This window comes from Gossypium hirsutum, chromosome D02 (assembly GCF_007990345.1).
Source record: "Gossypium hirsutum isolate 1008001.06 chromosome D02, Gossypium_hirsutum_v2.1, whole genome shotgun sequence".
Classification (NCBI taxonomy): Eukaryota; Viridiplantae; Streptophyta; class Magnoliopsida; order Malvales; family Malvaceae; genus Gossypium; species Gossypium hirsutum.
In genome coordinates this window covers 7,042,112-7,186,290 of record NC_053438.1, presented here as the reverse complement: position 1 = coordinate 7,186,290, position 144,179 = coordinate 7,042,112, and the positions used below count along the sequence as shown (strand labels likewise).

The 144,179-nt window shown below is 32.7% G+C and overlaps 11 protein-coding genes across 18 annotated transcripts; 6 read left to right on the top strand and 5 right to left on the bottom strand.

Annotated features, from left to right (window-relative positions):
* Positions 1-8,138: 8,138 nt before the first annotated feature.
* On the bottom strand, positions 8,139-8,803 carry LOC107908116 (flowering-promoting factor 1). Its single transcript, XM_016835379.2, has one exon. It carries the CDS (start codon positions 8,739-8,741, stop codon positions 8,412-8,414), a length of 330 nt encoding a protein of 109 aa, XP_016690868.1. The 5' UTR covers positions 8,742-8,803; the 3' UTR covers positions 8,139-8,411.
* Positions 8,804-42,995: 34,192 nt separating this feature from the next.
* LOC107908415 (mitochondrial thiamine diphosphate carrier 2) lies at positions 42,996-46,722 on the top strand. The gene is made up of 7 exons (XM_016835574.2): positions 42,996-43,555; positions 44,357-44,473; positions 44,665-44,776; positions 45,023-45,150; positions 45,408-45,560; positions 45,981-46,127; positions 46,285-46,722. Exons 1-7 carry the CDS (start codon positions 43,439-43,441, stop codon positions 46,507-46,509), a joined length of 999 nt encoding a protein of 332 aa, XP_016691063.1. The 5' UTR covers positions 42,996-43,438; the 3' UTR covers positions 46,510-46,722.
* A 153-nt stretch (positions 46,723-46,875) lies between these two features.
* LOC107908416 (uncharacterized) lies at positions 46,876-48,935 on the bottom strand. Its single transcript, XM_016835575.2, has 3 exons — positions 48,573-48,935; positions 48,344-48,468; positions 46,876-47,359 (listed from the first exon to the last, which is right to left on the bottom strand). The coding sequence occupies exons 1-3, from the start codon at positions 48,709-48,711 to the stop codon at positions 47,078-47,080; spliced, it is 546 nt and encodes a 181-aa protein (XP_016691064.1). The 5' UTR covers positions 48,712-48,935; the 3' UTR covers positions 46,876-47,077.
* A 13,267-nt stretch (positions 48,936-62,202) lies between these two features.
* LOC107908117 (nuclear transcription factor Y subunit B-5) lies at positions 62,203-63,738 on the top strand. 2 transcript variants are annotated; one of them, XR_005910096.1, is made up of 2 exons: positions 62,203-62,897; positions 63,087-63,738. XR_005910096.1 is itself a non-coding variant. In XM_016835380.2 (1 exon), exon 1 carries the CDS (start codon positions 62,358-62,360, stop codon positions 62,811-62,813), a length of 456 nt encoding a protein of 151 aa, XP_016690869.1. In that variant the 5' UTR covers positions 62,204-62,357; the 3' UTR covers positions 62,814-63,056. The 2 variants fall into 2 exon arrangements, 1 of the variants encoding a protein (XP_016690869.1); XM_016835380.2 differs by lacking the exon at positions 63,087-63,738 and having other exon boundaries at positions 62,204-63,056.
* A 17,131-nt stretch (positions 63,739-80,869) lies between these two features.
* LOC107908417 (cullin-1) lies at positions 80,870-82,608 on the top strand. Of its 2 annotated transcripts, XM_016835576.2 has the most exons (7): positions 80,870-81,061; positions 81,152-81,251; positions 81,341-81,526; positions 81,612-81,659; positions 81,770-81,973; positions 82,057-82,134; positions 82,242-82,608. In XM_016835576.2, exons 1-7 carry the CDS (start codon positions 81,003-81,005, stop codon positions 82,326-82,328), a joined length of 762 nt encoding a protein of 253 aa, XP_016691065.1. In that variant the 5' UTR covers positions 80,870-81,002; the 3' UTR covers positions 82,329-82,608. The 2 variants fall into 2 exon arrangements, with proteins under 2 accessions (XP_016691065.1, XP_016691066.1); XM_016835577.2 differs by having other exon boundaries at positions 80,876-81,251.
* LOC121214485 (cysteine-tryptophan domain-containing zinc finger protein 7) lies at positions 82,446-91,530 on the bottom strand. Of its 3 annotated transcripts, XR_005910094.1 has the most exons (13): positions 91,241-91,465; positions 90,845-91,108; positions 89,684-89,756; positions 89,457-89,584; positions 88,966-89,334; positions 87,598-88,886; positions 86,973-87,370; positions 84,985-86,879; positions 84,721-84,875; positions 84,418-84,578; positions 83,779-83,939; positions 83,213-83,348; positions 83,043-83,126 (listed from the first exon to the last, which is right to left on the bottom strand). XR_005910094.1 is itself a non-coding variant. In XM_041088199.1 (12 exons), the coding sequence occupies exons 2-12, from the start codon at positions 90,935-90,937 to the stop codon at positions 82,908-82,910; spliced, it is 4,941 nt and encodes a 1,646-aa protein (XP_040944133.1). In that variant the 5' UTR covers positions 90,938-91,108; positions 91,241-91,530; the 3' UTR covers positions 82,446-82,907. The 3 variants fall into 3 exon arrangements, 1 of the variants encoding a protein (XP_040944133.1); XM_041088199.1 differs by lacking the exon at positions 83,213-83,348 and having other exon boundaries at positions 82,446-83,126; positions 91,241-91,530; XR_005910095.1 differs by lacking the exons at positions 83,043-83,126; positions 83,213-83,348 and having other exon boundaries at positions 84,418-84,585; positions 91,241-91,466.
* A 9,298-nt stretch (positions 91,531-100,828) lies between these two features.
* On the top strand, positions 100,829-106,375 carry LOC107908419 (sucrose nonfermenting 4-like protein). Of its 3 annotated transcripts, none has more exons than XM_016835579.2 (14): positions 100,829-101,106; positions 101,256-101,507; positions 101,592-101,651; positions 101,924-102,040; positions 102,534-102,668; positions 102,783-102,842; positions 103,118-103,207; positions 103,394-103,528; positions 104,239-104,383; positions 104,486-104,659; positions 104,842-104,905; positions 105,011-105,077; positions 105,571-105,685; positions 105,871-106,375. In XM_016835579.2, the coding sequence occupies exons 2-14, from the start codon at positions 101,367-101,369 to the stop codon at positions 105,960-105,962; spliced, it is 1,395 nt and encodes a 464-aa protein (XP_016691068.1). In that variant the 5' UTR covers positions 100,829-101,106; positions 101,256-101,366; the 3' UTR covers positions 105,963-106,375. The 3 variants fall into 3 exon arrangements, with proteins under 3 accessions (XP_016691068.1, XP_040944132.1, XP_016691067.1); XM_016835578.2 differs by having other exon boundaries at positions 100,837-101,106; positions 101,256-101,466; positions 101,564-101,651; XM_041088198.1 differs by lacking the exon at positions 103,118-103,207 and having other exon boundaries at positions 100,833-101,106; positions 101,256-101,466; positions 101,564-101,651.
* A 2,554-nt stretch (positions 106,376-108,929) lies between these two features.
* On the bottom strand, positions 108,930-109,759 carry LOC107907632 (B3 domain-containing protein At1g05920). Its single transcript, XM_016834974.2, has one exon. It carries the CDS (start codon positions 109,742-109,744, stop codon positions 109,013-109,015), a length of 732 nt encoding a protein of 243 aa, XP_016690463.1. The 5' UTR covers positions 109,745-109,759; the 3' UTR covers positions 108,930-109,012.
* Positions 109,760-110,984: 1,225 nt separating this feature from the next.
* Positions 110,985-112,893, top strand: LOC107908421 (uncharacterized). Of its 2 annotated transcripts, none has more exons than XM_016835581.2 (5): positions 110,985-111,200; positions 111,307-111,461; positions 112,164-112,222; positions 112,316-112,423; positions 112,507-112,893. In XM_016835581.2, exons 1-5 carry the CDS (start codon positions 111,100-111,102, stop codon positions 112,561-112,563), a joined length of 480 nt encoding a protein of 159 aa, XP_016691070.1. In that variant the 5' UTR covers positions 110,985-111,099; the 3' UTR covers positions 112,564-112,893. The 2 variants fall into 2 exon arrangements, with proteins under 2 accessions (XP_016691070.1, XP_016691071.1); XM_016835582.2 differs by having other exon boundaries at positions 111,000-111,200; positions 112,492-112,893.
* Positions 112,894-114,117: 1,224 nt separating this feature from the next.
* LOC107908420 (transcription termination factor MTERF6, chloroplastic/mitochondrial) lies at positions 114,118-115,308 on the top strand. Its single transcript, XM_016835580.2, has one exon. The coding sequence runs from the start codon at positions 114,118-114,120 to the stop codon at positions 115,306-115,308; it is 1,191 nt and encodes a 396-aa protein (XP_016691069.1).
* A 15,566-nt stretch (positions 115,309-130,874) lies between these two features.
* Positions 130,875-141,108, bottom strand: LOC121214484 (protein ALWAYS EARLY 3-like). The gene is given in 21 exon segments (XM_041088196.1): positions 130,875-131,223; positions 131,359-131,646; positions 132,072-132,287; positions 132,374-132,517; positions 132,887-133,045; positions 133,209-133,451; positions 133,770-134,014; positions 134,017-134,051; positions 134,129-134,307; positions 134,398-134,721; positions 135,443-135,505; positions 135,657-135,871; positions 136,622-136,696; positions 137,184-137,559; positions 137,641-137,900; positions 138,137-138,320; positions 138,632-138,709; positions 139,098-139,160; positions 139,386-139,484; positions 140,161-140,287; positions 140,927-141,108. Coding segments are annotated over 20 exon segments (3,522 nt in total). The 5' UTR covers positions 140,269-140,287; positions 140,927-141,108; the 3' UTR covers positions 130,875-131,055.
* Between the last annotated feature and the right edge of the window lie 3,071 nt (positions 141,109-144,179).

Below are 144,179 nucleotides of genomic sequence, written 5' to 3'. Positions count from 1 at the left end.
CATAGTGTGTCTTTTCATATAACTGTAACCATTCCTTTTCAATAGTGTTCACACGAGCTGTGAAATGGGTCTGCTCACACGAGTCGTGAAATGGGTCTGCTTACATGAGCTGTGGGTTGGAATGTTAGCTACACGATATTGCTCACACAAGCTATGGAGAATCCACAAAAGATGTAGGACATTCAAGACCAGCACCTGAAACACGAAATCCCTAATGGTATGTCATTCGCATCCTAAGAATTCTTAAGGTTCAAACGAGATTACTTATCCGTCAACTACTCAAAACATTGATATGTATATTCAATGTTGTTTATAACTAACACAATATAGCATATAATCAATTTAACTATTATTAACACGATTATAATTCATACAAACTTACCTCGACAACTGTGGTTGCAATAGTAGAATTGAAATCTAGTCCAAAGCTTTAGCTTTTCCTTGATTTAAGTCTGATTGTTGTTTATCTTGATCTAAATAGATACTTTTATTCAATTAAGTACTTCAAATAACTTCAAGTATTCTTTCAATTAAGTACTTCAAATAACTTCAAGTATTCAACTCAATCAACAATTCATATTAATATAAAATTACAAAATTACCCTTAATATTTTAACTTTTCACATATTAGTCCTTAAGCTTGTAACTTGAAATTTAACCATTTAACCTAAATCCAAGTTAACCGATTCTACTAGGGACCTTGGAAAACCCATAATTACCAATATTTCACATTAAAACCCATGGATTTTTACACTTTCAACAATTTAATCCCTAATCCCAAATTTATCAAAAACCACTTAACAAAACAAGTTTGTTTAACGAAGATTGATAATCTATCAACTAACATCAAAACACGTTCAAACTCAACTATGGCAAGTCTCTCAACCTTTAACAGTCATGCAAATTAGCCCCCGGGCTAGCTAGATTAAGCTAATAAGAGCTCAAAAACATAAAAATTATTAATGTAATAGGACAATTTTGGCCTGGCTAAAAAACATTTACATAGCCCAAATAATTCGGCCCAATAAGGCCCAATTTGCTAACCCTAATTTGCTAGCCCAAAAAACACAAAGGGGTAGCAGAAACCCTAGTAGCCGCTGCAGCAATCTCACCCTTGCACGCCGCCGTAAATGGCGTGCATGCGCTCCTCCAAGCATGAACCTGCAATAGGCAACAAGCAGTATAGGCAAGAAAATCAGAAAATCGCACATCAAGCAGATAATAGAATGATTTTTTCCTTTATTTTCTTGTTTCATTATGGCTATAAAAAGCCAATTAAAATCTGTAAAAAGGGGACGGAAGATACATAGAAAAAGTTGAATACCGATACAGGAATAAAGACGAAAATCTTTTGAATACAAAGGTTTTTTATTTTCGTTCTACATTGTTAGCATTCATCGTTCTTTTACTCTCCATCTATATATTATTTTATTATTTTTCTTTTATTTTTATATTTTGCTTAAAATAATAAGAGGGAAAGAAAGGGAAATTTACCTTTTTCTGCCGGAACCACCAAGTTGTTGCCGTCTCCGTCGTAATCGGAGCTTTGGCACAAGGCTGAGCGGCGGCACTCAAGGGTTGGTGAAACCCTAAAGAGGCCGTTTCATTTGTTGCCTCAGGGAAATAGGAAACAAAATTGTTTCTTTAAATTTTTTTTCTTTTTGTTGTTTTGTAAATTTAAAGAAGAAGCAAAAAGGCACTGTCCAGTTGGAGGGGGGGACAGCGCATTTCCACTCTTAATGGGAAAATTTCGTAACAAGCCCTCCCTCTTTTGCGCCATGTTTTTATTAGGCCAGTCGTTTCTTTTAATTTGGCCCGAATGTTTCTATCTTTGTGCATTTCAGCCCATATCGCTGCACACTGTTTTGGGGAGGCGGATTATTTCTGATTTGGCCCCCATGTAATTCGCATGTCGCGATTTAGCCCACTATTTTGCTTAAATTTCATTTATTTCTTGTTATTTTAGTTGTTTCAACTATTTGGTCCCTTTTTGCAATTTGTTGTTTTTTAAAGTTATTTTCTCCTTATTATTATTATTATTATTATTATTTTCATGTACGTACAAACATTTTTATAATGTATATATATACTTTTATAATTTTAATTTCAAAAAACTTGTTTTTTTACTTTTGTAAATATGTACATACGTATACTTCTATATTTTTTTTATATTATTCTTCATTATTTTACCAATGTATATATATATATAAATATACATACACATTTTAGTACACATATTTCTCATATTTTATAATTCAAAACATACATTTATTTTCTATAATATATATATACCCTTTTTATATTTTTATTTTGTTATAAATATTTTTTATTATTATATATATATTCCATTATTTTATATACATATTGTACATATATATAAGTATTTAAATATATACGTATGCAAATTTTCATGATTTACCTATGTATATATACCTATACATTTTCTCTATTTTGTAAATATATACACATATACACATTTTTATATTTTATTTTATTTTCATATATACATATATATATACATGCATTTTTTAGGAATTACTATAAGTTTTTCTGTTTTATATATTCCATTTCTTTTTTTTTATATGTATACTTATATATATGCGTTTTAATATATGCATACACATTTTCAAATTTACTTGTATATTGTGCTTGTATAAATATATTTTGTAAATACATGTACAAATATATTTTAAATTAAAGTATTCGTTACATCATCTTTTACTCAAATTTAAAAATAAAAAATTTTCAAAATTGAGATAATGCTCGTATTTAGGATTTTCAAGGAAATTGAGCCCTAACGTATTGGGTTCCGATTTTCTTCGTTAAATCTAACAATCAAGCATTTCTCTTTAATCAAAAAAATAAGAACTCATTATTGGGAAATCAACACGTTGTGTCCTAACGTATTGGATGTGACGCATTGATTACTCGAAATGAAGATTTTTTCTAAAAAAATAATAAAAGAAATATTCCGAGTTTGGGATTTTGGAGGAATTGTGCCCTAACGTATTAGGCCGCGATTTCTTAAATCTTGAATAAATGGATATTCTTTTAAATTTTTATTACACGAGTATTCTGGCCTAATTCATTTTTGAGGAAATTAGAATGTCGTGCCCTAACGCATTGGGTGTGGCATTTTCTTTCTCTGAAATGATAGGGGTCTTAATACGTAACGTTTAAGAGTTTTTTTGCTAAGGATTATATTTTTCAAATTTTCGACATTAAGACATTAATTAATTAACTAGGTACCAATTTTGGGCGTTACAAGGGTGCTAATCCTTCCTCGTATGTAACCGACTCCCGGATCCGTTTTTCTAAAACTCGTAGACCAAAGCCGTTTTTTAGGTGATCCAATCACACCTCAATAAAAGATTGGTGGCGACTCCCAATTTTCATTTTTTAAAGTCGACAACCTAAAATTTTTGTTTTTCAAAAAAACAGTTTCGACAATTAAAAACGAGACTCAAAATCTTACCATGCATGGAAATTTTGCTTGACCGAACCTCTCGCCTTTCTTAACAATGGTGAATGGTTTTAGGGCTATCAAATTGATGAAGATGATGTTTTAATCCATCTTTAATTAATAACTTTAACTTGTTTTATTTAATTACAAAATTAACCTTTAAAATTTATTAAAATTTCACCTAAAACCTTGCTATAACTATCCATTAACATTGAAATAGGTGATATTACCAACTACATCCTTTAATTTATACTTCTAAAGCCATTTAATCCATTTAATTATTAGAAACCATCTTTTGCACCTTTTTCAATTTAGTCATTTTTACCTAATTAACTATTTAAACTTCAAAATTTCTTAACAAAACTTTAATACAACTCTAATATAAACCCATAGACCTTAAATAAATATTAAAATAATAACTCACTTGTCGGAGTTGTGGTTCTGAAACCATTGTTTCCGACACCACTGAAAACAGGCTGTTACAAAAGTCGTTTATGAGGAAAGTACCTGTAATCACTGAATTTTGTCCGGGAATAATTTCATGTTTAAAAAATTACATTTTGACCCCTAAAATTTTCTAAAATTACATTTTGACCCCTAAACTTTTTCAAAATTACATTTCAACCCCTAAAATTTTCTAAATTACATTTTGACCCTTAAAATTTCTTGAAATTACATTTTGACCCTTAAACTTTATCAAAATTACATTTCGGCCCTAAAACTTTTACTACGTTTACATTTTGGTCCCTCTGGCAGCAACCAGCGCAACTTGCGCCTGCAACAGCTGCGGCCGACCTAGGCCCTCCTTAGCCACCTGCAACCTGCAAAAAGGAAGAAAATTCAAAAATATAAGGGGTTTTCAACCCCAAAATACAGAAAAGGAGAAAAGGGCAGCAAAAAAAGGCAGCCAAGAAACACAAAAAAAACACAAAATTTTTGAGAGAAAAATAAAAAAAATAGCAGCACACCGCCTGCCATCGCACCAGCGCCACCGTGCCCACCGCCGCAGCACTCCCATCGCCAGCACCTAGCAAAGCAAATAACAAACCAAGAAGCAAAAAAAAAAGAGCAAAAAGCAAGCAACAAACAAAAAACAAATGAGAATGAGAAAGGAAGAAAAAGAAAAAGAAGAAAAAGGGAGGAGAAGAGGAGAGCTCCACCGCGCGCCGCCATCGACCGCCGCACCAGGCTGGGGGGAGTGCAGTCGGGGGGCTGAACGAAGGAGAAGAAAAAAAAAAGAAGAAAAAAGAAGAAGAAAGGAAAAAAATAAAAAAATAAAACAAAAAGAGTCTGTCGACCCGACCCGACCCGGATCTGAACCCACAGCAGCAGCCAGCAGTAAACCAGGCCCAGCGAGCCCAGCAGCCCAATAGAGAAAAAGCAGCAAAAAAAATAGAAAAGAAGCAGGCCACAGCCAGGCCCAGTCCAGCAGCACAGCCCAGCGCAGTAGCAGGCCCCCAGGCCCAGCGCGGCAACAGGCCAGCCCAGCAAGTCCACAGCGCCAGGCCCGAATCCAGCAGGCCCCCAGGCCCGAATCCGACAGCAGCAAGCAAAAAGGGAAGAAAAAAAAAAGAGAAAAAAGGGAAAAGGCCCAAAATTCAAGCCCATAACTTTGGGCTTTTGGTAATTTCCTTAAACCCATTCTAATTTAGTCCATTTATTTAAATAACATCCCATTTTAATTCAATTTGTATTTTTATGGTATTTTTGAAATAATATTTTGCTTATTTTATTTTATAATTTTAAATTTAAATAATTTCATTTTTAGAATAGAAAAATCATTTTAATGTATGAGGCCACGAACCGATTTAGCATTAAGTCATTGACTTCATCGCTATGTTAGGTGAATATCGATGGCTCGTGTTAAATACGGGACGCCCTTTTAAAAAAAACCGAAGATATTCAAAAATTCTCGTGTTTTTAAAAATATAAAAAAGGTTTCTCGTGTTTTAATAGAATCACGATTAAATATTAAATTGAATCGATTTAACACTAATTTGATGATTTCATCGCCATGTAGGGGTGAATATCATTGATTCGTGTCAAATACGGTACCTTTTTAAAAAAAAAAAACTAATCGTGTTTCAAAATTTTCATGTTTTCAAAATTTCTCGTGTTTCAAAAATAATAATAAAATTTCCCGTTTTTTATATTCATCTTTAAAAAAAAACATTGTGTTTCGTAATTTATCAAAATTTTTTTGTTTTCAAAATAAAATTGTGTTTTAAAAATTTTCGTGTTTTCAAAAAAATTTCTCGTGTTTTCAAAAATTCCCGTATTTCAAAATTTTCTCGTTTTCAGAAAAAAATTTCCGTGTTTTATAAATTTCCGTGTTTTCAAAAATTCCGATATTTCAAAAATTTTCGTGTTTTCAAAATTTCTGGTGATAAAAAAAATTTGTGTTTTCAAGGAAAATTTTGTGTTTCAAAAATCCTCGTGTTTTCAAAAATTCCGGTGTTTTAAAAATTTTCGTGTTTTCAAAAAAAAATTTGTTTCAAAAATTTTCATGTTTTCAAAAAATTCCCGTGTTTTAAAAATTTCAGTGTTTTCAAAAATTTTCGTATTTTTAAGAATTTTCGTGTCTCTAAAATTCTCATGTTTTAAAAATTTTTCGTGTTTAAAAAAAAATTGTTTCAAAAATCTTCGTGTTTTTTTTAAAAAAAAACTTCTCGTATTTTGATCGGATCGCGATTAACTATTAAATTGAACTTGTATTTTTGAAAATTAAGACAATGCGCGTTTAATGAGATACCAATTTTGGGCGTCGCGAGGGTGCTAATACCTTCCTCGCGCGTAACCGACTCCCGAACTCTAATTTTCTCTGGATTTTCACGTAGACCTAAAATTACCTCTTTTTAAAAAAATTAAAAAAAATAAATTTTTCTTCTAAAAAGAGAATTTATTAGGTGTCCGATCACACCTAGAAAAAAGATCGGTGGCGACTCCTTTTTCAAATAAAATCGAGACACTGTTTTCAAATTTTCAATAATTACTTCGACCAGCGCCCGTGCTAAAATTTTTAGGTCGCTACAGTACCTTTCAATCCAAATCAACTGAAGAAAGAAGATCCAAACTTGTTTCAAGAGCAAGTCAACACGACAATTGAAGTAATTCACATCCATCGAAGATCAAGTTAGATGATTTGGATCAAAGCCAAATTGAAGAGAAGAATTAAAGAAACATTTCTTTGTATTCAAAAACTTTTCAAGAAACTGTAACTTCCTTTTCAAAATTTACTCTAAATTTTCAAGTCAATTCTCGACTCGAAATTTATGTATATATATACTAATGAAAGTCATTTTGGGTACAAAAATCTTAAAAATATTTTACATTTGCTTTTTAGCATTTTTAAATTTTTATGATTTATACTTGCTTTTATAAAATTAACACATCTAAGAATCGAACCCGTGTTTAATGGATATATAAATAAATCTTTTACTATTCCACCAATAATAATTACTGAATAAACTTTTAATATAAGGTGTTTTCTCTTACTAATAATAATTAGTTTCAACTCATACATTTCATTACTTATTCTATGATATTTTCGTCTTTTATTATTTTTATTTGAATATTTTAAATAAAGCCTTTAAAAATTGCAATGTCCAAGGATTGAATGCAAGAATGTTTAATAGTAAGCACTTTATCATTTCACTTATAACTTGATTGTTAATTATTTTATTTATAAATATAATTCTTTCACTAACATCGTGAAATTATAATTTTTTATAAAATATTAAAGGTAAAGATGAGATTACACAATTTAAATTTCTCTAAAATTAGTGTTTGGTAAAAACTTTAATTACCGTCCATTCAAATCAAGAAGATCTTTTAAAAAGAAACTTAGTAAATCTCATTCAACCACCTATAGAATTACTTATCTACTCAAATCCCATTTTTTATATCTTTTAAAGAAGGAATAATTATTTTTTTGGTCCTCAAACTTAAAAAGAGAAGTTATTTTAGCCCTTGAATTTTCAATTTTTGTCAAATCATCCCAAAATAGATGAAAAGTTATCGTTTGTTAACTTTGTTGATGTGGCATACATGTGGGTCGCCATGTAGATGACACATCAATATTTAATTATTTTTTAAAATTTAATAATATTAAAAAATGTTTTTTTTTATATTTTTAATGATTTTAATGATTTTTAATTTTTAAAAATATTTTTTATAATTTTTTTGATTTTTTAAATTTAAAAAATTAATTAAATGATGATATGTCATCCATGTGACAACTCACATGTATGCAATGTCAGCAAAGTTCAAAAGCGTTGACTTCTCCTTTCATTTTGAGATGATTTCACAAAAAAAAATACAAGTTTAAAAATTTAAAAAATAAAAAAAATTAAAATAATATTTTTATAAAGTTAGAGGTTCAAATAAATCATCATTTTTTAAGGAAAATCTTTGGTTGATGACATATAACCCTTTATGGAACCTGTACAAATGGATGCATTTGGTCATTTTTATTATGATATTATAATTATCATTTATATAATATACAAAACATTAATTTTTAATATCTATTACTTCAGTCCATTATCTTCTTGTACAAATAATAATTCTCGAAATTAAATTTTAATGTAAATAATAAATAAATAAAGATTTTAAAAATTGCATATAACAAAAATAATAATAAATTCAAATATCCTATCTTGTGAACACACAAAGAAACACCATATAAATTTTCATTGATAAGTCATCATAATTAAAGAGCATGCATGAGATGAGAAATTAAGCCAAGTAGTGTATAGGCACAGCTACTTATATAGCAAGCAAAGCAAAGCAAAGATCATACAGATCTTAAAAGCACTTCTTATCTTCCTTAAGCAAACCAAAACCCAGTTTTATTTTAAATACCAAAGCCCGTATATATATATATATATAAACATGGTGATTAAGACCAGTACTGGGTGGTGGTGATACAGTCCATATAAATAAAACATCATTTATCCATAACCATGAACATGTTAGGGTTTTTGACCACAATGTCATACATGTAAACAGACTTGAATTTGGTAAAATCTTTAGGAAGAGAGATCAAATCGATGGATGACCTTTTGTGGAACTGAAAAAGATCAGGGTCACCGCCGTCGTATCTTTCCCAACCAAGAGACAACAACTTAGTCTTGAGAATCTCATAAGAAGTGATCACTTCGTTAGAAGGAATGTGTACAAGTACTTTGCCCTCGGGCTTCGGCCTTTGGTCCGAACCTGAGTTTTCAACCAGGCGAACCACACCGTTCTTGTGGTTGAAACACCAAGGACCGCTCATTTTCTCTTCTTTTTTACCTAAGAAAAGGAGAAAAGCCAATGGTTACATGGAGATATGGGATTGTAGGGTTTATATATATACATGATTTCGGGCCTTATTAAGAAGTGAGAGACGAGATTGATACTTTAACTAAGCCATTGTTAGGGTTATATGCTTATCTTTGATGAATATAATATGCTTAGGCCATATAAAGTGATTTTGGGAAAAGAGAAGATAGATTATATTTTTTATTTTGAAGCAAATAAGATTACATTTTTAATGCTACGTTTGGTAAGAGTATTATTTTTTATGCAAGGTTAGCAGTAAACTAATTCAATTGATAATATTTAGTTATTCACATGATTTATTTTAGTAAGGAGAAGAAAAATCTTCGTTTATTTTGGAAAGTTCTTATTTTTTTTATAAGACTTATTACTAATCTTTTTAATTTCAAGTTTACATCCGAACTAATTAATTTTCATTTTGTATCTAGGTATTGTAATAATACATTCGTAATAAATAATATTTTCCCTCATGTTATTATATTAGTAACCGAACGAAGCATTGTTTTATTTTTTATTTTGAAGGAAATAAGAGTACTTTTTTTTGAGTATAGAGTTAAATCTTAATATATATATATCTCGGATGTATTTTTGTAAATATTTCAAGGTGTGACGAATTTACCTCAAACCCAACCCCTATTGCGATACAATTTTTTTTTACTCAATTTGACTCACCCCAAACCCGATTTTTTTTAAAAAAAAATCCAACTCTAATGAATCAAACCAAATTGAATCAAAAACCGTGAAATCATTTTTTTTCCATTCCTACTCACTCATAAATAAATATTAATTTGAAAAATCAGCATCTCTCTCATAAATAAATATATTTCTTAAAAAAGATGAAAATGGAATAACTTAGCAATAATGCTATTAATTTATTTCCAATTATTGACATGCAACCAATGTGTCATTAATCGAGAATCTCTTTTCTAATTGACCATAACATTGTCTACAAGAATCGAGTTCGTTAACATATTTACTTTACTCGACAAGACTATCATATCTTTGACCTATCAAAGAATGCTAGATTACAAAACTTTAGGGACAATAAGGGTGTGGGTAAATGTAACAATCCGTTTTTTATTTTTGTCGGAAATGGTGGTTTTGTGATTATAATTTCAACGTGTGAACTCGTAAAAAGAGAATTTTCATTTTTTATCTTTTAATATTTATAAATTTTTAAATTATTATATAGTAAAATTATGTTTTGACCTCTAAAAAATGATGAAATTTTGATTTATTCCTTCAAGAAATTATAAAAGTATAAGTTAATAAATTGATGAAATTATATTTTAACTCTTATAAAAATATATAACCTAATTCCGACTAGACCTATTCATGGTCGGGCTACTGGTCCAAGATCGAATGCCCGCCCGAAATTTAGGAGAGTTCGGGCAAAAATATTAAGCACAAAAATTGGGTTTGGAAAGAAAAATTAGGCTTGTTTAAAAAATGGGCTAAGCTCGTGCTTAAACATTCAAGGCCCAAGGCCAACCCATTTTTCTGAAGTTTGCAATGTTTTATATTATGTTAATTTATAACACATAAACAATTAAATCTATGATAAGATATAGTTCTACTATAATGTAAACGTTAAAAATATTAAGATGATTTACATAAAATTTTAATAAATAAAAAATATATAAAATATATAAAATTATTAAATATTAAATAAAATAAATATGTTTTTAAAAGTTTTAAAAAAATAATATTGATGGGCCTATGATAGGCTTGGGTTAATCATTTACAAGTATTGGTGGGCTTGGACAAAATTTTGAGTCGAAACGAACTTAGGCAAGCATAAAGTATATTAATATCATATTGTGACCTGACCTAACTTGATCCATGAACATCTCTAATTCCAACTCCTCTAAAAAAATTTTGATTTCACTTAGATGACAACCTACTAGTCAAGAGAAGACAAGAACATCCCAAATACTTTTCCAAAGCATAACTAAGATGGACAACCATTCATTCTCCAATCATCCTTCAATATCTTAACTCCCCTTCTCTACAATTATTATTAATGTATCAAATACTTATCTTAATAAAAATACTGATAACAATATATTAAAATCTATTTGATTTTAGTTTATCATTATAATAATTAAATTATTTTATCACTTGGTTGATGGTCAACGCTAAGAGGCGACACTTATCACAGCAAAATTTTCTGATTTTTAATGAATGTATATTTTTCGTAAATAATATTCTATTATTGATTGAGAGTTAGCTTGGTTGATATTATTGTTATTGCAATAAATAAAATGTGATATTGATTGTGCTCAAGTACATTTCTTCTCCAATTTAAACATTTGAGAGGTTATACTTAAAAGTATGCATTGTATAAAAAAAATAATTTTGTTTTTTTATTATAGTTTTATATTGAAATACTATATTATAAAATTAATAGTATATATTAAAAATGCATTGGGGTTTTTTTATACATATGTACTAAGGTTTAAAGTAAGAAAATTAGGGATCATTTACCCATACTAATTGCTCTATCCTAATCATATTTGTCTATTACTTCTCTTGATAGTTTGTGAGTTTTTTTTTTAAGATTTAAAAACGATTTTCAACCACAAAATTTTTAAAATTAATTGATTAAATAAGTGAAAACTTTTTAAAATTATAATACCACTTTCGAGTCAATTACATGTGGTATCATTGGAGGAACCTCACACCAAGCATATCTGTAACATCGAACTACCCTCGAGCGGACCTCATGCTAAACAAACCTTTGACATGAACTATGCTCGTCAGAAGCGCATGAAACCTCGCACACATTGATTACTAAGCTGCCCTAAGATGTCACATCATTAATCTATAATATCACATCATTGTCTATGCAAAAGAACAAGATGTGACTTTACTGCCAATAAAATCTCAACATGTGGCATATCCTCTATTCCATGTATATAAGTCTTCTCACTCCCCTAATAACACCAAGAGAAAATAGAGACAAGGGAGAGACCCAATCTTCAACTTTCCAACATTTCCTTTATTCTTTCTTTCAGCCACGTTCATCATCGTCTCCGCCGCTATGGCATAACGTCTCTCCACCTAGCTAAGATAAACCACCTCTTCTTCTAAACTAAAAGTGTATAAACATAGTTTTGTACCAAATTTTAAATCAACTTAGGTACATGCCATGCTTAAAACAAAATATAATTTATACAAGCTTTGCTGAGTCGGGAAAATTTTGTTGGGTGCTAGATCTACTGCACGAACTACTAGGAATCTGTTATACCTGCGCACGGAAAAAAACAAACTGTACATTGAGCAAATACACTCAGTGGCATTTCCATGATTCAAACCAAAGCAATACAAAATTTAAAGCATATGCATACATTCGATCCAATTGCAATTCATAGAGCATTCTTATTTAAGTTCATACCAACAACTTATAATACATTATAGGCATGCAATTTATCATTTGAACATATCAACTTATCAATTACCATTCCTTTCACATGATACCTAATCAATTCATAATGCCATTATATGTACTATACTTATTCATTTTCTAACATCAACATTTACATATATAAATTTGATTTCATATATGCATTTCAACTATTCCCGAGCCTATTGGCTTTTTCTTATTCATTCGGTGCCCAAGGCTCGTTTTCTACTTATTCTGCATATTTTCACATATTGCATTTCAATTTCATTTATCAACTTACGTGTCATTTAATAAATTTTCATGTTTATAACCCTATTAACCAGGCATAGACTCGAAACGAATATGCGGATCTGTCACCTCGGGTTGCCCAACAATGATTACGCTAAACATGTACATATTGCCATTTCGGATTGCCCGATAATGATGGTTTTCTCAATCTAATTATTCTGTCACCCTGGGTTGCTTGACCACAATGGTTTTCAATTGATACCTTGACCCTATGGCATGCCAACTATACTCGACTTGATTCGAATAGCTAATAGGGTAACCAATTTTTCGATTCATTATATAAAGTTTAAATCATATTTAGTCATATCTAAATAAACCATCAATTCATCAAATCATCGTATAAAAACCATATTCAACTCAATTTCATACCAATTATCACATATCAATCAATTCATACAATTTTCTATTCTATTCAATTTAGTTTTGGTCTCGATATTCAATCTAAACCATAACAATTCGTTTTAATAATCTAATAACAACTCATCTCAACACTATATAATGCAAAATGACATGCACATGCAGAAAATAAATGATTCTCGAATCATAGGAATACAAATCAAATTTTTTGAGCTATTCGTCCACGACTTTCAAATTTCATTTCCCTCTCGACGATTCTGTGTCAACGTTAGCTAAATAAAATCATAAAACATATAATATTATCAAATTCCATTCAAATCAAAACCAATCACAATATCAAACATATTTTATAATTTATTCAATTTAGTCCCTCAATCTAAAGCTTCATATTGAAATCCAATTTCACAATTACTCATTAAGGACCTTCTATTTCCTACTCCTACTAAAATTTCATGTAAGTTTTACATTTTTCAATTTGGTCCCTAATATATGAAACTAACAATTAAGCTTTACAATTTAGTCATTTTCTTAATCTAAGCTCAATTTCTAGCAATTTCAAACCAATTTCATCTAATTCTCAACAATGGTAACTTTATAAAACTTTAATAGTTTCAAAAATTAGGACATGGGTTAGCTAAGTCAAGCTCCCATGGCCTCAAATCTATAAAAATTACAAGAAAATGACCTAAATAAACTTACCAAATTATGGCTGAAAGTTTCAAGCTTGGGAGGTTTCTTAGTTCAACAACGGTGGTCGGTTTAGGTGAAGAAGAAAGGTGATATGTTTTCTCTTTCTTTCCACCGAAATCACACTTTTATATATGGCTTAATGTTTGATTAATTTTGGTTAATTATGCTTTATGTATAAGTAACCTTAATTTCACTTATTTAGTTTAATAACATCACACTGTCCACTAAGTCTTATTTAAGTATGGTCTAATTGCTATTTTGGTCCTTTGATTAATTGCAATTTAAGTCCTCAAGCCATTTACCAATTAAACATCTATAGTGATTGGACTTTACAATTTAGTCCTTAGGCCTTAATTAACCACCATTTCAGCTAAACTGACTATCCAAATTCAATTCATCTACATAATAACTCTATAAATATCTTTATTTAATATTTACAGACTCGATTTATGAAAACGAGATCCCAAAACCATAATTTTCGATACCACTGAAAACCGAATCATTACAGTATAACTTTTTGAAGATAGGAATTGGTTATTTAATTAATTATCCTATACGTTTTAGCTCACTTCCCAATAGTTACTTTTTTCAAATAATAAATAATATTTTATTATTAAATTAAAAGATTACATTTTCTCTACAAATTATATTCTCGTTGACTATGCAAATATATATAATCGTCCACAGTTCAAATTGAATTTTTTTTAAATCGACTCTTGAATTATATCTCACTTTTGGTATTCAGAAGTTATACTTAAAATATTAATTTTGTCTCACTTTATTTAAAAGTGTATTACATTTAATAAAAATGTGCCACTTGTTATGTTTTTATTAATTGTTATTGTTTTTAAAGTAAATTAGGACATAATTGATAGTTTAAGTACTACTTTTAAAAAAAAACTTCAAAAATCAATTTGAAAATAAAGGTACAACTCAGGGCCCAATTTACTAATAAAGCCTTTTATTTTTATTGCAATATAGATGATTAATTATTTTAAAGTTTACTTGATAATAAGAATGTATCATGTGTAAGCATATGGTAAGAAATTGGGTATAAGTGTCCTAAAATATATTTATCATCACTATTATCGTTATTAAATTTTTAATAGATTTTTTTAAAATTTTTTATACCCGTTAAAAGATCATCAATTCCTAATGAAATGGATGTAACAGTGGCTTGCTGGAAACCCAGAGCTTTTACTTGATCCAGGATGTGTGATGTATATGCCATTCCGAAGTGATCTATTAATCTGCTAATAAGTCGTTTAATGGCAGTTCCATCTATCACTTTATTGTGAAATACCAGATTGGCCCGTTCTGCCATAAATACCCCCTTATTCCGCTGAGTGGACTTCGCCAATGGGTTTGAGCCAATGATTGGAAAACTTCCTTTTCTCGATCTTGTTTTATAATTTATATTTGGAATTTGTGACTGTTCCTCTTAACAATGTCATTGGCAAAGTTTAAATATACGTCTCCCTTTAATGCGCTCCTTTTAACTTTTGGTTTAAATGAAAAAAATTAGAATTTAATTTGATTAATTAATATTATCATTTTAAATATAAATCTAATAAATTTAATATTCAAATTTTAATATGTACCCTCTATCTCAAAATACGAACTCTTTATACAAAAAAAAACTTGATTTATGCAAGTATAAAAGAGCATTACACACAAAGAAACACAGTTTTCCATTAATCACAAGTGTAGGACTCAATTTATGCCCGGGCCCAAAATTAAATAACCCATTTACAACAGGCCTAAAACGGCACAAATTCTAAAAAACATAGAAGGCCCATTGGAGCCCAAAATCAAGCAAGCACCAGGGAACCCTAGGGTTCCCTCCCCTCTCGCGCCGTTCCCCCCTTTTTCGGGCCACCCGAGGTGCTTCGTCCCGAGGTCTGCCTCCCCTTTGCACCGAAATGGCAAGGTCACCTCCGTTGACCTTGCCTAACCCTGCAAAACAAAGCTAAAAGAGGACAGAAACACAGAAAGAAAAAGAGAGAACCTTTGTAATCGGCTATAAAGCCTGAAGAAAAAATGTAATCTTTACAGAGAACAAAGGAATACAAACAGGGAACGAAATCAATCAAAGTATCAAAGTTGATTTTTTTTTTACTTCGCGCCTCTGCTTCTTTTAGATTTTATTATTCTTTTTTACACTGTTATAGATAAGAATAATAACCAAAATAAATATAGAAAAGAGGTTTTGAAACGTACCTGAGGATCGGCCATAGACCACCGTTAGAGATCTTCTCCGTTCGCCGGGGTCACGGAAGCCTTTAAGGTTTCGCTTGGACCGTGATTGAAGGGGCGTTGAGGTCGAAAGGCCACCATTTATTTAGGGTTTATTTATTTTTTTAAAAAAAAGGGGGAAAAAAGGGGAACCCTTCTCTAAAAACCGATTTTAGGCCTTCCGGCACGGCGGAGCTACGGCAGTGTGTGGCGGAGCCACCGTGCAAGCTCGCCGGCGGTATAGGCTGGGCTTGAAAACCTAGAAAGAAGGGGGAGAGAAAAAAAGGAGAGTTTACTTCTTCTTTTTTAGAAATGGGGCTAAAAAAAATCTTTAGTTTAAGTAATAAAAATGAAACGGCGCCGTTTTGGCCTTTAAGATCCGCGCACGACCCGACCCGCTCCAGGGGATCCGCGCGTTTCTGTTGATTGGGCCATTTGCGCCCTCGGTCCCTTTCATTATTGTTTTGTTTTAATTTGATCCTTCTGCTTGTTTCTTCATTATTTAATTTGGCCTCGCAAATTTGTTGCTTGTCCCGATTTAGTCCGAGCATAAGTGGCGCGCTGCAGGACTTGGGCATATTGCCTGATCAGTCCTTCAGATTTTGTGCGTGCTTCATTACAACCCCCGAACGTTTTATTTTGCGATTTGGTCACAAAATTTTATTTTTGATTCATTTTAGTCCACATCTAAGTGCAGCGTTTTGGGGCTTCGGGGTATTTACCATTTTGGTCCCCTCATTTTTCGGCTTTAGTCCCTTTTTGTTTTCTTATTTCGATTCCGCCCCCATATTTTAGACTTTACTTCGATTTAGTCCCCTTTTTAGCATTTTCATCATTTTCTTTATTATTTCAATGTATTATCATTTATCATTATCATTATTCATAATATTATTATCTATATCATTTTTATTTATCATACTATTATTATATGATAGTTTCGATACATACATGAATAATATTGTCATTATTATTTCCTTTTTTAGACTTATGTAATATATATAAATACCTTTTTATATGTGTATCTATTTAACCCCTTTTACGAATATATGTATACATATTTACATATTTTATATGGTTTCTTTTATAACTATACGTATGCCTTTTTACGTATTAAAATATATATTATATATTATCTTATTTTATTTTTATAATCCACATATATTTTTACCCACATACATATATTTTTATGTTTCGTAATACTTATGTATACCTTTCTTATAATATATATACTCTAACCTTTGTAAATACATATACATACGCACACATATTTTGGTTTATGTCCATATATATCTCTTTACATTTAATTTCTTTATCATTTGGAATGAATGTTTTAATTTATTTGTTTATATACATTGTGATCTTATATAATTGTAAGTATGACTTTTATTTATTTTATATTGTTGTTATTACTAGATATAACAAAATTTGTTAAAAAAAATATTTCGTGTTTAGATTTGAAAGGATCGTACCCTAACTCACTGGGTTTCGATTTTTATAATAAATCTAAATACACGAATCTTTTCAAACTCAAGTTTTTAAATGATCTCGGGAACTAAGAAAAGATCGTGCCCTAACTTACTGGGCATGATTCGTTTTCTAAACCCGAGATAATAAAATACCTTTTAAATAAGTAAAATTTTGGCATTCATTCACGTATTGGGAATTTGAGACATCGTGTCCTAACTTACTGGATATGATTCTATTCCTCGATTAACGTAAAATATGCCCCTTTACTCAAACATTTTTAACATTTTAATACAAGGATTGTATTTTTAAAATTCTTCAAATTTTTCAATTTTCGACGTTAAGACATTAATTAATCAACTTAGGTACCAATTTTTGGGCGTTACGAGGGTGCTAACCCTTCCTCGTACGTAACCGACTCCCGAACCCATTTTTCTGAATTTCGTAGACCAAAATCGTTGTCTTAATAAAATCAAACCGTTTATTAAAAACAACCGTTTTACGAGGTGGCCCGATCACACCTCATCAAAAAAATTGGTGGCGACTCCCGTTTTCATTTCTATTTTTCAAAACCCTAGTCGACCCCATTTTCATCCAAAAAATGGTGTCAACAGCATGGCGACTCCGCTGGGGACTTATAAATAAGAGAGTCAAGCCACGAGTTGATTAATTTTTTTCTTTTTGTCAAAAATTAAAAATTTGGTTTAAATATGCGATCCTTTTGTTGCATCTTTATTCATCTCTATTACAATCTTCATCATTGTGATTTATAATGGTTGTGTTAGTTTAAGTTCGGATATATTTCTGCGCATTGCATTGCATGACCATTGGTCGCACCCTTTTAAGTGGGAGTGAGAAACTACGCCTTCGTGAGGTTTTCACCTCCGCATGGGATAGTGAATCGCTTCCGGGATACATCCGTACCTATGTCTTCGTGAGATTTTCATCTCCGCATGGCCATAGGGAAATGTATTCCCCTGAACTGAACTCAGTCCATATGAGCCTATAATGGGTGAGGATCGAGGAATCTGTTGGTTCGGGTACCCTTACTTTAGAACCGAACCACATGTAGTGAGCCATAGGAACCCACCTAGATGGAACTCCGCCAAACCTTAGTACTTACCCAAATGGATGCTTTATTTATCATCATTTACTTTAGATCTTATTCTGTGTTTAATACTGATTTGTTTGTTTGTGATTGCATGGCATTTTCATTCTAAAAGAGGTGTCGATTCACGTTCAGTATCTAGATAGAAAGCTTATCATGGAAAAGGGGTTTCTTGATAAAGTAGAAGATAATGCGGCTGTGCGAATATGGGCTGAGACGACACAACGAGAGAAAGGTGATAGTCTTACCAAGGGACACATGTCAGAATTGTGGGATTTCACCCGTATCAGTGTAATCCAGAATGACCTTCGAGAAATGAAAGAAGTCTGGGATCAATGGGATGTCGAGACCAAGCAGCTGTTCTATTGTAACTACGGTGACCTGCATTATCTGCTCAGTGTCAAAGTGGACAAGTATTTATTTCGAGCCCTTGCTCAATTTTAGAATCCTGCCTATGGTTGTTTCACTTTCGAAAAAGTGGACTTGACGCCTACTGTGGAGGAGTATACGACCTTGCTTCGGTTCCTAAAGATTCAAGTCGACAAGGCTTACTCTAGAGCTGCTGAGGCCCTTCCGTTGTTAAAGAAATTAATGAACATTACTGGGATGAGTGAGCAGTGGGTTGCTGCCCGAATCCAGCAGAAAGGCGATAGTAAATGCGTTCCTTGGAAAAGCTTGCGAAATTTGGTGCTGGTACATCCTTATGTAAAGAAAAGGGTCGATGTCTTCGCTTTAGGCATCTACGGACTAGTGGTCTTCCCCAAAGCATTAGGACATATAGACGAGGCCATTTCTGATCTGTTTGATCAGCTTGGTAAAGGGGTTACTCCCGTTCCGGCAATACTGGCTGAAACTTTCAGATCTTTGAACGCATGTAGGAGAGCTGGAGAGGGAAGGTTCATCGGATGTGCCCAGCTCTTACTAGCATGGTTTCGTAGCCACTTCTGGAAAGTAGAAAAGATCTCTTATCGGGTATTCTCTGATAGCTACTCTCCTCTAGAAGAATTGGTGACTACGCCAAGACGAGATGACGTTTCAGAAGAAAAGTGGATGGCGATACTCCAGAATCTCCGAGATGAAGATGTTGAGTGGAGGGCTCCTTGGTTAATTCCTGATGAGATTTTATACCGGTGTGGAGATTTTGACTGGGTTCCTCTGCTCGGAATATGGGGAGCTATCGGATATACTCCTCTACTCGTATCAAGACAGTTTAGATCACGACAATTCATACCAGCAACACAGGGGTTGGCCCATTGTGAATTTTCCTATAAGGAGGACAATTACAAGAAAAGGGTTCGAGAAATGTCTAATGCCTGGAACCAGACTCGTCGAACGAAAATCTTAGCTGTGGGACCGGTGATGACCCCCGAGTATAGTCAGTGGCATGATCAAAGGGTCAACGACAATATCCCAGCATCAAATCCAGAAATTGCTCGATCTTTAGAGGAGCACCTACAAATATTGCCCTCTGAGATAGAAATCATCAAACAAGAATTTGAAAAGAGGAGTTTGGAGTTAGGGAAGAAGATAGAGCAACTAGAGGAAGAAAAAATACAGTTAGGACTGGATTTGGACATTCAAAGACTGGAGGCCGATAGATTGAGAAAGGAACAAGGTAGAAGAAGATTTAGACAGCCTGAAGACGGACTAAAAGAAGCTGCGTAGGTCTATAAGAACTGCTGGCTTGGGTAAAACGCCAGAACAATGGCAACAGGAAATTCAGGAGGAAAAAACGAAAGCTAATCAGTGGGAAAAGAAATTTCAGGATACTTGAGCTCGAGAAGTTACTTTGGGAGAGAGTCTACTAGTCTGCCAAAACGAGAAGACGGAGTTGAAGGTCTGAGTAACAGAACTAGAAAGATCGCTTTACCAATACCGTAGTCGTAATTCTATGGTTGAATTAAAGGCAAGCTTAGACAAAATTGAAGGATTAAAAGGACAAGTAGGAGAGCTTGAGGATGCATTGCAAAATAGTGAACTCCGAATAGAGCTTCTGGAAAAAAGTAATGAGCAGTGGCAAGGGCAATTCCATCGATCTCAAGATCAGATCAGAGAAAGAGATTATATTATGGGCGAGGCGGTGGCTCAAGTACGCGAAGTAGCTAATCATTTGTATACCCTAGCAGTTCAGGCTGATTTATTAAGTTTGAAGTACGAGTCGGAGTCAGACCGGGGCCGTGAATTAGCTTGGCTTCTTAGAAAGGTTAAGGCTTTGAGTGTAAGAGCAAAGCCATATATGTAATCTATTTTATGTAAAAAAACTTCTTTTCTAGTAAAGTTTTCTAATGAAGTTGAATTAGAATCAGTGCCTCTTTTTGCATTCTTTTCATGCATTGCATCACATCATATGCATTAATGACCATTAAAGAACCCTAATCGAATAAAATTATTTCAATTAACCTGAAAAACCGACAAAGTTACGGCATTCGAGCTAAGTCAAAAATTATGGACCAAAGGCTGGAAAAGCTAAAGCGACTTCAAAAGGAAATGCAAGACCAGTTGCAGGCGCAAATGAAAGAGCAAATAGAAAAGATTCAGCATGACATAGAACAAAAGATGCAGGAGTCTCAAAATGATCTGATAACTAAGATGACGTAATTATTGAAGGGAGTAGATCAGGGGAAAGGACCTGTGATTATTAATGAGGAAGAAAACAATAGCGAACCACTTTATCCTCCAGGTTTCATGCCTCCGCACGCGCAGGTTCAGACTGAGCTGCATCCACGAAGACCCTCTGTGTCGGTTAGGCCTCAGCAGTTCCAAGGTGATGCTTCAATACCAATGAATTTTCAACCTGGAGCGGGCTCTAATCCCGGAGATAGCCCGAATAATATTGCTATCCCAGATCTTGATGAGATGGCTGAAAAGGACAAGGCGAAGGAGGAACTTCTAAAACAATTTGAGGAGAAATGAAAATGGATAGAAGAGAAGTTTAGGGCAATAGAAAGCATTGAAAGCTATCATGGGATAGACGCAAAAGACCTGAGCTTGGTTCCGGACTTGGTGCTACCTTACAAATTTAAAATGCCGAAATTTGAGAAATATAACGAGACCAGTTGCCCAGAAGCCCATATTACTATGTTTTGCAGAAGAATGACGGGGTATATTAATAATGATCAATTATTAATACATTGCTTTCAGGAAAGTCTTACAGGAGCGGTGTCAAAGTGGTACAATCAGCTGAGCAGAACAAAAATTGCTACTTGGAAGGATTTGGCACAGGCTTTCATGAGACAATACGATCATGTCTCGGACATGATGCCTGACAGGATAACTCTGCAAAATTTAGAAAAAAAAATCGAACGAAAGCTTCAGACAGTACGCGCAAAGGTAGAGAGAGGTGGCGGTTCAGGTGCAACCACCGCTTTTAGAAAAAGAGATGACGACGCTTTTTATTAATACATTGAAGGCCCCATTCATTACTCACATGTTGGGAAGCGCTTCAAAGAATTTCTCGGATATAATCATGAATGGTGAAATGATTGAGCATGCTATTAAAAGTGGAAGAATAGATGGAGGGGAGAATAATAGAAGGGCAGCCCCGAGGAAAAGAGAAAATGAAGTGAATAATGTGAATGCCTACGGTAGGTCAATTACTGTGAATCAACCAAAGAAAGTGGTTGCTAATCAACCGGGATCGTCAAGACAAGAGTCAAGAGCTAGGCAAACTACTGAAAAGCCCCAATTCACGCCAATCCCAATGTCATACAAGGAGTTGTATCAGACTTTATTCAATGCACATGTTGTTGCCCCTCGTTACTTGAGTCCTCTACAACCCCCGTATCCAAAATGGTATGACACGAATGCACAATGTGATTATCACGCGGGAATTTCAAGGCACTCAATAGAAAATTGTACAGCTTTCAGGAAGGTAGAGGAAGGACTTATCAAATTAGGTGTTGTTAAACTTGACGACTCACCTAACGTAGAAAATCCGTTACCTAATCACGCTGATAAGGGGGTGAACATGGTGAGCGAAGGTACGAGAGGAGAAGTCAAGTCTGACATTGCTGAAGTAAAAACTCCGTTGAAACTGGTCTGGAAAGAGATGGTAAAGAGAGGGTTAGTTATTTCAGATTTTGAGGAAGGATATGAGATGGGAAATTATTGTGAATTCCACCATAAAACAGGGCACGAAATCCAAGAATGTGAAGGATTCAAGGCTTTGGTTCAAAGCATGATGGATAACAATAAGATGAGGTTTTATGAAGAGGCGGAAGAAAGGAGGAGCATATGCGCGACAGAGTCAGGAACAGGAACTCCGAAAATAAATCATCCTGTGGTCATTATCTCACGCCCTAAGGGTAATGAAGCTAGGGCTCAGGTAACACCGAAAGTTGTAATTCAAAAACCATCAAATTTCTTGTATAAGGATAGCAAAATGGTGCCGTGGAATTATGGGTGCAATGTGACCATCTTGGGAAAAGAAGCGGAAGAAAGCCAGGAAATAGGTTCTTACACGCGCAATAGGAAACGATATGACACTCAAGCAGAGTCGTCCAGGGAAGAGAATTGAAAGAAAGAACAGAGAAAAGGAAAAGCAGCAGAAGTTGAGCCATTGGTTAATGAACCAATAAAAGAAGATGAGGCAAAAGAGTTTTTGAAGTTTCTGAAACACAGAGAATACAGTGTTGTGGAGTAACTGCACAAACAACCAGCCCGCATTTCTATATTAGCTTTACTCCTAAGCTCAGAAATACATCGGAACGCGCTTCTGAAGGTACTAAACGAAACATATGTGGCCGACGATATTTCGGTAAACAAGCTAGATCGGTTGATCAACAACATAGGCGCTGACAATTTTATCTTCTTCAATGATGACGAAATACCATCCAGAGGAAGGGGTTCTACTAAAGCCCTGCACGTTACTGTCCGATGCAAAGGGTACACACTCCCGGGGGCCCTGGTTGATAATGGATCTGCACTGAATGTATTGCCTCTATCCACTCTTGGTCGATTACCGGTGGAAAGTTCGCACATGAAAGCATGCCAGAGTATAGTAAGGGCATTTGATGGGACGGAAAAGAAGGTTATGGGGAGAATTGAGGTACCGTTAAGGATTGGCCCAATCAATTATAAGGTGGACTTCTTGGTAATGGATATTAAGCCTTCCTACAACTGTCTATTGGGAAGACCGTGGATACACTCATCGGGGGCAGTACCTTCATCATTACATCAGAAGGTGAAGTTGGTATCGGAGGGTCGGTTGGTAACAATAGATGCAGAGGAAGATATTATCGCAATGATGACCAGTGATGCACCTTATGTGGACATCAACGATGAGGCACTGGAATGTTCTTTTCGGTCGTTAGAATTTGTGAACGCGATGTTTATTGCAGAGGGAAGCAGAATTCCAGTACCGAAAATATCCAGGACCACCGAAATGGGGTTGCGATTGATGGTAGGAAGAGGAGCCTCACCAGGGAAAGAACTGGGAAAATATCTTCAGGGAAGGATTGAAGCTCCAATGCTGAAGGAAAAGTTCGATAGTTTTGGCTTAGGATACAAGCCAGACATGAAGCAGAAAAAGAAAGAAATAGAGAAGAGACAAGAGAAAAGAATGGCGCGTTTGAGCGGATATGAAGCTAAGTGGGAGCCTTTAACCTTTCCCCACATATCTACATCCTTTGTGTCGGGAGGATTTATTCATTCTGAGTGTGGAGTGTCCGGTAGCAAAGGCATTGAAGGAATGCTGGAAAATGTTCATATCAACACTGTGGAAGCAGCGAAAAAAGGGGCCTTGTTGGAGATCTGCCCTTATGAGCCGGGGAGCGAGCTAAACAATTGGACTGCTGAAGAAATCCCTGTAGTCTTTAGGGCTTATTCAGAGTAATGCTAAAAACATTCCTATTGTTTCGGCCTAGGAACGATATGAAATCTTTTGTGAAATAGGCTTTGGGCCTAAATATCATCATTTTAATGAAATACATATCTACATTCATCTCGATCAGTCACTTTTTTTTTCCTTTACATGCAAATAAATATTTTCCATTTGATTAATTGTCTTACAAATAATTCTTTCATTTGTAACTCTTTTGCACAAATATTTATTCATAAATTTATATATTCTTGGTATATTCTTTGATATGCCTTCATAGGTCTTCAGATATCAACGACATGAGTGATGCTGCTTCAAACACGGAGCCTATTTTTGAGCAAGAAATGTGTTTGGAGGGATCTCACGACTTTGAAAATGACGAAGATTATGGTGTGTCTCAGGACTTGTTAAGAATGGTGGAACAAGAGGATAAACAGATCCTACCTCATAGGGAATTATTAGAAATCGTGAGCCTAGAGGATGGAAAAGTGGTGAAAATTGGTACTGAAATCACTGCAAAGACAAAACAAGACCTCATTAATTTGCTCCGAAAGTTTAAAGATGTTTTCGCGTGGTCGTACCAAGATATGCCCGGGCTAAGCACTAACATTGTGGTGCATCGTCTGCCCATAAAAGAGGATTGTAAACCCGTTCAGCAGAAGCTCAGGAGAATGAGACCTGATATTGTGTTGAAAATAAAAGAGGAAGTCAAAAGGCAATTCGACGCTGGATTCTTACAAGAGGTCAAGTATTCGGATTGGGTAGCAAACATCGTCCCTGTTCCCAAAAAAGATGGAAAGGTACGAATGTGTGTGGATTATAGGGATTTGAACAAAGCGAGTGCAAAAGACAATTTTCCACTGCCTCACATTGATACATTGGTAGATAACACGGCGGGCTATTCATTGTTTTCTTTCATGGATTGCTTCTCTGGATACAATCAAATAAAGATGCATCCTGAAGACATGAGGAAAACCACATTCATTACCTTATGGGAAACATTTTGTTACAAGGTAATGCCCTTCGGATTGAAAAATGCGGGAGCAACATATCAAAGAGCTATGGTGACTTTGTTTCACGACATGATGCACAAGGAGATAGAAGTCTATGTGGATGATATGATTGCAAAGTCTAGAACGGAAGAAGAGCATGTTCAAGTCTTGAAAAAGTTATTTTTGAGATTGAGGAAATTTCAGCTCAAGCTTAACCCGGTAAAATGCACATTTGGAGCCAGATCAGGGAAGTTATTAGGCTTCATAGTTAGCAAAAAAGGGTTTGAGGTTGACCCAGACAAAGTAAAAGCAATACGAGATTTACCTCCCCCGCGCACTCAGAAGGAAGTTCGAGGTTTCCTAGGGAGACTAAATTACATTGCTCGATTCATCTCACAACTGACGGAGAAATGTGATCCAGTATTCTGTCTCTTAAAGAAGCATAATCCGGGTGAATGGGATGAAGAATGCCAGAGAGCTTTTGATAAGATAAAGCAGTACTTGGTTAATACTCCAGTCTTATCGCCGCCAAGTCCAGATAGGCCATTGATATTATATCTAACAGTGTTGGAGAATTCCATGGGATGCGTATTGAGCCAACATGATGAGACAGGAAAGAAAGAAAAGGTAATATACTATCTCAGCAAGAAATTTACTAATTGCGAAATGAGATACTCATCAATTGAGAAGTTGTGTTGCGCTTTAATCTGGGCAACCCGAAGACTAAGGCAGTATATGTTGTATCATACGACTTGGCTGATTTCAAAGTTGGATCCTTTAAAGTATATGATGGAGTCTACTGCTTTAAATGGGAGAATGGCTAGATGGCAGATCCTGCTCTCGGAATTTGACATAGTATATGTAAGTCAGAAGGCCATAAAGGGAAGCGCGATAGCTGACTTCTTAGCTAGTAGAGCCTTGGAAGACTATGAGTATTTGAACTTCGATTTTCCAAATGAGGACCTGAAGTATGTGGCGAACACTGAAGAGAATCCTCAAATGGATAGCGTATGGAGGTTAAATTTTGATGAAGCTTCGAATGCTACGGGTAATTGAATTGGGGCAATCTTGGTATCCCCAAATGGAGATCATTATCCTGTTGCTAGCAAGTTGGACTTCGATTGTACTAATAATATGGCAGAATATGAAGCATGTATTATGGGCATTCGTGCAGCCATTGAACGAAACATCAAAGTGCTAAGAGTATATGGGGATTCTGCATTAGTGATATACCAACTCAAAGGGGAATGGGAAACTAGGGACCTTAAGCTAATTGATTATAGAAAACTAGTCCTCGAATTGGCTGGTGAGTTTGATGATATCACCTTCTGTTATCTCCCACGAGAGGAAAACCAGATGGCTGACGCATTAGCTACTCTAGCTTCGATGATTCAGGTGAATAGACAGGTGAATAGACTCGAGGCAATGAGGCCTATTCAGATAAGTATCTATGAGACCCCAGCTCATTGCTGCAATATTGAAGATGAGGGAAAAGATGATTGTCCTTGGTATCAGAATATCCTACAGTACGTGAAGGATCGAGAGTACCATAATCAAGCGACAGAGAATGACAAAAGAACTCTGAGAAGAATAGCCATCGAATATGTCCTAGATGGGGAAGTGTTATACAAAATAAGGAAGGATCAAGTATTGTTAAGATGCGTGGATGCCGTGGAAGCCAAGAAAATATTAGAGGAAGTACATGAGGGTATTTGTGGGACGCACGCCAATGGTTTTACGATGGCCAGACAAATCATGAGATTTGGGTACTATTGGCCCACCCTGGAAGGAGATTGCATAGATTACGCCAAGAAATGCCACAAATGCCAAATTTACGGAGACAAAATACATGCGCCTCCTTCACCTCTTCACGTCATGACCTCTCCTTGGCCGTTTTCCATGTGGGGTATGGATGTTATTGGGCCAATATCACGAAAGGCTTCTAATGGGCATCGCTTCATCTTTGTGGTCATTGATTACTTTACCAAGTGGGTAGAGGCTGCTTCATACGCAAATGTCACGAAGTCAGCAGTTAGCAAATTCTTGAAGAAGGAGATTATTTGTCGATATGGAATGCCTGAGAAAATTATATCCGACAATGCGTTAAATTTGAATAATAGCACAATAGCTAAGGTTTGCAGCCAATTTAAAATCAAACATCATAACTCATCGCCGTATCATTCAAAAATGAATAGTGCAGTGGAGGCGGCCAATAAGAACATCAAAAGGATCGTGGGGAAAATGACTGAAACTTACAATGATTGGCACGAGAAGTTATCATTTGCTCTCCTTGCCTATCGAACATCTGTTAGAACTTCTACCGGAACAACACCTTTTTCTCTGGTATATGGAATGGAGGCGGTATTACCCATTGAAGTTGAAATCCCCTCTCTACGGGTGCTATCTGAACTACAGTTGGACAAAGCCGATTGGGTCTAATCTCGGTACGATCAGTTGAACCTAATAGAAGAAAAGAGGCTTAGAGCTATTCGTCATGGGCAAATGTACCAGAAACGAATGATGCGAGCCTATAATAAAAAGGTCCGCCCCAGAGAGTTTCGTGAAGGAGACTTGGTGCTAAAAAAGATTCTCCCCATGCAAAAAGATTTGAGAGGAAAATGGATGCCAAATTGGGAAAGTCCCTATGTTGTAAAGAAGGCCTTTTCCGGTGGGGCTTTGATCCTATGTGAGATGGATGGCAAAAGTTTGCCAAACCCTGTAAACGCAGACTCCGTCAAGAAATACTTCACTTGAAAGAAAAGAGAACCAAAGTGAAAACCCGTAAAGGGCGCTTTGCTTCCAAAAAAAAAAACTTTGGAGAGGCCAAGGTGAAAACCCGCAAAAGGCACCTTGAGACCAAAGGGGGCTTAAGTCGAAAACCTGGAAGGGGCGGCTCAAGTATTGATCGGATTGGGGCATGAGGTGATTTGAGCGGATTAAATTTTGATCAGGGGCATATGATGGTTTTGCTTTACTTGAACCAACAAGAAAGGATATGCGGCGTCTTGGAGCATTGGCAGAGTATTGCAGATCTCATAAACACATGTCAAACTCAAAATGTCTTCAGAAAGTTTGTACAGAGAAATTCAAGCTGCGATAACTGGGGCACCTAGTTCTTATTCTATTTATATGTGTATTCTTGAAAATACATTTTTTTCTTCTTCTTTTCGCTAAGATACACATTCTCGATCCACTTCTTTGTTATCCTTCTTTCATTATCTTCGATGTTTTATTTCTTTTGAGTTATGATCAGAACCAGCTTTATTCTTGTCCATTGTTATGATCTTTTTGCAAACATGTTGCAATGGAATAATGATTAATGGACTAATAAAACTTTCACGAAAGAAGTTTTGCATATTACTCTGAAAAGTTTCTAAATAATATAGGAACCCGAAACAAGACAATTGTTTAAAACACCAAATTTAGGAGTTGAAAATTTGAGAAGGAAGAGTCTAAATTTAGACTTTCTCCTTGGATTATGTTGTCAAGTGCATTGATTGAACAAAATGACAAGATGTAGCGTTAACAAAAAAGCTTAAATAAACAAGCAAGCAATGATCACCAGGCAATAGGAAGAAGTTTCCTTGGAGAATGAATTTTTTATAAGCATTTGGTATGACATCATTAGAATGGTATAAAGGACCAAAGAATTTCACATCATGTATCCTCGAATAGTAAAGGAGAAGATTGAGGAAAAGCCACATATTTTTACCCTTAGATTACAGTGGGAGAGTGATGGTACAAATTCTGGCGTCACAGTGGATATAACTTTGAGGTTTACAGTGGGGGCAGCCTGGCTAAATGTTTCTTCAGAAAACGCCAGTCGAGAAGGAAAGTGTTATAGTACTTCGATGACAAAGCCTTAATAAACTTCGAGTAATGATAACCTAAGCGAGATCATTCACGAAAAATAAAATTCTGCATTCATGCAAACACCATTCACACATGTCTAGTTAGGAGCATTTGATTCGTTTTGATCATGTCATCCTAATCATTAGGCATAATTAGGTTCATTATACAGGTCGTGTTCCCTAGGGAATAGACCGAAGAATTTCAGATCTTATCTCCCTGAGGTTACAGTGAAGCAGATTGAAGCCAGAGATCTTATCTCCCTTAGATTACAGCGGAGTAGATCCAAGACACTATCCTATCTCCCTAAAGTTACAGTGGAGCGGATTAAAATTTAAGATCTTATCTCTCTGAGGTTACAGTAGAGTAGATCGCATCTGGTCTTATCTCCCTGAGGTTACAGTGTAGTAGACCGAAAAAATTCAGATCTTATCTCCCTAAGATTACAGCAGAGCAGATTGAAGATAGTAATCCTATCTCCCTGAAATTACAGTGGAGCAGATTAAAATAAAGGATCTTATCTCCCTGAAATTATAGTGGAGCGGATTAAAATAAAGGATCTTATCTCTCTGGAGTTACAGTAGAGTAGATCACATCAGATTGAAGCCGATAATCCTATCTCCCTGAAGTTACAGTGGAGCGGATTAAAATTTAGGATCTTATCTCCCTGAGATTACAACGGAGTAGATTAAAGACACTATCCTATCCCCCTGAGATTTCAGTAGAGTGGATTAAAATAAAGGATCTTATCTCTCTGAAGTTACAGTAGAGTAGATCGTGTCAGATATTCTCTCCCTAAGCAGTAGTAGAGCAGATCGAAGATGGCGGATTTTACCTCCCTGTGGTTACAGTGGAATACATTAAAGCCAGTGATTCTATCTCCCCGACGTGGTGGAGTGGGCCGAAGCGCCAAAGCCTATACCTCTGAAGTGGCAGAGGGTCGGATTAAATTTACCATGACAAGTCTTATCTCCCTGACGTTGCAGTGGACTAGACTAAAACCACGAATCTCGCCCCCCGATGTTGCTGCAAAAAAGATTGAAACTACACGTTAGATCTCTCTGAAGCACAGTGGAGTGGATCGAAGCAACAAGACACAGTGGACTGGAACGAAGTTATTTGAAGAAAAGAAGCACCAGAAGAAGTTAAGACTCGGCGTGACTGGGCAAAATTGGACCTTTTGAAGTCTTTGCTCTGTTCTCGTTACACGACAACGAACAAAGAGGGGCAGCTGTAGGACTCAATTTATGCCCGGGCCCAAAATTAAATAACCCATTTACAACAGGCCTAAAACGGCCCAAATTCTAAAAAACATAGAAGGCCCATTGGAGCCCAAAATCAAGCAAGCACCAGGGAACCCTAGGGTTCCCTCCCCTCTCGCGCCGTTCCCCCCTTTTTCGGGCCACCCGAGGTGCTTCGTCCCGAGGTCTGCCTCCCCTTTGCACCGAAATGGCAAGGTCACCTCCGTTGACCTTGCCTAACCCTGCAAAACAAAGCTAAAAGAGGACAGAAACACAGAAAGAAAAGAGAGAACCTTTGTAATCGGCTATAAAGCCTGAAGAAAAAATGTAATCTTTACAGAGAACAAAGGAATACAAACAGGGAACGAAATCAATCAAAGTATCAAGGTTGATTTTTTTTTTACTTCGCGCCTCTGCTTCTTTTAGATTTTATTATGCTTTTTTACACTGTTATAGATAAGAATAATAACCAAAATAAATATAGAAAAGAGGTTTTGAAACGTACCTGAGGATCGGCCATAGACCACCGTCTGAGATCTTCTCCGTTCGTCGGGGTCACGGAAGCCTTTAAGGTTTCGCTTGGACCGTGATTGAAGGGGCGTTGAGGCCGAAAGGTCACCATTTATTTAGGGTTTATTTATTTTTTTTTTTAAAAAAAAGGGGGAACCCTTCTCTAAAAACCAATTTTGGGCCTTCCGGCATGGCGGAGCTACAGCAGTGTGTGGCGGAGCCACCGTGCAAGCTCGCCGGCGGTATAGGCTGGGCTTGAAAACCTAGAAAGAAGGGGGAGAGAAAAAAAGGAGAGTTTACTTCTTTTTTTTTTTTTAGAAATGGGGCTAAAAAAAATCTTTAGTTTAAATAATAAAAATGAAACGGCGCCGTTTTGGCCTTTAAGATCCGCACGCGACTCGACCCGCTCCAGGGGATCCGCGCGTTTCTGTTGATTGGGCCATTTGCGCCCTCGGTCCCTTTCATTATTGTTTTGTTTTAATTTGATCCTTCTGCTTGTTTCTTCATTATTTAATTTGGCCTCGCAAATTTGTTGCTTGTCCCGATTTAGTCCGAGCATAAGTGGCGCGCTGCAGGACTTGGGCATATTGCCCGATCAGTCCTTCAGATTTTGTGCGTGCTTCATTACAACCCCCGAACCTTTTATTTTGCGATTTGGTCACAAAATTTTATTTTTAATTCATTTTAGTCCACATCTAAGTGCAGCGTTTTGGGGCTTCGGGGTATTTACCATTTTGGTCCCCGTATTTTTTGGCTTTAGTCCCTTTTTGTTTTCTTATTTCGATTTCGCCCCCATATTTTAGACTTTACTTCGATTTAGTCCCCTTTTTAGCATTTTCATCATTTTCTTTATTATTTCAATGTATTATCATTTATCATTATCATTATTCATAATATTATTATCTATATCATTTTTATTTATCATACTATTATTATATGATAGTTTCGATACATACATGAATAATATTGTCATTATTATTTCCTTTTTTAGACTTATGTAATATATATAAATACCTTTTTATATGTGTATCTATATAACCCCTCTTTTACGAATATATGTATACATATTTACATATTTTATATGGTTTCTTTTATAACTATACGTATGCCTTTTTACGTATTAAAATATATATTATATATTATCTTATTTTATTTTTATAATCCACATATATTTTTACCCACATACATATATTTTTATGTTTCGTAATACTTATGTATACCTTTCTTATACTCTAACCTTTGTAAATACATATACATACGCACACATATTTTGGTTTATGTCCATATATATCTCTTTACATTTAATTTTCTTTATCATTTGGAATGAATGTTTTAATTTATTTGTTTATATACATTGTGATCTTATATGATTGTAAGTATGACTTTAATTTATTTTATATTGTTGTTATTACTAGATATAAGAAAATTCGTTAAAAAAAATATTTCGTGTTTAGATTTGAAAGGATCGTACCCTAACTCACTGGGTTTCGATTTTTATAATAAATCTAAATACACGAATCTTTTCAAACTCAAGTTTTTAAATGATCTCGGGAACTAAGAAAAGATCGTGCCCTAACTTACTGGGCATGATTCGTTTTCTAAACCCGAGATAATAAAATATCTTTTAAATAAGTAAAATTTTGGCATTCATTGGCGTATTGGGAATTTGAGACATCGTGTCCTAACTTACTGGATATGATTCTATTCCTCGATTAACGTAAAATATGCCCCTTTACTCAAACATTTTCAACATTTTAATACAAGGATCGTATTTTTAAAATTCTTCAAAGTTTTCAATTTTCGACGTTAAGACGTTAATTAATCAACTTAGGTACCAATTTTTGGGCGTTACGAGAGTGCTAACCCTTCCTCGTACGTAACCGACTCCCGAACCCATTTTTCTGAATTTCGTAGACCAAAATCGTTGTCTTAATAAAATCAAACCGTTTATTAAAAACAACCGTTTTACGAGGTGGCCCGATCACACCTCATCAAAAAAGATTGGTGGCGACTCCCGTTTTCATTTCTATTTTTCAAAACCCTAGTCGACCCCGTTTTCATCCAAAAAATGGTGTCAACAACAAGCATATATAAAAGGATGACAAATTAAGCAGAGTAATCAAAGCTACTTAGCAAGCAAACCCTTATTCCTGCAATTTTTTTAATAATTTCATTACAAATTTTAATTATATATGCTTTTATATATATATATATATATATAATATCTAGACAACAATTTATTTTAAATATCAAATCCCACTTATTATACATATGTGATATAAAGTTAATTAAGATGCTAACGTGGTGGGTTTTTTTTGTGAAATTGAAGAAGAATAGGATCATCATGGTATCTTTCTCACTCAAGAGATATAAGTTTAGTCTCGAGAACATTATAAGAAGTGATCACTTCATTAGAAATAACGAATACAAACGACTCAAATGAATTACACCGTTTATCTAACAGGAAAACTATACCTTGGGTTACTATTAAAAGAGAGATGGATAGCAGCTATATGCCAAGGCTCTTTGGGATGGATTCAATGGAGTTATGGGATTGTAAGGTTTATATACAAGTGATTTTGAGGCCTTGATTTTGAATGAGACAGATGACATAAGGAACAATACAACATAATATATATAATTGCCCGGCCCGGCCCGGCCCACCCGAAATGTGAGAGGGTTTGGGTAAAAAAATAGGCTCAAAAAATGAGTTTGGATAAAAAATAAAACCCGTTTAAAAATGGGTTGAACCTTGGGTAAGACATTTTTGGCCCGCCTGGCCCGGCACGAATTTACTAAAGGACAAAAAAATCTTTTTTTTTTGTTTTTTAATATCATTTTCTTATTTTTTTCTCACTATTTTGCTACCATTTTACTATTATGTTGCTATTATTTTGTTGTTATTGTTTGGATATTGTATAAAACTTATTTTATTGTTAATTTTGTTATTATTTTAAAGACATTTGTTATTTTTGTTATTATTTTAGAGGCAGTTGCTTGTTAAGTTGCATCTATCTTAGTGTTATTTAAGTATACATATTTTTTAAAATTTATTTTCAATTTGTTGAGAAATATTTATTTTGATGTTTTTAGTATTTTTGATGTATTATATATATTTTAAAATTATATAAAAATTAATATGGGCGGGCCGGGTCAGGCCCGAGTTTTAACATTTTTATCTGGGTCGGGCTTGGGCAAAATTTTAGGCCCACTTTTTGGCCAGGCTGGGCCCGAGCCTAGCAAACGGGCTTAAATTTTTAGTTGAGCCCAGCCCGAACCCGACCCAGCCCATGCACACCTCTAGTCGCCACCAATCCTTTTTATTAGATGTAATCAGGTCACCTCAAAATTTAATCATCTTAATAAAAGACTAGATTTTACCAAAACGATAATTTTTAGCCTACGAAATCCAAGAATATGGGTTCGGGAGTCGGTTACGTATGAGGAATGATTAGCACCCTCATAACGCCCAAAATTGGAATCTAGTTGGTTGCTTAATGTTTTGATGTCGAAAATTGAAAATTCGAAGAGAATTTAAAATACGATCCCTCTTTGCATGATTTTTTTATTAAAATATCGCTTAACTAAATTAATTTTCACGAAAAGACCTTATTTCAAGTTAATCGAGAAGAAAAAATTATGCCCCGTAAGTTAGGATACGATGCTTTGAATCCTCGAAAGTAAGAATAATCACCATTTGATCATTACTTAAATCTCGTTTTTTATTTTTAGAATGGATATTCAATTACTTCGGTTTTAGAAAGAGGCCATACTCCGTAAGTTAGGAGCACGACTCCCCAAATTCCAAAAAATAATGAACATTGCCTTGGTTTCAAATATTTCCTATTCATTAGGTAGAATGAATGCAACCTTTTAAAACGATATGCTTTTTAATTTGTCTAGGCCTAGTAATAAAATAGATGAATATGTTTTAACACGATACACGACATGGATATTAGCAAAATAAAGTAACATGGTAGCGGGTAAAGAAATAAAATGATATTAAAATGATAGGTAAATAAATAAATGCACCAATAAATAAATAAAATAAAAGATAAAATAAAAATGCTATGTTAGTGAGTAATAATAATGCAACTATAATGATAGTAAAAACATCAATTTATAGTAATAATAGCGACAATCATGTTATAATTGTTATCATAATATTAATATGAATAATAAAAATAATAATAATGACAACAAGGGTAAAAAAATGCATAATAAAAAGGAAATATAAATAACATAAATTTTAAGTATTTAAAACAGTAACGGAATAAAATAAAAAATAAAAAATAGTTCATAAAGGAGTGAGATTAAATAAATGAAGGATTGAATTGAAATTTAAATGAAATTAAAAGCATAAAATTATATATAAAAATAAACAAACAAATAAATAAAGGACTAAAATAAAAATGTGAAAATAAATAGGGACCAAATGGGTAATTATTCCAAACCCCAGGACACGTGTCATTCCCCAAAAGGTCAACAAACTGAAGACTAAATTGAAAGTGGATTAAAATTAAATGGTATAATCTAAATAGAAAAAAAGGCGAAATTAGGACCACATTGCAAAAGGCTCAAAGGCAGAAGGACTAGGGTGACAATTAGACCCTTCCCACGAAAACACGCAGATCCTAGGGGATTCGGATCGAGTTGTCGGGTCGGCCCTCAAAATGACGTCATTTTGGGGCGTTTAGGGCCTGGATGAAATGGCGTCGATTTGATGATCCTATTTAAGTAAAAAAGAATAAAAAAATTCAGACTTTGTTTTTAAATTTTCTTTTCTTTTCTTTCTTTTTCTCTCTAAAGCCTTCCATGTTTGGCCACAAGGTCATCGGCGCTCCCCCATAGCCACCGGTCATCGGCGACGGTGACCGCCACCTTCGATGGTCAAAAATTTCAAAAAAAAGGTCTTTTTTATCCTTTAAACGTGTAAAATGCGAATATAAGGTTAAAACCCCCAAAATCTCAGCCAAAATCTGACCAAAAATAGAGAAACCTTCCGGTTTCTCCCTTTTCCGACAGGGGCTTCGACGAATCCCAAGGGATTCGGAGCCCTCTCAAGTTAGAAAAGAGGACCCTCATGACGGAGGCGCGGCAAAACAGGTAAAAAGATGCGTTTCATTTTTTCTTATATTTGCTTCAAAAATAGAAAAAAAAAAATCAAATAGCTACACCTTTTTAAAACTCTGTTCTTTTTTTTTTGTATTCGATTTCTTGCCTTTAAACAATACATTCGTTGTTATGGCTTTTATAGCTATATATTACATAATCTTTTCTTTTTTTTTTCGTTGTTCCTGCCATTTCTACTTTTTGTTTTTGTTTTTTCTTTTTTGCAAATCTCTGTGGCAAGGGGTCGAGTCAACGGTGGTGGAAATGCACACCCCTTGCCATTGCATGCCGACGTGGTAGGGGAGCGGCGCTGGAGGCCTTAGGGAAACTAGGGTTTCTGTTTTTTTTTTATGTTTTGGGCCTTTTAAGGTTTGGTATTGGTTTGGGCTTATAATTTGGGCTTGTAAATGGACTTTGTAATTTTTTTTTGGTCTTTTTGTTTGTTTGTGTTTGGGGACAGATTTGGGCCATTACAATATTTATCTAATATAAAAATAAATTAATGTATTTATTTCTTTAAATGTTTATGATTAAATCAAAATTAAAATTTCAAGTATATATTTGAACCACAATTAGAATTTCACGTACATAATTACACCAAATTAAAATTCATGTATAATTTTAAAATTTATCCCTTATTTTAAACAGCGGTTAGAGGATGAAAATGGAATAAGTTGAAAACATAATTTATTTCCATTTATTAATGTGCAGTTCATGTGTCATTTAGATTCATTTCTAATACATAATAATAATTCCCGGTAAGTGTAAAATAATCAAAGTATTGAAGAATCAATTCAATATTTAAATCATATATACGGATCTAGCTTATTAGTCCCTCTACTAATATATAATTCAATATTTTTAATACATAATTCATTTATACTAGGAATCGGATTGTATTTTGCCCAAATGGATAAATTAGTCCCTATATATTAGATCAAAGAGTAAAATTTCATCCATTGCTACTGTTAAAAATCAGTCCTTGTATGTCAGAATGAGGTATATGGTACGCTACGTGTAATTTTTTGGTTATTATATCAGCCACGCTAGTTTTTAACCGTAGAAATGGATCAAATATATAATAGAAATGACCAAGTTGCTCTTTAATTTAACGTACACGGACTAATTTGCTCATTTTTCGAATAAATGAGATAAAATGTAATCCGACTCTTGATACAAAAATCTCCATGATACTTTTACCCCCTCTCTTTCTCATTTTCTTCTTCTATTCTGTGGGAGTGTGCCTTGTATTTACGAGACGTCGTCCCGACAAGAAGAAAATGACGTGATGACATGACGACGTGTTTCCAAATTCAATCAGGTTTCTTCTCTTAGTTAAATTCTGATTATTCTAGGAATATTATAGTCATACTCTAATTTTAGCCTATTTAAAGTGGCCATTGTATGCCTGATTCATGATGGGTTTTTTTTTGGGGGGGGGGGAAGGGATTTAGGGCTTTGTTTTCGAGGTATGGGTTTGTATGTTTAGTACATTTAGGTTTATTTTCTCTATATTATACTCATGTTTGTTTACTCATTAGTGAAAAGCTAAAGCGTCCTTTGCCCGTGATTTTTTATCCTCTTTGACGAGTTTTCCACGTAAAATATTTGTATTCATTCTTTATTTTTATTATCTTGTTGTTTATACGGGACAGTCGCAACATATTCCCTCTCTAACTAACAAAAAGCCTTTGTTTTCTTCAATTTTATGCCATTTCTAGTCATTTGAGAAATGAAACTCTCAACAAATGAGTCATTGTTTCTGCTGAACTCTTTTACCCGTTTCCCTTCTATGATTTGGCTCTTCAAGTGGAATCGATAAACCTAGTTGTCAAAATAGACGATGAGACAAATGAATAAAACAATAGGAAATTATTTGTGAATTTTATTCAAGGGGAATAAACCCTTAATATTCAACACAAATGAAGCACAAAATTAAAACCCAAAAACCCTTAACAATATGCTCAATTAATCAACTCATAAAAAAGGAAAGGTTGTTAAGAGTTGTGGAATTTGCGAGCAGAGACAACAGGGCTGCTATGTATGTGGATGGTGTGTGTGTTTTGACTTATGAACTACAACGATGATGATGAGCAAAGATCCAAGGAAGATGACCGAACAATCGAGATTCAGTAAAGAGAGTAGCTTTAAATGCATGGAAAATAATGGCATTAGTCATGGGTGCTGAGTCAATCACCAACGAATGCATTAAGATCGGTAATGGTCGACTAGCCCCAGCTAGAAAGGAAAGTAGTGTGGGTGTACGCAAGGCGAATCCAGCATCTTTTTAGTAAGGTTGGAATGAGAGGTATGTATTAGTTTATGATTTCATTTATTTTTTGAATGGATTTAATAGATTTTTTTTTAGAAAGCCAAAGAGCAATTTAACTTTATATTAATTTATATTTTAAATATATTTTTAAGAAGTTTATATAATAAATTTTTTTATTTTGAGGGTTAATATCCCTACTTGCCCCTTTAAACTTGCACCTGGCGTGACCATTGAAACTAATGAAGAACGGTGATAAAGTCTAATATGCTAAGAGTTGTTGGTTAGGTTACATTAAAGAGAAAAAGGGGGGAGGGGTGAAGTATTCATGCAATAGCGAAACTATGTTTTTAGAAAAGTTAGGGCAAAATTAAAGAAAATTAAAGAAGAAAAGGGTAGCAAGAAAACTACGTTTATCATTTTTTAAAGTTTGGGCAAAAATAAAAGGAAATTTAAAGAGGCAAAGGGTAGCAAGAAAACTACGTTTTATTTTATAATTTAAATGGGATTTATCTTTTGTGAGATAATAAGAAAAGAAAAAACCACACTATCACTTTTTTTAAAGGGTAAACTATAAAAATAGTCACTTTTGTTTGTCTCAGATTACATTTTAGTCACTTATATTTGAAATATTACGTTTTAGTTACTTAAGTTATCGTTTTGTTACGAAGTAGTCACTTTGCCGTTAAACTCCGTTACCTCTCTAATAGTAGTCCTTCGTGGTAGTCCAAAAGGGTTTTAAATGCCAACTTGGATGTCCAGTTGGGATGAAAATAGGTTTTTAATTATTTTTATGAAAATAGAATATAAAATTTTACCCTGAACCCTATTTGTCTCCTGTTTAAAGAGAAGCAATAGCTATGTTTTAGACACTTACCACTAGAAAGGAGAAGAGAAAAGCAGAACGACAAAGAAGAAGATGATGATGAAGAAGAAGTTGCAAGCAATCTTTGATTAGGATTTTTCTTCGGGGGTTAAGATGGACCAATCTGTATCTGGTAACGACTGCAAGAACAATTGTTGTATTGATAATTTAATAGTTGCTAGAAAGTCACTAAATCTTAGCTTAGAGAAATCAAGAACCCTAAGATTGGCTCTTGAAAATGCTAGACCTATGTTAAAGGAGATCAACCAAAGATTGCCTTCCTTAGAAGTTGTTGTCCGCCCGATTCATGCCGACAATGATGCACTTGTTGCTATCGGGAGGCATATTAATCGAGTTGTGGGCCCTGTTGTGACAATGCTTGAAGTTTTTGATGTCATTCATGGACTTGAAAACTCCTTGCTATCAGATCCCATGAATGATCTTCCTGGGTATTTATCAGTGTTGAAATGCCTCAAAGTGGCATTAAGGTTTCTGAGTGATAATTACGGATTGACAATTCAATGGTTGGAAGATATAATTGAGTATTTGGAGGATAACAGAGTTGCTGATGGAATGTACCTGTCGAATTTGAAGACATCGCTCAAGGGAGTTGCAACATGATGGGAAGAGAGTACATCTTAATGGGGGCCTTTTGGATGTTGCATTGGGTAAACTAGAAAATGAGTTTAGACGACTATTGATGGAGCATAGTGTGCCACTCCCAATGTCGTCATCGTCACTAGGCGAATAGGCATGCATTGCACCATTGCCCTTACCTCTGACTGTTATCCAGAAGTTACAAGCGTCCAGTTCTTCTTCTTCTTTCATAAAATAAAAATAAAAATTTATTCTCATCCCGACTGGATATCTAATTTGGCATTTAAAACCCATTTGGATTGCCACGTAGGACTACCGTTAGGGAGGTAATGAAGCTTAATGACAGAGTGACCACTTCATAACAAAACAATAATGTAAGTGACTAAAATGTAACATTTAAACAAAAGTGCCTAAAATGTAATTTGATACAAATAAAAGTGACTAAAATGTAACATTTCAAACAAAAGTGACTAAAATGTAATTTGATACAAATAAAAGTGACTATTTTTGTAGTTAACCCTTTTTTAAAATATAATTTTTATATTTCTTTTACAAATTTTAAAAATAATTTTAAAAAATTAAGATATTCTTTTTTATAGCTTAAAAAAAACCCTATGTTATTAATATAAACCTTGAAAATTAGATGTTTAAATTCAATTGTTTGATTTTTTTTTTTTGTACTTTTTTCTTACATAGACCATCATATCAAAATCACAATGGTTGATTCAAGAGTTACTAATAACCACATCAACACATTAATGCTCAATAATAGAAAACATTAGTGAAAGGTCTTAATTGATATATTTTTTATATCTAAAGCTTAAAGTATTGCCTTTTACACTGAAAATTTTTTTATTATTTTTCTCAAAAAAATACAAGGGTGTTTTTAACATCTAAGCTTAAAATATTTGTTTAATTCATGCAACACCCCAAATCTCAACCCAGATACCTAACCCTTACGCTTGTTATGACCTTCATTTCGATATCAACGCACCTTTTTTATTGGCCTTTCCCACGCTCATCGATCTTCATGCTTAATTGGGTTTATTGAGGGCAACCTTTTAGGCATTGATGACATTCTGGATTTGGAATAATGTTATAGGGCATTGGATTCACTTCCAAAATCTTAAGCTTTTTGACCTATAACTCAGTGGGGGTACAAATGAATTTTTTTGCGAAAACGATGTTACAAAAAATTAATTTTTTAAGATATAAAGTAAGATTTGTGGTTTTTGTAAAATATTGACATCGACTATAAATAAATAAAGTTATTCTTTTATAGTAGATACAATCACTTTTAAATATCTTATTAATTCGGTAGTTCATGAAAAACTTTGATATGCATTTAAATGGATATTGTTATAGTCTTGTTGATACTAATCTTCAACAAAGAGGAGATACGAAAGAGATGATGGTGATGGCAAGGAGGTCGGTTCAACTATTACTGGTGGAGTAGGAGGAGTAGGAAGGAAGGAGAAAGGAGATAAGTAGAGGAATTGTGGAGTGCTAGGGTATGTGGTTTAATGGAGTAAAACGAGAGGAAAAGAGAGATCCCCCAACTCATCATGGATTGAAGTATATAAAAGGGGAAGGTCCTCTTGCCTAATAGTGCCACGTCACCGACAGCATGGATGGTGGCCTACCTTTGTGGTCGGCCAGGTGGTAGGTTCATTATATGTCAGACAGTCCGCTAAAAATGGATGGTTTGATGGATGGTCCATCGAGTGGCTGAAGACAAGTGGTCTCCCTATGGGTAACATGAGGCACGTGGTGGTTGGTCATTGGGTGACTAGTTGAATGGTACCAAAAAGAGTCATAAAAGATTTGTAAAAATAATAAAAATAAATAATATAGAAAATATGCAATATGTATATATATTTTTAGATTTGTAAAAATATATACATATTTGAAAAATATTATACCCCTGAATGGAATTTGAATAGCAAAATCAAATTCCTTGTTGAAATTCTTTGCAATTTTAAAATTTTCCATCATTTTCACTAAAATAACTAACTTCATTTTTGAAAAATTAAAAATATTAATAAAAATAAAATTCCTCCTTCAAATCTTTCCAACACATTCTTAATTAAAACTAATTGATATCTATATTATATATTTTTTATATTCCTCACTTTTAAATCATTATTCAATTTTTATAATAAAATTTAAGTCATGAAATTTCAATATCTATTTTTTTAAAAATATTTATCTGAATAAAATAAATAAATAAAAAATATTAATGTTTTGAAAGGGGTTAGTATTTGATCTACTGATATAATATACTCTTTTTTTTATTTTACAAAGCAACCTTAAAAAATTGTCACATGTTTTTTTTTTAAATATTCATTTTTTTTAATATTTTATTATAATTCTATAGACATATGTCAACCATTTAACACTACGTGTGGAATCTAAAAACTCTAATGACAATGTACCAAATTTTATAAGTAAATTTCTAACATTAGATTATGACACACTTACTATGTAGGTGCAAAATTTATGTACCAAATCTATAAAAAAAATTTGAAATAAAAATCAAAGGTGATTTTGATTGAAATGGTAAAAATCGAAGGAAAGAAGATTTTGGAATATCGGATTGAAATCCTGTCATGTAAATATATATTTTTAAATTGTATGCAAACAACAAAAAATACCCTTAAAATATATATATATTTTTTGTTTTATAAAAATATTTGTTGTTTTAAATAATAATATAAATTACATATTCCTTATTTATATATTTATTAACTATATTCTATGAATCTTAGTTTTTGAATCTCAGTTATGAAAATTCTAAACTCTATCAATAAGTGTTATGCGTAGCAATAGAACGTATATTTTTAAGAAAAGAACGATATTATTAGAAGGAACAAACACGGATATTAAACATAAATCATAAATTGAATAAGAAAAAAAACCAAAAATTTTGAACTCAACAAGTAATTTCCTATAGGGATAAATAAAGAATGTGCCATTGGTGGTCCATCATGAAAGAGTCACTTCTCTTGACTATCTTATTTTAGAAATTAAATATGAAACACTAACGTTGAACACAAGGTTTTTCATAATGAGAGAAAAACATTTAACACAGGGTCTGAAAAAGAATATATTAAGAAACAAATGAACTTTCTCAATTCTTTGAGAAAAACAAAATTAAAAAAATGAACTTTCTCAATTCTTCGAGAACAAAAAGATTAAAAAAATTTAATGCTGACCGATTAAGTTTTAATTTAATTGATATGAGTATTATTATTAAAGTAAAAAAATGTAGATTTGAGTGCGTTGAAATATATCATTTAATATATAAGTCTCGTTTATAGTTAAAAAAAGAAAAAAAGGTATATGTAAATAAAAAATATGATTAACAGAATCAATATACCCCTGTGAAATAATTAGTATTTAATGTTTCAAATAATAAAATATTACCCCTATCATCCATCTCAAGATTCTCAACTGTATTTTGTTTCTGGGTGTTCTTTGAGCTTCTTTTACATGGAATCGCCCTTCTCTCAATCCATTAAGGCCGCAAAAAGCGAAAGATTTTTCCTTTAATCGCCCTCTCCCTTTCTATTCATAAAGCACCTTTAATTCAATGGTGGCTCTTCACTTTACCCCCCAACCCTTCCCGATTTCCACCTCCCTTTACCTCTTCTCTATTTGTTTCTTTTCTTCTTTTTCTTTCTCCTTGATCTCTTTTTCATCACCTGCATTCTCTCGCTAGCCTTATCTTTATAATCCCTTTCGCCCTTTTGAAATTTGGGTTTTCAATTCGGTAGCCTAAATCCACAGAGCGAGAGAAAGAAAAGTTTTTTGTTTTTTTCTTTTTTCTAATAAAAAAGCTAAGCTCTGGCAATGGAAGAGCCAGGGCAATTAAAAAGGGCATTACTTGATGCTAGTGCAGGCGCCATTGCTGGTGGCATTTCCCGGACGGTTACTTCTCCTCTTGATGTTATTAAGATAAGATTCCAGGTCAAACCAATTTCTTTGTTAATATGAGGAGAATTAGAATTATTGTATCTGTTCTTATATTTATGAAATTATTTTTGGGTTTTTTATTTTCTATTGAATTATACTGTTTTTTAGGCTTTGCTTGGTATGAATGATAGATAGAGTTCAAGGATCAAAAACCTTGTCAACCTAATTGTTAGGGTTCATATTAGTTTTTTATGTTGTAGCTTAACAAGTTTCCGAATCCTTGCTACCAAGCAAAATCTTAGGGAATAAGTTGTTAGAGACCTGGTAGAGTGTTAGTGAATTCAAATGAGTTTAGCTTGTAATGTTGCATTTCAAAATACACGCTTCAATTAGTTGATTAAGTAACAATTCTGGTAATAAACATAGTATGTGATTGAGATAACTATACATATATGTATATACACAGTGAAATCGGCCTTGAAACACTGACTGCATAATGTTCATATTTAGCCTACAAATTCACTCCATTGGGTGTCACAACAGCGACAAAACTAAGCTTTTCTTGGACCTTCCCACGCTGGTTGTGTGAATTATATTGTGTAATCATGTGATACGTGAGAACATATATACATACATACATATAATATTGTCAAGATTCGCTACTCATTGGAGAGTTTTGTCTCCTTTTTCCATGTTTAATTATCTTGGTCATGTTCTCATCATTTTAGCCACCTTGTATGACATACAAGCTCCATCTTGTTCCATATGCACTCATTTATAGAATTTTAATCTCAGCCTTGGCCATGTGTTTCAGTATATATTAATGCTTTGAATTTTTTTTCACTATACTGATAGGTTCAATTGGAGCCAACAGCTTCTTGGGCTTTGATTCGGAGAGATCTTTCCGGATCATCAAAATACACTGGAATGTTTCAAGCAACAAAGGAGATATTCAGGGAAGAGGGTTTACCGGTATGAAGGCCACTTTCTTGTGAACTTGTATGTTTGTTTCCTCTTCTATTTCACCGGTTATGTTTGTGAATGGTCCATATAGAGTGCTTATTAATTTCTGTATTTAGCCACATTGTTAGGTAGCCTTTTCTTTTCTGATTGCGGAGTTGCTGCTTCTTTTTTTTCCCTTTCACTGTGCTTGTTTATTGCAGGGTTTTTGGCGTGGTAATGTCCCAGCTTTACTTATGGTTATGCCATATACTGCCATACAATTTGCAGTTCTACACAAATTGAAAACATTTGTTTCTGGTTCTTCCAAGACAGGTAATTTACATTGCACAGTGCCTTTTCCTATGCTCTGATCAAAAGTAAAAAGTTTTAGGTTATGCTATATATTGAAAGTAATCTTGTATGTACAGATAGTTAATATAGAAGCATACAAATCCTTTGTCCTTGATGTCCACCATTTTATATGATATATTGGAATATTTGGCTTTATTGTTTTTGATGATAGCCTTATGTTGTTTCTTACATTTTGATTTGTCGTCCCCTTGTTTTGTGATGGTGCAGCTGATCACATTAATTTAAGCCCCTACCTTTCTTACATCAGCGGTGCCTTAGCAGGGTGTGCAGCTACTCTTGGATCTTATCCTTTTGATCTTCTGCGGACTATATTAGCTTCACAAGGTGAACCTAAGGTATTAAATTTGACTTATGGTGTGATGTTATTTTCTGCTTGGTTAACATTTCAGTCGTGTGAAGGGAATATATTTTTGATTCCTTATAGGATTATGAGTTCATAACCTTTTTGGACAAAAAATTATAGTTGTATCACTTGTAAACTGAGGTGCAAAAATTTCTAGCATGCAAACACCCGATGCATCCTCATATATATTACTGCAAAAGCTTTAATTTCTTCAAAGTAGCTCATTTATTTTGTATCTCTTACATGTAGATTTATCCCAACATGAGATCAGCAACTTTTGATATACTTAGAACTCGTGGCTTCAGAGGATTGTATGCTGGGTTGTCACCAACACTGGTTGAGATCATTCCTTATGCTGGCTTGCAATTTGGAACATATGATACGTTTAAGCGTTGGTGCATGGTGAGGCTTTTGTTCTTTAATACTTTAAAAGGATCTTTTCCTATAAATGGTTGGTATAAACAATTCATGTATTCTGCCATCTCTTTGCTGTTTAGAAACATGGGAATTGGCTGTTATTTCTTGAAGTTGTTTAGTTGCCTTTTAATGTTAAATATATATACACACAATGATGCATACGGTAAATAACGCATTTTTGGTGATTCTAATATTATTGTTTCTCACAAGCTATGAAATTCATAAAGTGTTAGTTTAGCACTTATTGTGATGCTGGTTAAATTTTAAGAGTATATTTCATTTCTTGAATATATTGAAAATTTGATTTGCTCTTGGTGTGTTCTTATTTGTGGTTTGAATGGTTGAATAAGTATTTTCTAAAAAACTCTTTCTGATGTTGTTTTGGTTTTTATGTCTTCATCTTAGGCTTGGAACAACTTGAGATCTTCCAGTATAAGCTCAACCACGGGTGATAGCCTTTCAAGTTTTCAACTTTTCATTTGTGGCCTAGCAGCTGGCACATGTGCAAAACTCGTATGTCATCCGCTTGATGTAGTCAAGAAAAGATTCCAGGTGAGATCTTATACTGTAGCATTAAGCAATCTGTGAATGTTAGATAACCGTCTATTTTCTGTTAGATCCCGTATCCAAGGTGTTGCATATCTTTGCACATTTCTTTTAAAATAATGGTAACACCTCAAGCAACTTCATTATTATTGGTCGGTTGCAGATTGAAGGACTACAGCGGCACCCAAAGTACGGTGCTCGAGTAGAACAGCGTGCTTATAGGAACTTGTTTGATGCCTTACATCGGATTTTGAAGTCAGAGGGTTGGCATGGTCTTTATAAGGGAATTGTTCCATCAACAATCAAAGCTGCACCAGCTGGTGCTGTAACATTTGTGGCTTACGAGTTTACATCAGATTGGTTAGAGTCCATTTTTACTTCAACCTAACCCAGATTTCCATTTTTATTTTCCTTCTCATCTATTACATAATTCATTCTTTTCCCTGGATTTTTGAAAGGCCCTCTTAGAATAAGGGGAAAAAAGAGAGGGAAGGGAGGTATCCTGTTATTACATTCAATTTTGTCATCATTCATAAGCATTGAGTACGTATGATTTAGAGTATAAAATTCAGTGGTGAAATCAATATGTAGAGTTGCTTCTTATTCCTCTGTTTGAACCTCAAGGAAATGCTATTGCAAAGCCTATATTGCCATGGTGACTGATTTATATGATAATTTAAATCAAACAGTAACTCTGGTTCGTAACAACACCTACTCTTGCATTATTTTTTTTCCTTTCAAAAAAGACTAGACATAAAAAATTCATCATACAATATATTTATCATAGTGAACATCACAACCATTCTAAATTGTTCCCCTCTACATGCAGAGGAATATAAACCACTTTGTCAAATGATAAAACTTCAAAATTTTCTCCTGAAATGTACCGGCACTTTATTCAACAGAAAACCCAAATTTGTAGTTTCAAAAGAAATGGAAGTCAGTAGTGGTCTCTATTAGTGTTTTTCCGGTTTAGTGTTGTCCTCTGGGGGAATGGATATGAATTGCAGGATCGTTTGGACCTGAGCAACATCCAGTTTGAACTTCTCCGCAATCTGGTTAACATCCATAGGACCTTCATGATCATCGGCCTTGCCCTGATGTAAAAGCATGATGTGACGTAGCTGTTTCACATTCAAGGTTCCCGGAGGTGCAGGCCTTTCTTCATATCTTCCTGACTCAACCGTTGTGTTCCGCAATTTTGGCAAAGGCCTGCTAGGATTTTCAGCCACAAAAGCCTGTAGTAGTCGGTATTTAATTAGTAACCAACATTAAAAGAACGCTATATCATAGCATAAATATCTCTCTCCATCACCATTAACAGAAAGGAACAATGTAACTAAAACCAAAACTGTAAGAGAAAAAATGAACAATAAACAAACTGACAACATCCGCCAATACCAGGTGAAAGCATTTTACTAAATTCTTTACATTAGCTACTCATCGCTCCATTTAAATGAATATCGTAAGTCTACCAGATCCAGTAAACAAGCGGCAAAACCTCTGCTCCCTTATCAGTGGAGGTCTAAAGTTTATCAAAACCCCCAAAATTTGTTCTCATAGAAATGGCACTAGAAGTTGAATAAACACAAAGGCAGAGAGTTTAAACAGTATAAGAGGGGTAAAAGACCTAGAGGAGAAACATAGGGTCTACACATTCTTAAATCGAAAAAAGAAAAAAAAGTCATTTGCTATCTTAGTCAAGTGAGAGGGGAAGAATATGAATTTTGCTCAAGATTGGAGCTAAACCAACCGCTCTTTTAACGTGAACTTGCATTCTGGCACTTATCACTTCAAAAGAACCTACACAGTTGAGTGAGCAAATTCATCCTAAAAAGTGTTACCAATTCCTTGCCATCCAGAGTAGCCATTCCGAGGGGAGAGTTCAGAATGACTGTTCCATGTTTTTCGAGATTTTAACTAAAATGGCTATTCTAAGGAACAGCCAGTCAATGAATCAAATTTCTAAACTTCAAAAATGCCCTAAAAAATTGTTCAGTGGTTCAATTCCTAGTACAAGTAGTTCCCTAGTTTAACATCTGGATGTCTTTACTTCCCATTTCCTTCAAGGAGAAACCTTGCAAAAAAAAACATTCCTAAGGGTCTAAGGCATTGTTTTGATTCTATTGAACACCATTATAGCTATAAATCCCATTCATTAATTAACTGTTATTAGTTAAAATAAAACCAAACTAAAAAGAACACAACTTTAATGAACTGACCTCACCCATCTCAAGTTTGCCACCAGGCTTAGCTGAAATCCTACCGACCATTTGACTTAGCATTGCATCATACTTGGGATCTCTTTCTTCCAATACATTCTCAGGATTGCTTCTTGCAACACTTGCTTTAAACCCAAAAGTTCAATTCAATCACCCGTCAAAAACAGGAAAAAAAACTCAAAAACAAAATTCAAACTTCCATTTTATTTGAATGGGGGAAACGAATTACCATGATCAAGATTTTCATGCTGTGAAACTCTGGATATCTTCTGTTCATCGGTGGGACCCAAAGGTCTTCTTGGTTTTGTGGGTTGAGATTGGTCCATCGATCGAAGCCTACCAGTCGCTCGGCGAAATGCCTGACCCATCACTCTCGCTTATTTCTCCGTCTTTTCGTAAAAAGCCTTCTACTTTCCGGCATAAAAGAAAAGACCCAGATTGTTTATTTGACTCTAAATCAGTTGTTCCCGAACTGTACGGTCATTAAAACCGTAATAAGGAGCTTTCTGGGTTTTATGCTTTGGGGTTTGTCGTGAGAGAAAGCGATCGGAGGAGCGAGAGAGGGGGGGCAAAATAGTGAATCATGTGTGGAAACCACGCGCTGGTTTATTTAATACGGAAGAGTAACGGTTGATTCTGGTTTGCCACGTGGTGATTTTATTGGACACCACGTTAGTTTCATTGTGGCCTTACCTTATTTACAACGACATTATTTTTTAGAATGATTTATGAAAAAATGTGTTTTAATAATTATTATTATAATAATTATTTTAAATTGATTGTTATTTAATTAGTGTTATAATTATATACTAATTAAATTATAATTCATCATTATAAATAACCTTCAACATTTAAGTATTTTCATACAATAATATCAAAATAATTTCATTTTTATTTATGCAACTTCACAAGTATGGTGCGATGTTTAAAAATCGAAGAAAAAGAATATTTTAATGCTAAATTTTATTTCTCAACTTTATTTTTTTTATCAATGTATAATATAAAGACTAAAAAAATATATGTATGCAGTATGTTCTTTTTTTTAATATTATTCATGTGTCATGTTATTATTTATTGATGATGCATGAGATTTATGCACTGACGGTGCATCAAATATTATTCTTACTTTTAAAAGTAACAGAAAGATTAATTACAAATTCAGAAAAAAAAATTAATCTTCACGAATCATAAAACAAACCTAAAGAACACACTGATTACACCAAAAAAATAATTGATCAAATTATTAGTTGTTTTTGGTTGGATCATCAGACGAGTACTCGTAAACTACACCTTTGCAGATGGAAAAAGGTTATGCTCTCTTATACCTACTAGAGTTTTGTTGAGAACTCCGGCAGCAGTGAAGAACTGGTGTGCGAAAGTGAAAGAAGAAGAAATTTACAGAAATCTGTTTTTGATTAATGAAAACTTGTATTATAAAATTACAACTGATATGTATTTATATATTAACTAACTATCAATTATCTCTTCAACACTCCCCCTCAAGTTGGAGGGTGGTAGAGATCTTTGACCCCTAGCTTGGATATCAAATATTCATGGTACTAGACTCCAAGCTCCTTAGTCATCACATCTGCAAGTTGTTCATTAGTGCACACATGCTATGTTTGTATCAGTCCATCTCGTATTTTTTTCCCTTACAAATTGACAATCAATTTCTCTGTGTTTGGTTCGCTCATGGAATACAGGATTTGCTGCAATCTGGAGCGCTGCTTGACTGTCAAAAAGTAACAACGTTGGATCAAGTTTATTAAGACATATTTCTTTTAACAAGCCATCCAACCATACTATTTCTGTAACTGTCGATGCCATGCTTTTATACTTAGCTTCAACTGATGAATGTGAGACCGTATCTTGCTTCTTTGACTTCCAAAAGATGAGAGAATCTTCGAGTTTGATGCAGAACCCAGTGATGGACCTTCTAGACATGAGGAACACGACCTAATCCGAATTGCAATAGGCAACAAGCTGTGAATTTTTTGATGCAGCCAACAAAGTCCCTTAGTTAGGGTCCTTCTTTATGTATCGAACAATTCGAAATGCTGCTTCAAAATGGAACTTCTTTGGTTTTCGCATAAACTGCCTCAAATGTTGAACTGCACATGATATGTCTGGCCATGTATTTGTTAAATACAACAACCGACCCATGAGTGTTTGATATGTTGACACATTTGAAATTAGTTCATCGTTACAATTTCCTAATTAAATGTACAAATTCATCATACTCAGCTGTGATTTTGCTCAAGAGGTGTGTTGGTTGTTTTTGCCTCACCTAACCAAACTTCTACTATTAGCTCCAACACATATTTCTTTTGGTTCAAAACAATTTCCTTGCTTGATCGTGCCACCTCTATACCAAGGAAGTATTTCAACTCACTCAAATCATTCATTTTAAAATTCTGATAGTATTTAATATTAATATTAGATATTTAATTTAATTTAATATTTATCTAGATAATATTTTATTAATTTAATATTAATGTGATTAATTCTAATCCTAATTAAACTCTCTCTAAACTCTGCCTATATAAAGAGAGCATGGGTTATTATTCTCGTACACTTGAATTTAAAAAAAGTTGTAGAGAGAAAATTCTCTAAAAAAATTATTTCAGAAAATTTCTAGAAATATTCTTGTTATTTACAACTTGACCCCAGAATTTTAAAGAAATTATAATATTGCCCTGCTAGTAATTTTGTGAAAAATTTTCTAATTCGAAGCGTGCCCACACTTGGCGGACGTGAGCTTGAGGATAGCGGAGAAGACTACTCGGTCGAAGCATTCATCCTAGACGAATCATAAAGATACGATTTTGATTAAGTGTTTATTACTTTAGATAACACAACCAAGTTCTTGCTTTTGAAAAAAAAAAGTAAAACTTTGGTTTTCCCTTAAAACTATTTTTTGTTCTGTTTTTCGAATCCGATTTTTCAAGAATCATCCTTGCCTGACTTACAGCAGCTTCAAATAAAGATTCTTTATTCAATAGATTCAGAATTTGTTGATATTGTGCTTGTGTAACCAAGGGTGCTTAAGGGTTATTGGATGCACCAATGTCACCAACCGTATCAACATAATCAATCACCACAACATTATTCACCACAGATCTAGTTGAAGCCTTCCTTTTAGTGAACTTAAAATTAGGGGGTACCCAATTAACCTATAATAATTCTCCCTCTTATGCCTCTTGATTTTACAATGATCACATACACCATTGAACCTCTTCTTCTGAACCACATTAGCAAAATACACGGAAGTTGGATCGGGAATGACAAGCCCTGAAGCATGCTACCTTTGAGACTCTTTTTGCACCAACATAGAGTATGCTTGATTTATACAAGGCAATGGATTCATTAGTGAAATTTGAGTATGAACTGCATTATAGGTTTCATTTAAGCCCATCAAGAACTCAAATAGACGTTGTTGAGTAACATGTTGAGTATTTTGTTTTGATTATTCACAGCCACAAGAAGAGAAAGGCACAAGAGCATCATACCCATCTCGAAGCAAGCATAACTTAGTGAAATACACACACTGAAGCGGTTCCTAAAAGGTAAGAAGTGATCTCCTGATGGAGAAAATAGACTTGAGATCCATCAACTTTATTAAAACAGTCATCAAGATCTTTCCAAACAACTGTTGCAGTAGAAGCAAAAACTATCCCTGTTAAAAGTTCATTGCTAACTGTGTTCAAGATCCACGACAAAACTATGACATTACAATGTTCCTATTGGGAATACAAATCCTTTATTGGGAATACAAATCCTTTATTATTGATTCTTACATGTCTCATCCACAAATCCTAACTTGTTTTTTTGCCAATAACGCAATTTACATAGATCGGGGTCCAAATATTATAGTTTTCAATCTTAAGAAGTTGATAAGAAACGAGTAATGCACGTGGAGTATCAGATGGTTGCAAGTATAGAGGGTGATTGAAACCAACTGAAAGATCAGAAGAATTAACAATTGCACCGAATCACGAAGAGAAAACAAAGAATGAGCAGAAAAACAGAACAGTGTTAGGCAAACCACAATCAACTATCCACAAGTGAGAAGCGAGTGATAAAGAAACACATGGACTAGGACGGCCGAAATGAGTCGATTGAGGGTTACTCTCAGGGGTGAAGGCAGGAATTTTTTTTAGGGGGGATCGAAAGTAAATTTTAATTTGTATGATAGTAAAATTGCAATTTCACTATTTGAGTAGCCTATATCTTTATAATTTTTAAAGGATTAAATTAAAATTTTATCATTTTTAGGGGGCAAAGTACAATTTTACCTTTACTAATTTAAAATTTTTAAAAAATTAAAGGACCTAAATAAAAAAATTCCTATTTTAGGGGGGTCGGGCCCCTGCTAGCCCCCCTGGTTGCTTTGATATCATGTTGATAACTCTGGCAACAGTAAAGAATTGGCGTGAGAAGGTGAAAAAAGAAGAAATTTACAGAAATCAATTTCTGATTAATGAAAAAATGTAATTATATATTAACTATCAACTCCTAACTAACTAATTGTTTCTGTTACTTTACTAACTATCGATTATCTCTTCAACAAGTTTCAGGTAGGGAATAATTTTAACTCATTAATTAAAAGAGATATTAGCAGTTCTAATCCCTTTTATTTGTCAAGTATCCAATTTAAGTTGTTTTTAACATTCACTCTAAATTGGGACATTCCACATGGATTTAGTCAATGCCGCTTTACTTCTTGTGCAAGTAATGCCAAACAGCGGGTATAAAGAGTAAAGACCACTTCCTTTAGTTGGTCATAATTCATAAACCATCAGCCTTATTCAGTATTTCTTTTTGCTATGCAATTGATTCATGTACCACTAATAACTCGCCAATAATCTCTTGGTTTAGTAATAAAAATAGTATGTTGTAAGCATAAAAATACGGGTATCTCCTTCTCCAATCACTACTAACACACACGCACACGTGACAATTATATTATTTATCTCCACTTTTGTTTTATTTTAAAAATAGATTATACTTTTAAAATTATAATACAATTTTTGAATAATATTAATAATTTATAATTTAAAGTATTTAAAATTTCACACTCTGCCATGGCTCTTAGAAATAGGATAACCGGTTGCCCTAAAAAAAGCCGCCTTCTGTATTGATGATAAAGAAAGGATATTTATAGATTTATTTGTTTTCTTTTCCAATTTAGTCCTATCTTATATTTAAAGGTACTCAACATTCCTAAATCACAATTTAAGCCCTCATAGTTTTCAACCTTTCAAAAATTAAGAATTTCCTTTATTAAAAATTACAAAATTAGACCCTGTCATTTTAATTTTTTCTAAAAAATCACCTTTCAGTCAAAAATCAAATAAATTATTTAAGTAACTTTAAATTTGATTTTTTTGAAATAATTATCAAAGAAGAATAAATTTATTATTGGTATGTCCTGAAATCTGATTTTATAAATAAATACGATCGCATAAAATGTATTTTTAATTTTTTATTACAAAATTAACAAAAAATTATATATATTACAATTTTTTTTAAAAAATAAATAATATACACGACAAACCAATATTACATGATTTAAATTATTATTTAATAATAATAAGCCTGACTAGCATGAGTCAAGTTTCAAATAAAGATTTTGTAAATTCAAACCAATATGACATGATTTAAATTATTATTTAATAATTTTACAAATTGAATTTTAATTATAAAAAAATAAAAATATTTATAATATTTTATTTTCAACATTAATGTAAAATTGCAAATATTACTTAAAAATTTTGTGCAACTCAAACAAGGGGTGAGAATGAGGCCTAAAGCTAGGCTTTTTATTAACGATTAATATTGGCTTTGTAAATATATCTTAAAATCCAAAGAAATTCCCCATAGTTGACCAATTCTTCAAAGACCTTGAAGTTTTCCAATATTTAATTTAATTTTTGTAAGTTAAATGGTGATGGTCAATTTCTTCAAATCTCTCCCATTCCTTTCTTTGGTTATTTGATAAATGTCTTTAATCTTATTCTTAGTGCGCTTTTGGGTGATTATATGATGTTATTTGTGAATTATATACTCCTAATCCTTTATATTCATGTTTTGATGTTTAATAGAGCATTTGAGAGCAATAGGAGTGAAAAACGGGTGAAAATTAGAACATTGGAGCAATTCGAAAGCTAAACACATATAACAGAGTTTCACATGGGCAGACCACACAACCATGTATCCAGGGGATGTCGTTTTCGTGAACCATGTGAATTGGCAATTTGAAGTGACGACTTTTAGGTTTTTTGGCTCTTTGAGAAGATATAAATAATGAAATACAAGAGGAGGATACTGACCGTCATAGGATAGCACAAAAATTATCCAAAGAACACCATTGAAGTCAATTTCCAAACAATTCTCCATCCAAATTCAAGAATCCAAATTGTATTTTTTGTTATGTTTTTTCTTGCAAGTATGAACTAATTCTCTTAATATTAAAATTTTATAAAAATCAAAACCATTGAAATTTAATATAATTTCCCATTTAATTAATTAAACCACCAAAGCCCCTAGGTTTTAGGGAAAACCTCCCATTTCATAAACACTTCAATTATAACTCTTTTTTCTTGCTCTTTTAATTGTAAAGTCGCTGCGTGCTTTTTTCTTTAATCTTGGCTGCCGGATTTTGTTTTAATACGATCATGGTATGCCATAATATCTGAATAAAAATATTACCATAGGGGAAGTTATAAATTATTTTAAAGGGTAGGTATAGAATTATAAAAGTTTTGAGGGTTAAAATATAAATTTTTTATGTACCAATTTATAATTTCATCATTTTTATGGGATTAAACATAAAATTATTCATATTTTATGAAATTAAAGTATAATTTTACTACGAACATCACTGATTAGTAAGGTGGTTGCTATGTGCTGATTCCACCGGACATCATTGATTAATAAGGTGGTTGCTATGTGCTGAATCCACCGAGTATCTGTTATTATTCCGAAGTGTTCATCGGGAAATTGACTAAGTGTAATTGAATAATGAATATAGGTGTGGAATTGAATTGAATATCGACGTAGAAATGGAAAAGTAAATTTTGAATTGAATTGTGATCGAAAGTGAAAAAGTGAAATTATGAAAGAGTACATTTAGCAACAAAACAGTTTAGACAGCAACAGTTGTGTGACTTTAAAAAATCACCAAAAATGGTGGAAATTGAATTAGAGGCTGAATAATATATGAAATTTAAGCTGAATGAGTCTATTTTCACATAAAAGAAACAAATCAAGCAAAACAGTTATATATTTTGAGATATTTGAAGTTTAGTTAGACAAATTCAGAATGAGTTTGGAATCCCCTGTTCTGATTTTGGAAAATTGTAAAAAATTGTAAAAAAATAATTATGGGATAAAGTTTATATTTTTAGAATCCTCGGTGAATCTATTTTCAAGAGAAACAAACGGAAAAAATATCCAAATTCTGTACAATGAGATAATTAATTTTTAGTGAAGAGAGGTCAGAACTGTTGAGCAGTGAAACAGGAGAAACTTTAAAGAATAAAATGTACTATTTTGCTAAACCAAAAATTCTTAAAATTTTATGGTAAGAAGATATGTGAATCTAGTTTCGGGGAAAATTAACGGTTCTTAATTTGGATCTCTGTAGCTCTAGGTAAAAATAATTTAGTGACTCTGACTCGGAGAGATAGTTTTAAGTATACATGTAAGTGAATAGTGAAACTATAGAAAATGTTATTTCTAAGAGTGTTATGTCCATTAAGGATGTGGAATGGAGAGGAGGAGGAGGAAATTTGGAAGAACATATGAATGATTTGTGTATAATTGGCCATATGCTCGATTATAATCGATAAACGATTGAAAAGAAATGATGTTTATAATTGTGCATTATTAGTTATGGTTAAAGTTCATGTGAGAAAATAAAGTTTCATAGTATGTGTATGTGGTATACTTGGTATATGATTTGGTATGTAGCAATGTCAAAAATGGTTTATGAATTAACTCATGTTGGTAAGTTTGATACATGAATAAATGTGGTGCTTATCCATGCTTATAATGCTCATACTATATGTTTATTTGGCTAGCATGTTTGGTGTGTATGCTTAGGCTTTGGCCAAGTTGTGGCTGGATTACGCCACATTAAATTTATAAAATTATGCATTGAGATGGTAAATGTCTAGATGGAAATATGCTTGTGATCGTAAAAGGGTGGTAAGGTTTAAAGTTTGTAATCTTTATTAAAATGGTTTATCATGTGGTTAGTCTTCAAAAAGACTAGCTTGCGACTATGGTTGAGTGTAATGTTTATATCTTGTGTGATATGCATAGGAAACGGGAGTGAAAAGGAAATAAAATACTAAGTTCATGCTTGAAGTGTAAAATGACGCAAAAAGGGGACATTAAGTTAAATGATAAATATGTATTAGTATTGAACCTAATGAAATTGAATTGTACGTGAATTAAATAGAAATTGCAAATGATATGATTTGAATTAAATTAATTATTATGGTATTGAAATGTATATTGGATTGAGAAATTGAATTGAATCGTGAACATGAGAATCGTGAATTAAATGAAATGGAAATGAAGTATTGAATTGCATGAATATGTATTGGGTCTCAGAAGCCCTATTTGTTACAAATATAGTATTTTGAAGTTATAACGTGAAGATGTATAAAAGCATGTTAAAAATTTAAAGAGTTTAAATTTGAATGAAATTTTATAACTTGGTTTAACATGTTTATAAGTGTATGTGTTCTAGTAATGCCTCGTACCATATTCCGGTGTCGAATAAAGGTAAGGGGTGTTACAGGTTCTGGGGAACTCGTGGTGTGTAGTGGATGAATGGGTAGGATTATTGCATTGAAACATTGAGCATGCCATGTTTGTATGTTGTATTTACTTGTCAAATTGGTTGAATTTTATAAATTGATGAATGATTGTTTGATAGATTAAATGCTTATTTTATATGGACTCACACTGGGCTTTTTAAGTTCACCCCCACTTTGCTCTTTATAGACAATCATCAAGACTAGGCTTCGATTCGGCATTTGGAGGTCTCTTTACGAAATTTTTGGCACATTATTTTTTATTAATTTTTTTATTTCGGTATTATTCTTATTTTTATTTAGGATTGTAAAGTTTATTTAAATTCGGACTATGGTATAGAACATTTTTGAACTGGTATTTTTGCATGCATGACTTTTGACGGAAACTGAACAAGTTTAGAAATTATTTTAAATATGACTTAAAATATGGGATTTTCTATGAAAATAAGACGCAACAAATATCCTACTACACAAGAGGTAAATCTAAGTTTTTAACAAGGGATTTTCCAATGCAATCAACTAAGTTTTTTTTTTTTTAAAATGGCACGACCAATAAATAAATTAAACTTAACAACGGATGGCCTAATTAACCAGAGTTTCAACAATGTTTTCTTTTCAACCATGCTAAGTTTTGAAAATTTAACGAAAAAGTGATTTTAGAATCGGATGCTTTTACTTAGCCATTTCAATGGCTAATGTTCTTTGAAATTCGGTCATAACGTTTAGGCCGAATTTAAGATGTTACCACTTACATATAGTACGAGAATAATAGCAAAATTTGATCTAACGATTTAGTTGCTACTATTTCAAAGTTTAAAAAAAATATATAGTAACTAAAATCAACTAAATTAGAGTAAAAATATTACACCCACAACTTAAGCATAATATAAGGCTAATAACAAAACTTGATCTCATAAATTTAATTTTATAATGCACAATAAACAATTACTTTTATCATTATAATCAAAACATCAATTAATTTATATATGAATTTTTAATAAACACACTTGTATTGTTGGCATTAATCCTTGTTATTTTTTTATTTATGTTTTTAATAAATTCAAATTATTTAAATATTTGTCTACATTATGTAATTGTGTATCAAACTTCCACCAGCATTTCTATAAAGCTTAATTCTAGGTATTGCTGCTTCCACTTAAGTTTTCTTCGGTCTTGGGTTATCAAGAAAGTCACTTTATCCATAAAGAAAAGGAATCACTTTGACTCTGAAAAGACTTTGAAGATTTAAATAAATTAATTTTAGAATATGCACATTTATTTGATGAACCAGTTTTAACATTTTGGGGAATCATTCAGAATGGGACAATTACATGAAAAACCCAACATCAAAACATTACTCAATGAAGAAAGTAGTGGATATTTTATAATACATAGGCACACACACACAAATATCATCCTATGGAATTAATCCACTTTTGTGTTTGTACTTAATTTATGGTTTTAATGCTAGCAAGTTTATCAAGAAAGTTGAGTGTCTTTTCTTCTGTTTCCTTTCATATATTACTATTAAATAGATCTAGATTTACTTGCAAGAATCAGATGTGTTGTCATCAACTATTATAAATGAATAAATTAATTTTTGTACATTGGATCAATGAGAAATTTAGTCTGTTTGAATAAAAATTTCATTCATTTCTACTGTTAAAAACTAGTGTGACTGACGGAATAACCAAACAATTATACATAGCGTGCCACGTGTACCTCATGCTGACATTCGTGGACTACTTTTTAACAATAAAAATGGATAAATTTTTTGATTAAATGGCTATTTACTTTTTGATCTAATGCACATAGGCTAATTTACCAATTTTTTCAGTAAAATGAGCAAAATACAATCTAACTTCTAGTACAATGGCCGAAACCACATTCCTCGCTTATGGTTCATGTCATGGTCCATTATATATATATAGGTGAGTATTTGATATATTGGTAGTGTGATTTAAAATTTCGACATGTGTCTCTTTCTTTAAAATATCTATTTTTTAAATATTCTACTATACCATTATAGGGCACTTGTGGATCCCGTAACCTTGCTTATCTAATCTAAAAACTCTATCGTCAGTGTACCAAATATCATATATATCGTCAGTGTACCAAATATCATATATTTATACGATTAATATTTTAACAATTCAAATTGTCATATTTCATACTCCATTCATGTAGATCATGCATATCAAGTTTGGTACAAATTAAAAATTTCTAACTATTTGTTTTGTGTACAAAAACTTCAACCGTTAAATATATATTAATATAAACAATATTCTAGATTGACATGATAGAGAAATTACATCGATTGAAAAATTTACAAGCATGACCAATACAAATATCTTGAAAATTTCAATGATTGAATTGCCAAAATATCAATCGTATAAAAAATTACAAAAAATATATATAAAATCACTTTAATATTACACCAATATAAATATATCTCGCCTAGAGGTGATCATGGGTTGGACTACCCGGCCCGCTCCGACGGCCCGCCCGAAAAATGGGATGGTTCGGGTAAAAATATAGGCCCGAAATATGGGTTTGGGCAAAAAAATGAGGCCCGCTTGTCTCGGGTAAAACTTTTTTGGTGTTGTAATATGCTATTTTCTTTTTAAAATATGCTATTTTGGTGTTGTAAAATTTAATATGAGCCGGGCTCGGGCTTAAACAAATTTTTAAGCTCATATTTCGGATCGGGCCCGTGCCTAAAAAATGAGCCTAAAATTTTATCTGGATCCAGCCCGAACCCGGCCCGGACATAATCACCTCTAAATTCTCGCCCCATATGAACGCACAAGTATATCACCTTAAACAAATGAAACAGTGTAGGATAATTCATTCTCCCACACCGTATAAAAATTAGAATTGTACGGACAGCACATAAATATTTTACATTAAATGAGAATTATTTCATATATGGGTATAATTTTTTTTTAATTTCACTTAAAAATCAGCCATGTGTTTTTTAATTGATATTTTTAAAAAATCAAACTAAATAAAGGAGACAAATAACATGTTGTTAATCTCAGTAATTGAATCTGAAAAACTCAATAATTAATATATATCAAATAGTTATGCTATATATTATAATAATAGGATAATGGAAGTAAGATCTCTTCAACTTCAGACAACTTCATTAAATTAAGGAACAAAAGAAACACTACATGTTAATGCTGTCGTACTGAATGATGTAATCTTTGAGCAATATCTTAAAATTTATTTTTTATTATTATTTTCAAGAATTTAAAATTATTTATCACAGTAATTTCGTCTTCAAAATTTGATTTAAATCCATTGATTGAATAAAAAAAACCCCACTGTTAACTCACTTCGTATTTTTAATTTTTAATTTATTTTTCAAATAAAAAGGTTTGATCGAATCCACTCTCAAAACCTTATGTTTTGATTAGTATAATCTCCAATTCTCCACCTCTTAAACTTTATTATTAGTATGCTGTATGCTTACTCTAAGCCCATTGGTTCAACATTAAAGCTAATTAAAGTTGATAAAAAGAAAATAAATTTTAAAAAAAAAATGAGTCATTTACCTGTCTCCATCTGCATCCAATAATGATATATAATTTATGTTGCATGCCGATGAATCTAAATTACTTGGAAAGTATATACGATCAGGCCTCGCTGTCACCACTGGTGGACCTAGTCAACTTACATTACAACACATTGACATCAAAGCAACATTTACCCCTGAATTTCACAATTTTTTCTGTTTATATTAATTCCCAAATTAAACAACTTTTTTCAATACCACCAACGATTTCTTCAAGGACCGAGTTTGGAAAGTAATGTAGACCAAAAAAAGTTAAAAGGACCAAAGTGTAAAATTTTGTCAAATTTAGAGACCAAGTATTCCTTTATCCTTTATACAAAATTCACCATTGAATTGATAAGGGTTGAATTTAGGGGGAAATATTATATGAAACAATGACAACACGTCATTTGTATCCTTTTTTTTTCAATAGTTTAAAAAAAATCAAATGAAAATGAAAATCCTGAAATTCAAGATGAAATTGTTGATGTGGCATTAAACTATTAAAAAGGAATAATATCAATGTTTCATACAATCCCTTCTCTTAATTTAGTTAGTTTAAAAATGTCTATATTATATATTAAATAGGTAATTAAATTGGTGACGCCTCTCAATTTTGTTTCAACTCAGTTATGAAATTACTAAATATTCAATCGTTTTACAAAATAATAAGTATGCTTTGAGGGATTTTTTTTTGTCTTTTTAATATATACATAATGGGATTTGGATCCAATACCCCATAAATTTTAATATTTTAGCTTTATAATTCCAATTAAAGCTTCATTTGTATTTTATGTAAAAAAATTTGTAATATAATTTTTTTACCCACACAATGGACGTGCCATTACCTAGTATATATATATATACACTTATCAATATGATTTATTGAGTTGATGTCATGAGTCAACCAAGCACCAACTGATCAGTTATGAAATTACTAAAATATTTTTATATACAAATTCAATTGTATTTTTATGAGTGTGTTTTGTCTTTCTTATATAATAAGCCAATGAAAAATTGATCTCAATGAGATACAAATTCTGAACATTATACATGATAAATAATTAATTTTACCATTATGTGAATTTTTATAAATATATTTGTTATATTTGTTACATTTCTTTCACTTAAATTGTGGGTGTGCTATAAATCTAAAATATATATTATTGTTTTTTTTTACACCAAGTTATAACATGTTTTAAAAAAATAAATCACTTTGAAATACTTGATGAGTTTAATGAAAAAACACATTTTGAAAAATAAAAGGACTTAGAAATAATCAAATTATAATAAAGGGACTAAATCCACTAAAAAGACATAAAACAAGGACTTCCTATAAAATGTGACGGAAATCAAATAGACATCCAATAGTTTGAGACTTGGTCCCAGTGTCCCATCATTGATGCCCACTTGATGATCAGCTTCATCACATCTCACATCCAATATCCAAAAGACATAAATGCTTCATCACATCTCACATCCAATATCCAAAAGACATAAATCTCTTCATATTTATATATATATACACACATGTACAAATGTATGTATGTAAGTAATTTGCAGAACTAACCTTTTGACCTTTTGATCAACAGTTAGGTTCTTTGCGAAGGGTGGGTATTATCCAAAAATGGCCGAAAACATTGGAACATCAAATGATGGAGGTGGCGATGGCTACGGCTTTAAAGAGCAGGACCATTTACTCCCCATAGCCAACGTTGGTCGAATAATGAAACAAATCCTTCCCCCAAACGCCAAAATCTCCAAAGAAGCTAAAGAAACCATGCAAGAATGCGTATCGGAGTTCATCAGCTTCGTCACCGGCGAAGCATCGGAGAAATGCAGGAAAGAGAGGCGAAAGACCGTTAATGGAGACGATATTTGTTGGGCTTTGGCGACGCTAGGTTTCGACAACTATGCGGTGCCGTTGAAACGGTACTTGTACAAGTTTAGGGAATTTGAAGGGGACAAAGCAGCGAATCAAGTGAAGGTTAGTATTAGCAACAGCAAGGATGATGATGATGATGAAGCTCAAAAACAACAACAACAATCTCCATTGATGTTTCAGCATGATTGGAAGCAGTAATGATTCTAATTTTGGGGTTTTTTTAAATTGGTGTATGACCATGATTTATAACATCAGAAGATTGGATTTGGGTTGTTTCTAAAGGTAGGGTTTGTCTCGAATCCGACACAAATTTTTTATCACTTCACCTATGATTCAGTAGAATAGATCTGGGTTTGATTTCGTCTATTTTCAAATGGCTTTTATTTCATGTTTTCACACTGCTAAACAAATCAATCTTAGCTTTGGGAATATTTAGATTGATCTTCTTTTTTCTATGATTTGCATTTACAGACAACAGTGTCGGTGATGACAAGGTATGAAATATAATTTTTCAAAAATTAAAAAAAAAAAAAGGTATTTATATCCTATCCCATACTTTCACTTGAATTCGAACATACATTGCATATTATTCATCAATTTAGTGAACCTCCCCACTTATAAGGGGAAATGTCTCGAGCTATATATACTAGAACGGAATTATTTTCACTACATAAGCTGAACTTTTATAGAAAGTATCCGAATTACTCCATGTAATTAGGGTTTAAGGTTACTTTAAGGGGCACCATTTTTAGCAGACATTATATATATACATATATAGAACTGAATCATCATTTTGCTCAATGTCTGTTCAGAAACCAAGATACAAAATCAAGGACAAAGGTGAGGTAATTGATGTCATTGAATGAAATGGGGTCATTTAGGTTTTCTCATATTTGCCGTCACATTGACTTTCTAAGTCATTGCATCTCAAGTTTTAAGCTCTTAGGGTTTCCATTTTTTGTTTATATGTATAATATTAGAATATTAGAAAAAGAGAGACAAGTGGGAGACAGACCAAAAAAGGTATGTTATTTACAAATGTGTATATATATAAATAAATGAACCTCGAAAATATCCACCAATCATTTCATTTCCGTACAATAAGAATATTTGGTTGAATATTCCGTGAATCCTACCGGAAAACTACACGACACATATTTTCTTTTCAATATAACAGCAAATATCCAACACAACATATAATTTCTTTTAGAAAAAAAATTAATTGATTAATTAGAAATCAAATAAGCTAAGCTCTGTTAGTGATCTGGATAAAAACATAGTGGCCATGCAGTTGGGAAATGAGTGCATGCATGTATGCGTCCTATGTTGTGCAAATACAAGGTTGAGATTATAATGATTCGTGATAATTTGTTTGGTGGGTGGAGAGTCGTAGGTAATCGAAAGGTGGTTAGAATATGGGTTTTTCTCGAAAAATTAGGATTCAAGTTGAAGAAGAGAGATGAGTGGGAGTACCAAGAGGAGAAAAGAGATCTAGTTGTCATATTCTGAGTTTTGTGGTCTTAAAAGGAGTGTCACCGGTCATTCCCGAGATGTTCATATATCATCCCCTTATTAATTTCATACTCTTTGAAATCCAGCTAACCTATTAGTCTTATGTTCTTGTTGGTAATGGATATATATGATCTACGAGCGGTAGGAATTTTGTCCATATTAATGGAGTGATCCACCACGGTACGAGCTTGCAAGACGATTGTAGTCCATGATATTGACTAGCAAAATTGACATGATTTTCTTTTAACTTTACCTTTAGGTATAAGTTGAGAATAATTTAAAAGGAAAAAGAACCCAAGAAGGTTGGAATCTTGTAGTTGTGATCATATGATTAGTGAAGTGTTGATGCAATAATAGGTGGCCGGTGTGTCAAATATATTCTATCTTGTTTTTTGCTGTGTCAACAAATTAAAGAGAGAGAGAGAAGGTTATAACATAATTAAAGTTGTTGGTAAGTAAGGGTCATTTCCTACCATAATTATATTCTTCCAAATTTATAGAAAAATTTGTGGTTGAGACTTCGATTAATATTTATGACTAATACAACAACTGGTTGCCTTTTGGATGCTATATTTGCTCCAACTCTTCATTTTAATATTCATTATTAAAAATATGCTCAATTACATTTATATACATAAGTCAATGAAAATCTTATTAAAAAATATAGACATAGTGATTTATTTGGTCCTCTTCAATTTTACAAAAAAAATAATTTATTTTAGCTTTCTATTTAATTTTTTATTTTTTTTAATCCTTAAACTTGCATTGTTTGCCAAATCACCCCAAAATAGATTAAAAAATTAACGTTTATTAACTTTGTTGATGTGGCATCCACGTGGACATGTTAGCCTTAATTAATTTTTTAAAATATATTTATATTTTTTAATAATTTTAAAATATATTTTTATAAATTTTGATTTTTTAAAATTTTAAAAAATAATTAATTACGACATGATACTGACGTGGCGATCCATGTGTATATCACGTCAGCTAAATTAACAATCATTAAATTTTCTATCCATTTTGGAGTGATTTAACAAACAAATGTGTAAAACATATTTTAATTATTTCACAAAAATGTTTGAAACCTTAAATCCTAAAATAAAATCAATATTCCTTACACGTTCATGCTTCGATGGCATCTCCCGTTCGTACTGATCGCTGAGACTGGTGAGGGGTATTACATTTAGTGGTACCAGAGCTAAGATTTAGTCGGTTCTAGAACTAAACCGAGCATGTGAGTTAAGTCTAAGTGTACATGTCAATTTGGAGTCAAAGGTGGTGCGATCTCGAAATGATTTTTTGATAGTTTGTGACCAAATTGTTATCAATTTGGTATCAAGTCTTAGGTGACTTGATCATATGCGTATTATGGAATAGTACAGTCTAGAATGACATGAAATAGTGTCTTGATTAAAGCTTGAATCTTTCATGGCCATATTATGATGACAATGTGAAACCACTGCTAGAGGCTAGTATTGATAAATGTGTTTTTGATAACTACAAGATGCACTCATTAGTATCTTGAATAGAACTTGTATGGATTTATATAGGCAACGAGTTCGAGTACGTAGAAAGAATTAGTAATAATATGAGACCTTGCTAAGAAAGCTTCTATGTTGTCATGGAAATGTGAGGATAAAAAAGGGTAAAGAGAAAGGTGTAAGAGATGTGAAAAATAGTGGATTGATGCTATGATCCTAGTCTATGGAATAGTCTTTTGAAAACTCGAATATGTGTAGAATTTGTTTAATATGGATGAGGTGATCCTTGAAGCTTTTAAAGCTTATGATTGGGAAGATATTGATGTTTCTTCTTAGTCATATGCTACATGGTTGATTTGAGTTTGGATCATGAATGTCTAAAAGAAGATGAAGTCTGATCGCTAACAATTACCTCTAGGCTCCACTAGTGTTGCAGAGTCAATAGGACCTATAGAGAAGGTTCAAAAGATGTCACTCTAGTCCAAACCAAATAGAGATCTAAGGGTTGTTCTAAAGACATTCATTGGACCTAATGCCTCCGGGTATTCAACCTTGTTCCTAGAAAGGATTTTAGAATTAGTAATGAGAGAACATGAAAGTGACCATGCTAACAACTTTAGCAAGCTTTGAATGTCTTATAGACCTTGAAGTATGCATGAGAGATCAAAGTAATTCAGTTTGGTTAACGGTTAATGATTTCTATATTTTGGGTAATTCGAGTAATAGTAATTCGGACCATTTGAACACCCCTAAACATGGATGAAAGAAATAAAGCTTTTCTTTCTTTGCAATTTGGTCCTTTTCCATCAAAATTCATCATTTTCACCTATAAATCAAAATAATTTTCATAGCCATCAAGAGGGAAAATTGATAAGAAGACTATGGTGAACATAAATATCAAATTGGATTCTAGAATGATAGAATTGGAAGAGAGAGAAGATCAAGCTAAGGCCTGAAATCAAGAGAACAAGGTATGAATTTCGAGGTTTCATCATGTTTTTAAATTTAAAGTAAAGAATTTTCATGAAAGTTTTATATTCTTGACATGATAATGAAGAGAGAGATAGAGGAAGTGATTCAAGTGGAAAAGAAAGGAGAAAAACAAGTGACTAAAGGTTGAAGAGAGGTAAGTACCCTTGAATTTCTTGTTACCTAAAGACTAAAATGTTAAACTTTATGAAATATGTGGTAAATTAGTAAAATAAAGTGTAAAATAATTTTAATATGTGAAATAAAATATTATGATAGAAAGCTTATTTGAAGTGTGAAATAATAGTGACTTAAACATAAAGTGATGTTAAAGTGAAATTATAGTAAATAATGAATTTTTATGATACTAAGGACTAAATTGTAAATTTTATGAAATTTATAATCGAAACAAGAGAAGTGAAGTTGTGAAACCTTATACTCGACCTAGTTGGCAAATCTGAATATAAAATGCCACATTTCATTGTCGAAACAACCTGCTTTCTATCTCACTTTATCGAAATGGAAGCGTAGTGGTAAAATTATTTTATTAAAAATTTCAGCAATATTTCTGCTTATTTTACGTACAAAAAAATTTAAATTTCACAATATATCCATATTATAATCATCTCCCAAATCAATTTTCAGCACTTCGATATTCCGAAACATACCACAAACTAAGCATATCACACTAAAACCATTTAATTGACTAATAACATTATGATTATTACAACCAAAAGCTAAATCTTTCATGTCACATATACATAACTATAGCCAAATGACTCTACTAAAAAAACTAATTACATGCCAACTTGAAACAAAATAAAATATATGAACTTTGTTGAGTCCGGGATTTGTCAGTTGGATGTTGACGACTCTAAGTACAAGATCTCAAAATACACCTAACCTACATATGAAAACAAGATCATTCAGTGAGTAATAATTCCAATGGTATTACTATAACTCACTCAATATAGCATGAAATTTAGATGATTGGGCTCTGTTTATTTGTTTCCTCCTTAAACCAATTCAAGTATATTCATATCAAAGTTTATCTAACACATTAATATACAGATGTATCCCAAATAAACGAAATGTGATATTTCAACTAACCAATCTCTTTAAACAAACTTATTAACACTTTATGCCAATGATGTATGCAACCTTATTCGTTTTGTCACATTTCGTCATATCGCATTGCATTACCAATTTGAATTAAACCATTTTTCCTATTCAACATTTATATTTGTTAATACATAACTCAAACTCGAACTAATTCACGAATCTTACTAATACCGTAATTCGACACCCAATTCCTTATCGGTACGTCTAGAACCAAACAAATTGCACCCAACGCTCATCGATTCATCCAAAGCAATAATTGTGCTAGGCACTCATCAAAACATCTGATGGTTGATGCGTCTATCGCTCATCAACCTATAGTCGAAGTAATTTCATATCGAAACGATCGACATAAGCAATTCGCTTCTAGTGCTCATCGGCTTATAATCAAAGTGATTTCTTTTCATTCTATTGTGTAACATACTATTTATTCACAACTTTACCCAATAACCGTTACAATAATCTATACTCTGATTTTATTGTAAGTTCAATTCCCCATCTATTGATCTCAACAACATCAATCCTTCAATCAACTATCATCAATCCTTCAATCAACTATCTTTTCATACCAAACATAGCATGATTCTTCTTAGTTCCAAGCCAATTTTTGTAGTTTCACCAATTCAAACTATTTCTAATTTTTATTCAATTTAATCTGTTTTCACTATAATCAATCTCAATATAGTATTTTGAGTCAAATAATCATATGTATCTTTCTTTGATATTTTAATATGTCAACAAATGAAAATATGTAAAAATATTTAATGAGTTGAGTTATAGAAATACAAACTAAAATTTTCAAGCTATTCGTCGATAGCTTTAGCTTTTCCCTCCGCTCTTGAGGACTTCAGGTCGATGATAGCTATGGATTAACATAAACATATAGCACCATCAGTAGTCAACCCAATTCACAATTAATTGTCATTTCATGTATTTTTTATTTTATTCAATTTAGTCCTTAAAATCCAAACAAGCATAACTTTCAATTCTAAGCTTCGATTTACAATTTGACTTCACTTTCATCTATTACAAACCCTCTATTATCTAATTTTGTCAAAATCTCATAATAGCTCTACCTATTATTTACTTTAATTTCTCAGGTGTAAAATCTAACTTCACAATCTAGTCCTCTTTTATGTCTACACTCAAAATCTATCAATCTAACATAAAAACAACGTAGAGAAATCATTAGTGATAACTTCCTAAAACCTTAACGGTTTTACAAATTAATATACGGATCAGCTAGGTTAAGTTTCCCCGATCTCAAAAATATAAAATTTACAATGAAAGGACTAAATTGCACTAACCAATTTTGTTTCCAAAGCTTGAAATCCCTAAAGCAAATTTTTCTATGTTTATTTTCTTTCTTTGAGCATGGAAGGTTGGAGAAAACCATCTTCTCTCTCCTTTCACTAAACCCATTTATTACTTTTTTTTCTTTTCTTTTTCTTGTAAATAATAATAATCATTCTCAACCCACTTACCATCCACTAAGCTTTATTTCAACATAATCTAATTGTTATTTTAAGCATTTGGATTAATTACAACTTAAGTCCCTTTAGTTATTATCTAATTAAAATCTAAAGCAATAGGACTTTACAATTTAGTCCTTGGACTAGATTAAATATTCTAATTAACTAAATTACTTATCCTTAATTCTATTCATTTATAACACGAGCCTATAAATAATCAGTTCACTAAAATGAGGCCCCAAAACCATAATTTTCGACACTGCTATACTGGGTTGTTACAGAAGTGCATAAAAATTTCATATATGAAATAAGATATTATAATGAATTATTTGATTAAATTGTTATGTGATAGTGAATTTGAGTGAAAGGTAAAGTTAGAAGGATATTATAATAATTATTAAATTTCATAATGATAAGAACTAGATTACAAGATACTTAGAATTGACAAGTACTAAAAATGTTAGAAAGAATTATTCAAGTGAAGTGTTACATGGAAGAGAATTTATTTAAAGTGATTATGTAGTGAAAAATAAATTTCATGGCAATAGGGACTAAATTGAAAAATGTATAAAAGTTCAAGTGTAAAATAAAACATTATGATAAAGAGCTTAAATGAAGTGTTAAGTGTTAGTGAATTAATTGCAAAGTGATATTTAAATCAATTTCTAGTGATACTTGAATTTCATATTGAAAATGACCAAATTGTAAAACATACAAAAATGACTAAGTGTATTAAGGTTTTTAAACAACATATTCAAGTGTTATAAAATATAGAAGTAAAGTGAATACTAAGTGAGAAGATAGTAATTAATGAAAATATATGCTAGTAGGTACTAAATTGAGAAGATTGTAAAGTAAGTGAAGTGAAGTTCATACAAAGAAAACTAGATATAAAAGTGAAAAAAATTTGATGTGTAATAAAATATTTATGGGGAATTTTAGTGAAGTATTTATGATAGTGAATTTAATTTTACGTAATATTAAAGTGTTAATTTAATGAATATTGATTTTTATGAAAATAAGGACTAAATTGTAAAATATGTAAAGTTTTATATGTTACTAATTACTAAGTGACAGAGATGAGAATGCTGATATAAATGCCCAAGTAGACAAGATATGAACTTGCTTGATATAGATGACATGCCATTAGGAAATTAATGGAATAAGTGATTTTACACTTCGATGCATTACAATGTTATTTTCGCATATCTTACTTGTTCAATTGAGTATACTATGGGCTATTAACTCATGAGAAAGATAATTGGTAAGTGATTAAATAATCTTGAGAAAGATAGGAAATTAATGGAATAAGTGTTAAAGAAAGATATGTTGATAGTCACGAAACTAACTAAAAATATGATAAAGGTAAGTGCACCTATAGATAAAAGTATAGCTACGGTGAGTAAAGATACTGTATCCACGAGGACTAAAAGTACTAGTAATTACCATTTTCCTACTATTTAACCGACAAATTGGAGTGATTGGTTTAAACTAAAATCTATAAAATTAATTAAGTAAAAAACTCAGCAAAGAATAAATCAGGAATTTAATTGATTAATAACCAAGAAGCTAAACAATACCCAGGAAAGAATCCTCCTAGACTTCATCCATCATTATGAATCTAAATTAAACGATTTGTTCACTTGGTATCTTGATATGTAGAAATCCCTAAATTTTGCTAATATCCCTTTCAAGACTAAGAACAACTGACTCTAGGTTGATTAATTGAAACTTCTTTCTAATTAAAACCCCTATTATCACATTAAATCGATCTATGGATTCCCCTATTAGATTTGACTCTAATTTGGTAGATTTATGTCGTCTTATTTCTAGGATTGCATGCAACTCCACTCAATTTTGTTGGATCTACTCTTAAACAGGGACTTTTTCGCCTCTGATTTAAGCACATTAAACATGAATTAATATTCAGAAAATATTAAAACAGGAGATAAACACACATAATTGAGAACAAGACTCAAGTATTTATCGCGTAAAATAGAAATCAAATAATAGAATTCATCATAGGGTTCATCTCCCCAAGGTATCTAGAGAATTAGTTCATAATTGTAAATAAAAACATCTCAAAGTCAGTATAAGCCTAAGAGATAAAGAAACTCATAAAGAACATCAAAGAAATTTAAAAAAAGGTCTTTAATCTTGCTAGAAATCTACTTCAGAGCTGGCTTCAATGGTATTCTTCGAGTTGTTTTCTTCTATACTCTCTGATAGCTCTCTATTCTCTTCTTCTATTTGGTATTTATAGGTCTTAGAATGCCTAAAAAGCCTAAATATTACGTTTTTTCGCGTGTCTAGAATGTGACTTGCGAAATCGACACGGTGTAGCACATGGTCGTATGTCCAGTCCGTGTAAAAAGGCTCAGCCTATGTGACTCCTGAAATCTGCTCCAATTGTCTAATTTTCATTTTTTTCACTCTTTTTGCTCTCAAATGTTGTACTAAGTATAGAAACATGAATTTAAAGGATTAGGTGCATAAAATTCACCAATTTGCATAAATAATTATCCAAAAATGCATTAATATCAGGATTAAAACATGTTACTTTTATCACTTATCATATGTGGCAAGTGAATTTCGATAACAATCTATGTTAAAGCATAAAGTGTTAATATATAGTAAACTAAAGAATTAATAAATTTGGTAAATATATTGAATAATCCCTTAATATAATTTATATGTCTATGAAATTATATTAGTAATATTGTTACTAATATTTAATACAGAAATGGTAAGATTTAAATTTATGGGTACTTACTAAGCTTTTATAAGCTTAACGCACTATTTTTGTCAACGCGTAGGTGATAGAGGCTTGAATTGAAGTATTAGAATGAAGGTATAATCTCATCTCATCACATCACATCTCAAATCATGGAGGAGGGTATGATTTTGAATCTTGGGCATTAGTTCATGGCGTGTACGAAAAAGGATTGTATGAATCTGTGATTTCATGTCATCTATATCCCTTTCCAATAGGAGAATGACAAATCAGACTTTTCCTCCTGATTTTTAGCTTTTTTCTCTTGAAAAAAAATTCAAATCCAACTAAAAATGCCAAAAATCAAAAAGGAAAAATCTGATTTGTCATTCTCCTATTGGAAAAGGATATGGATTATATGGAATCACAGTTTCATACAATCCCTTCTCTCAGTGTACATAGGCTTATATTGAGATTTTTGTGGATGAATCCAAATGATGAAATTATTAGATAATGATCTTGATTGTAAACTTGGCTTTTATGAATATGTTTGAAGTTATTTTATGTTTAACCGAGTAGTGATTAAAGTTGATAAATGGTATATTTGAAATGGGTTATTGGTTGGTTGAAAGATATATTGCATATGGAAGTGATTTTAGGTGTTACAGAGAAAAATGAGCAAGTTTTAAGGTTGCAAGATTGAGGTCACGACGTTAGGTTGTTGAAGTCATGACGAGCCAAGTCAGAGAGTCATGTTGCAACGAGAAGGCTCTTGAGGTCGCGATGAGCTATGTTACGTCGTGATGTGGGAGACCATAAAGTTACGAAGAGCTCCCAATGGTTTGAACATTCACCCTTTGGTCCTGAATTGACCCTTGTCCACTTAGAAAACTTTCATAAGCTAGTGTTAAGCTCAGAATTGTAACAACCCATTTTTAGTGAAATCGGACCAGTGGTTTCAGGACCTCAAATTCGAAGTCAAAAAATTTAGTTTAATATTATTTTATGGTCTACAGTATGATAGAAATATTGTATAAAAAATTCGTTAAGAAATTTTACCGTTTACCTAATTTGATAAAAGGACTAAATTGCATAAAGTGCAAAGGTTGTGTTCTAATAGCTAAAGGTATTAAATAGCTATAGAATTTTTAAATTGGAGGTCCTTATATAGTAAATATCAATTAAGGTTGATTAGTGGTTAAGCATGAGTAGTTATCATTGGAAATTCAATAAATTATTAAGGTTAATTTTGGAAATTAGTGATTAAAGTTATAATGAATAAAATAAAATAAACTATTATCATCATCTTCCACCAAAAAAAAAAACCTAGCCATGGAAGTTTGAATTTGGGCAAGCTTATTTTGCTCAATTAGGTATGTATTTTTGCCTTGTTTTTTATGATTTCTATGTTTCCGGGATTGTAGTATCTTAATCTAGCCAACTTGGGGATTAATTTGCAAAACTATTAAAGTATTAGAGTTTTACTATTGATGAACATGTTTGGGTTTTGAAGTTTGATGATAAAAAATGAATAGTTGTTGTTAGATAAACAACTTTTGTAAAGAGATTTTTAGTGAAATTATCAATTAGTGGCTAAATTGAAAAAGGTAAAAAACTTATGGTAAAATTTGTAAATTTGTAAATTTGTGAAACATATGGGCTGCTATTAATATGTATAAAAATCAGCTAGGCTTGGGTAAGGATTAAATTGCATGAAATTTATTTTTCAAGCCTAGGGACTAAATTACAAATAAATTAAAAGTATAGGGAAAAATGGTATTTTTTTTCCAAAATTTCCATGTTGGATTAAATTGAATGAGAATTATATTAAAATGAGTTAAATTCATTCGTATAGATCTTGTCAAACCTCATATAGAATTAGATCGAGGTAAAGAGAAAATATCGGATTAGTCGACTCCGTATCTATGTACACTCGTCGAGGTAAGTTCGTGTAATTAAATTATAAATTATATGCTTTAAATTGAATTATATGTGTGTGATTTGTATAATTTCCATGTATAAATACCGATAGCATATCCGACAATTACCGAGTCCCATTTGAACCTAGGAATTCGTAGGATACAAATGACATGTATTAAGGTTACCGATTTGGTTAAGGTCCTGCATGTATTACAAACACACCACAGCTCGTATGAGCTTACTGATTTGTAGCTCGTGAGAGCTTACCGATTCATAGCTCGTATGAGCTTACCGATTCATAGCTTGTGAAAGCATATCGATTTATAGCTCGAATGACCATACATGTATATGAATTGACGGATTATAGTTCAGTACACCTCATGTGTACTACCCACGTATCTAATGATATTCTAAATGGTTCAACGGGCATAGTTCTGTTACGAGTTTATAAGAGTTCAATACGAACTAGTACAAGTATTTACATGAATTACATGGAAATGATTTATATATGATATATGGATACATGGTATAGATGTTACATGTATGTGGAATTTGAATAGTGGTTGAATTACATGACTAACATGGTTGTTGCGGATATGTGTTTAGGCTTTTGTCCAAATTGGTTTGGATATGTTTTGTATACTTACCTTAAATGTGATTAAATGGTAAGTTAATTTCTTTGTTATAAGAACTTACTAAGCTTAAATGCTTACTCCGTGTTATTTTTTGTGTTTTATAGTAATTTGGAAGCTTGTTCGGGTTGGAAGCTTGTCGAAGCTATTTCACACTATCCATCAGCTCTTTTGGTACTTTCAATAAATTAATATCGGTTATAATGGCATGTATAGGTTAATTTGGCCAATGTTGGCATATAATTGTTTTGTTGAGATTAGCAACTTATATGGCTTGTGTTTGGTATATTTTGATGTATATATATGTGGCCTTACTATATTTGATGTGTGTTTAATATGGTAGAGTGATGTAAAGTAAAATGTAGCTTGGAAAATGGCCTATTTTCATTCACACGTGCAGAGACACGGGCGTGTGTCTCAGCCGTGTGTCCCCTATATCTTTTAAATTGCGCAAGTCAGTATGCTCACACGGCCTAGCACACTAGGGTGTGGCTTGGCCTTGTGGCCCAAGTCAGAGAGTTACACGGGCACGGACATGGGCTGGGACACGGTCGTGTGTCCCTATTTCAAATGCCCACACGGCCATGTGACCCCTATAGCTTTAAAAATTTTTAATGTTTTCTGAAAAATTCTTTGAGTACCCGATTTAGTCCCGACTTGTTTTTTAATGCGTATTTTGGATTTGTTTCTGACATGAATGTTATATGATATGAAATGCCTGTTTATTTGATCTATAAACTCTGATAATGCTCCGTAATCCTGTTCCGGCGATGGATACGGGTTAGGGGTGTTACAGGAATAGTGCATAAATCTTATTTTAAATTTGATATGAGTTTGATAACTTGAATAAAATGTTTAATTGATTTTTGTATGATCGTAACTTCCTTGGCAACAAATGTGACATGCCGGTATATTAACCCGACGATCGAGTTGGATAAGGGGTGTGTGTAAAAGTAGCTCAAATGAAAGATTAAATTATGGACTTTTAAGGTTTACTAAGAATGTGATAAGGACGTGAGAATCAAGTACCATTATTAGTGTAAGCTGAGACCTTATATGATCTCAGATATGTTAAGATGGAACCTAGATAAGAATTTGAGCAACCTGTAAATGATATTTGATCAATTGTGAAAGTGAAAAGTGTAAGAACAAGGTGTGATTGTTATGATAACTAAAATGATATATAAAGGATTGAAATTTTGGAGTAAAGTGAGAAATAAAGATGATGATGTAACAGTGATAAATGGGAATCATGATGAATGAGAAATTTTCTTGATTACATAAAAACAATTCGAACAAGTCAGAAATTGGGTCTCAACATTAATTTAAATGAATTGATTAGTGACACTAAAATGAAGCTTAAGTGAATTTATATGACATGCTTAAGGGTTTCAACATTAACAAGGAATAGGATAAGTAGGTTTATCCTTTGCTACTTACTGAGCTTTTAAAGCTCACACATTAGTTGTTTAGAACATGTGGGTAAAGGACCTTGTTCGAGAAGGCTGGAGTCTTGTTCGAGAGCATCGCATCACCCATCAAGTTTTTAATGTTGTTCTTTAATAGTTAAATGTTATTTGTGCAGGTTATTGGCATGTACATAGAGACTTAGACTGCCATAACTATTTATAAGTGTTTGAATTTGTAAAATTAAGTGTTGTTTGTAACCTCTTTGAAAGGTTAAAACAAGTATTTAAATTATAAATTGGTTTGAACATGTTTATGACTTGGAACTATGTTTATATATGATTTAGTAATGTTTTTAAATGCTTTGAAACCATGACATATGATTTGATTGTAATTAAGGATATTATTGAGTATTTTGAAGTGTTTTGGGATATTTAGTGAGTGACATCGCAATTACGAAATTGCAACTATAGCACCTCATAATCGACCTAATCGTCGGGTCAAGGTATATGGATGTCATATTCGTTGTCAAAGCAATTAGGAGTAAGCAAAATTCGGTTTGACTAAAAAAATTAGAATTCCAAATTATTCGAATCGAATTAGTTGAGTTAATCGGTTCAAATCAATTTTTTTTCGAATTTTGAGTTCGAATCAAGTTAGTTTTTTTAATTCAAATAATTCGAATAATTTGAATAAACCAAATACCAAAACCTTTTATTTCCCTTCCCCCAACCTAAAAAAAACCCTTTTACTTTCCCCAAAAATTTTACTTCCCCCAAACCCCAAAATATTTTTCTTTTTTATTTTCCCCCAAAACTTTTACTTCCCCCTAAAAAATTTTACTTCCTCCCAAACCCCCAAAACGTTTTTCCTTCTATTTTCTTCCAAAAACTTTTACTTCCCCCCCAACCCCAAAAACTTTTTTTTGAAATTATGTCTACTATTTATATTATTGAATTAAATTTCAAATTTTGTATTATTTATATTATTTAATTGTTTAATCATGCTAAATCTTTATCGATTTTTGTTAAAATTAAATTATTGATTATGCCATAAAATATTTATGTTAAAATTTTCTATTGGTATCAATTTCAAATTTTATCTTTAAAATAACTTTTATTAAAAAATCATATTTTTTACATTTAATATTTTTTTTTTAATTTCAAAATACTTGGTGACAAGAATCAGAAGATAATTGAAGCAACTAAGCAAGCAAATAAGCTAACATTTATATAAAATATTAATAACTAAATTATGAGAGGATGAAAGTTAATAACAAATTTGATTACGGTAGGTAAATTTGATTTCAATGGGTGGCAGTGACTACAAGGACCCAAAGTCATTTTTAATTTAACTCAAACAAATATATTAGATTCGATTCGAATTCCATCTCACTCGAATCAATTTGAGAAAATTTCAAATCGAATTAGGATGATCAAATAAGATTCGTCAACTCGATTAACTCAAAATTTTTGCATTCAATTCGATCGAACGTTCACCCCTGAAAGCAACTATTATTACTCCAATTTGTTCTTAAATTTTAAAGCTTTGTTTTAACATAATTGAACTCCTTTGGAGTTATTCAAGTCATTTCTATGCTTCCTCTAATGTTTGGTTACAATCAGACGCCAATTGGGGCTTATTCGAATCAAAATAGGTAAACAGGGTCAATGTTGCAACATTGGCTTCGAATGTCGCAACATTGGAGACAGAAATTTGGATGTCATGACATTAGCTTCGGATGTCGCGACATTGGAGACAGATTACTTTACTTCATGTCTAGTGTCGCGACATTAGAGACAAATTACTTGGAACGTGTTTGAATCATCTAAAACCAAGTTTAAACAATCATAAAACCATTCCATATCACTACTAAAACATTTTCAAATGTGATTCCTCATCAAAACATCATATAATTCCACTTAAAAACTTAATTAAACAACTCCAAATTTACAAAATTTGCATGGAGAGTCAAATACTATCAAATGTCTCATCCACAACATTGATACCATGACCCTATGTACATATCATGAACTATTTTCAAAAATTTAGATCCATACTCTCTTCCAAGCCTTGATTTGTGATGAGATGAGTAGGAGTTCAACCTTCTCTCTAGAGCTCCAAAACAAATCTTCACCTACATGTTTGAAAGGAAACATGTTAAGCTCACGAGAGCTTAGTAACAATATCAAGAATTAAACTTTGCAATTCAGAACAAACATTACTTTTATATTTATATATATAATTCTTATTAATCAAACCATCATACATGAATTTGTTTCTATACTAACCATAATAAGGTGACAATTTAACAAGTTATAAGCTACTTACCAACTTCTTTTTTGAATTCACTTACCTTGTAAATCTATTGTCCAATTGTAGACTTAATAGAACATATAGGATATGTGAAAATGTCGATAATTTGCATCGAAGTGTCACTATCGTGTGGATGTCACTTTTGCCCCAAAGTGCCACTAACACTTATGTAGTGCCACTTTCACTTGCACCGTAGTGCCACTATCACTTGCGAGCATAGTAATTTTCCTAATGGCATGCCACTTGTATCCTACTAGTTCTTATTTTTTTCTAAATGGGCATTTGAATTATACCATTCTATTACATTTTGTCAACGATAAAAACAATTCAAACTTTACTATTTTTACCACTTAATCCTTATCTAAATGGAATCAACAATCATTAAATTTCACTTGGCATCTATTTCATCACCATTTAAAATTTCACTTATAAACTTCATATCAATATTTATATCACCTTTCTAACTTTTACACTATTTTTAATTTAGTCCTTCTCTCTAAATTCACTACACATACACTTTTCAATTCATTATAAAAATACAATTCATCTTTCAAATGATTTCCATAATTCAAATCATCATTCTCATATATAAATAAATCCCATGAAAATTTTTAAAATAATTTATCAATTTTTCATTTAATTTTTACTTTATATAAAGTAAAATTCTTGATATATTTACACCAAAATGCTTGGAATGAACCCTTCTTTTTTCCTTCACTCATTTGTTATTTCTTTGCTCTTGTCACCAACTTGAGGTTCACTTCTCTTCTCTTTCTCTTCATTTACACAACACATATATAATATGCAATATCAAAACAAAAATCACATACTATTTCCATACATTTGATGAGATAAACATGAAGTCCTATAAGAAAACCTTATCATTCTTACCTTAACCTTTCTCAAAATCCCTAAATTTTCTTCACTTTTATTTCTCCTCCAAAATGAATATTAGCTAGCTTTACAAGAAAATGAGCTTACTGTGGAGTTGTTCTATTGATTTCACTTAAAATCTATGGTGGAAATTTGAAAGTTAAAGCTTAAGGGAGGTGAATATGGTAAGAGGGACTAAATTGAAAGAAAATGAAATAAAAAAGGGAGATGAGAGAGAGAAGTGGGAAAGAAGGGAAAAACTTATAAAAGTCGACTTTTCTTTCTGCTTCTACATCTTTCCATATCAAAAAATTTTCTATCATCTTTTTGTATTATTAAATTTATTAACAATATTTAATAAAAAATCAAATCATCATCATGGCCAACAAATGGTGTTTATTCACTCTCATTCTCATCCACTTCTTTTGTACTTCCATGGTCAAATTACTTTTCAAGTCTTTCCTCTTTCTTCCCATGTATCAAATTCAATCATTTCTTATTTCTAAGTTTTTTATACTATAGCCCAATACTTCTCACACTTTTACGATTTAGTCCATACCTTAAATTAATTTTCCCTTAATTTAAAAGCCTTTGTAATTTCTTATAATATTCAACTATCTTCTCCACTAATTTTAAAATTTTTATTTTTTTTACTTTGAAAAATTTTAACACGTGCCAACCTGAATTGACATTGTTCTCATTTCAGGGGATGTTAGGGATGCTACAGCAACATCGCAACTTCACATTCCCATCGTTGTGGCCATATTATCTCAGTCAGTCACATCGCAACATCATAAATTCCTCGTCACGACATCGTGCCATTGTAGCAACCTTGCATTTTTTTCAAGTTTTGACCTTTCGGAGCCGTTTGGGATTCCGATCACCTTCGATTAACTCAAAACAAATTTTAAATTGTTTTTAAAGCTTTCAATTGTATAAAACATATTTCAATTATTTTATAAAAATATTTTAAACCCTAAATCCTCAAATAAAATAAAGATTTCTTACACGTTCATGCTTCGGTGGCATCTCCCATTAGTAGCAATCGTCAGGATGAATGAGGGGTGTTACACAATGCAAGTTCAAAGGTTAAAAGAGACAAAAAAATTTAAATAGAGGGCTAAAATGATATTTTTTATAAAGATGAAGGGCTAAAGAAGTCATTATGCCAAAAATATATTATAAGTAAGGAAAAACACAACAACATCAACAGGGCCTTTAGCCTTACAGTACCTATTTTATTTCTAGACACGTAGATATACCAATATAATATTGGCTAAACTACACTTAAGGTTATTAAATTATTAATAAGTTTACATTTTGATCATTCGACTTAAAAAAGTTAGAAATGGCCATTGAACTATTCAAAAATTTTCATTTAAGTCAAGGGGTTTTTAAAAAAAAAGTTCGGCTAACAAATTTTAAGCGACAATTAGATGATCGTTACCCATCGATGAGTAGAAGAACATATTTTATATTCAAGTCGATTTGATAGTCAATGTCAAAGAAAAAAAAGTTATTTAGATTTTAGTTCACAAATTCGTGAAGTTCAAAATTATTGAATTAAAAAAATTAAACTGTAAAGGAAAAGAGGAATGAGAGCTTTTGCTTGCAATAGGGGTTTTAACAATTCATTGATTTAAATGAAAACTTTTGAATAATTTAATGACTTTTTTATAACTCTTTAAAATTAAGTGATCAAAGCGTAAATTTAATCATGTTAGAGGTTACCCTATAATATTCCAATGTTTTTAGCTGCCACATTTGAAAAGAAAAAAATCAAACTCTTGGAAGTCAATGCTATATATATATATATATAAAGCTGTTTTTAAAGACTGATCTCAGTTTGGTTCCCTTAAAAACCATGGCGGGTACCGAAGATCATCATCAACAGTGCATCATGGAGGTTGAACAAGGATGGGCTGTGCTTCAACATGGAATTAACAAATTGATTAACATCATAGAAGGCAATGATGATGATAAAAAAAGTCCATCGTTTTTCATCTGAAGAGTACATGCGTATGTACTCGTATCCTTTTTCTTTAATTTAAGGTTTTGTTTTTCATTGAAATTCGAACCAAATCTCTAAAGAGATGGGTTTTCCTTACCTAATGGCTAGAATTGTATTTGAATTGTGTAAGCCAAACCGGAGAGGCGGAAATTCTGAGGTATTATATGACAAGTACCACAATTTTCTCAAACACTACATCACTAGCAAGGTAAAATGGATTTTATCATTAATCTGCACCCGAAGGCAACTTTTACATTTGTGGGTTGTATTTATATATATTTGTTATATTATTACCAGGTTTGGCCATCATTGCAAGGGAAAAAAGATGAAGCTTTGGTGAAAGAAATAGAGCAAAGATGGTCAAATCACAAAGTTATGACCAGATGGATTACTAGATTCTTTCGCTTTTTGGATAGATACTTTGTTCCTTGCAGGAAGCTTCCTCCACTAGAACAATCTACTCTTTTAGCTTTCTACAATTTGGTTAGTCCTAAATTCTTTTATATAGATAGATTCTTAATGCCAAATCAACAAAGTTCTATACATATATTTTGTTGTTTTTGTGAAGGTATTTGGGGAATTCAATCATGAAATCAAAGATGCTGTATTGTCCCTGGTATGATCTGCATTTCTTCTGTTTTAGATTTCATGTTTTGGTTCATATCACGTTTATCATGAGGGGTTTCGAGACTGATCTTTCGTTAATGTTGTTCTTTGAATCTTGAGATTGATCGAGAGCGTGAAGGTGAAGGTATCGATCAAGCTCTGATAAGGAACATTGTGGGTATCTATGTAGATGTTGGGCAAGGCTCTATGAAATACTATGAACAAGACTTTGAAGGTGACATGTTTAAAGCTACTGCTTCATTTTATTCCACCAAGGCATCTAAATGGTTAAAAACTGAATCTTACAAGGATTACATGCTTAAGGTACGGATTTAAATTACGGTCACGGACATATCTAAAACTCCCTGTTTGATCAATCTCTTTGCTTTTTGATGATGAAAATTTAGGTTGAATGTTGCTTGAAACATGAAAGAGACACAGTTTGTTGTTATCTGCAGAGCACAAGCCATAAGAAGTTACTCGAGGTTTGTTTCTAGTTTGACAGTACCTGTCCTGTGTCGGACACATCGGACTCATGTAATACAGGTCCCTGTCACTGACTTTTTTATTTTCCTTCTTGAAATGGCTACAGATTGTTGAATATGAATTGATGTCTGTTCATGAAAGTGAATTGAAAGAGAAGAAACAGACTGATGAATCTGATTCATGCATTGGATGATGAGAACAAACACGATACATGGAAATGCAGATGTTTCTATATGATTGAAACTTGCTGCTCCTCAAGCAACAATAAAGATAGACAAGAACCTTCCAATAGAAATTTTGAAATAAATTATAAACAGAACAGAGAACTGTTATTGGGATATCAGTGTTCCAACCTCTTCAAAATGGTTGCCTAAAGATTTCTAAACTCTATATATACTTTGTTTTCCTCCTGCCCCAAAGCAATGGAGCGAAAAAAATTATAGTACTATATGGAACTAATATCTTACATGGAACTCTGAATCTCTTGCTGAACAAGCTAGATTTTTTATCCTCTTTGCCAACCCAGAAAAACTTTAAAATGTGAGCATGCCTGTGCTCTTATCAATGAGAAGAAAGTGAACATCAAAAATATACATTACAAAATTTGCAAATCAATCTCACTTTATACACATGTACACTGAGGCAATAGGCTATTGGGCCACTCACATCTTTGCTCGTTCCCAAATGCAGCTCTAAGTCATCCACCTTTCTTCTCCAATGCATGTTGGGGGGTTATAAACCGAAAAAACACGAATATATATACAAGGGTAGCTTAATCTCTAGTACTGCCTAAATCAGAACGACTTATGGCCTGCATTGCCTGCTCAACCAAACATGCAAGTTCATCCACATCCTGGAAGCTGAAATCAATCACCTTTCTAACTGAAGTAATACACTCGATATTTTGTGCTGCTTCCAGGGATGAAGTAGCAGCCATGAAACATGTTAGAGATTTTCTTGAAGCCTCCATTGCAGAACTTACATCCTGTGTCTGCAGAAGATTAACATATTAATACATTTACCTACTTGAACCACCTAATCAGCTAACATAGACATTGAGAGACAGGAAATTCTTACCAAGCACTATTTACAATAACAATCATCGTGCAGACTTAGGAAACTTCCTTTGTTCTATATTGCAAGCACTATTTAAGAAGCAAAACACCTGACACTAAATCTACCAACAAGCCTGCCCAGGCTGTTAACACCCAATCTATTGGACAGTGAAAAAAAAAAACAAGTGAACAGACTTCCTAAGAAAATAATATAGCAGGGGCATCAAATAATCCTTCGAAAAATCAAAAGTTTAGTTCTCCTACCAGCAAGTTAAGAAAGACCAATACTACAAAAAAACCCTAATCAGAAATGCAAATCTGTACTGCATGGCCGGTGCTACCCGCTAGGTACACTCATTAGTCATTATCCTTTTCGACACAATCTTATTTCCACCAAATTCACAAATATCCATCTCCAACCACCTCATAACTACTTTACAAGTTCATATAATTGGTTTTCAACTACCAAGGAACATTCAAGGAGAAAAGAATATTTTATAGGCATAATCGATGCTTAATAAAACATAGAAAATAATAATGAAGCGAGGAAGGGGGGGAGATTGGTGCTTTCAGACAGAATTAACTTACGAAGTCAAGCAACCGACCAAAACTTGGACGGTTTCTAGCAACAAGGGCATGGGTTCCAGCAACATATGAAGCATTACCCTTGGCTAATGGAGCCTTATCCGCAGTTGCTTGGTTATTTAAGTTATTATCAACATCTGATATGGAAGATGATGGAGATTCACCTGAAAGAAGCCATTTGAAAGATGTGAGGTAGCTAATCTCAGAGCATTGCAACATGGGACTACTAATTAGTATGGAAGAAACAATTTCGTGCGACTGAAGTTGAATCTCAACCGAAAGAAGAGGTATCTATTTACAGTGAATACTTTATGTTAAGACTCCTTAAAGCATGATATGCAAGTACAATATAGGGGCACGAGCCCCATGAGGGCTCACATTGAGAGGGAAAACTAAATATAAAATATTTACATGGCTTCAAATGGAACCTAAATGACCACATGCACTACCGACTGCCTCAAATAAATAAATCACAGTCGCAGAGCTCCTGCACCATAGACAACACCACTTATATTGCACACAATTCACATTTTAAAATGAAACATCACAAAATAGAAGACTAACACCATCTAGAGGGATTTGCAATACATCATGGAGAGACAAAAAAAAGACTAAGCATATATCCATCACACGGCTTCTTACCTTGGGGAACCATCTGTACAGTTCCTTGCAACTCTTTCAGGTCTCTGCTGCTAGCAGAATGTTTGCAGTAAACAATCCTCATGTATGCTACCTCTACACATTTATAGGACAAAGCAGCAGTAGCCATTTCTTGGCGTCTTTCATATTCTTTGGCACACATTCTGTGAACTTGACAATTTTAGCATAGAGAAAGATACAGGTATATATAAGCACTCCTAATATAAATATAAACCAAAAAAAAGATGAAATCTACTGAAGCTCAAGAAACACTCGTTTCCCGTCACTTATGAAACATTCACTTACTCGCAAAGTTTAGTGGCAGTGCCATACACTTGCAAATGGTTCATGTCATGTCTGCCACTCTCACTATTGCTAGCCTCTAAAAGGGCAGCGACACCAAGAAACTTAAGAGCAGCTTGGAAGTAAATCTCATTGCTTTCAAAAACAAAACCAGAACTCTGAAAGAGGACAGTGAAATGGTAGTAACAGTTAGAATGGCAAAATAATTTCTGTCAGAACTTTTATGAAAGCGGCATATCAATGTAAGAACAAAATCTGAAAGAAAACCTTAAGACGATCGGCATAATTTCTAAGTCCTTGAGCATCATTCAGGGCATCAGTTACTGTCAGGCTGGAGGACTTTACTCTCACAGGACTGCAAGCATTGAGGTTTCTGACCACATGCAAATCAGGCATCTGCTGTCCCAAATCATGGGCAGAACCATTCTTGCTGCCAGCAGCTTTTCCAGGCTGTTTCAAAGCCTTTGACACATTGACTCTGGAAGAGGCATTAACTGGAACCCCATCATAGACAGCTCTCTCTTGTGCTTCTGGTACTGTTCGATGACCTTTTCTTTCTTGACAACTTTCAGTTTCAAAATGCAAGGATGATTTTGACATTCCACTTTTTACCTCTGCTTGCATTACTTCAGTTTGCCCACTAAAATCCTGGGTCACATTTTGCTCAGGGGCAACGTTCCCCTTTGTGCAGAATGGAGCAGCAGATTTTACATCAAATTCATCATGTTTTATATTCAGCTGGGTCCCTATTCTACTATCACTTGATGGTTGTCCTGAAGGATTCTTCTTTCCATAAGATCTCTGCTCATCCTCGCTAGATTTATGCAAATTGCGCTTGCAATCAACAAATGTTTCTTGAAGACATGCATGACTCTTGACAACATCTGATTGGTAATTCATGCTCTTTCTGGAACACATATCCTCCTGTTCCTCTGTTAGATTAGAACCCTTCATTTTATCTACAGCAGAACTTCTTTTACTGTCTTTTGCCTGTGAATTAGAAACATCGTCAGATTTCTGAGAAAATAATGCATTGCCACCACACTCCTTGTTCAGTCTATCCTCACTATGGGAATGGTCTACAGTATGCTGCACAGTTTCTGCAGAATGAGAATCACCATTGAGCAAATGGCTATTCCCCAACCTAGAAGAAGGTTTATTTCTAATGCTGATTTTGCAAATAGAATCTCTATCCCGATAATCCAAGGTAGAAGATTTATGGGATCTAGAATTAAAATCAACCGACACTTTCTCTTTCGTTTCTGTACCAGATTGAGCAAGCTCAAAAGTGCCTTCCCCGTTCCAACATCTTCTAAGATTGCCACATGAAGGAATGCCACTATTTGCAGCATCCTTCCCTGAACCAGTTGTTGCAAGCTTTTCTGGATATGAGGTCCTCATTGGAGATGAAGAAACTGATTCAACTGGCGAACCCCTTGCTTCTTCAAAGTTTGCTCTGGTTTTACGAGAACCGGAAACCTTTGAAGAGCTAGAAGTTGCTGCTATCAAAATTTGTCCAGTTCCAGAATCCCTTCTCGATGAATCAAGGCCATCCAAAACTTTTAGAGATGAGGACTTCTTCTTGTGCTTACTTGATTGTTGGACCCTATCAATACTTCTGGCTTCTTCAATGCCACCAATTGAATGATCCATACTTTTCCTGTTTGACACACCATCTCCATCATTTCTATTGGACTGCTTCCCCTCAATCTTTGAAAACCGTAACTTCTTTTCATTCCTAAATCCACTCTCACTACTTTCTTCCTTCATACATAACTCATTCCCATTTTGACTGTCCTGCCAGTCCAATTTCCTTTTCTTCACAGGAGCCCTTTTATCGCATATTCTCATGTCTAATGACCCAGCATCTGATGAAGCCTGAGTTTGATCCACAAGTTTCTTCAAAGAAGCTACTGTTTTTTCTTTAATATCATGCTTTACACCCCCAGAATTAGAGCACCCACTGGAATTTTGAACGCTTCTTCCATTTGCTTGAGTTGGCAAGGTAGTGCTTGAATTAAGGCCCAGCGTTCTGTTGTCTAAGTTAGTACTCTGATGTTTTTCGGCAGTGGATGTTACTTCTGTTCTGCTTTTCTTTGAACCTTCATATTCATACAGACCAGACTCCCTCTTGTTTTTCATCTTTGCTTTCTTGGTCTCACCTACAATCAAACGATGACAATATGAATTAACAATAAACTCAATATAGAAGTCCAGCTGCTAGTAAAACTTATGCTGTAATATCAAATAAATACCTCCAACTAGAAGCCTTTCTTTCTCTTCAAAGGCAGATTTCTTCATGACAAATGATTCAACAGGGGCCTGAGCCATGTCATTTATGCTCCTACGTTTCAAAGATTCCTGCTGCTTGTATTTCTTTTTAGAGGTTGACATCTGATTCGGGCCACTGCCACCTGACTTCTGCACTTCCTTGAGGGCATGGTTCTTCTTTCCTTTAATAGATAAAGCCTGAGAATTGAAACTTGAGTTGTTCTGATCAAGATGCTGAAGGTGAGCTGAAGAAACTAGTGACATAGTTCCATTTGCATGATTTTGTGGGTTATTTTGATTTTCAGCTACTGGAAGCTGGTAAAATGCATTGAGAGCTTTTGTTGTCTCCTCCTCACTAATGTCACACCGGTTCATTCTTGGTCTACACAATGATGTCAGCAACAGAAATCAGCAAAAGCAAAATATAAATCCATGTTCACACACACAGACAATGCATCTATAAATGTACCTATAATTGACCAGGTTATTCTAATCATTGCAAGCACCATGTGCACACAATAACATAAACACGCACATAGCATGTACTCAAACAAAAGAGACCGGCATATTCAAAGAAAACTTTATTAGATGCTTATCTAAGGAACTTACAGCCAATCAAGCATGCTACACAACCACTTCTCAGGAAGTTGTTCTGGTCTAGTATCAAAAGGCAAGAGTCGCCACTTGTGACAACGATCACACTGAACCCAATTTTCTTCTATCAACACAGGAGCAGTTGCAGCTGGTGCAGCTGTCTGAGAGGCAAGTGTCTTATCATTGAGGTGAGGAACCACACCTGGAACATCCACTCCCAACAGCTGGTTATTAACTGTTCTACCACTGAATATTACCTTTGACTTATCCAAATAGCCATTCTGCTCCATCTCAAAATCCATTGGACCATAACCTTTTGGCCTATTCTGAAAATGCCTCATTGTTGGCTCCATTCGATCACTCTTCTGTCCAGAATTTGTTTCCAGTGAATCTCTATGATTATCTTGGACCTTCTTCATATCCTTCTGCAGCTTCAACTTCTGAATTTTATCTTTACCTGAAGGAAAACCTTGACAAGAACTAACAGTATCTTTAAGTGTTGCACCCACATCAAGTCTCAAGCTTTCCTTCATTGAATCAGCAACTTCTCCATTATTTTTGCTACCTTTTGACCTCTTTCCCTCAGCCAATGTCTTTTCCTTCTTGGAGGGAATATTTATTTTATTTTGTACACGAAATGTAGCTACCTGACCAACCTTTGTTTTTGAATCTTCCTTGCTCCCAACATTGTCTCCTAGGTCGACTGAAGCATTCTTATTGAAATTCACTACACTCTGTTCCCAACCGTTTCCATCTAAACTACTCCGCTTATCCCGCTTCTTTTTCTTGCCACTCGTTCTGCTCCTTCCAGATATTGACTCCAAAGAATCTTCCTTTGCAGAGTCAGAGGACAACAATCTACCTTTCGATGCATTCAGATTATCTTCAGCAGCGACATCACAGACCCTAGCAGTGGCTTCCATAGCAATATTCACTGAATTAGATAGAGCTGTGGGTTTCAAGTCATTGGGCAATGACTCCCCTCCTGCAATCTCATTTTCATGCTTCTTTTTTATGAGCAATGTCTTTCCACTTTCAACAGTCCTGTGATTTACGTTATTTGATTCCTCCAGCTCTTCACTTTTTTCAATTAAAAATTTTGTCTTCTTCTCATTTAATTGTTTTTTATTACCCATAATGGACTTATCTACTAACACAGAAGGATGTTCTTGACATGCCTTAAGCAATGAGGTAGATTTATTCTCTCTAGAAGGCCTTTCCTTTTCCTTTCTTAAAAACCATAGCAGGCTGTCATGAAGTGGAGATATGAGCACACCACCAGGGACATGATTGGAAGTCATAACCTGTTTAAAGGCACAAAATATCAATCCATCCTTCTTTAGTTCATATGAAGACCTGAAAACAACCAAGAGAAACCTCTACCTGAAGAATTCTAGTGGGTGATTCACTAGTGGTTTCTTGAGATATCATCAATGTTCCTCCACTTTCATCAGGACTGTTCCCCAGTGATGACGAAGGAGAATAATCAAGCCCAAGACCACTATAGATTGCAGCAATTTTTTGTGCTTTTTTATCAGACCCCATTTTAATCCGAAACTTCAATGTCTTCTGGTCACTTGGAATCCCTGCTCTGTTAAAACTCTCATCCTTCAAGATAGACTTCTCAGCAACTTGAGCAGAAGTCAAACGTGAATCATGTTTAGCTGCAATATTGCCACTTGGGCAGGAGGTATTCCCTGGTCTCCCGGTTGAGGGTGCATTTGGTGGGGCTTTCAAATTCTGAGATGCACCCTGTATGGTAACACAATCCACAGCACTCAAGTAAACTAGAATTTTATTAAGTTGTCAAAGCAACAGCTATGGACATCTTCCGAAGAAATGACCAAACTATAGCAAGAATATTGTCCATATACCTCCATAGACAAATTATTGGTTGACCCTGATATGCTTGAGTTTCTCAGTGGTGTCTTTGGACGTGACAATCTTGGAGGCGAACGTTCATAGGTAGGTAAAAATGAGCCATACCCCCCAAATTTTGCCCCTGAAAAAGGTAATTTAAGCTCAAATCATCATCTTCAATGAAAATCATTAAGCTTGTAATATAACCTAACATTTGCTAAAACTGCAAACAACCACTTACCCAAATTTTCTGCTGAAACTCCACCTTCAAAAACTTTTTGAAAATGGCCCAAAACGTTTTTAATCTTCTCATCCTTCAAGACATAAAATCCCGTATTAGTAATGGAATAACATAGAGAATTTTGAAAGTTCGTGTAAATTAAAATTGATATATGGACCAGATTGAAGTACATCTATAACAGGCACAACAAGCCAACTGTTATAAGCATCTAGAAGTTCATTCTTTTCAGGAGCTTAACAATAAAATATGAACCAATTATAGTTTAACATTTCAAATATGAACTAGATTAAATAAATTAAGAAATACAGTTAATCACATTTCATTGAGCATTCAACCAACAGTATCAACATAAATTTTCCAAATGTTGAGGAAGTTTCAGAGATCATCCAGGCAAGGAACTTAGCATCATGCAGCAAATTTTGCCAGAGGACAAAACAAGTACGTTATGAAAATCAGCCTATTACTTACTTTCTTTTCCATGCCTCGGCTTTCTAAAATAATGTCAATAAATTATTAGTAAGAAAGTAACCTGACTTCAACTTTTAACAAAATGGAAATGATTTGACAATGGTGTATCTTGTTTAGCATTATCAATATCATCACATTGCATAACTATCTATAAACTGCACAAAGGCATTAAACAGCCTTTTAAAACATATTCTTCTAGTCGTTTTCTAACATTCCTGGTGACGAGAAACTAACCTAGCTAAACCTATTTGGATATAAAAGTATGTCAAAATAACACTTTTGTGTTCTAAAGGTGCAAAGTCGTGAAAATTCTCATCGCTCATCAACAGTTGATATCATCACTCTCATCATTTCTCAACCAAAAAATGTATTAGTGAATCAATGGGCATATACCACATACAAACTCAACTTAAAGACTCATAGAACTCCAATGCACATAGAGAGTCACTACTTATTCTGATAAGCATATTGCCCATTATGCATAATCAAAACCAAAACTAAGCTTAATTTCAGATTAACCATTCCTTGCAACAAAGCTTAATACAATTGCATTGCCTACAAAGTATCATAAATGCTTAATCAAATGGCATTAACTGAAGCTTAATACAATTCCAAGTTTCAGAAAAAGAGAACAGGTGTTAAAATAATTGGATTTTTCTCAAAGAAAAGAACTAACAAAAATTAGACCCTTACAATGTAAGAGAAGGCGGTATCAGGGTTAATATTGTCGCCTTCATCTTCATGAAAGCAAGCTTCTCCTTCTTCAAGATCAGAATTTTCATCCATCTCCAAACCCACCGTCCCCAAAAACCCTAACCCTAAACTCGCAAAAACCTTAACCCCTCACCCTCCAAATTCCCCACCTTTCCAAAAATCAACCATCACCGAGATTTAACCTTTTGTTTTTAAAAGAAAAGAAAAAACCCAGAAAGGAAATCTCCCAATATCAACGGAACCCTATCAAATTAAAAGACAAAAAAGAAATTACACAAACAATCCCATTTGAATCAATCAATTAAACAAAATTTGTTAATTAATATTTCTTTTATTTTCTTTTTTTTTTGTTGCTTTATTTTTCATTAAACTCACGATCAGAGAGATATCGATGATCAGACGATCGAGATTGAAGTGATCGACGAGTGCCGCCGACTCAGGATTGACTCGTTCCGCGTCGCGGTGTCGAGTTTGTATTACGGTCCCTGTCTCCAGAAATTTGTTAAACACTTTTTTTCTTCTTCTTGAAAAGAAAAAAAAAACCTTAAAAATAAAATATGAAAAAAAAACGGCAGACACAAAGTCACAACAAAGAGCTGTGATTTTCGTGGGTCAGATTTTTTGGCTTTTTTTAATTATTTTTTATATATATTTAATTGGGCTTCACTTTTGATTTTCTTTTTTCACATGTAAATAATTCCATTGATGGCGCGTGGGAAGCAGGAGCGTGCGTGGGTGGGTGGGAAACTTGGGACAATTAATGAATAGTCAAAAACGGTGTCGTTTATACACTTTTTCGTTTTCATTCGGAGTTATGTACAGAAAAGTTCAATGATTGTAACTATGCTAATCTTTCACATTTTGTGGAGCAGCTGCAGAAGGGAATCTTTTCATCTTCCACGTTAAGGCAACTCTTTGTCTTTGGGGTTCCTTTTTTTCTTTTTTGGGGGGTGAGGAGGGGGGTTTGGGGTAAATTTTTTTAAGTAATGTACCTACGGAAGAACAATTGTTAAGTTAAGATATTAATACAGGAATAACTGGTAAGTTTAGGGATTAATCAAAAAAATTTAAAGCCTAATGTGAGAATATTTGTTTAGTTCGAGCCCCAATAGGGGAACAATTATCAAGTTCAAAATTTAACTTAGATTAAAAGATAAGTTGTAAAGTTCGGACCTCAAATAGTGATTTAACTTCTTTTTTAAGCATTTGGTTCACAAAATATATTACTATTTGTGATAATAGAATTATCGAAATTTAAGATTACTTAGTATATTAGTGAATATGTTATATCATCATTGTAAATACTTGTTTGGAATTACTAACTGCTCAATTAATTGTAGTTTTAGGGAATATAATTCCTTATATGAGCACCTTTAGGAATAATCCCGTTGAAAACAACTTGATGTTGAGAACAACTTTGTTGGAACAACATTGAAAGGCTAGCAAGATTCCTAGGTTGTTCCAATTTTTTAGATGTCTTGGAGAGCATGGTTTAAAGACTCAAATATAGAAACTGTTAAGCTTATTTCTTAATATTTCATTAGAATACAAGTGCTTCCTCCTTATTTATTTAATGAATAAATGATGCATTCGCACTTCAAAGTCTTTATTGCTAAAATGCTTTAAGTAAGTGTAACCATTATATAACTGCCATTATACCCATTATCTATACAAATTACCTTTCATTTTTTCACGTTCAATGAACCACTTTTAATCTCACCACACACAATTTTAGCATGTTTATGCCCGCTTTCTCTCCATAATCTTTTTACTTTTTTAACTTTTTTTTCAAGGCCTATAAATAGATGTTTAAACGTTTTATTTGGGGAGTTCTTTTTTTATCCATTGGCAATTTGAGCACTCTAAAATTCACTCCACGCATTCGTTTCTACAATCACAACCACCACTACAACTACCATTCTTCTCAGCCTCTTATTGGGTTCATTACCATTGCCTACCACCACACTTGTTTTCTAAAGCTTGCCTTGATTTTCCTCTCTCCCATCTCACTACGACTTTCCGTTTTGCTAGATTGTAACGTCTCTTTCTACAATCATGTTTGGTTCATTTTGTTGTTCGGAACTCGATGAGTAAGTTCATGGGCTAAAGTGAGTTCATCCATGGACGAGACCAGGGTTTGATCTATAAGTTCGCCTGTATAGTAGTGAAGTGTGTGGATGTGTGAGTTTTTACTTGTATTGTCTATATATATATAAGACATCATATCTGGCTCTTTTTGACACAATATCTATAACTACTCATAGCCCCTCCCCAATCCATAAATAGGAAGATAATGCATTTTGGCACTCTTGAACCCACGTCCTCCTACATTGATAATAATACCTATGCCAATTGAGCTAATATTCAATCAACTCTAAAAGCATATTTTTACCAACTTGACATTATTATAAAATTTGCACTTTTGTTAACATGTATAAATTTTTCTAACACCGCTGAAGAATTTTTAAGTTCGCAATAAAATTGTAAAATAACATGTATATCTCATAAGATATATTTTAAAATCAATTAAAAAAAATGTACTCATTAAATTAAGGGTAAACTAAAAAAATAGTCACTTTTGTTTGTTCTAGATTACATTTTAGTCACTTATGTTTGAACTGTTATGTTTTAGTCACTTATGTTATTGTTTTGTTACGAAGTAGTTACTCTATGTTAAGCTCTATTACCTCCCTAACGGCAGTCCTACGTGGCAGTCCAAATGAGTTTTAAATGCTAACTTGAATGTCATACATGATAGTCCAAATTAAATTCATTTAATTAAAACCTAGTTTCATCTTAGCAACTGAACATCAAAGTTGACATTTAAAACCCATTTGGACTGCCGTTAGGGATGTAACTGAGTTTAACGGTAGGGTGTCCACTTCGTAACAAAACAATAATATAAGTGACTAAAACGTAACATTTCAAACATAAGTGACTAAAATATAATCTGAGGCTATTTTTATAGTTTACGCTTAAATTAGAAAAAATTATCATAAATTACTAAAAAGGTGAAGTTTTAGGTGAAATTTTATGTAATTGAACCCAATCGGTTCCAAATATATAAATATTAATATAATTTTTTAAATATTAAACACATGCTAATCTATAAATGATACATTAAATGCAATATTTAATCCAAGATTTACTATAATTTTTATAATTAATCAAATACCATCAATTAAATCAAGATTATTGCTTTTAGAAATAATACCTACCCATATAAATCTATTAATTTTAAGGAAATTCAAATGAACTTTTACATTGAAATCCTAATATCCCATATTCAACCTTACCTGCAAAAAGTCTACATTAAAATTGGATGTTCAATTAAAGCTTTCATATAAATTATTTGCTTTTTAAAAAATTATATTCATTGGGTAAAACAAATTATTAAAATTACTGTTATAATATGTTTAAATTTTTTTAAAAAATTCTCATTTTATAACATGTTATAAATTTTTATAACTTATTTAATGTTATTGTATTTAATTTTTATAAAAAATTATAGTAATTACAAAAAAAATGGTTTATTTTATTTTTATCAATTTTCAAATAACAATATTTAATATGAATTAAAATTTACCTAATCTTATTTTTCTATATATAATGCTACATAAATGAATAATATATGTATAGTCTGCAAAATATAAAAATCAATTACGCTTTTTAAACAAGATATTAAGGGATATTATCTCATTAAATCCTTTTGTGTTTTAATAGTTTTTTTTATGGAGTTCCACCTCTGGGGTTGTAAATGAATTGAGCTTAAGCGAACAAATCTCTATTCATGTTCGTTTGTTTATTTTTAAGCTTGTTCGTGTTCAGTTTGTGTTCGTTAGGAATTTTAAATTTTTTGTTCATGTTCGTTTGTTTAATGTTCACGAACATGTTCATTTTAAAAAATTAATTTTTTTTTTATTTTTTTACTTTTTAAAATATTTTTATATTTTTTTGAATTTTTAAATTTTAAAAATAATTAATTATTGATGTGACATACACATGTATGTCACGTCAAGAAAATTAACTTTCCATCCATTTTTGAGTGATTTGATAAATAACACAAGTTTAAGAATTAAAAATGGTGAAAATTTAAATGGAGAGCTAACATGTTTTTTTATAAAGTTAGAGGACTAAACAAGTCATTATGCCTAAAATTTTAACAACTTTAATTATCTTTTGGTCCTAAAAATTAATTTGAATAAAATTTTAAAATTAAATTTCAAAGAATTCAAAAAATAACAAAAGAAGAAGAAGCTAAATTTATGAAGTTTTGTTTTTCAACTTGAACACAAATATGCTATTTCTTACTTGAATCAAATATCAAATAAGATTTTCTTTGGGAGTTACGGTTTGAATTATTAATTTGAAAAAAAAAATTATTATTCATCGATTAGAATTTATGTTAAAATTTAATTTTTGTTAAAATAATTTTTTTTGAATAATTTTATTATAAGTTCGGATCATATCTGTTAGTTTTTGGCATAAGACCTATTCATAATTCCTCTTGAACTTATAAAACCCACGTCTTCTATGATAATAATATTAATGTCAATCGAGTAGAGGCTCAATTAAATTGTTAAAATATTTTTAAATTTTAATTCTAATTTAAATATTAATATAAAAATAATTTTAATAAAAAAGAAATGAAATCTAAAAAATTTGGTTGGTTGTCGGGAAAGAGTAATAAAGTGTGACTAGGTAACCGCACGTGTTTAGCAGAACACAGATTAGCAAAACAAACAAAACTGTAACATTATACAGCTGTACTTTGCTGTTTTGACACTGACATTTTACATTTAAAACCCACCGGTAATTTCCGTATTAAAATGATTAGTATGTTTCTCAACCAATACCAGATTTTTTAGGTTAAAATATGTCGTTAGTCCTTATACTTTTTATAAATTTGAAATTTAATCTATATTTTTATTTTTCAGATTTCAAAATTTTAGCCTAACTATTAGCATTGTTAAGATTGTTTTGGTAAATCTAGGTTCATTATATGGCTAGTGAGTGAATTTTTTTTATTTTTAAATGTCACATTAATATATTTAATAAAAAATAATAGCGTTAATAACAAGACCTGAATTTTGAAATTTGAAAAGTAGAGGGACTAAATTACTGGAAATAAAAGCATAGGGATTAAATTTTAAATTTATGAAGAGTATAAAGACTTACAACATATTTTAACCTAGTTTTTTATTGAAAAAAATTATTATATGTAAAGGACAAAAGCACCCTTATAAAAATATAACTTAATTTGTATACAAAAGGTTAATTTAATAATTTTACAATTAAATTGGTATCCAACTTGACCCATGGCACCAACTTGGTCAAATACTTAATATAAGTATAGGTAGATAAATATATATTGAAAAAACCTCAGTTTGCACTTCATACCAATTATGATAATGTGATTATTGGTGGAAGAGAGAAACTTGGTTACTAGTCACTTGAAAAACAATGTTGTTCTAACAACTATTAGAACAAAATTTAGGCAGAATTAAAGAGTTTGCATAATCAATCCAAAGCGCAAATAAGTCCAAGAGATAAGAAAATAATTGACACATAATATTTGTTAATGCAGTTCAGATTCCCTAATCTTATATTTGTGAAGCTTCGCTCAATAAATGATTTTATTCACCAATTGTTCGGGTCACCTATTGGCTTAAGCCTAATCTACCTTTACATAGAGAAGAAATTGAAACCCCAATATCGAACTCTATTGTACAAATCATTCTCCCACAAATATCTCACATTGCATAAATCTATCCATAACAAATCCATAAAGGAGGGCATGTTAAAGACACCCCATACGAATGAAGAATAGTGTCGATCAACAGCCTAGTTATAGGCTGTCTAATGTGGTTAGCAATAAAAGTTTTGAAAGGCTTGAAATACTTCTTTAAAGGTTGATTTTATCCATTAACTATCTTCCGTATTTATCACAATAACCTTCACAAACAAGATCGCCAACAACTTGAAATACTCCTTTGAATGAATCAAACATATATCTCTAAAAAACAGCACTTCAGTTACCAAGAGACAAAAGACTTCCATATATGTCAAACCACATCAAGGTATTTGATTGGGAGACTTAGTATTTAAGGCGATTCATGCTTCTGTTTTGTCAAATATGCCATACTAATGGATCGAGTTCAACTTAACTGAAACCTACACAAGGCCTAAAATGATGGCCCAAGTAGAAAAACAAGCTCGTTATAACAGAACATGGAATGAGCAGGTAAAAAACCCAACATATTTCTTATCTATACTATTATTTAATTACCTAACCGAGTTGGTGTTATAAGTTAATTGGACACCAACTTAGTTAGAGGAACTACGAAAATATCCTTTCGTAATTAAAAAAATCAGTTATATTATTTTTATAAAAAGATTATATTATTTGAGGGTATTTTGGTCTTTTTATTTTTAAAAAACTTAATTTTTTTTTGCATGAGGTTGGATTTGGACCCTTACTATTAACATAAATAAAAAAATTTTAACTTTACCACTAAACCAAAACTTTATATCAATATAATATTTACATTTTAATTATATTATGCATACTTTATTACCTCTATCAATTGTATATATCCATATTTACTATTATTTAAGCTCTTGTATGAGTTGGTGTCACGAATCAATTGAGAACCATTTCAATTAGGAAAATGACGAAAATGCCATCTTGTAATTAAAATAAAATATATTATTCAATGGTATTTTAGTCTTTCTATTAACAAACCAATAAATATTTTCCATGAGGTTGAATTTGAACTTGTGCTATTTATATAGCTAAAACATTATTTTACCACCAAACAAAAACTTTATTTTAATATAATATTTACATGTTAATTCTATTATGTATATTTTATTACCTCCATCAATTGTGTTATTTAAGCCATTGCTTAAATTGGTGTCACGGATTAACCGGGAACTAACTCAGTCAATAAAATTACAAAAATGTCATTTCGTAATTAAAACAAGCTATATTATTTGAGGGTGCTTTAGTCTTTTTATTAAAAACCAATAAAATTTTTGCATAAGGTTGGATTTAAACTGACATCTATGCTCCAAGAATGTAGTTTCCACACACATAGCATGTGATAGAATTTCTAGTTATATTTAAACTCCTGAGTTTGTATCATGAGTTTGTTACGAGGTTGGATTTGTCGTGACACCAATTTATTTAAAGACTTCAGTATCATGATATTAAATCATATAATTATTTGATACACTAGTAGTGAAATTTTTAACTCAAAAGAGATAAACCATCACGAGTCCCATTTATTTAATTTTTATTTATTTTCTAAATATCCCTTGAGGGAAAATATTTTGTACACTGCCAGAAGAATTTTTAGACTCCACAAGTAGAATTAGAAGATTATCAAATGTCTTATAAGGGTATGATAAAATATTAAAAAAATAAAAAAATCATGATAACATCTTAAAGTTGCTTGTGGAATAAAAAATACACGTGTACCAAATACTCACCCATAAATTTATGACACCTGATGGTTCTTTAACTCTACTTGTAGAGTAAAAACTAAAAAAACTCCATAAATATATCAAATAATAATTTTATTAAATTTATATAAATATACACCACCCATTATTGGATGAATTTATTGCTTAGTTTATAGGTTCATTCTTGAGGTTTCTTTAACCTTTTTAATGGAATAAACGTTATCTTTAAAGAAAATTATTTTTAAGGATTAGTATTGATATAAATACTGGGTAAATTATATTATTAGTCACTTAATTTATAGGTAAATTTTTTTTTATTTTAGTCATTAATAAAAAAATTACATTTTGATTACTAATATTTTTGAAATTGTGTTTTTAAGTTACTCGGACGTTAAGTGACTAATTGTGACATTCTTTTAGTTAGTATAATAATAATTTTAGTCCTTAATATTTATACTTTCTATCAAATTGACCCTAGTTGTATATAAAGATTATAAAAAAAATTAAAAAGACAATTCAGGTTATTGTAACAACAAATCTTCAGCATTTCCATAAAATCATGAAAACACAAAAACAAAATAGATCAATTTCAATATCTTAGCATCATATTTATATTATATAAAGCTTAAATACGATTAAAAACTAATGTTCATACAAGATAATTTAAGATTCTATTACAGAAAAGCTAAAACCCGTTCAATATTGAGACATAAAAATGAAAAATGATTATTCAATAGATTTAATAACAAATTAAAAACAAAATAGAACTAAAAAAAAGTTAAATCATTACAAGCTTCTTTAGTGTTTTTTTTGAAACCAAATTAGTAATGTCTTCAAGTTGAATTCCATGTTGAGAATTGATATTACAAAAACTTATGAAATTGACTTTAGTGCCATTTTTTTAGCAAAAAATAAAATAAGATACACCACAATTCTTTTTAAACTCAATTCAAATTTTTAATTCAATTAAATTATTTAAAAAACCCAAATTGTGAAAACAAATTTTATTCTTAATCTTTTTTTCCTTATAACGAAAAACAATTTCCCCTCATTTCTCCCAAATTTTACCTATTTTTTTAATTTTAATTTTTTTTCTAAAATTTAAAATTAATTTAAATTGTTATAATTTTTATACAAAATTAAAGTCAAATCAACAAAACAAGGTTTGAATTTGAAATTATACCAATTAAAAAGCGCAACCATTAGCCACTTAATGGTTTTGTTTGGGCAAATGTTTGGTACATTGTCCGTGTAATTCTTAGATTCCACAAACAGTGTTAGCAGGGACGTAGGGGTAGGTAGTGCCCTAGTCCCCTCCCCAAAATTAGAAAATTACATTCTTTGTCCTTAAAAATTTATAAACAAGTAAGGATAAAATTGTACTTTGCCCCTACAAAATGATAAAATTTTAATTTAGTATTTTAAAAAATTATAAAGATATTAGTTAGTACAATGGTGAAATTGCATTTTAACTTTTACCAAAATTTATGACTTAATTTCGGCTCCCAAAAATAATTTTGGCTTTACCATTGAATGCTAGGATGATGACAAGTGTCCTTAGTATTATTTAGTACAATGGTAAATTTTTGCTTGTTAATTTTACAAAAAAAAATGTAATTTTAGCTATTCATTTAAATTTTCATTTCTTTTAATTTTTTAACTTATATTATTTATCAAATCACCTTAAAATAAAATAGAAAACATGACATCTATGTATATGCCTGATAGTAATTTTTTAATTTTTTAATGTTAAAAATTTTAAAAAAATATTTTATATTTTTATACCTTTTAAATAATTTTTATTTTTAAATTTTTTTGATTTTTTAAATAATTAAAAGTTAAATAATTACTGACGTGACATTTACATGAAAATCTACATGTATGTCATCATGGAAGAAGCCATAAATTTTTTTAAAGGGGGTTGAAATTAAATTATAATTTTTACGATACTAAAAATATAATTTCACATTTTAATAATTTCTACCTTTATAATTTTTAAATGATTAAATCAAATTTTTATAATTTTTAATGGGTCAAAATATAATTTTACCTTTACTGATTTAAAATTTTAAAAATTTAAAAAGTCCTAAATAAAAAAAAAAATTTATTTTAGAGGTGTCGGGCCCTACCATCCCTTTGCCTCTGAATGTCACGTCAACAAAGTAGAGAATAACTTTTTTATTCATTTTAGATACACTGATAAACAATACAAATTTAAAGACTAAAAGAGATAAAAATTAAATTAAAATTTAGAATAATTTATTTTAAAAAATTGAAAGGTGGGATAAGACTTTATTCCTAAAAAAATATTATTTCAAAACAAAATAACAATTAACTTATGAGTTCAATTAATATTATTTTGACAAATCAAATTCAAACAAAATAATAATAATAATAAATCCCTTTCATTTTCAGCTTCGAAATCTCCTCCTAATATTTTTACCCGAAGACAACGACGATAATTTACCTTCAACGTCCCTTTCAAAGCTTTCATCTTTTCTTTGCTTTATTAGGGTTTGCAAATTTTTATTATTAATAAAAATCATTTTTTTATTATATAAAAGAAAACAGATTCGATCATATACCTAACCCCTAATCTTCGATCTTTACACCCACATTTCAATAAATTCTACACCAATTTAAACTTTTTTCTTCTTTTTGGAATTCCCTTTTTTAGATTCAGATAGATTTTTATTTCACTCTCACGTTTAACATAATTTTACAGAATTTTTTTTCTCACAAATTCAACGACACCCTTTTGCTTACATTGTTTGGTAAGTTCCAATTTCGCTTTTTCCTGTTAGCAGAAAAATATTATGTTAAAGCTTTGTCCGTACAATCAACGTAAAAGGTGAGTCTTTGATGTTATTATTGTTGCTTTATTGATATATATGTGTATTTTTTTCATTTTCTTTATTTGCAGTGATTGAAAGAAGAGAAAATTGTTAAGGAAGGAGTTGATTGCCAAGAATTAAAAAAAAAATTTAAAAAGGCTACTGTCAAATGTTTGGTTCCGATAGGAATCCGGCGAGGGATGCCGGCAGAGTGTCCACTGCCGGCATGGTGTTGTTACCTATTCAGTTTACATGGCCACATGGTGGTGACGATGTCTCTATATGTGGCTCTTTCAATGGGTGATAATTCAATTATATCTCTTTCTTTTAACATGCTATTGGTATGAAATTTTTTTCATTAGTGTTTGGATTAATGGTTAATCGTTTGAAATTGAAGGTGGACTGAGCTCGTGCGAATGTCACAGGTTGAAGGTTGCCCCAATGTATTTAAAGCTGTCTGTGCCGTACCACATGGTAGTCATGAGGTTGGTTAGTTTGCTTTATAGGAATTGAAAATTCAAACTTTTTGAATATTACCCTCCGAGAATCGGACCCATTTTGGACATGTACCCAAATTTGACATTTAATTTGTTCAATGCTCTTATATGATTGCTGTGCCATTTTTATTAGTTGAAATGAATGGATTTTTAGCTTAGGGTGCCTTTATTGTCTAGCAACTTCTAGAGCATGTCAATCCTAATCTCTTGGTGATGACCTTTGTATTTATTTGCTCATTTGTGTCGGCTCTTGTATGTAGTACAAGTTTTTTATCGATGGTGAATGGCGACATGATGAACAACAACCTCACAGGAATGGCGAATATGGAATAGTTAACACTTTTGACACTCTACCTGTACCTGCAGAGGTCTCTCAGGTACAACCTCATTCAGAGATACTTCCTAATGTGCTAGTTGATAATAGTCTCATGATATAAATTTATACACAAGCTTTGCCTAAGTATTTTTTGTTTTTTAAACTTGGTTTAGCATTGTGTTTGAGCATTAAAATTGCAATAAAAAGTGGAATCATCATGATTGCAAAAGCGGGTATGAACTTTCTTTTCTCTGATGGATATAGATGGAAATGCAATTCCAATTGCATTGCCAAATGGACTAATGATTCTTTTTTAATAATTTAAGTTGTCACTGATTAGCTAGGCTTTACAACTACTGTAGCTTTTTTTGGGGGGGTTCATAGTGTAGATTTTTTGGTGCTTCTGTCCTAGTTCTTAATGCATGCTCACTGCCCAGCATGCAGCTCATCTATTTTTTCATTCATTCATTAATCAATTAATAATACACTTTATTTTTTTAAATTTCTTTTTGCTTTTTCATGTAAATGGATTCTGGTACCTTTTTGCGATGCAGCATCAAATTCCTGCAGTTATATTGAACCAAACAATACCTAGGATTTCAGAAGAGGATTTACGGGCCTCCCGGTATCAAATATCTGCATTCTTGGCAGCACATACGGTTTATGAGTTACTACCTGAGTCAGGCAAGGTTTGGCTGCATTCCTATCGGCTCTCCTTCACGATACACACATATATCTGCATGTTTAACTCTGATCAGGCATATTACTTTCACTTTGCTAATTTAGACAGATCTGCCTTACAGGTTGTTGCATTGGCTGTTGATTTGCCTGTAAAACAAGCATTTCATATTCTGGCTGAGCAGGTATCTGTTTAGTTCATTTGGAGGTTAGAATTTAGTTGATGTTTTTGGGGATGTCTTTGCGGTTCCTGATCTTTTGTTGGTTAAGATTCATGTTTCAAAAGATAGAGAGGAAATGTCTGTACTTTTCCTTTGCTAACCATTTCTGCTTAGAGTCTTTTCTAGCTGTAGATGTATCTAGATTTCTCCATGGACATTGCTTACATTCTTAGAGCCTATTTGGTTGTTGCTGATAAAGAGCTTGGATACATATCTCTTCTGAGTCAAGCCATTTTCAGGGTATCCCTGTTGCTCCTCTTTGGGACTTCTACAAGGGGAAGTTTGTTGGAGTTATTAGTGCTTCGGATTTTATATTGATTCTAAGACAGGTATGTCATAATGCTGAATCAAGTTTTTTGGGCTAGAAAGTCTTCCAAAATCTACTTAGAGTTTTCCTTTTTTTCTGATTCCAACTACTAGCAAGTTTCTCGATATTAAACTAGATAGTTGTCTGATAGCTGTTTAAAAAAAATTTTGGCGCATTTATCTTAATGTATACTCTTTTCCTTATGCAGCTTGGAAATCATGGATCAACTTTGACAGAGGAAGAGCTTCAAACACACACTATTTCTGCCTGGAAAGAGGGAAAGGCTCGCAGGAACGGACAAGTTGATGGGCATGGGAGACCAATTCCAAGACATCTCATCTTTGTTAGTGTTTTAGTGCTTTGCCATTTATATTAACTTATGAAGGATGTGATTCTTATACACCTGCATGTCTGTTTTCTGTTTGTACAAATGAAGTGAGCCATTTCTTCTTTCATGTTTTTATGTTTATGTTTTAGCTTAGACATATGCATGCGTTATGTAGTAATAATGTGAGTCAAGGTCTGGTTGGTGACCACTACAACTAGATATTTTTTTGAAAACAACTTCACGCTATGTTTTAGGGATTAGATATGGAATAGCAGCAATAATTGTAGTGTTGGGGAAGTAAAATGTCATTAAGAACTAACAAGATTCCCGAAAAAGAAAGAAGAAGCTACCACGAGTTCTTTAGAACATTTTCTAGCAAACATTCCAAAAAGGAAAAATCCAGCCAGAAGTATTTAATGGAACTTGAAAGTGAGGGCTGGGATTAGGTAACTGTCCTGTGAATGACTATTCTATGCTATGGTAGCCATGAGCCAAAAGCATTCTCTTTGTTTGGGTAATATGGTCATTAGTTGCCAATACCTATTTTCCGCATACTATGCTTTCTTTTTGCTTTTGTGTTTTGGAAAAGTCGTGCCTTTTGGTTCCTCTTTTGTCATATTTTTAGTTCATGCCTTTCTGCTCCGCCTCTTATTTCCTTTGTGCCATGTCATTTGAGAGAGACAGTATACGAGTGGTGTTATTGACCCTTCTTGTTGGTTACACAGGCTGGGCCAGGTGATAATTTGAAGGATGTAGCTTTGAAATTTTTGCAAAATGGAGTTGCCACAATTCCTGTCATCCATTCATCCTTAGAAGATGGTTCATTTCCCCAATTATTACATCTTGCATCGCTTTCTGGAATACTAAAATGTGAGCCTTTTAATAGTGTTTTCAGTTAACCTTTTTTTTTCTTTTTCTTTTTTGGGAAGTAAATGGCTTCTTTCTCCCTAACCAATGGAGTTTGATTTCTAGGCGTATGCAGATATTTCAAACATTGTTCTGGTTCTTTCCCCATGCTACAATTACCAATTTATGCTATCCCTCTGGGTACATGGGTTCCAAGAATCGGAGAATCCAGCAGTCGGTCATTTGCGATGCTGAGACCTACTTCTTCTCTTAGTTCAGCATTAAATATGCTAGTTCAAGGTATGCTACCCTGTTTTGTCAACATTTTATGGATGTAAAAGAGAGTACGAATAAGGAGAGTAAGGTTAAGTTTAATTCCTCAAGAGGCCACCTCAAATTGATGAGAGATTTTCTCATATATATACGTTTGTGTGTGTGTGTTTTATGTATTGTTATGATAAGTTTTCCATTTTTTTTCACAGCTCGAGTAAGTTCAATACCTATAGTTGACGATAATGACTCATTACTGGACATATATTCTCGGAGGTAACATGTCGTTCTTGATTGATTATCTTCCTAGTTTGCCAAACTTACAATCAGCTTGGGCTGAAGGTGATAGTTCATAATTTTTTTGTTGGTCTCTTTTTTCAGTGACATAACGGCATTGGCGAAAGGCAGAGCTTATACACATAATCTGAATGAAATGACTGTTTATCAGGTTACTGTTGTCACTTCTGTTTTAACTTTTCTCTTGTTTAGGAATTTGGATGTGTTGCGGAAGTTTTACAGAGCGGAGTTGACAAAATGGGGCTAAGCCTTGGCCCCCCTTGCTCCTCCGTACACTGAACACAAAAAATGATTACCCCCAAATTTATTATTTAATCTTCTTTTTGTCTCGGTCCCTTATGTTGCTTTGACTTTTCATTTCCCCGGAGTATTTGGGTCCAGAACTTGTATCGAACACCTATTTAGGTATAGGCATGAGGGTACAATTCTCCAAATATATGAAAAAGATTAGAAAAGGTTGAACATTATCCATGTCTAGATATATATACACACACTCACCCCCTGATGAAACCTAAGAGTAGCTTCCATATTTGAGCTAATGTACACTGCATCTACAAGGATTCTGCTGATCCTACTAGTTTGAAACTGATTTCTTACAATGCAGGAAACTCGTTTCCTAACCCTTTTCTCTATTTATTCGTTAGGCATTGCAATTGGGACAAGATTCCAACAGTCCTTATGAGCCAAGAACACAAAGATTTCAGATGTGTTTGCATACCGATACATTGCTTAAAGTGATGGAACAATTGGCAAACCCTGGTAACTCTCTCTCTCTCAAACTCCATTATATTTGTTTTGTTTTTTATTTTTGAAGAACGATAATGATTTGGTGGCCTTTAGATCAAGTGAAGTAGCATTGCAATATATTCCGAGATAAATCATGTAGTTCAATTCCAAAAAAGTATCACCCATCTGACAGTATTTTAACCCAACCTGATTTTCAGGTGTCAGACGACTTGTTATCGTGGAAGCCGGCAGTAACCGCGTAGAAGGCATTATCTCGCTGAGCGATGTTTTCAGGTTCTTGCTCGGTTAGTCCGAAATAATTTACAGATGAACTATCTAGGAGAGGTGAGTTTTTGCAGTGGCATTTGGACTCCCATGTCTTGTAGGCAACATTCCAAGGCCCCAATGTTCCGAAGAAACTGCAATACTTCACACCGATTAATCGAATCGAATCAAATCAAATCTCATTCAACCATTGGAATTGACCTCATGCATTTTGCTTGCATATTTTTATTTTTAGAAATTTAGGCCAAAGAAAGAGGCATCATTGTAAATTTAAGAGAATTTCATTTTTTTTCCTGCAAAATTTATCCATCCCTTGCAAACCAATGGTTTCACCATGGTAGATGGCCATTATCTGCTAGGAAATATGTGACCTGTAATTGTTTTAGTTTATTGTTGTCTTCAAGTTTATAAGTAAAGATATGGGGGAGGATTATATTACTTTACTGAATGCACTGTACTCCCGTGTTTGAAACTCGTGTAGGTTAGACACATATCCATATCCATATTCGATATTCACCTCGAACCTCATTCATGAAGCTGTTTTCTGGCCTTTTGTTCTGCTCTGCATATGCATTGCTCTTAGGATTTCTATGATAATTCTCTTGTATAGTTGGGTTTTTTTGTGCACTAGGAAATAATTATTAATTGTTTATGCAAAGCATGATATAACATTAAATAAATTAAAACTCCAAATTAAACATAATGCAACATTAAGAAATAATAAGTATTAAAAAGATCTATTTTGGGAATTTACTTTTACACTTATTTTGATATTCTAAAAAACCCCTAATATTTTAGAATGCTATATTCAAATAAAAAGAAAAAAAATATTCTAAAATTGACTACAGTTATTGAAGAAACTTTTTTAACGTTTCAGATCAATTTTTAACAATCCAAAAAATATATTGGGAAAGATAAAAATTTGGTTTCCTTTCAATTGAAAAAAAAATCGTATTTTGTTTTTATATTGAAAAATAAACAATATATAAAGAGAGAAGCCAAAATCTTATCTCCTTTATTTTTTTAAGAGTAAACTACAAAAATAATCTTTTATATTTGTTTAAGTTTACATTTTGATCACAGATGTTTTAATTGATAATAATTTTATCACTTATTGTTGTCTGCTATTAAAAGTGTAATGGAATTACACGTGGCATGTTAAATGTTGAAATAGATATTGTATCTTATTTTTTTATGTGGGCCCTACCACTTATGTATTTTTTTTCTCTCTCACATTTCTTTATTTTATGGTTAAACTACATAGATAGCCACCTAATTATGAAAAATTTTCATTTTAGGCACCTAAAATAAAAAGTTTGCAATTTAAGCACACGTTACATAATTCAGTCATTTTGGTCCCGTTAAAATCACAAACGGCAAGCTAACGTGACAATTAAAAAAATCACAATTCTTGATAAATGTAGAAGTTTCACCCTTCTACATCTATCAATTATGATAAGGAAATAGGTAAAAAAAAAAATCCCCATTAACTAAGCTATGGGACATAAAGGCTTACCTTCAAGAAAATTGCATCTCCTTATGGAACACTTTCAAACATATTCTTCTGTTCAGCTTTTTCTCATCCCAGGTGAATTTGCAGCAGTAGCAGCAGAGAGGGACAGTGGTGGGGGAGGAAGGGGGATGGAGACTGTTGGGGGGGGTCCGGTGGGGGAGAGGGATGAGGTGAGAGATTTTTATTTTATTTAATATTAATATAAATAATCATATACAGTTTAAAGTTGTTATTATTATTATTTTTGAAAATATTATGTATTTTTATACATTTCTTCGATTTTTTTATGATTAGAATTAAATTGAGGCTATTTGTAAATTTTAAGGGTTAATTTTTTAAAATTATGACTAAATTAATATAATATATAAAAATTGAGGACTAAATTTGATATTATACCGACTTTTTTAATTGCCACATTAGTTTTAATGACAGCGACCAAAATGATCAAATTATATAACGTGGTGCTTAACCGATATCTTCGTCATTTTAATATACACAGTCTAGAGAAGAATAAAGGTACATCATATTTCTTCAAATATAGATGTTCGAATCTAAACCAACCGTTCTGTTGGCTGGTATCAAGATGTGGGTTAGCCGAAAGGAGCAAGCAGAAGTTGTTTTTGGCATACAAGATTCTCATGGCGAATAATTTCAGTACCCCAAGGACATCTTGCTAATGCAACACAATGAAATTTGTCAAGAAGTACTTTAGCTCTGATCTTGCACCTGTTAATCCAAACATGCAGAGAAATCCAGCTTGAAGTTGATTCTCGCGACTCGATGAAACGGGGGGTCGGGGGATTAGGAAATCATGTACTTTATATGTGAACTGTTTTCAGCAGTGTTGGGGTGATAAGTGAGTGAGGCAGGGATGGTGATACCATTGATATTGTTAACTTCCCACGGTGTAGTTTGTAAATTTCACGACTGTATTGATACATAATTTAAATTTTAAATAAATTAATTAAAAAAATTATATTTAAATTTATTCATTTTGAAGTAGATATATATATATGTATACATAGGTTAGCTTTAAAATTTTAAAGAGTGTTTTGGTCATTCACTTTTAATAGTTAAGATATATAAAAAAACTAAACATAGATAGATATAGCTACAGATATCACTCATGAGAAATACAATTTCTTTTTGCGTACATGATATGGATTAGATGATGTAAATACATTAGAGCTTGTCGCTACACAACACAAACTCAATGTTTGAGGCATTGGAGATATGAATATGGAATCTTTTGTCACTGATGTCTCTACTTATGACTGCAACAATACTTGGCTACTATACTTTGTTGAGCAAAGTAATATCAAAATGAGCATCCTCTAAAACTTATGGATGGTTGTCCATATTCGATTTAACACTATATAGAAGAAGCAGTATATATATCATACAGTTTGAGTGAATTTTCAACTCTATTGAGAAAAGAAACTAGTAAAATGCAACTTCAATAATTATTAACCACCAAACATGCTTGGTGATAATCAATGAAAACAAAACAGAATACTAACAAGTCATCAAAACCCTAATATTGTGGCAAATATGATCGGAAGCTAGAGCTTTATGAGTGCGAAGCACGGCAGGGAATTCATCCGGAAAGACCAGAGCTGCACCGTATCGCCTTTCTTGAGTTGGTTGTTCTTCACAATAGGGTTCCAAGTGTTAGTGAGGACATAGAGCGAACTTGACCCCATAACCCACTTGTTCAAGGTAATGCTCGTTCCCTTCATGGATGGATCTAACAACAACACCTGCATGGGGTTTTTGTCATCTAACTCTTTAGCCTCTGCCTCGTTGAGAAAGTCATGAGTTTTGACTTGCGAGAAGGGTATGGAGAAACGACTGGCAGTAGGGTTTATGTCGGAGAAAAAGATGGTCTTTTGTATGACCAGAACCAAACCCCTACCTCCCATCTCTTCAACTATAAGTTGTCTGAATTTGGGAGGCAAGTCTGGTGGTGGGATTGGGCAAACGGATTTCTCTTGCTTCTTGCTTCTCTTCGGCTTCAGCTTTGGTGCTACCCGATCGCCATCGCCATCGTCTTCCTCTTCTACAGCTTTGAGATTGCGTTTCCTTTTCAGTCCAACGCTGTTGTTGAATTTAAACCTCAGCTTGAAACCCGTATGGTCTTGTTTGCAAAGGATTTGAGGTGGTGGGGGTGCATTGTGGCTTTTCTGAAATTTCTGTTGGTCAACATGGACTACGTGCAACAAGTAATCAAAAGGACCCCAATTGGGATCAACCTTTGTATCCTTAAAATCATCACGGCTAAGAAGCTCCATCATCTTATCGTTTTCAATAACAACAAATTATTTTCTGTATTTGCTTGAAACTGAGAATGCTGCTTTCTTGAGATAAATGTCCGGTGTATATAAATAGGAGAAGGGTGCTTGAGATGAAAGTAATGGTTCTTGAAATATGACCGTTAAACTATAGTCGGGGGCATTTGAATGGAGTTGTTGTAACTGGCAGAAAGGCGGCAAAAACTGGGCAAAGGTGTAAAAAAACCCAAGCCCCCACGTTCTGTTTCTTGATATCCGAACGTTGAATGATGATCAAAGGGTTTTCCCGGTGGTCAATGGGCTTTCCCGGTGAACTGCTTTTCTTTTTTTAAATTTTTTTATGTAAGAATTTAGAAAGCTTTCGTCTAAAACAAAATCTAATCTAGCTATAAATTTAATTAAAAACCTTGCCAATATATTTAATTAAAAAAGAAAGAAAGTAAACTATCAAAATAGTCACTTTATTTACCTCATGTTACATTTTAGTCACTATGCTTAAAATGTTATATTTTAGTCACTTATGTTATCGTGTTGTAACATTTTAGTCACCGAGCCATTAATTGTTGTTAACGGTGTAACGGTAAGTTGACGTGGCATGTTAAATCATCATTTTAAATAAAAATTTTAGGTTAAATTCTACAATTGATCCCTATATATATATTTTTTTGCATTTTGAGCAATTTAAATTTTTTCTTTTATGTTCTTTTAACATTTTTTTTTCTTTATTTTTCATTCTCTTTTGCTTTTCCTCTATTTTCCTCCCTTCTTCATTTCTATTAACGTAGTTTTTCCATTTGCTAAAACTAGTCCACAAGCTCGCCTCACTCAAAAAATTAAATTGTTCAAAATAAATAAAAGTATAAGGATTAGTTTTAACAAATGAAAAACATAGAAAAACTACGTTAAAAAAATGAAGAAGGGAGCAAAATAGAGGGAGAAGCAAAAGAGAATGGAAAAGAAAAAGTTAAAAGAACATAAAATAAAAAATTAAATTGCTCAAAACGAAAAAATATGGAGATTAGTTGTATAAATTAACCTAAAATTTTTGTTTAAAATGATGATTTAATGTGTCACGTCAGCTTAACATTACACTGTTAACCTCAATTAACGGCTCAGTGACTAAAACGTAACATTTCAAACATAAGTGACTAAAATGTAAACTGAAGTAAACAACAGTGACTATTTTGGTTGTTTACCCATAATTATTTGGATCAATAATTAAAATAAAAAACAAATATTGAGCCGCCAAGTCAAAGAAAGGTTATTTTTTAAAAAAGGCAGAGGCTTTTGGAAGTTTTGAACTTGATTTTTTCTTTAATGGTGTCTTATCAAGAAAGAGATAGAATCAGAGAGCAACAATGGTGAAAAGAGATAAAGAAGAACTAAGCGAAGAAGAAAGGAAAGCACTTCGAGGGAGCAAATTTGCTCCTCTCCCTCCTCCCTCCCTTTCCAAACCCAGGTTAGGGTTAGGTTTAGGTTTAGGGCCCCCTTTTTATTATTATCTAATTTCGAATTTGATTCAATTTTATTTTTTATTTTTCACTGAGTTGTAATTATGATTGCAGATTGGCTCATCCAGGAGGACCTTTAACAACCAATAAAGCTGCTGCTTTGGCTAAATTCCTCGAAAGGAAACTCCAAGATCCCAACGGCTTGTCTTCCATTAATCCTCAACTCCTTGAATTGGCTGTCAATAACGCTAAAGCTACCGTCTTTCAAAGTACTCTTTTATTCATTTCTTTTTCTTTTCTACTTTTAATCTTAGTTTGGTTTTCTTTAATATGATTTTTTTTTTGGAATTTTTGCTTAATTTTGCATCACAGATCTGATCTAGTTCATAGAAAATTTATTTGTGTGCTAAAATTTGACCCTTTTTTTAGCTTAGTTTAAGTGTCAAATGGACTCTAAATTGCTTGGACTTGGATTTAGTTTTATTTATGTTTGTATTAGTTGTTTTCATGGGAAGAGAAGCTGTTGGTTTATTTGATTTTGGAACATGAATGGAAGAGAGATCATAGGTCATATAATCACAATTTTTTGAATCTTATAAGAAATCCAGTTGCTAAAACTTTCTATATTTTTTTTAATTATATATTTGGAGGATCATATCCCTATTCCCATGTCCGAATACTAGTAGTTTAGAAAAATTAAAAAGTCCGGTAACATAGATTGCAATTCAGCAAGTTACCTAACAAGTTCATCTTTAGGGTTCTAGTTGTTTGCATATGCTTATAGAATCTGCTTTAGAACGTATTTAGAGGATCATATCTCTATACATCTGTTTGTAGTGTCGAGGTACTTTAGGAAAAAATAAAGTCTCTGGTAAAAAGATGACAGTTTAGCGAGTTACCTCACTGTGCAGCCTTAGCTTGTAATTCCTTTTCCTTCTTTCTGTGATATCTGTTTTTCTGTTTATGTGTAGGTGGGGCTTCGAGATCTGGAACTAGGGTTCGACACGTAGATTCATTCGGTGACTCTGAGGTACTTTGATTCTGCCATTTTCTAATCATTTACACGCAAAACTCTCGTGGTGTTTTTGCCTCTCAATTTGTTACCGGTCCATCAATTTCGCAGGACTCGTCGGAAGAAGCTAAGTCGGGAATTCCCGAACCTAAGAAAGATACGAACAAGAACAAGAACAAGAACAAAAAGAATAAAAAAAAGAAGAACAAAATGAAGAAGGTACATTTATATTTTGCCAACCATATGTTCTTGCCCTGTATTCCATTATTAACTGATCAAGTGAGAAGCTTTAACTATTGCAGGTAGTGGAGGATCATGAATGTACATTGAAAAGACCTAAAAAGAAAGTCAAACTATGATCAAATCCTTGCTTTAATACTAGGTTTAATTTCAAAAAAAGAAAAGAAAAGAAAGTAGGACTTAAACACTGGGGGAATCATCAAAGAAGCAGAAAGGATCACTGAGAAGTTGGAAAGCTCTGTTGGGAACCCTTAATATTTGGAGGGTGGTTCATTTTAGGACAAATTTACTTGTGTCATTAGTTCTTGCACAACATTAAGTTCATTGATGAATCTTTATTGTTTTCTGGGTTGAAATGGTGAAATGAAAATGAATTCTCTCCCATCAAAACAAACTACTGCTCTTACTATTAGAGAATTTATATGATTCATTGGAGAGTTTTTATTAAACCAAAGTTTGGGTTTGGATTTTTTTTCCTGTTATTTTTCTATCAATTACTGTTCTATCTGATAAATTTTTAATCACCCATTCAAAAACTTTTGACTTATACAACCTTTTTGGTAATTTTTGTTTGAATTAATTATAAAATATGGGGTTATAATGTACTATTGATGTTCAAAGTATTGTTGTATTGATTAGGTTTTTGAATTTCTTTTATAAAGGGGTTGAGATAAGATTAAAAGAAATTTAGGGAAGCTAAAAATTTTGTGATATTGAAATTATCAACGTGTCTTATGCTTGGGCAAAACAGTATGCTGCAATTGGGTCCGTTTGAATGCTGATGGTACTATTAGAATTTATGCCGATTTTGCTGTAGTCGGGGAATAGTACGCGATCAAAATGGAGGGTGGATTTTAGGTTACAATATATATTTGGGGAGTTGTTTTGTACTTGATGCTGAATTATGAGACATCTTGGGTGGTTTGTTACTTTTATTGGATCGGGATTATGATAGTGTAATAATTCAAACTAATAATCTCGAGGCAGGTAAGGTCATTAAGGGCAGTTCCTCAAGTGGTTCTAATTTTCATTTTGATCAAGATAATTCATCAACTTTTGACAAAAGGTAGGATATTGGAGTTTTTGGCCTATCTCTAGAAAGGATAATAATGATACTGATGGCCTGACCAAAATGGTCCACAATAAGAGAGAGGATTACGATTGTTTGAGGACTCCCGTCGGAGGGATTGGCTTAGTTTTATGTATTTAGATTGTTTCATTTTCTTTCAAAAATAAAATGTAGATTAAATTGTAAATGTATAAATTTTTCGTGTTGTATATATTTTTTCTAACAGGATAAATTTAAGTTGATTATGGGATGGGTACATAATACAAATACTTTGAAGAATAAGGACTTAGAAAATTTGGATTTTAAATATAAATTTAAAATTTGGAATGTAATTAAGCCTAATATATATGGAACCTAATAAAAATGGTTTTTTTAGTCCTAACCCAGACTTGGAACTGGATAAACAGACTCGAACAATTTCGGATTTCGGGTCGACCCGGGAGTCAGTCACGAACTTTGAAGCTTTGGGTTTACTGTGAAAACCCTGAAATTGAAGAGTGACCTCCCTTGTCCGTGTTTCATTTCAAGGTTCAAAGTTGAAAGCTTTATCAGCGTAAGTTTCCTTTTTCTTTATCTAAGCTTGATTTCATTTCAATGTCCGATAATGTTCAATCCTTACAGCAAAAACATCATCGATTTCTTTAAGCTTTTATATAATGTCACGAACAATCCCTTCTCAAACAACCCATCACTCTTCTTCACAATTCGATCCTTCTCCAATGCCTCACTCGACCAATCTCGATCTTTTACCGTCTCTTACCTCACAAACAACCTCGGCTTCTCACCGGAATCCGCTCTCAAAGCCTCTAAGTGCGTCCGTTTCAAAACCCCACAAAACGCCGATACCGTCATCACGTTCTTAGAAAAATACGGGTTTTCCGACACCCAGATCCGAAAAATCATCGAGGTCCGACCACATTTGCTCCGTTCCGATCTCGAGAAAACCATTTTGCCCAAAATCCACTTCTTTCAATCTAAAGGTGGCGCAAACCCTGATATTTCCAAGCTCTTGCTTCATAACCCCAGGCTTTTTTCTCATAGCTTGAAGAAACTGATAATCCCTTGTTTCAATCAACTTAGCAGTTTTCTCCAATCTGATTCAAAGGCCATTATAGCTTTAAGAAGGAATCCATTTCTAATCCCTTGTAACTTTGATGTTTATATGTTGCCTAATGTTAAAACTTTGCTGGATAATGGAGTGCCGGAATCGAATATCACAACGATGTTTAATTACCATCCGCGGGCTTTCGTTATGTCGCCGGATCAGTTTAAGGAGATTGTTAAGGATGTTAAGGAAATGGGGTTTAATCCATTGTTGCTTAAGTTCCTTCATGCTGTCATTTTGTTTAGAAAAGTGAGCAAATCTGCAATGGAGGGTAAGTTTGATGTTTATAAGAAATGGGGTTGGTCTGATGAAGAGATTTGGAAAGCTTTTCGAAAGTTTCCTGGTGTTTTGGAACCGTCGAAAGAGAAGATCACAGCCATCATGGATTTCTTAGTGAACGAAATGGGGTTTGAATCCTTGATCATTGCTAATCATCCGAGTATTGTCTCTCGGAGCTTGGAGAAACTGATTGTTCCGAGGGCTTTGTTTGCTCGAGAGTTGTTGTCGAAAGGTTTGATTAAGGACTTGAGATTTTCAGTCGTGTTTGGAACTTCAGAAAAGGTGTTTGTTCAAAGGTTTGTTAACAAATATAAAGACAAAGCTCCGGAGCTGTTGAAGCTGTATGAAGAAAAACTCGAATTCGCAGTAAGAGGCGAATATAAATCAAATCGAGCTAGTTGTAGAACATAACATATTCGATCGAGCCAGTTTTCTTTTTATTATTGGATTGAATTCTTTCTTATGATCTAAAACTTGCTAAAGATTGACTCTATTTAGCAGCATTGAGATTCTTATCATAGGTGGAAACTTTGCACTGACTGTTTTATGTGGTTTAGTTGCTTAACTTGCTGGAAAATGCAACTGTGAAATGATCTTACTTGCAGAGTTCATTTATCTGTTGCAGAGTTATTACTATGATACATTGGAGAGTTTTTAGTGAACTGAGGTTCGGGTTTGGATCTTTTCGTGTTATTTTTCTATCAATTACTATATGATATTATGTTGATCAACGTTCAACAAACTTTTGATCTATTATGAAGTAATAGCTGTGAGACCTACTCAAAAAGTTTAGCTTTGCTCTCAAACTACAAACTTATTAGCCTCATTCTACTCAGTTTTTCTGGTATTTTTTTTAATAATCATTTGAACATAAAGTTGAATCCTTTTTATCCAGTTCATAGATTTAAGGGGTTTTGGAGTACTAAAAACTCTCACCCAAAGTTTTTTTTAGTAGAACTTGGAATTTAAATGACTACAATTGATTTAGGGATTGAGTTCTTCATTCAATCCGTCTTGATTTTTTTTTTGTTAAATATTTCGGATAGTAGATGAGGCTACCACAAACGAGTGTGAATCACTCCTCCACCGTCTTTCTAGAACTTGGAATTTAAATGACTACAGTTGATTTAGGGATTGGGTTTTTCATTCAATCCGTCTTGGGTTTTTTTTTTGTTAAATATAATATACCATAACTCTTCAAATTATGATTTAGATAGATATTCAAACTACAACTTCCTCATTATTATTTTTCCATATCAGCATTCTATGTCAGCTATCATTTTTTTTGTAGGGGTGAGTAAAATACGATTTGATTTGAAAAAAAATAAAAAAATCGAATTTTAAGTTATTTAATTTTTAAGGGTGAGTAAAATACGATTCGATTTGAAAAAAATATTAAAAAAAATCAAATTTTGAGTTATTCAAATTTTTCGAGTCAACTCGAATAAGTAATTCAAGTTTTGAGTTCAAGTCGAGTTGAATTTTACAATTCGAATAACTCGAATAATTTAAATAACAGATTGGTGAAAATATTTCTTTTTGGTTCTTATAAATTTTGAAAAAGAACAAATTGATTTATCTCTCAACAAAAATTACTAAAAAATTCAAAATAAATTTTAAAATTCAAATTATTTATAAAAAATTCAAATTTTATATTTTTAAAATTTTTTAAAGGAAGTTATTTTTTTTTTTGTTTTGAAAAAGTTTTCAAATCTATATTTTTCAAATTTATATGCTATAACATGGAATTAGTTATATTGTAATAAGATTTTAATTTGGTATGTTTTATTTTTTTTAATTTAACTTGAATAATTTCAATCGAATTTGACTTTAATTGAAAAAATTTCAAATGGAGTTAGGAATAAAACTTGTCAATTTGATTAATTCGAAAATTTTTTACTCAATTCAACTTGATTTAATTCAACACTCACCCCTAACCACAAATATACTCACCCTGACCACCTTAATATTTAAGGGCCTAAATAAATTCAATGAGATTAATTGATATTCAACTGGATAATTTTATTTTAATCATTTTTAGAGGATTTATTTGACATTTTAACTTAAAATTTATTAACATATTTTTTATTATCTCATCTTGATATCAAAGTGGTCTATATGATAGATAAATACTTGCATGTTTATAATTTAATTTATTTGTATTATCAAAATTAACATTTAATGTTTTCAATCACGTCATTGATTCATAGATAAATTTGTGTGAATTTCAAGTTGATTGGTATGAGGTTTAGGGTTCGATGCCTATGTTAGAAACCTTTTCTCTCTTTTTCCTATTGTAATTGTATCTAGGGATGACAAAATTTAAATCGTCCCATAGATTCCGAATCGGTTCACTTCATATGAAGTGGGTTTTTTTTAAAAAGTGGATGTGAGGTAGGATAGATTTTTTCTTTCAGACAATAGATATAAAGGGATTATGATAATTATTTGCCTCACCTCGCTCAATTCTATTACATAAAATTATCATAGTATCTATTAAAATGATAAAAATATAATAAATATATTATAAAAAAACCATATATTTTATATTTAAATATTTTTTAAAGAATTATTTGTAAATATTTACTTAAAATATTAAAAATAAAAAAAATAGATTGAAGCGGATTAGTAGATTTCAAACGTTTTGCACCATTGCCCTCTCTAATTGTATCACTTGTCTGATAAAAGTTTGAAGGGTTTGGGTTTTGGGGGTTTACTGTAAACACACACAAAGACGGCCTTTGAATGTGATGAACGGCCTCTGTTGTCTGCGTTTCAAAGTTGAGACCTTTGTTTAGTCTTCTTTTGGCCTCTTTGTCCGAGTATCTAACCTTGATTTCATTTCAATGCCCCCAAAATGTTGAATTCTTTTACCAAAAACATCAACGAGTTCTTTAAGCTTTTACACAATGTTACGAACAATTCCTTCTCAAACAACCCATCACTGTTCTTCACTGTTCGACGCATCTCAAACAAAACCAAATCCCAAAACCCCCAATCATTTACAGTCTCTTACCTCAGAACCAAACTTGGGTTCTCCCCAGAATCCTCTCTCAGAATCTCCAAATATGTCCATTTCAAAACCCCAGAAAAACCCGATTCTGTCATTGCATTCTTAGAGCAACACGGGTTTTCCAACACCCAAATCCGACAAATCATCCTCACCCGACCCGCTCTCCTCTGTTCCGATGTCAAGAAAACCTTCTTGCCCAAATTCCAGTTCTTTCAATCTAAAGGTGTCACAGGCCCAGAAATTTCCAAGCTCTTAGTTTACAATCCCAGGATTTTAAGTCGTAGCTTAGAGAAACGGATAATCCCTTGTTTCAATCAATTAAGCAAGCTTCTCCAATCTGATTCAAAGGCCATTACAGCTCTAAGGAGAAATCCGTATTTAATGGTATGTAATTTCGATACTTATGTGTTGCCTAATATCAAAACTTTGATAGATAATGGTGTGCCTGAATCGAATATCGTAACTATGTTTATTTACCATCCATGGTCTTTCGTTATGTTGCCGGATCGGTTTAAGGAGATTGTTAAGGATGTTAAGGAAATGGGGTTTAATCCATTGTTGGTTAAGTTCCTTCATGCTGTCATTTTGTTTAGAAAAGTGAGTAAACCTGCGATGGAGAGTAAGTTTGATGTTTATAAGAAATGGGGTTGGTCTGATGATGAGATTTGGGAAGCTTTTCGAAGGTATCCCGGTGTTTTGGAAGCATCGAAGGAGAAGATCACGGCCATCTTGGATTTCTTAGTGAATGAAATGGGGTTTCAATCTTTGATTCTAGCTAATCATCCGAGTGTTATCTCTCGGAGCTTGGAGAAACGGATTGTTCCGAGGGCTTTGTTTGCTCGAGAGTTGTTGTCGAAAGGCTTGATTAAGGACTTGAAATTTTCAGTCGTGTTTGGAACTTCAGAAAAGTTGTTTGTTCAAAGGTTTGTTAACCAATATAAAGACAAAGCTCCGGAGCTGTTGAAGCTGTACGAAGAAAAACTCAAATTCGCGGTAAGAGGCAAATATAAATCAAATCGAGCTAGTTGTAGAACGTAACATATTCGATCGAGCCGGTTTTCTTTTTATTATTGGATTGAATTCTTTCTTATGATCTAAAACTTGCTATAGATTGACTCTTGTTAGCAACATTGAAAATCTTATCGTAGGTGAAACTTTGCACAGACTGTTTTATGTAGTTTAATTGTCTAACTTGTTCGAAAATGCAACTGTGAAATGAGTCTCACTTTATTTGCTGGTTTAGTTCCATTGATGTTCATTTTTGATGCTCTGCAACTCTTTTAAGTTTTGCTTTTTTGGGTTGTTTAAAGTTATGAAGATCAAATTTGTTGTTGGTTTTGGTGTAGCTTTGTCATTGTGGTTATATCCTTCTAGGTTTACATTGGTTTTAATGGTGTTCGGGTTACAAGGGAAATCCACGAATGTTATTCCGACTCTTTATTTATATTTTAAAGTACTCCCATCAGATGTATCTCCAGACATAAGTACTGGTCCTGTAGGATACAATCTTTCAAGGATCCTTAAAATATAATCCGTCTGAGATCTATTGTCATCCTGTTTAGAGACATGCACGAAGTAAACCAATTTAATCAAACATTAGTTTCAGTTTCACTATTGATGGTTGAATCTTTATATAAATGGAGTATGATGGACTTGAGATCAATGAGCTATTTAGTTCTTTTACCCCCTTAACCATCTGAACTTAAAATTAATCTTTGTTTTTTCTATCCAACTTACTAAAGATTCAAATAGGTTGTGAACTTGAATGTTGAGTCAAACTTGAGTTTTTATTCCTTGGAATGTATAAAAGTTTATGTTTTTTAGAGCAGTTGTGGATTACATGTCAGTGTCTTGCGAAGTGGTTTTTCTTTCATTGACAGTGAACAGAATAATGATACAATTAGTGGAGAGCAATCGATGGAGATACGCCTAAGTGTTTTAATCTCAACACTCGCTTGTGAAGTTCTTTTTATTTATTTATAGTAACACTGAATAATATGGTTACATCTCTTACCTAACTGATGTATATATGTATACTAGAATACAAATTTAAATTATTTAAATTTATTTATTAGAGATATGGTAGAATGGTATAGTTATATCTCTTATAAAAACAGAGATTTAATTTGAATTTTATCCTATTCGAATTTAGGGAAAAAATTGATTTAAAAAAATACATAGAGAACTTTGAGGTTTAGGGTTTAATGTAAAAAAAGGGATAAATTACCTAATTGATCACCCAAAAAAATTTCTTTCAATTTGATCATTGCCTTTAGAGAAATTTATTATTTTGGTCTTCTTTAAATCTAAGTCAAACCTTTGTGTTCACCAATCAAAATTTTCTTTTAACAATTTTCAAGATTGTTGAAGAGGAAAAGGTGGAGTTGAAAACAGAGCAAGTTGGGGATGTATAGGTATATTAGGGGGACCTTTTTTAGGGTTTGCGCAAAAAGAGTTCTTAATGTTATCCCCTATGCTAGACAATGGTCATGTAATGGCTTATTTTGAGGACCAATACGGTGGAATTAGAGAGAGGATTCAAGTTTGGTTGCCATCGATTTGATGGTGGGGATTTCAGAAGATGGTGGTCAAAGTTGGAGCAGTTTTTCGAGGCTGAGGAGGTGCAAAAACAGGCCAAGGTTACGACAGTCATGCTCCACCTGAAAGAAAAAGCTTTGAACTGCCACCATTTCCTTTGCCAAAGGCAAGGGGGTCTTCACCAGCTCACTTGGGACATCTATGTTAGAGGCTTGAGAGAGGTTTTTGACTCTACCACCTTCCTAGATCCTATGACTGAGCTTGTCTCCCTTAAGCAATATGGAACAATAGATGCTTACCACGATCATTTTGTGAGCATACTCAATCAATTACACTTGCCAGAGAGCTATGCCCTGAGCATATTCATTAACAACTTAAGGGTGGAAATAGGTCAAATCTTAGGTTGTTTAAACCACAGACTCTTGTAGAAGGGTACTAAATAGCTAGGGAAGTGGAATGGATAGTATAAAATACTCAGAAGGAACGTTTAATAGGGGAGTGGGGAATATTTTAAATTCTTATTTCCTAGTCCTCGAGTGACTGTACTAGTGACTGCAACTCATGCAACAGGTGGCTCTAACTCAGTCCCAAAGGGCTAGAATGTAACAACCCTAACCCGTATCCGTCGTCAGAACAGGGTTACGGAGTATTACAGGAAAATAGAATAGTAAATCATTCAAATAATACATTAATACAAACATAATCAAATTGCTTGGACTAACCAAAATATAAAATCAAAATGACATTAATCGGATCAAAAACACATCAAAACCAACCTAATATGTGCCTAACCAATGTACCCTCATTGGTACTACAATTATATACAATTTAATCTCAAAGTACATATTAATTCAATTCATCAACTCATTCGAGCAATACCAAATCAAAATACCTAACAAAGTTACCACAACCACAACAAATCAAATATATGTAAGCCACACATACTAGCATAACAACTATACCATTCATAACATTTACATAAGCCAAACATTAACCAAAATAGCACAAGAGCCTATACATGCCATATAATCCGAAACGTTTCAAAAATTACAGAAATAAACTGGATAGTGTGACTTAAGTGATGATCTAATCATCCAACCTTTCGAAAATCTACAATGACATTAAACAACACAAGTAAGCTTAATGAAGCTTAGTAAGTTCGACGAGATAAAAAAAAATCTTACCGAACTAACTATAATAAATCAAATAATAATAAAAAATCATCCATGACAACTCCCTGTCATTCACAACTTTAATCGATAAATACATATGTATTCAAATCAATACAAAAATAAATAACATGTCTTTCAAATTCATTAAATAAATCACCTTATCGAGATTTTTCCATTCGAAGAACGACTTATGGATAAGAGTACATCGTCAATACAAGTTCATAAGAGCTGAACAGAAGCTAGTAAGAGCTGATCCACTCAATCACGCCAAACAGAAAGTAAAACATGAGAGTTTGCAACAAATGCTGAACCCCGTTTACTTGCGTAAAATGCCGATATCTCCCTCCAATACCATCTCCACTCCAAACCCTCGTCATACACCAAATCACGAATGTACTCAAATCCTGCGTTCAATTCAAATCGAATATCCAATTCAATATTATAATTCAAACAATAATTCGTTTTCAACAATAGAATATATACATAATACCAATAACCAATTTATACAAATGTTAACTTTTAACTGTACGAACTTACCTAGACTAAATTGCAGTAATTGCAAAAGTTCAGGGACTATTCCACTATTTTTCCTTTTCCACTAGTATCTACGGGATCTTGATTTAAAATATAAAATTACTCATTTATTAGCATATATTTCATTTTCAATCTATTTTACAATTAATACCCTTTTATTTTTTAAATTTAAGCAATTACCTCAAAATTTTATAGTTTTTACAATTTAATCCCTTAATTAGTTAATCTATCAAATTAACTAATTTTCTCAAATCAATAATCTATCCAAATATTCTAGGCCCTCATACAGCCCCTAATAAACCTAAAATTCACTATCAAACCTTAATATTTTGACATTTTCACAATTTAATCTTAAAATTAATATTTAACAAAAATTACTTTACAAAATCATCATACAACACAATCAAAGCTCCAAATACATGTTATTAATCAAAAAAGTATAAATTTTATCAATGGAAACTTCCAAAATTTTTAACAGAATCGAAAACGAAGGTACGAGTTAGCTGGACCTAGTTGCAACGATATCAAAAACATAAAAATTATTAAAAATGGGCAAAGTTTGCTTCCCAAATCACCAAACCAAAGTTGATCGAATGTTTTCTTCTCCTTTAGGGTTTCGATGGTGGCTTTTAAAATGAAGAATATGATAATAAATTTTTATCATGTTTTTGTTATATTATACATATTTAATAATTACTATTTTACCCTTATAAATATAATCAAACTTTAACAATTTAAAAGCCCACTAACGTCCGCCAAACCTTGAATGGTCTAATTACCATTTAAGTCTCTTTTCCTTATTCAATAAACCATTTAATCACTCAAATAAAATAGTGACTAAATTTTATATATTTTAGGATTTAGTCCTTTTTAATTAATTAACTATTGAAACGTTACAATTTTTTAACGAAACTTTAATACCACGTTAATGACACTCCGTAAATTTTTATAAAAATATTTATAGCTTGGTTTATAGAAACAAGATTCCGATACCTCACTTTCTAAAATCACTTGACCTTAGGGTCTTACCACTTGAACCTAATAAATCGTTATAAAACATAAATTACCAAATAAAAAACCTTTTTAAAACCATATTTGACTCGTAAATATTAAATAATAATATTTACGAACTTACTCACCGAATTTGGTAGCCTCGAAACTACTATTTCTGACACCACTGAAAAATCAGGCTGTTACACAGAGACCATCAACCAAGTCCTTATCACAAGTAGAAATAGAGAAAAAAAAAGGAAAAAGGGCCTATGCTTCTAGTGTGCCTCCAAGTATACACCAGGGCATAAATATGTAAAATCGCAACTTTATCAGCTAATTGTGGAGCCTCAGTCTGTCTTTATTACTATTAACAAATTAACAACTCAAATGATGACAACAAATTGTCTCAACTAGTGACTTAAAGGCTCAAGCAATGGATGAATTTTAGGATTGTCCTGAACAGTTGAAAAGCTTGGACCAAGAGACTGAAACCACTACTCCAGTACTGTCTTTGCATGCCTTGTAAGGATCTCAATGGCACAATACAATGAGATTAGCAGTTAAAATAGGCCAGGTAGATGCGATCATACTAGTTGATTCTAGTAGTACTCATAACTTTGTTGATTCAAGGTTGGTTAGAAGGTTAAATTTACCAGTAGAGCAATTTTGTTACTTGAAGATTATTATAGCTAATGGAGGTAGCTTGACCACTAGGGGATTATGTAGGGCTACGAATTGGGAGGCATAGGGACATGCATTTATCACTAATTTTATGGTCTTATCTATTAAAGGATGTGATGTAGTTTTGGGAATACAGTGGCTTCTGTTTTGGGGATCTATTGTATGGAATTTTGGGTCACTTACCATGCAATTCAAGTATCAAGGCCAGAATTGTACTCTTCAAGGCATAATACCTGGAGGGTTGCAACTTCTCTCTGGTTATCAGCTCTCCAAATGTCTACATATGGTTGCATCTAGACCTTGCCTTAGCCTGCACATTTGATCAACAAACTGTACTGAATATGTTACCTATACCAATCAAGGAAGACTTGCAGCAATTGTTGTTTGAGTACTAGGATGTTTTCCAACTACCAAAAAAGTTTCCCTCGAGTAGGTTACAAAATTACAGAATCCCTCTCTAGGATGAGACCAAGGTGGTAAATGTAAGAACTACAAATACCCTTTCTTTCAGAAAACACAAATTGAAAGGCTTGTCCAGGAAATGCTGCAGGCAGGGGTCATTAGGGATAGAACAACCCTTTTGCATCCTCTATTGTGATGTGAAAAAGAAATATGGGAGTTAGAGGCTGTGTGTGGATTACAGACAGCTCAACCAACTCACTATTAAGGACTGATTCCATATCCCTGTTATAGAAGAACTATTGGATGAAATCCGTCACACCCTTATCTTCTCTAAGCTTGACTTAATGTCTGGATATCACCAGATTAGAATGTGGGAAAATGACATCTTCAAAACATCATTTCAAACACGCGAGGGGCATTATGAATTTTTGGTTATGCCATTTGGCTTAACCAATGCCCCATCAAGCTTTCAATCTATAGTGAATGCAATCTTCAAGAAGCTATTGAGAAGGTCGGTATTAGTGTTCTTTGATGACATATTAGTTTATTTCAATAGTTGGTCTGATTATTTGGTCCATTTAAAAGAAGTACTATAGCTCTTGAGGGATAATCATCTCTTTGTTAAGCAAAGCAAGTGGACATTTGGCACTCATCAGATTGAATATCTAGAACATATTATCTCTGAAGGTTCAATAACCATGAATGTAACCAATGTGGAGGGAGTCTTAAGCTGGCCTACTCTCAAGTCAATGAAGGAATTAAGAGGGTTCTTTGGATTGTTAGGCTACTACAGGAGATTTATAAGGTATTACGGCATATTTTCTGGACCACTGATAGATTTACTTAAGAAGGATATTCTTTGGACTTGGACTAAAGCTACTAACATAGCTTTTAAGAGACTTAAACAAGAAATCTGTCGAGCATCAGTCCTATCCCTTCTAGACTTTAAAGAGGATTTTGTATTGACACAAATGCTTGTGGCCAGGGTTTAGGAGCAGTGTTGTAGCAAAAATGGAAGCCTATAGCATTCTTTAGCAAAGGACTAAGGGTCAGACATCAAGCACTTTCCATTTATGATAAGAAGATGCTAGCTGTGTTGCTAGTAGTTTAAAAATGACATTCTTACTTGGTAGGTAGAAAGTTATAGATAAGAACAGACTATCAAAGCCTGAAATTCTTAGCTGATAGACATGCAATCACACAATTTCAACAAAAATGGGTGGTGAAAATGCTTAGATATGATTATTATATCATATATAGAAAAGGGATTCAAAATAATGTGATTGATTCCTTATCAAGACAACCACATAAGCAAGAAGGGCAACTATTGCAGTGCATAAGTAGTATCTCTCGGTCAGAAATATGGAGTTGAATGATTGAGTACTGCTTAGTTGATCCAAAATTATAGCATCTATGTTAGGAACTCCAGCAAGATCCTCAAATGCATCCTATATATACTTGGGATGGCAAAGTGCTCATGAGGAAATAAAAAGCAGTGGTAGGCAACAGTCCTAGTCTTAGAAGGGAACTGTTTGAGTATTTTCACCATGGCTCTATGGGAGGGCACTCGGGTGCACATGTCACTAGGCACAAAATGTCAGGCTTAATGTATTGGAAATGACTCTCTAAAGATGTAAGGTAATGGACTTGAGAGTGTCCTACTTGTTAGAAGTGCAAAGCTGACTTGTCTGTCTCACCAAGACTCCTACAACCCCTTCCAATCGCTACTTGAGCATAAGAAGCCATCAACATGGACTTTGTGGAAGGGTTACCCAATTTAAAAGGAAAAAATGCAATTCTAGTGGTAGTGGACAGATTGACCAAATATGGTCACTTTTTGGTCCTCTCTCATCCTTTCACAACACTAATTGTAGCTCAAGAATACATGGTGTAGGTCTACAAGCTATATGGAATTCCAGAATCCATAGTGTTTGATCGAGATACATCTTTGCCAAAAATTGTTCAAGCAACTTAAGACTCGATTGCATTTATCAACTGCTTACCACCCTCAAACAGATGGTTAAACCGAGGTCTTAAATAGATGCCTAGAGGGATTTCTAAGATGTATGACTGATGAGTGTCTTAGTGAATGATTGATGTGGTTACCTCTAGCAGAATGGTGGTGTAACAGCACGTATTACTCGGCAATACAGACTACCCCCTATGAGGCACTCTATGGCCAAATTCCTCCATTTCATCTACCCTATTTAACTAGATCTTCGCCAGTGGCATTAGTTGACCGTAGCTTCCAGAATTGAAAATCAACCAGGAAGCTTCTCCAGTTCTATCTTAATAGGTCATAGGAAAGAATGAAGCAATTGAATGACAGTAAAAGATCTAATTGTGTATTTGCTATTGGTGACTGGGCATATTTGAGATTACAGCACTTTGAGGAAGCTAAGGAATCAAAAGCTTTCTCCAAAGTATTTTGGACCCTTTTTAGTGGAGGCCAAAGTGGAACCAGTTGCCTACAAATTAGCTTTACTAGAAGGATATCTGATTTATCTCACTTTTCTTGTATCCCAGCTCAAAAAGCACATTGGTAAAGTTCCTACTTCACCTTTGTTTCCTCATGTGGGCAATGATGGATCATTCAGTAAGGAACTAGTGAGAATTCTCAATCGAATGATGGTCAGAAAGGGTGATCATGTTGCTACTGAAGTTTTAGTTGAGTGGGTCAATACTTTCCTAAAGACTCAACTTGGGAGAACTTATAGGAGCTTCAACAGCAATATTTAGCTTTTTATCCTTGAGGACAAGGATCTGGTTTGATGGGAGCAATTTTTATGGAACTAATGGGAAAAGTCAACAAAATTCAAACAACGGTCACCTATTTTGAATTCCTATTAATTTTCATTAATTTTGTTTAATTTGTAAACATTGCGTTTTAGTTAAATTTTAATAAAACGAGGCGTTTTGGTGTGGAGGTGTCAGTCTGGTATAAAACGATACGTTTTAAACCAAAGAACCATTTAACTGTAACGATGCATACTGAGTGAATTTGTTAACAGTTGCATGTGAGTCGTTATTCTCCTATTTAGCCACCAATCAGGATTAGAAGGCAGCTATGAATTTTTCCAATCAATTTTCCAATAATTTTCTCTCATCTCTCTCGTGCTATCCTTCAATCTTCTCTTCCTCTTCTGGTTATTTTCTTCTCTCAAATTTAAGATCGTAACAAATCCCTATTTACAATGTCATTCCACCATCATATCTTGATTGAATTTCCAAGACTCTTTCCATACGAGCTCTTTTATGTTGTCTTTGTTCGATTTTGTCTGCTCGAAATTGACGATGAAAGGAGATGGGCAAGTGGGTTCTTCATTTATCGGAAGAAGGCTTGATAAAGAAAATGAAGGGATCAAAATAACAATAATATTGTTAAAAGTTCGAAACTAAAACAGTACCAATTGTGGCCTTGCTCAGATCGAAAACCAACAATTTCTCTACAAGATCGACCACCACAGGTGACACCTTCGGAAACTATTCGAAAAACGGTTGCTTCGATTATACATCGAGGAACCAACTCCCAATCTAATGATTTCCATTGAAATGCAACAGGTCGACTAGATATCCATAGCTGCAATATACCCTGAACAATTCAAGAGCAACTCAGGGGCTTGATACCATTTGGTTGCGACATACTCGATCATGAAGTCCATTTCTGAGACGATACTTGCAAGACCGAAATCACAAATCTTAATATCGCAATTTGCGTCGAGAAGTAGGTTGCTTGGTTTTATGCTTCAGTGAATAACATTCGCTAATGGCATGCAACATTCATTATATCTTTGGCTTTTAAGACTTGGAATATACAAAACTAGGATTGACACAATACAACTGCATGCGACATTCATTACGAGCGAGCATATCGAATTGACGAAGATGGACTATGAATGATAATGATAACATCACGAACTACAAAACTCAAACAATCACATATAAGCCAATACACGAACTCGGGACTAGTGACGCGCATTGGCATGTGACATTCATTACGATTGAGAATATCGATTCGACGAAGACAGAGCTACAAAAGACAGTGATAGCATCACGTACACTTGATATATATATTAGTGTGTGCTTGATAGTGGTCATCGACAAGGGGCTAGGTGGACCATATTATTTGATGTAGAACGATGTCCATTAGCTCGTAAGCAATGTAAACATCATCAAACTTTTCCCTCTCTGGTGGTAGCATAATGTCCGTTAACTCAATAAATATATTTTCACTCATATGTTTCATTTTTTTTAAATATTCGTATCAAACACATTCTTATATGTAACACTTAAAACCGAGTTCAAGTACATTATCATGACCCATGTGCCGAAGAAGCTTGATTTCGGCCAAATACATTACCAATATTTTTCTTGTTGCAACATCTTCCTTTGCCTTAAAATAGGCCAAATTTTGTTATTAATTCATGTACTATGTGTAAGTTATTAATTTAATCCATGTATTTTTTTGAATTAGTCAATTTCAGAATTATTTTCTTTGAATTTTAAAATTTCAATCCTGATCCAAACTGAAGAAACTGAATTTGTTTAGCTTAAATATTCTATTAGTCCTCTACTATGCGTAAAATAATAGATTTAGTCCATATTCTTCAATTAAATCATTCTTGTATTTTTTTGAATTTTGAAATTTTAGTCTTAACCTAAATTACAACAAAAATTTTCTATTTCTTAAATATTATTTAGTAAGCATTTTATTATATGTATAACATTATAACAGTTTATTATCTTCAAATAATACTCACAAAATTTTGCACCACTTTAGTCAATAATTTTAATGAGTATCATTTGGAGTCAAAATTGAAATTTTAAAATTCAAATAGTATGCAAAAATAAATCCATAATTTACTGCTAATATGGGTCTAAAAGCAGAATTTGACTTAATACAAATTCAATTGTTTCCATTTAAATTAAGACTGAAAATTACAAAATTCAAACACTACAGAGACAAAAAAAAAAGAAGACCTAAATGCATAGACTAAATTTATGAATTATACATAATACAAAGAATAATAGCAAAATTTATTGTTTTTTTTTTCTAAATTATTTTCAGTTCAAAATTCAAATAATCCATTTAAATATGTAGGCTGAAATAGAATAGGCTGCCTTTCTCAATATTTTTATGAAAATTATTTTTAAAATGTTTGGTTTAAAATTTAAGAGTTTAATATTGTAGTCAAAAGTGTTTTTTAAAAATAAAAGATATGACGTTTTAAAATAAAGATATGCATTTAAATAAAGTTCAAATTCGTTAATATTATAAATTTTAAAAATTGTAACTCATTACTAATATTTTAATATATAAAATATAAATTTTAAATATTTGTAAGCAATTTATATTAATTATTTTTAAAATTTAATGGACATATAATTTATATTTTTTAAATATTTTTTAAATATAATTGTTATAAATTTAAATATATAATGTTATATATTTGAAATAAATTATAATAGAATAGCATACTGTATATGAAATATAAATATATATTTTTTGAAAGATAAAAATAAATATTATATAAGATACTTTAGATTATAAATAAAGATTAAAAATGGCATTTGATTATTATTTGACTTTTGAACTTTTAAATTATACAGTTTTTTTTATCTAAACTTTTTTGTAACTTTATATAACGATTTTATAATTTTTTTTACTTAATATAACACGTTCATATTATTTTATTTTGAATATATTATAAAAAACAATCAAACAATTAGACTACTGATTTCAGTTTTTGAATTCCAATTTCGTAAAGAAAGAATACCCATGATGCGAAAGATTTGCTGATCACCTCTATCGACCTTTCCTGCAGCACAAAGGCATTTTCCCATCCCCATCCTCTGCCCCCCATGCCACCAGACCCAACAACAAGACATTCAACATCCTCTCCGCAACCGCCCGTGAATAATGGATTACTAAAAGAAAAGTTACATCAAATGAGGCTTGTCTATGACTCACCTTCGACAACCCAACATACCTTGGAACGTTGCGGTCAGTACAAAATGACGTTATCTTTGACAAACTGACTATCAACTTTATGCACTTTACATCCACTAACCTTCCGATTTCTAACGTGCAAACTGTTGGTGTTTGATGGCAACCACCAAGAGAAGGTTGGGCAAAGCTCAACACCGACAGTTCAGCCGTTAAGAATACAGAGTTGGCACCATTATTCGTGACTCTAATGAATGATGGATCAGACAAGTTTACCAACGCATCCCAAAAGCCACGAGTATTGAAGCTAAATTATGAGGATTAAGAGATAGACTTGAACTTGCCAATAGTCTAAACATTAGAAAATTAGAGACTGAATTGAACGCCACTGCTATTGTAAGTCTTATGACTAAAGATGGTTGCTCTAACCCACTTCTTGCTACTCTTTCTCTGATTGCAGGATGCTCTTATAGAAACTCGACCAAAGTTCTATCAAGGGAAGACAATAGATGTGCTGCTGCATTTGCTAGGATGGGCAGTAGTCTTTTGTTTTTATCTCTTTTTGGACAGTAATATACATGAGAATATACACAAAACACTAAGGAATACACAGATTGTTGGCTCTAGTTATTCAGCTAATAAAAACTGAAAATAAAGAGAGACACTGATGCATGGGAAATTAAAAAAAGAAATAGGCTTCAATCAAATGCAGAGAGACTTGAGTTTTAGTTTTTGGTTAATTCGATAATAATTGATACACGTATCTTTATTCATATTTAAAAAAGACAAGGAAAAAAAAAAGGAGTAAATAAAATTGGATAAGAAGAGTGTTGGATTGTTTTTACAACAACAATGGAGGAATTACAACATACCTGATTTCATGATGTGGGAACTAATGCCAATATCTGATTCCTAATAATTCCCATACATTTCTGTATCTCTGTGTAAATCGGTAGATTTTGTGAACAACATGGCTTCAAACTTGTAACTGCTGAATCTAGCACCTCTGCAACATCTCCTGGTGGGAACTGTCTTTCTGTACATTTCTGCAATTTTTTCAGGGAGGTGTGAGATAACCGGAATCAGATTTTATGATCCACAAGCAATTTAGCCTTTATACTATAGAAGATACATCGTTAATGGAGAACATCTAAATACCAAGGAGTCATTGAGATAATTACCTGTATCATGAGCAAGGTGGCTACACATTGCGAAATAAGGTCTGAAGGGATTTTAAGTTCATCTTGGTCTGACAAATTTTGCAGCTTCATCTCAGGTATATGACTAGTTGCAAATGGATATGATGAACAAGCAGTCAGATTATCATGACTACGGACAGAGTCTACTGGGGCCGCAGACCTCGGAGCAGGTGCACTAAACTCATTCAATGAAAGCTGGTTATTTACAAAATCTATTGCATCCTCAATCCTCTCAATGTTTTTCCCCCCTTTTCTCAAAGATGACATAGCCTGAGATGGTAATTTATGTTTAATCAGAATTACAAAACAATCTAAAGTGGCTACAAGAACACTGCTATGTTTAATCATAACCATCTTCAAGGCAAAATCAGCCACATCTTTGAATTCTGCCTCAAAATACCAAATTAAGCTCGAGATTTAGTTCCAAGCAAATATGCTTCTCAGGACATTCGAATATCAAGATTTTTATCAAGTTTTCACAAACATGTGATGAACATGTCATCCCAAAAATGAAATTAAAATATTCCACTAAAATAGAGGTAAGCTCTACCACCAAAATTATGTACACATTTATAGAATTTACATTGTTAAGTAATGCTATCTCATATGGTTTAGCTCGAGGATTGCTGCGGCAAAAGGTTTAGACTCAAGCACAGTTGATATATAACAGTGCAATCATCAATGCCTTGTTTTACCTTTAAGGCTGCATCAACCATTGATCGAGCTTTCCTTCTTGAACTTTCAACAATTTCAGCTACATGGGATACAGATTCTTGGACATGATGCATAGGATCAAAAGAGCTCAACTGAGAGCCTTGCTCACCAATTTTACCCGAGGGATTCAGCAGCTTACCCGAGGAGGTCCCTTGATATGTATTCCGTTGCCTCAAGCACAACAGAGCAGAAGAAACCTGCAAAAGGAAGAAAAAAGTTAGGATATAATGGTAAATGACAATAGCGTAGAGATAAAGCAAGATGGCTTATTGGCATCCCATGCCTGTTCATTGACTTCATTCAACTGTAAGAGAACAGCAGCATATTGCTTCTTGAAAGAATCTGAATCCTTTATATGGTTGTCTCCACCTTTCTGGTTTTCCAACACCTCATCATTCATACGTCGCAGTTCAGACACAATGGCCTCCTGCAAATGCTAACACAACCTTAAGCACACTTCTCTGACATTATTTAACAAAATGATTTGAACAAGATTCTATGTCAGCCTCATATAAACACAATAGACGTGGAGAATAAACCATACAACACAACAATGAGAATCACAATACTGATGCCCCAATGCCGCAAAAAAATCACCAAGTATGGAGGTAAGATAGGATAAAAGTAACATTTTATTAAAAGGGTAGAAATAACAAGGAACAAAGAATGTTCATGTATTAAAAGTATGCAACATACAACAGGCACTGCACAAGTTTCTATAAGAACTTGAGTTAAAAAATAGGGAGGGGGAAAGAATGATTTGCCAGCAGATTAATGCATAACAGCTAATATGAACCTTTTTATCAAGAGCACGAGTCAACTGAGAAAGTGCTTCAACATCAGCTTCTCTTGCCTGAACCAGCGACACAGCAGAAGGCTGAGAATTTATTGCTTGTGTATAAACAGTTTCGGTAGGCCCAATTTTAAGTTGTAAATTAGGACTTGATGAATCAACCTGGCCAAAGAAATTTATCATTATACTAGGTAACAGTTATTCTGATTCAATACCGCTTCCTAAATCAAAACTTTCAGCTAATACTCCAATATGAAAGTGATTTACCTTGAATTGATTTTATTTTATATGCATGAATTACATCTATTTTTCAGTCATAACTTACCTTAACTGGCTGTGATAAATTGCCAACACTGAAAGTTGATGGGGAAGTACGAGATGGACTATTGGCATTCTCCAAGTTATCACATTGCATAAACTTGATGTTCTCTTCCATCTTGCTTTCTTTTGACTGCCCATTCATTTTGAGCTCATTGTAGTTCTCAACAAATTTACGGATGGCAGCATTTTGTCTTGAAAGGGAAGCAGGCAAATTTTCCATTGGGTTTAAAGGCATACAATCAACATCCTGCAATGAAAAGTGAATATATCACTTGTAAAAGTTGGTACGAAAGGACAAAAGTAAAATAAGAACAAGCTAAGTAAATTTAGTAGATGGCAGAGAATTATGTTAAACACAAATAATCAAGCAGAGAATTATGTTAAACACAAATAATCAAGCAGATATGAGTACATCCACTTGTATATTTAGAGAGAAAAAATCTAAGGAACCTCCTAAAGCCTTAGCCTGTCGTTAACCATCAGACTGAGACATTAATGACAACAATCTACATCAGCAGTTGAGTGAAATGAACATGCAGCCATCATATATAACATAAAAAGTTACCATAACAAATTCCACTCCTAGCTCAGGGCTGTCAAACTGAATCCGGTATCTACTATAGTCAACAGTTAACACACTTCCATCATGAATCTCTCTAGTTTTTGGATGAACAGCAATGACACGTTGTCCAACCGATAGAGGTCGAGCTAAATCAGTTGGAAGTCCTTCACCAATACCGGCACGGAGTTCAGCATAATGCCTTCTAACCGACTCCCGGTATTGATTAAGCTTCTCCCTTTCTTCCTTTAAAATTGCTCAGAAAACCGCCGTGGTTTGCCAAGGGAACTGCATCAAGGTGACATTGTATAAGTAGAGCACCAAAACCTAAGACCTTATAAAGATTCCAAAGTAGAAAGCTATACCTCCTTATTACACCCCATTCAACACGAGTTAATCTAGGAATATGACCTAATCCTACATGATCCAAATACTCCACAAACTCCCTTTTAGCGAACCATGGATAATCAATTGTACTATAGAACCATTCAAAGGCACACCATCTCCGTGCTTGGTATGAACAAAGGAAGTTACAAAGCTTTTCCTGTCATACAGAATATACACATACATGAAGGGAGGAAAAACCCAATATATAGAAACTCAAGTTCTCAGTAGTTGAAGTAGAAAGTGTTACCTTCAGATCCAGTGCTCCATCATGGAATAATGTAACTGGCCCACTAATTTTTCCCTTTACAACATTATCAGAGGACTTTGTACCCTTCCTAATTGCTGGTTCCCGCACATCCGTCTTTCGCTTACTCCTGATTTTTGTCGGTAGGTTGACCTGGTTAACAGATGAAACCTGTATAGTAGATGGAGCTGAATTGTTCAAGTCCCTTCCTTGATCAGTACTGGAGGAGGCATGCTCTGGAGGTCTCACAAATTTCCCTTGCTTTGGATGTCCAACATTATTAGACAGTTTACCTTTACTCAGAAGATTCTTTACCTCACCAGAAGCCTAAAAAATGCACATAAAAATAGCAATGTCAACAAACAGTAATAAGTGATGAAGGGAAGGACATGAACTTAAAGCTTATAAATTTAAGAATTTTGCAATGTAAACAAATTGTTGAATATTTAACTTACAAAAAAAAACCCTCAAATGCGATGGACAAAAGAGGAGGGGGGGGGACAAAATTACCAACGGGATAAACATCTATACCAACATAGACGCCCTTGGCTGACCCATAACTGAATTGAACATTAAAACTGAGTTGATCATTTACTTATTTCCTATATTTAGATCTAAAACAGACTTTCTTCCTGCATGGTCTCCGTAGTCAACTCAAAACTTTACCTACTAATTTACTTCAAATTTATGTCCCTACTATCTTTACTTTTATTCAATAATAATAAATTTACTTAATATTTTTCATAGCACTCTTATAAAATTAATTGTTATATTCCTTTCTCTGTTTGTCATTCAAACTCAAGCTGTAGCTGCCACGTAAACATGCACCCACTTCATACAGTTAAATACATGTAATCTCAGAATTAAGAACACACTTAATTAGTAAAATGCCCATCAAACATTCTGAAAAAGAGAAGTATCTTAAGATTTCATCATATCAATTAGGGAACTGAAATGAGATTTTACATTAAAATTTTAACTTTGTTTATAAAAACACAAAAAAGAGCAATCTTAAATCTTTGAAGCTAAACAAGTGAAAAATACAAACCTCAATGTTTGGAGATTCACCCAACTGAGAAACAGCGTCAGTTTCATCTTTTGGTATCTGCAACTAGAGAGTAAGTTGCATATGGTCATTGTCTCATGTTATAAACCCACTGAGTTTTTTTCTTCCCCAGAATAGAACCAATAGGAAATTAAAGGATTTACCAACAGGGAAAAAAAAAAGAAAAAAGAAGCAAACAGATAGCATCAACTCTTACTTTATAAGGTGAGGATTTCTGTCTCCTTTTCCTCATTCCAACATTAGCCGGATGTGCCTCCTTTGCTTCAGGATTAGCACGAACATCATGACCAAAAAGTTTTCCATGTCTAGATGCCTTGGAGGCAGAGCCTTTAGCTCCTGGAACAAGATGATTTCCTTTCAGTTTAGTCTTCTCAACTTCATTTTTCTCTTCCTTATACTGCACAGATGACTCTGACACAGGAAAAAAAAAAGGTGGAATGTTACATGTTGTACATAATTCCATCCAAACATAGAGATCTTTAATGGTTGTGAGTCATCAAGAAGGATTTATGGTGGTAGTTCAATGGGGTACAAATGAAATGTTAAAAATTAGAATAGGTTTATCTTTTTCTAAGATTGCAGGCTTGCCCTTAACGAAATGATTATCTGGAGAATGAAAATGCCATTTGAAGATCTTACTTATGTCACACCTATAATTCAGGAGGGGAAAAAATGGGGCATAAGATACTGCTTACAAATGACCCAAAATATTTTGATCATTCAAACCCTTCTAAAATTTCTCTTGCAGGTATAATTTAATTTCATGACTCATTACTCACTTCAATTCAGATCTAAGTATGACAGAAAGCTGAATCTGTCAAAATTAAGGTGGCAACTAAGGCGTATTACATAGACAAAACTTGCAAACTTGGTAGCAGTTAACTATAAAGGTTGTCACATGCATAGCAATGATGGAACAAGGTGATACATAGCAAATTCAATCTAATGCTTGGCGTTTCATTGGATGCATTATTTTCAGAGATTTGGCTAAACAACAAGATAGGCAATTATTTAACAAGGCATTAATGTCAAATCCTATCCTGATTATGCATCTGACAAAGCTCATGCACCTTAAGGATTAATAGAAATGATAAGTATGACAAAGAAAAAACAAGCCAGCTCATATAACAGTAAATCCTATAACAATACGATGCATCTTACCGGTGTCAGCAGTCTCCGGCATCATCAAGGACAGATCTGCTAGAGTTTGCAGGGCATCGAAGGCAGTGCCTTCAACTACAAGATAAATAAATAAGATTCAAACACAATTCATGACACAAGACATAGACAAAGTTCCTCAGATTAAAGTAAATAGTAAGGTTAAAGTCAAAGCTCACTCAAATCAATTCACAAAGAGAAAATGGGAAAGAAAAGGTCAAGCATGATTTACAATCTAACAAGATTTTGAAAAGATTATCTTTGAATATTGCAAGGAAATCAAGGTGGAACTGGAAGCAGAAAAAGTTTTCTAAGAAACAGGAATTTGGGTAAATTATTTTTCTGAAAAGAAGAAAGGAAAAATTCAATTACCAGATAACATAGGTACAAAAAGCATAACCATACTTAAAACAAGTAAGCAATAACCAAAAAATAATGTATCCAAGATCATAGGATTACCTTGGATACAGTAACATTTGTGAATAAAAGCTGCAAACCAGAGGGAAAAAGAAAAGGAATAGAGAACAGGGGAAGAAGACTTTCTTAGAGGCAAATACCATCATACCTCCTTCAAACAACACCTTTTTACTTCTTTTTCTTGGACCCTTGATGGAGGCTCTAGAAGTTTTAGCATCTTCAACCTCACAATCAAAGTTTCCCTTGAACTCACATAATTGTTGTCCTTCTTCTGTCCCACTACAGGCTTCTTTTGTGTCTTCCTGATGGTTTACACTTTCCTCAATCTCTGGCTTCCTTCTGTAGTATCTTTTCCCCTTCTGTTGAACTTCAACGGTACCAGTGCCTTCTATATTCCTTGAATAGTTTTTGTCTTTAGCATAATCTGCATTATCTGCTTCAGTGCTTCCTAAGCTTAATTCACAAGCATCCTCATCCACTTCACTACCGTGAATCTTGGCACTAGTAGTTTCTGAGTCAGCATTCTGAAAAAAGAAATCAAGTAAATTCTGAATGTAAGAAAGTAGTGACAAGAGCATTGTGAATATCAAATATAGACATATTACCATCCTTTCACTGTTGATGACAGGTGAAGGCGTCTCTGCTTTTCTATTTGGTGTTCTAGAAACTTGGGGAGAGCCACCTCTTTGTGATGCCTCCGTCAATGCTAGTGCTACCTCATGAGCAACATCATCATCAACTGCATCCACCTTTAGTTTCATGCCCTGCCTAATAGGTGAAAAATACCTTTCCCCTTTGTTTTTGTCATGAGAAAAAGAAATAGGAACACGAGGAGTCCTTTTTCCGACAGCACGGGGCCTACTTTCTGAAATGATTGAAGAAAACAAGTAAAAACTACAGGGACAAAACAAATGCAACAGCCTACTATTAAGAGCTTAAATTTCAATATTTATATCCATAGCTGAATAAGGTTGAGCTTTCCTAGACTAGCTTAATTTCTACTAATAAACCCAAAATGTGAATACCACCTCAAACCCCCAATGTATATGTAGAACATTTATACGTAGCAAGACAAGACAGAGAGTGAAACAGAGATCTTACCAGAGCGTCTCCTCTTCAACAATGACAGGCAACCTGAATTAGCTGAAGGAAATTGCAAAAGATCTGGAAGCGGCTTATCTGAACTTTTAGAAGGTTGATCTCGAATTTTTCCCCTGCTACGCTTCTGAGGTTTCCTAGAAATTCCCATGCCCTCATTGCTCTCTTGTTCACTGTCACTTCCTCCCTGCCATCTCACAGTCCAATAACCTCAGTTCCATAAAAGCCATGTATAAAAGGTGTACATTAAAGATTAGACGTCCTAGATGCATCCATACTCCATTAATAGAATCCAAAACACCACACCATAATGATACCTCAGAAATAATCCAATCAACTTAAGAACTAGACAAGCATATCTTTGGACAATAAGGTACTATTGCTATGGCACAAGGTGACTGACAAAGGATTAAATAATCTAAGTTGCAGAATATAAGTGCAAATCTCAGATCAAGGTAAAATTCTAAAGAATCATACCAGATTAAATTAGACACTCACCATAACAGAATAATGATCCGTCATCATTGCTATGAGCCCAACCACAGAAGCAGTGCCCTCAGGAAGAGATAAGTAGGCCTGAAAACATGGTAACATTCTCTATTCTTGAGTTTAACTTAAAAACACCCAAGTACCTTCTTGATATTGTCAGTCACACATGATTATGGTGAAAATACCATCCCTTCATTAGCAAATGATAATAATATGATTAAGATATATTTAAGAAAAAAAGGTGTCAAATATGATATATAACTACAGTATTTGTGTCACAAGAGAAAGCTTACTGATGATGGCTAGATGGCAACATGGAAAAACTTATGCAACTCAAATGTCTCATACTTGAGAGCTAAAAAGGGAAAGAAAGAAATTCGTATTGCTGAAAAGGGTACAGGCATAAAGCATAGAAGTTCCACCAAATAAAGAAAAAAAGTTATCATATGTATTATGATACTAAAACAATGCTTACCCTGTTCATAGTGTAAAGAGCTTCAACCATTTCCACAGACCGATTACGTATCATAGGAGACACCTAGAAACCCATAAGTAGCAAAATCAGAAACAATATAACCACAACAACCAAAAGCCAGATGTCCCGACAACATGACCATAAAAGCAACTATACTAAAGTAGATTTTCCAATTTTATAATATATAGAAAATTAGAGTAGCAATGCCTACAACATGTTCCATCTAAACAAAACTTAATCACAAGTCCAAGACCAATAAAGAAACCCAGTACATTAATCACAACTAACCTTCTTCCAATCTTTTCCATACTTACGATATGCTTCATAGAAACGTTCAAGCTCTTCCTTAGTCCATTGAGGCCCTAACATGTCAGATAGCTTCCTTTTCTGCACATTATACATTAGCGTTATAAAAATAATTGATTCCAGAATAAAAATTTTCATTATGTGTAGAAAGATCCCAAGACAATAATAAAGAACTAATATTAACATGAATCAAAGGAAACATTTTTCTTTTATTTCCCGTTTGGCACTTGGCTAGAAAGTTATGGTGATTTTCTGAATTTCTAAATCCCATAATAGCCATGCTACCAGAATCTATAGACACTAGACAAAACGGAAATTTTGAACTGCAAACCTCACAGCTGCAACTCTTAAATTTCTGGTCAGTGCCTGATTCTTTTACGAACATCACTTCATAGTTCATGCTTGATATCATTTTAACCCATCAACTCAGTCAAACCCTTTTTGTACTCAAAACCTATTTGAGGTTTGCTACCATATAAGCTTAAACCAAGACATATAAAGGGTGAAAACCCATCAAGGTAGGCGGTAATGAAAGAATAGTTAGGGGAATAAATAAACTAAATTTAAAACAGATTACAAAAGGTATAAACAACAAAAAAAATCCCAAGAACAGTATGTAGTCAAGAAATGTGATCAAACAACAAAAAGGGATGAGCAATAGATGTTACCCATATAACCTAATGAAATGAAAGACTTGAAATTAAACAGATAAATACATCAAAACTAAAAATACTTGAAAAACTAATCAAGAACTCACCCGTTTCCCACTTCTCTTAGCACTACTATCTCCATCTTTACTAGAAGCAACCTCGTTAACATAAGAAAACTTCTTATTTACACTCTTAGATTTCCTAGATGGAGCCATGAGGAACTTCCTCAATTACCTGAAACATACTCAAAATCGGAACAACAAATTAGTGAGTCAATTTCTAGAGTTGATATGCAAATTTCACCTCAAACATTCTTTTTTCTCCATAAAAGAAGAATAAAAAGAGAAGGAAAAAAAATAGAGAAATCTTAAATAAAATATTCAACTTGAATTTCAAATTTAATCTCATAAAAATTTCATTTCTACTTCTAGCTCTAAAAAGAATAAAAAAACAAAAAACCAAGCTTTGTCAAAAGAATCCATAATCTACAAAAGTCAAATTTATTAAACAACAAAATTACAGAAAAAGGAAATAGCAGAGATCAGGTCAGCCATGTTTACTAATCAAAGTAAACACCGAGATTAACTGATGTTTGGTTCATAGGTTGCCGAGAAAGCAAAAGAAAAGAAAAGAAAAAACACTGAAAAAAAGAAGAAAAATTTGCAGTTCAAAAACAAAAAGTTTTCACTAGTAACACACACACACAAATAAAGAAAAGCTCACTCAATTTAGTGTCGAATTACTTTAATTCAAACGCCAAAAAAATTTAAAAAAAAAAGAAATTGCTTCTCTAGAAAAACCGAATCGAGAAGAAGAAATCGAAGTAAATAAAAATAATTTCAAAAAAAATAAACGGAAACGAAAAAAGCTTACCAAGTACCGATCGAGAACATTGAGGAAAAAGAATTAGAAGAAGAAGATGAAGAAGCGATCAAGTAAAACGCGAGCATCTTCTACGATGAGCAATTATTTTTTCTGTTATTTTCTTAATTTTGAGCTTTTTTATTGGATTGTTGAAGATTGAAAATGGTAGGAGATAAAGAAGAAAATGGGAGAATTTAGGGATATAACCGCGAAACTTTAAAATAAAAATTAAAAAAATAAAATAAAATAAATTGAATATTGCTAAATAAAAACCTCTTCTTCTTTTTTCTGTCACCGGTTTTTTTCTTTTAAATTTCTGAATTTTACTTTTTTTATGATTATGATATTATGATATGTTTTAATCTAGACCGTTGAAAAGTATTTATCAGCAAATATTTGTAGTAAGTTTTATTTTTTTATTTTTTATTTCTAATATAAAAATGAAATTTAAAAGCCTTTGTAGTAAATTAGTTACTTTTAACTTACATTAGGACTTAATTGTCAAGATGCTATAGATATTTATAAGTTTGATTTCAATTTTTAATATTTATATTTATCTTTTTTTTTAAAATTAAAGATTTGTTTATTTTATTTTTTATTGAATTTTTTTTTTGGGATTAATACCCAAATCATACACGAACTTTGACACAATTTACAATTCTATATATCAATTTTCTGTTAAATCATATATAAATTCATTACATGACATTTTATTAGGTTAGAAAACGAACAAGCAAATTTAAATTATTTTCACCTAAATTAAAAAAATAAATCCACTTGGGAAAAGGATTTCTTATTTCTCGAGGAATTTTTTTTTAAATATAGGTGGAAATAATTTAGATTTGTTTTTTTTAACTTAAAAAAATGTCATATCAGTAATTTATTATGATTTAAAGAGAAATTGTGCCACATAGACAACGGAGTTAGTGAAATGTGAAAAATAAACCAAAATTAAAGTTTGATGTATACAAATATACCAATTAAAGTTGATGTATAACATTACAAATCGTACCAATGTTCATGTATAATTTTGATATTTATTCTATTCTTTTATAAAACATTAGGGTTGGGTGTATAACAAAAACATTTAACCATCGCCATAAAAACTTTAATATAATTATGAAATATTAACATTAATTATACTCTTATCATATACATATCTTTTATTAAGATTAGGAGTGTTAAAATGGTTAGTTAATTGAATCGTTTAAGTTGTGGTTTATTGATTGTGTGTTTATCTTTTTTTAAAAACAACCAGGGTTCGAACTTTTATTATACCAAATAGCTAGTTCGATTATTACTTGAATCGAACAACTATAGTCAAAATAATTAAAGTTTTAATTTTTTTAAACTATTAATCGGATTTTGAAAGTCGTTAACTAAATCGAATTAATTAACAGTTTTTTATTTTTGATTCAAACAAATTGTGTCAACACTAAATTAAAAACATAATAACAAAACTTAGATGAAGAGCAACATGACATTAAAAACATAACTAATACTCACTCCATGTAGATAACAAACCAATTGTTACAATGTTAATGATAGCACAAAGATGAGATAACACAAATTAACAACAATTTGGAACATTAATTACAAAGTTATCAACAAAAATAAAAGTATATGATTGATTTGTGTTGATATTCTGAAATGAAAATGGAAAGGAAAAAAAGAAAGAAAGTGAAAAATAGTGTGTAGGGTTTTAGTGTTTTTTTTTTGGTGCATTTTGTTAATTGTTTTAATTTTCTTAATATTTTTTTTGTCCATTATATCAATAGTTATAGGTTCATTTGGTTAAATATATATTGGGTTTATACTAAATTATGTCATATTTAGATTGAAAATTAAATTTTATGGAAAAATTTACGTAAAAAATAATAGGGTAAACTATATTAATAGTCACTCAACTATTAGTAAATTTCATTTTTGGTTACCAAATTATGGAAAGTTACAAAATGGTCATCTAACTATGAAAATTATAAAATAGTCACTCAACTATTCAATTTTGTCTTTTTTGGTCACCAGCGGACTAATGGTGGCAACTTTTAAAATCGGCATAATAGTAACTTTAAACCTCAACATTTATACATTGTGTCAATTTAGTCTTGATTCTAAAAAATCTAGCCATCAACATTTACGCATTGTGTAATCTGGTCTTTTTTGCAGTTTTGTTTTTCTTTATGACCCTTTCACCTAAAAAACTAAAAAAAATAAAGTTTATCAACTAAATTTGATTGAAAATATACAAAAATAGAAACACCAAAAAATCTGAGATAATAATTTTCATCTTTCTCATACTTTTAAAATTAACTCTCAATGTCATAAAAAAGAAGAAGAAGCAAAACTACAAAAAAAATGACCAAATTACACATTGTGTAAATGTTGAGGGTTAATTTTTTTTAGAATCAAGACTACATTGGCATAATTTATAAATGTTGAGGATTAAAGTTGCTATAATGCCATTGTTATCCTGACCAAAAAAAAGAAAAATTAAATAGTTAGGTGACCATTTTATAACTTTTCATAGTTGGTGATCAAAAAAGAAATTTACTTATAGTTGGGTGAGTACTAGTATAGTTTACTCAAAATAATAAGGTTAATGATTTGATATGCTTGATATTTTAGATTCTAATCCTATCAATTTAAAATGCTTTTTTTTTATAAATTTTATATAAAGATAAGAAAAGACAAAAACACCATGTGATTTTGTTTATTAATTGTTTAAATATGGATTTTAGTACTTTTTCTAATTGATAAATTCATGTCACTAATAAATCACTATAATTAGATAAAAATATATTTTATATATCATACCACAACAAAATACAAAATATTATAATATCAAATTAAAATAACTTTACAGCTATAAAAATTTAAACATAAATATTTTTTAACCTCCACCTCTTATGATATAATTTCATCCAAAATATTACAATGATATGAAATTATCATAGACAGGATGAATATCCCAAAGTTCATGATAAGTAAGTATTTTTACTCACATTCCGCAATAATCATATCTCTTAATCAAAATCAAAATTAAACTAATCAATTCTATTAAAAATGAAAACAAAATTATATCCACATAAAAATCTCAGTAACTAAATGTGTGAAGGGTTTTATAAATCTATAGAGATACAGATAGTGAATTATATAAATTAAACTTTTTTAATAGAAATCAAATCAAATTTCAAAAGAAGTTGATTAGATTGACTTACGTTACCATGGATGAGAAATAGTGATTATAAACATCATTTGTAAT

Coding starts and splice junctions, on each gene's coding strand:
- LOC107908116 (XM_016835379.2), bottom strand. CDS start 8,741: ATGAGCGGTCCTTGGTGTTTCAACCACAAGAACGGTGTGGTTCGCCTG.
- LOC107908415 (XM_016835574.2), top strand. CDS start 43,439: ATGGAAGAGCCAGGGCAATTAAAAAGGGCATTACTTGATGCTAGTGCA. Junction 44,474..44,664: donor TCAGGGAAGAGGGTTTACCG/GTATGAAGGCCA, acceptor TGTTTATTGCAG/GGTTTTTGGCGTGGTAATGT. Junction 45,151..45,407: donor CTTCACAAGGTGAACCTAAG/GTATTAAATTTG, acceptor TCTTACATGTAG/ATTTATCCCAACATGAGATC.
- LOC107908416 (XM_016835575.2), bottom strand. CDS start 48,711: ATGGGTCAGGCATTTCGCCGAGCGACTGGTAGGCTTCGATCGATGGAC. Junction 48,469..48,572: donor GCATGAAAATCTTGATCATG/GTAATTCGTTTC, acceptor TTGGGTTTAAAG/CAAGTGTTGCAAGAAGCAAT. Junction 47,360..48,343: donor GCAAACTTGAGATGGGTGAG/GTCAGTTCATTA, acceptor CGACTACTACAG/GCTTTTGTGGCTGAAAATCC.
- LOC107908117 (XM_016835380.2), top strand. CDS start 62,358: ATGGCCGAAAACATTGGAACATCAAATGATGGAGGTGGCGATGGCTAC.
- LOC107908417 (XM_016835576.2), top strand. CDS start 81,003: ATGATGATGATAAAAAAAGTCCATCGTTTTTCATCTGAAGAGTACATG. Junction 81,527..81,611: donor TTTTAGCTTTCTACAATTTG/GTTAGTCCTAAA, acceptor GTTTTTGTGAAG/GTATTTGGGGAATTCAATCA. Junction 81,974..82,056: donor ACAAGGATTACATGCTTAAG/GTACGGATTTAA, acceptor ATGAAAATTTAG/GTTGAATGTTGCTTGAAACA.
- LOC121214485 (XM_041088199.1), bottom strand. CDS start 90,937: ATGGATGAAAATTCTGATCTTGAAGAAGGAGAAGCTTGCTTTCATGAA. Junction 87,371..87,597: donor TGTAGCATGCTTGATTGGCT/GTAAGTTCCTTA, acceptor ATCATTGTGTAG/ACCAAGAATGAACCGGTGTG. Junction 84,876..84,984: donor ATTATGCCGATCGTCTTAAG/GTTTTCTTTCAG, acceptor GTCCTCTTTCAG/AGTTCTGGTTTTGTTTTTGA.
- LOC107908419 (XM_016835578.2), top strand. CDS start 101,336: ATGTTTGGTTCCGATAGGAATCCGGCGAGGGATGCCGGCAGAGTGTCC. Junction 104,384..104,485: donor GCTTTCTGGAATACTAAAAT/GTGAGCCTTTTA, acceptor TTTGATTTCTAG/GCGTATGCAGATATTTCAAA. Junction 105,686..105,870: donor GGAACAATTGGCAAACCCTG/GTAACTCTCTCT, acceptor CCTGATTTTCAG/GTGTCAGACGACTTGTTATC.
- LOC107907632 (XM_016834974.2), bottom strand. CDS start 109,744: ATGATGGAGCTTCTTAGCCGTGATGATTTTAAGGATACAAAGGTTGAT.
- LOC107908421 (XM_016835581.2), top strand. CDS start 111,100: ATGGTGAAAAGAGATAAAGAAGAACTAAGCGAAGAAGAAAGGAAAGCA. Junction 111,462..112,163: donor TAAAGCTACCGTCTTTCAAA/GTACTCTTTTAT, acceptor GTTTATGTGTAG/GTGGGGCTTCGAGATCTGGA. Junction 112,424..112,506: donor AGAAGAACAAAATGAAGAAG/GTACATTTATAT, acceptor TAACTATTGCAG/GTAGTGGAGGATCATGAATG.
- LOC107908420 (XM_016835580.2), top strand. CDS start 114,118: ATGTTCAATCCTTACAGCAAAAACATCATCGATTTCTTTAAGCTTTTA.